This window comes from Mirounga angustirostris, unplaced genomic scaffold, assembly GCF_029215605.1.
Source record: "Mirounga angustirostris isolate CCGP_5_RB_7025 unplaced genomic scaffold, mMirAng1.0.hap1 SCAF_4, whole genome shotgun sequence".
Lineage (NCBI taxonomy): Eukaryota > Metazoa > Chordata > Mammalia > Carnivora > Phocidae > Mirounga > Mirounga angustirostris.
In genome coordinates this window covers 10,443,236-10,587,414 of record NW_026991712.1, presented here as the reverse complement: position 1 = coordinate 10,587,414, position 144,179 = coordinate 10,443,236, and positions in this window count along the sequence as shown.

Below are 144,179 nucleotides of genomic sequence, written 5' to 3'. Positions count from 1 at the left end.
CACCGTCCCATTGAACAGAAGGATAATCAAGGTTCAAAGGGAAGCTGAAATGTTCCTGACCCTCACAGTGAGGGACAGAGCCAGGCCATTTGCCTCCTAAAATTGTAACCTACACACTACGCTAATTCAAGGGAAGATTGTAAAGATTAAATAAAAGGGGGAGTGAATTGGAAACTCCAAATTTCAAGCACTCAATCAACATTCGTTCCCTGGCTGAATGAGTGGATTCCTGTCATTGAAGATAGCTGGGAAGAGGTGAAGTCAGGAACAAGAACTGGAATCTTGATTCCCTGGCTCGAAGTCTCTGGAATCACACACTTACAGAATGGAATATTGGCTCAGTCATTTGCTACCTGTGTCACTTGGGCCAGTCAGTTAAATGCACTGAGTCTCAACTGCCTTGTAGGTATATTGGGGGCTGTGACATCTCCCTCACTGGTAGCAGGAAGGTCTAAATCCAACAACAGAGGCAAAGTATCTGATACAGGAGCTTGGTGCGTGGGTTTACTTTTATCTGCACCCTAATGCACCCTGAAAATATTTTAACATGCTCTAAGATTTTATTGCCAAAGAAGTGCTTAGAAATGAATCCAAATTAGAGCAAATAGCCCCATGAGGGACCAGGAAAAGGAGAAGAGAATTGCTTATGACATGTGGCAGAAGTCAAAGGGGACAGATTTTTAGTCTAAGAAGTGAACAGAGAGTATAAAGCTATACTAATAAGAAAATATATCATGCTGGGGTTCCCAGGAAATAAATGTTACATAGTTCTAATTGGCCATTTATTAGTGGTTCTGATTGCTGGACCCTCACTATGGGGCTTGGACTTTTCACCACCAATCCGAGTTATAAAATAACATAATATGGTTAGGAAAAATGAGATGAAGAGTGACTTTTGAGAAGGGGAGTTTTCTAAAGCATATATTTTTCCTCCAATAACGTATGTTTTCTTTTACTCAACTTCACAGCACTTTAATAAGTGCTGCATTAGTTGGGATAAGCTAGGTTATGTTGTGGCTACGAATACACCTTAAAACATCAGTGGCATGAGCAAGCATATGTTTATTTCCTGTATATGTTCATATTCAGTGCAGACTGGTGTGTGGGATTCTGCACCACAGGGCCACTCCAAAGCCCCAGCTGTTGGAGACTCTACCATCTCAACGTTGAACCTGACAACTCCGTATGGCAAAAGAAAAGAAAGACTGGAGAGTTTCTTGGCATTTATACTGGAGAGTTTCTTGGTATTTGCACTAGTTTGACCTGGAAGAATTATGTGTCACTTCTGCTCACATTCCATGGGTAAGAAATAGCCACATGGTCTCTTCCAAGGACAAGGAGCTGGGAAGTCTCGTATTCCATTGGTCAAGGAAGGAGGAATATGAAACAGGATTTGGTGAACACATAGCCTTCTCCCCGTGCCAGTTAACAATTGTGTGCGTGTGTGAATCATTCATACAATGATTACATCTTCTCCTTCATAGGTTCTAAGTTTTGTGTCTCATGAGACCCATGGAATCTTCTTATGGTGTCTGTTGCAGAGATGTCATGGAGATCAGGATAGAGCTGTCGGATTCTAGCACTGAATATATATGTGTGATTCATCAGTTCCATCAACAAACATACACAGACCGGCAACTGTGAGCCTGCCAGCGGAGCTAAGCATGGAGGAAGGAGATGAAAAACAGAAAAAGAGTTTTTGAGGCAGCGAGGTGTACTTCCATGTGCTCAGCCTGATAACTAACAAGTTAAGCTCACTGGAGGTGCCCGAGGGACATTCAGGTAGAGAGTCAGTCCTCGTTTCCGTGCCCTTCCCTGCCTGATGGGGATGGGATTCCACAGTGAGTTCATTGCCACTGGAGGAATTCAAATAGAGGTCGAAGGATCTGTTAGGGATAATGTAAGCTGGGGCAGCACTGGATTGAAATTTGCATTAGATCATCCTCAAGTGCCTTCGGTATTCAGGGCTTTGTGGGACTAAGCCTTGGGGATTCCCACCTTCAGAGGGAGAGCAGAATGGGAAGTGTCTGTGATAAAAAAGACACCTGCCCCAGTGAGGCCTGTCTCTAACCCTGCGGCCACTCTGCCTGCTCCTGGCTGCCCGCGGCACTCGAGCCTGGCAGGAACCTGGAGAAAGTAGCCCAATAGGAGCACAATTGCTGAGCCTCTCCGAGTTGGAGTGCTGTATGTCTACCCACCCTTTAGTTTAAAACTAAAGGGAGGGTTAGTTTTTTTGTTCAATCTGCTCAAGCGGAAATCCCTTTACAGGTGTAATTAAGATCATCTCAAGAGCAAATAAACACTTGTTTATCTCAGTCCTTCCTTGGTAGTTTCCTTAGACGTTTGCCAAGCTGGAGCCCTCCTCCAGACGGAGAAGCTGCACGCAGCAGTCCGCAGATTAGAAGAGAAAGCTCATTGCTCAGGGGGCCATAATGTGTCACCCTGGGCTCAACGCAGCTTGTGAAGTTAGGGTTGGGAGTTTTCATAGAGAGGGACAGGCATGTCTTCTCCGTGTACTATCCCTAATCCACCCATTGTAGTGGTTCTGGGGGTACTCAAACACTGGAGGAATGGTCTTAGACTCTAGCTAGACAACAGACTGTAGCTAAGTCACTTCCCTATCCAGGCCTCAGTTTCCTTGTTTGTCATTCACCAAATAGGTTCTTTTTTTTTTTTTTAAAGATCTTATTTATTTGAGAGAGAGTGAGCGCACAAGCACTGGGGAGGGGCAGAGGGAGAAGCAGAGACCCCCCCACAACTGAGTAGGGAGCCTGATATGGGGTTTGATCTCAGGGCCCTGGGATCATGACCTGAGCTGAAGGCAGACAGTTCACCGGCTGAGCCACCCAGGCACCCCACCAGATAGGTTCTTAAACTGGGTGCTTACTAATCCTTATTGTGTCCTGTTGTCTGGAGGGCTGAGGCAATGCTCCAGGGCTCTGTTTTCTTACCTGTGGGAAAGACAGTAACTAGTGTAGAAGGCAGCATGGTGCAGTGAGTTCAGGACCTGGAAGACAGAGATGGCCTCCAACTCTGTCTCGTCCTAGCTATGTTGCCTTGGACAAGCTCCCTCTGAGAATCTGGACCATTATAGAAAACAGGAATAGTGTCATCTACATCCTTGGGTATGGTGAATAGGAATTGGTAAATACAGCCTCCAGCCCAGCGTTTGACCAGACACAGCACACATGTTAATATGCTCCCTTTCCCTCCTCCTTAAAACACCAGGAAATGTGAGGGCCCTTCAGCATTTCCAGCTGCAGAACTCATCGGTCAAAAACTCACTCTGACAGGGAAGCTGTCCAGGCACCCAGGCTGCTTTGGGTCGTGGGTGAAGGAGAGAAGCAATTTTGAGTGCAGCTCAATGAACATCCTTAAATTTTCCTCCATCCCAAATAACTCTCATCCCCATACTCCTCCTACCAGATCTATGGAAAGACAGCTCTAACAGAAATAAGAAAGAAAAAAAAAAAAAAAAAGCTCTAGTGCTTTTGGTTCCTGGGGAGTTCGGAAAGCCTTCCTCAACGATGTAGATCTGACATGATTTTTAAAGTGTAGGAAAATGAAAATAAATGAACCCAGGGTTTAGAGGGCACAAATCAGCCATGCAGCCCTGTAACAGGTGAGGAATTTCCAAGGAATCACCCAAGCAGGTGAAGAATTTCCCCCATCTTGACCTAGGCAGAGGTTTCTGGGGACCCAGCCAGGAGGCCCATGTCAAAAGTGCAGGAAATATCTCTGCAAAAACCTGAGAAGCTCTGGTCCCAAGCTGGGGGCGCCAGAAGGAAAGGATGACAAATGCATGGTGACCAGGAGGACTGCCTTTGGGAACATGTGGGAGTTACTCCCAGTGGATTTGACATCTGAATTTTTTCATTTAAGATTTACAGAGTGGCTGGGGCACAGCAATCTGGCTGTTGTAGGCTGGAAATTAATTTATCCTTTTGCTGGTATTATCATTATTTTGTTGCAACCTCATTGTACACCTCCCCTCCTCCCTCCCTCCCCAAAGCCCATAGCCACCATAGTCTTGAATACCCAGCGTTTATGATGTGTCAAACATTCTCCCAATACGTCAGTTCTGAGAACTCATTTATCACTGAGGGTTAGAAATAGACATTTGAGCAAAGACTTTATGAAGACACAGGAGATGATGAGCCATGTGAGTATGAAGAGAAGAAAGTACCAGACGGAGGGAGTAGTCAGTGAAAACACTCTGGAGTTGCGTGGACCTAGGAATATTTGAGGAGTCAACAACCTGAGCAACACACAAAATAGAAAGATATGGGGCTGGGCTGTGTTGGGTTTCAAGTAAAAGTAAAAGCCAAGGATAATTTTGTGTTCTATTCCACAAAAATGATTGAATCCTCCGTCAGATAGAATCAGAGTTATTTTTTTTTTCTAGTTATGCCAATACGTCTCCTAGTGAGATCTTTAATTTAATTTAGTCTTCTCTATCACGACCTGACATCTTCAGTATCCAAAGAACAAAGGGATATTTATAAAAGTACAGAGTCAGAAAGTAAGAAATTATAATGTAAACTTTGATCACATCACTGGTGCTGGTTACCATTTCAGTGATTCTCACCATCATTGTTATTATAGTATTAGTAAATGCTCTTTTTTTTAAATTTTATTTTATTATGTTATGTTAGTCACCATACAATATATCATTAGTTTTTGATGTAGTGACCCACGATTCATTGTTTTCATATAACACCCAGTGCTCCATGCAGTACATGCCCTCCTTAATACCCATCACCAGGCTAACCTACCCCCCCACCCCCTCCCCTCTAAAACCCTGTTTGTTTCTCAGAGTCCATAGTCTCTCATGGTTCATCTCTCCCTCCAATTTCCCCCCCTTCATTTTTCCCTTCCTTCTCCTAATGTCCTCCATGCTATTTCTTATGTTCCACAAATAAGTGAAACCATATGATAATTGACTTCTCTGCTTGACTTATTTCACTTAGCATAATCTCCTCCAGTCCCATCCATGTGGATGTAAAAGTTGGGTATTCATCCTTTCTGATGGCTGAGTAATATTCCATTGTATATATGGACCACATCTTCTTTATCCATTCATCTGTTGAAGGGCATCTCTGCTCTTGCCACAGTTTGGCTATTGCGGACATTGCTGCTATGAACATTGGGGTGCATATGGCCCTTCTTTTCACTACATCTGTGTCTTTCAGGTAAATACCCAGGAGTGCAATTGCTGGGTCATAGGGTAGCTCTATTTTAAAATTTTTGAGGCACCTCCACACTGTTTTCCAAAGTGGCTGTACCAACTTGCATTCCCACCAACAGTGGAAGAGGGTTCCCCTTTCTCCACAACTTCTCCAACATTTGTTGTTTCTTTCCCTGTCCATTTTTGCCATCCTAACTGGTATAGGTGGTATCTCAGTGTGGTTTTGATTTGAATTTCCCTGATGGCTAATGATGATGAACATTTTTTCATGTGTCTGTTAGCCATTTGTGTGTCTTCTTCAGAGAAGTGTCTTTTCATGTCTTCTGCCCATCTTTTGACTTGATTATTTGTTTTATGGGTGTTGAGTTTGAGAAGATCTTTATAGATCTTGGATACCAGCCCTTTATCTGTAGTGTCATTTGCAAATATCTTCTCCCATTCTGTGGGTTGCCTCTTTGTTTTGTTGCCTGTGTCCTTTGCTGGGCAGAAGCTTTTTATCTTGATGAAGTCCCAAAAGTTCATCTTTGCTTTTGTTTCACTAGCCTTTGGAGATGTATCTTGAAAGAAGTTGCTGTGGCTGATGTCAAAAGGTTACTGCCCATGTTCTCCTTTAAGATTTTGATGGATTCCTGTCTCACATTGAGGTCTTTCATCTATTTTGAGTTTATCTTTGTGTATGGTGTTAGAGAATGGTCGAATTTCATTCTTCTGCATGTGGCTGTCCAATTTTCCCAGCACCATTTATTGAAGAGACTGCCTTTTTTCCATTGCATATTTTTTCCTGCTTTGTCCAAGATTATTTGACATAGAGTTGAGGGTCCATATCTGGGCTCTCTATTCTGTTCCATTGGTGTATATGTCTGTTTTTGTGCCAGTACCATGCCATCTTGGTGATCACTGCTTTATAATATAGATTGACATTGGGCAACGTGATGCCCCCAGCTTTGTTTTTCTTTTTCAACATTTCCTTGGTGATTTCTAATTCCATACAAATTTTAGGATTGTTTGTTCCAGCACTTTGAAAAACGTCTTTGGAATTTTGATTGGGATGGCATTGAAGATATAGATTGCTCTGGGTAGCATAGACATTTTAACAATGTTTATTCTTGGGCGCCTGGGTGGCTCAGTCATTAAGTGTCTGCCTTTGGCTCAGGTCACGATCCCAGCATCCTGGGACTGAGCCCCCCATTGGGCTCCCCTTTTGGTGGGGAGCCTGCTTCTCCCGCCCCCACTCCCTCTGCTTGTGTTCCCTCTCTCGCTCTCTCTCTCTGTCAAAAAAATAAATAAAATCTTAAACAAAACAAAACAAAACAAAAAAACAATGTTTATTCTTCCGATCCATGAGCATGGAATGTTTTTCCATCTTTTTGTGTCTTCAATTTCTTTCATGAGTGTTCTGTAGTTCCTAGAGCATAGATTCTTTACTTCTTTGGTTAGGTTTATTCTGAGGTATCTTATGGTTTTTGGTGCTATTGTAAATGGAATAATTTCTCTAATTTCTCTTTCTACAGTTGCATTATTAGTGTATAAGAAAGCAACTGATTGCTGTGCATTGATTTTGTATCCTGCCACATTACTGAATTGCTGTATGAGTTCTAGTAATTTGGGTGTGGAGTCTTTTGGGTTTTCCACATAAAGTATCATGTCATCTGCAAAAAGAATTTCACTTCTTCTTTGCCAGTTTGAATACATTTTATTTCCTTTTGTTGTCTGATTGCTGTTGCTAGGACTTCTAGTACTATGTTGAATAATAGTGGCAAGAGTGGGCATCCTTGACATATTCCTGATCTTAAGGGAAAGGCTCTCAGCTTTTCCAGATTGAGGATGATATTCGCTGTGGGTTTTTCATAGATGGATTTTATGAACTTGAGGAATGTTCCCTCTATCCCTATACTCTGAAGAGTTTTAATTAGGAAAGAATGCTGTGTTTTGTCAAATGCTTTTTCTGCATCAATTGAGAAGACCATATGGTTCTTCTATCTCCTCTTATTAATGTGTTCTATCACATTGATTGATTTGCGAATGTTGAACAACCCTTGCATCCTGAGGATAAATCCCACTTTGTCAAGGTGGATGATCCTTTTATTTATTTATTTATTTTTAAAGATTTATTTATTTATTTATTTGACAATGAGAGACACAGTGAGAGAAGGAACACAAGCAGGGGGAGTGGGAGAGGGAGAAGCAGGCTTCCCGTGGAGCAGGGAGCCCGATGTAGGGCTCGATCCCAGGACCCTGGAATCATGACCTGAGCCGAAGGCAGATGCTTAACGACTGAGCCACCCAGGTGCCCCAGTGGATGATCCTTTTAATGTATTGTTGGATCCTATTAGCTAGGATTTTGTTGAGGATTTTGGAATCCATATTCATCAGGGATATTGGTCTGAAATTCTCCTTTTGGATGGGGTCTTTGCCTGGTTTGGGGATTAAGGTAATGCTGTCCTAGTAGAATGAGTCTGGAAGCTTTCCTTCTGTTTCTATTTTTTGAAACAGCTTCAGGATAATAGGTATTATTTCTTCTTTGACTGTTTGGTAGAATTCCCCAGGGAATCCATCAGGCTCTGGACTCTTGTTTTTTGGGAGGTTTTTGATCACTGCTTCAATCTTGTTGCTGGTTATTGGCCTATTCAGGTTGTCAGTTTCTTCCTGTTTCAGTCTTGGGAGTTTATAGGTTTACAGGAAGGCATCCATTTCATCCAGGTTGCTCAGCTTATTGGCATATAGTTGTTGATAATAATTTCTAATATTTGTTTCTATTTTCTTGGTGCTAGTCATGGTCTCTTCCCTTTCATTCATAATTTTATTAATTTGGGTCGTTTCTCTTTTCTTTTGGATAAGTCTGGCCAGTGGTTTATTGATCTTATAATTCTTTCAAAGAACCAGTTTCTAGTTTCGTTGATCTGATCTACTGTGTTTCTGGTTTCTAATTCATTGATCTCTGCTCTGATCTTAATTATTTCTCTTCTAATGTGTGGCTTAAGCATTGTTTGTTGCTTTTTTTCTAGTTCTTTAAGGTGTAGAGTTAGATGGTGAATTCGGGATTTTTCTATTTTTCTGAGTGAGGCTTGGATGGCTATGTATTTCCCTCTTAGGACTGCCTTTGCAGTATCCCATAGGTTTTGGACTGATGTGTTTTCATTCTCATTGGTTCCCATGATTTGTTTAAGTTCTTCTTTGATTTCCTGGTTGACCCAAACATTCTTGAGCAGAGTGGTCTTTAACTTCCAAGTGTTTGAATTTCTTCCAAATTTTTTTCTTGTGATTGAGTTCCAGTTTTAAAGCATTATGGTCTGAGAATACTCAGGGAACAATCTCAATCTTTTGGTATCTGTTGAGACTTGATTTGTGACCCAGTATATGGTCCATTCTGGAGAAAGTTCCATGTGCGCTTGAGAAGAATGAGTGTTCTGTTGTTTTAGGGTGGAATGTTCTGTATATATCTATGAGGTCCATCTGGTCCAGTGTGTCATTCAAAGCTTTTGTTTCTTTGTTGATTTTCTGCTTAGACGATCTGTCTATTGCTGAGAGTGGAGTATTGAGGTCTCCTACAATTAACATATTGTTATCAATATGACTCTTTATTTTGGTTAACAGTTGGCTTATGTAGATGGCTGCTCCCATGTTGGGGGCATAGATATTTAGAATTGTTAGATCTTCTCATTGGATACACCCTTTAAGAATGATATAGTGTCCTTCTGTGTCTCTAACTACAGTCTTTAGTTTAAAATCTAATTTGTCTGATATAAGAATTACTACCCCAGCTTTCTTTTGAGGTCCGTTGGCATGGAAGATGGATCTCCATCCCTTCACTTTCAGTCTGGATGTATCTTTAGGTTCAAAATGAGTCTCTTGTAGAGAGCATATGGACAGGCCCTCTCTTTTTATCCAATCTGCAACCCTGTGCCATTTTATGAGAGCATTTAGGCTGTTCACATTGAGAGTGATTATTGAAAGATATGAATTAATTGTCATCATGTTGCCCGTGAAGACGTTTTTATAGATTGTCCCTGTAAATTTCTTTTCTATATCACTCTTGGGGTCCTTCCCCTTTTATAGAACACCGCTTAATATTTCTTGCAGGGCCGGCTTAGTGATCACATGTTCTCTCAGTTTCTGCTGGTCTTGGAAGCTCTACATCTCTCCATCCATTCTAAATGACAGCCTTGCTGGATAAAGTATTCTTGGCTGCATGTTCTTCTCATTTGGTACTCTGAATATGTCTTGCCAGGCCTTTCTGCCTTGCCAGGTCTCTGTGGATAGGTCTGACGTTATTCTGATGTTCCTCCCTCTGTACGTAAGGAATCTCTTCCCCCAACTGCCCTTAGGATGGTTTCCTTGGTTCTAAGATTTGCGAGTTTTACTATTACATGCCGGGGTGTTGGCCTATTTTCATTGACCTTGGAAGGGGTCCTCTCTGACTCTAGGACACGAATGTTTGTTTCATTCCCCAGATTAGGGAAATTCTCAGCTACTATTTGCTCAAATATATCTTCTAGTCCTTTCTCTCTCCACCCCCTCAGGAATTCTAACAATTTTGACACTGGAATATTTCATGGTGTCACTTATTTCTCTGATTCTATTTTCATGGATTCTGAGTTGTTTTTCCCTGGCCTCCTCTTTTCCTTTTTTCTCGACTATTTGGTCTTCTAGGTCACTAATTTGTTCTTCTGCCTCACTTACCCTAGCTGTTAGATTATCTAGATTAGATTAGATCTCGTTGATATCATTTTTAAGTTCTGCCAATTCAGCTTTCATTTCTGCCCTTAGAGACTCTATGATGCCATCGATCGATTTCTCCATTCTAGCTATTGTCTTCACAATCGCTAGCCTGAATTCCATCTCCAACATCTTGGTTATATCTGTATCAATTTGTAAATCTGTGGCATAAATCATAATCTCTGAGTCTTTCCTATTTGGGGGGTTCTTCCTCCTAGTCAGTCTGTTGAAGGGTGGTTGAGGAAATGTATAGAGTCCAAATTACTGACCACAACTCAAAGAAGATGCACCTGTTTTCTAGGGACCTTAGGGTTGCTGGCCTCTTGTTTTCCCAGCCTGTCTTTTGGGGGGGGGGGCTGCCACACTGTTACTCAGGCAACCTTGTTTGGGCAGAGTTGCCCTGTCCCCTGTGGCAGGGGATGGGTTCAGTGAAAACCAGTTTTTTGGGGCTTTTGTTGTCTGGTGGCTTTCCCTGGCAGCTTTCTGCATCTCTTCCAAGAGTCAGAGCAGAAGAGACCATTTCCAACCCTCTGCCTCAGAGCAGAGAGATTGCAGTCTGTTCTTCAGTGAGCTCTCTAGGCCACACTATCTCTGTTTCTGTCTGTGCTACTACAAACTGCAGCATCCTGGGTTGTGCGCCCCCTCAGCAGCACTCCCAGTCCTTGCCTCCAGGTCAGCGCACGTCTCTGCCCTTTGTGCTTCTAAAACCCCGAGCCACTCCCAGTTTGCATGCATGGTCCCACCACTTCGGGTTTCTGTCCAGAGGGCTGCCCTGGTGATACTGGTCTGCGAGTCTGTGCCCCATCCCCAGCACGGGAGGCTATTTCTCACCGGCAGTGTAGGATCCTGACAGCTCCCTCCCGCTGCCGTTTATCCTCTGATATTTGCCTACGGAATCACGGCTCCCCACTTTGTACCTTGAAAACAAATGCCTGCGATATTCTGTTTGTGGAGATCCAGATCTATCTTCTTACATCTCAGGCATATTTCATGGGTGTTCAGAGTGGTCTGGTAGATATCCAGCCCAGTTCCAGGAACTGGTTGGAATAGGGTCCCCTACTCCTCCGCCATCTTTTCAAGAAGTTGTGTATTAGTAAATTCTCTTAAGATTTACATGACATAAAACCAACTCAGACAGGCATAAGCAAAAGAACAATTTATTATAAATGGTCTTAGGATTGCATGAGATAGGAATGTGCCTACACCTCAGGAGAAATCACAGCCAGACACTTGAAGAGTACTAAGATCTTTGATCAATAATCTTTGTTCATCTTTCTGAATCTGATTTGTCTATTTTTTTTTCTCTCTTTTTAAGCTAGGTGCCCTCCATTCTTATCCCTGCTCCATTCCCAGGTTCAGCACGTGCGATATATGGCAAATGGCAGCTCCCAAACTTTTCATACATTTCCCAAAGTCAGTGTTTTTGGCACAAGTCCCTCCTCTCCAAATCCAAAAATCTCAGGGAAGGGACTCATTGGCCCAACTCCTGGACCAAACATATGTGTCGAGAGACTGAGCTCATTATGGGAGCTGCTCCCATCACAAGCATATGAAGAAAATGGGAGGGGAGGGGATTTCAAAACAACCAGCAGAAGTAGAGATGTCCTCATAAGAAGCTAGATTGCTGGGTATAAAATAATAGTTGCCCACTTTAATCATCATTTGTTTTTATTTATCATCATTATTACATTTCTGACAAAGTTTTTAGTATCTCTAAATTTCTAGGTTCTTAGAAGGTGTAGACTAGAAGGGACATTATCACATCACTCATTCTACACATTCTGACACAGATTGAGTTCTTTCCAAGAGCTTGATGAATGTGCTTCTCCAAACAAGACTTTGTCACCTCCCCAAGGTCTGTGTACCTTCTTTGCAGTGAAGAGAGGAAATTATGCCTTTTATCTGTTTCTGCCACTTAATACAGATTTTTCTGATGGTATTCTTAGAGATGACAAGAAACGGTTGGTCAATCTTCAGCATAATAACATCTGATATGTCTGAAAATTACTATAACTCAATCCCTTTGCCTCTTTTCAGACTAAATGAGCCTAATTGCTTCAGCTTTGCCTCTGAGCACCTTTGGGGCCACTATCTTCCTGGCTGTTCTAGATTGTCCTCTTTAGAATGTAGGGTTTACTCTGGCCACTGGCCACTGGCCTTCCAGTATTTGTCAAGGACAGTTTATCCCTGGGATACTGGAAGGAGGAGAGTCAGTTGCTGCACCAGGAATTGCCTTCTGATGTGAGTGGGCTGTGTGGCCAAGTTCCCATGTGAGCTTCCTGGCTGCTATCAACCCCAGATGGGGTTGGGATGCCAATGTGTACTGCATAGAGTTACACAAACATGGATTCAAATCCTGGCTCTATCACTTATTGATAGAGCAAATGATTCGATTCTCTGCTTCATCTTCTTCATCTGTACTGTGGAAATAAGAAAACTAATATTTAGAGGATTAAATGGATGATTCCTGTAATGTGCTCAACATTAGAGAGGTGGAAATAGCGATGAAGTTGATTGCTGGGATTGTAGACAACTCTTAAAATATAAAATCTTAAGATTACTAGCATTTTAATATAGTTTGACAATTTTAAAAGAGTTAGGAGACATTTGCTACACATATTTACCATAAAAACAATATTGAACCTAATAGAATACTTCTGGTTCACAGAGCAATATTTTCTGCATCTTTAATTGTGTTCCACCAAAGCAATCCTGTGTTTATAAGAGTTCTGGTTGTTTCTTGTCCCCTATGGAGGGGCAGAGCCAGAGAGTGAGTCAGAAGAGAGGGGAAGAAGAGAGGGGAAGGTCAGAAGTCCAAGGTGGTTGTGATCAGTTCTGGAGCAGAGAGGTCAGACTGATCCCCACAGTGACCATCATGAAAGAGGGAAAGTCTGGGACATCTGGGTGGCTCAGCTGGTTAAGTGTCTGCCTTTGGCTCAGGTCATGATCCCACGATCCTGGGATCGAGTCCCATGTCAGGGATCCCTGCTCAGTGAGGAGTCTGCTTCTCTCTCTCCCTCTGCCTGCCACTCTCCCCACTTGTGCTTGCTCACTCTCTGTCTGTCAAATAAATAAGTAAAATCTTTTAAAAAAAGGAATGAAGGAAGGTCTTAGAGCCCAGATCCAGAACCTCTGGCAGGGTCAACATTAAAGAGAGTGCTTAGGGGTTAAAGGAATGAGTTTGGCAGGCAAACACACCTGTCATGGAATCCTGTCTGTGCCACTCCTTGAAAAATGATGTTAATAACACTTACCTAGAAGGGCTGTTGACAGCATTGAGGTAATGTATGCAAAGTATTTAACCCATGGTATGTGCTCAGTCAACTGTGGCTTGTATTATTAACAGAATCTGCAGCAGGAGCTTGGTGAGATTGTACTAACAGAGCCCAGAGATATGCACCCCCTCCTCTTCCACTTGGTGTGTGTTTATTCTTAATACCCAATCTTTCCTTCTGTGGGGGTTCCTGATCTCAATAAGCCAAGAGATCTCTTACATTATTTTGAGTATAGATTAAAAAAAAAAAAACTTTACTACATTTGCCTTTTATAAGGAGTTTTATTAGATAGTTATTTTGTCAACACAGCTGGTTCTTGACTGATATATATGGGTACTCTAAATTAACAATATTATTAAATAAGCTTGCTTTCCTCAAACATATGCGGAGGAGTAGAAGGGGAAGACAGTCTTGAAGTCTGGGGTTAAGATTTTATCACAGACAATCTGTGAAGGAGAAAAAGCACATTAAGATAATTAAGCATTCATGAGATCAGCATATTTAATTACATCAAAATTAAAATCTTCCATAAGTGACCAAAAAAAGCACGAAGCACTTAACTAAAATAATAAGATAAATGACAAGATCAAGGAACTATATTCAGTAAAAAGTTGGGGTTCTTCTGACTGACAATTTAAATAAACAAAACAAAATGCCAAGAGCCTAATAGATACACGAACCCAGAACATAAACAGATGTGTCCCAGCTAGAAAACAAACAAAGAAGATTGTTGCAAAAAATCATGAGATACATGAAATAAAACACCATAATGCTTGATTCACGTATTAATAGCACCTTCCCCTGGATAGTCAGGCTGGGTGGTGAGGACAGGATGGAGAATAAAATAACCTCATGCATTGTGAATGACATTTTAAATCAGTATAGGCATCTGGAAAAGCCTTTTGGCAATTGGCCAACATGGGACACTGAACGAAAAAAAGAGTCCAAAATTAAGGCCTCTGCAGAAAAATATCCATTTCCAATAGCAAAAAGTTAAAGGTAACACAAATGCTCAAAGAATATACAAACTATGGCCGATTTGTTCAGTGGGACATTATGTATCTATTACAAATTCTCTGTATCTGAATCTACAGTAGCTGGGTAAGCTGATGCCATCATAATGTCAAGGGAAAAGACCCACAGTAGTCTCTAAGACTTGGGCATATCTAAAAATGAGAAAAAAGTATACCAAAATCTGATCATCAGTATTGGTGTTGTGGAATCTTCTAGTTAAAAGCATCCCATGGTTGCCTTCCTCGTGGTTCTTCTCAAGGCCTCCATGCTAACTTACTCTTTGGCAATTTCTCTCCTATTAATTGACTTCTCATCAGCCTTTGACAGAGTTGACCATCAACTCCTTTTTGATCTCTCTTCCTTGGGCTCCCCTAATGCCACACTCCCTGGTAGTCCTCCGGTACCCCTGACTACTCTTTCTTAAATTCCTTGCTACCTCTTCCTCTTTCCTTTGGCCTCTAAATATTGCAGTGCTCCAGACATTGTTTCCTCTTTCTGCCATTTCTCCTAAAATTAGTTCATCTAGTATCATAGTTTTAGGGATCACCCATAGGGTGATGATTCCCAAATTTGCCTTTCCAGTCCAGTCCTGACCTTTCCCTGAGCTCTCGGCTCAGGCATCTAACTACTTATTTATCATTTCCACTTGCATAGTTAGCACGCATCTCAAACACAACAGGACCAAACAAAATAGTGATTCTCACTTTCCTCTGCCCCAAGATGTATCAATCGCAATCTTGCCATCACATATGGTGTCCCTGTCAACCTGGTTGCTCAAGTTAAAGACCTAAGAGTATTGTTGCACTCCTCGAGTCTGATCCCCATCAGCATGTCTCATAAGCTTTCCTTTCTGAACCAGTATAATTCTCTTCATGTCCATGTACATTACCTTAACCCCTACTCTTGAAATTTCCCTCCAGAACCAAAGCTGTAGCACCTAAGTGTACTCTGTGCTTCTACTTTTCCCCATACCTCTCACTATTTATTCTTCACAAGTAGCCATCTTGACCTTTTAAGGCATGAAACAGATCATATCACTCCCATTTAAGGTTCTTCAACAACCTTCCATTGGCCTTGGGATAGAATCCAAAGTCCAAGACAAGGATGTCTTTGTCTGTGTCTGAACTCTCTCTCAGCCATTTTCCCCTTGAAATCACATTGCTTCAGACTCCCTAACTTCTTTCAGACTGAGCTCATTCAAACCTTAGAGTCTTTGCATTGCTGTTCTTCTACCCAGGACATTATACTCCTAAATACAGACGACACCAAACTTCCTGTCATCTAGAGTTCAGCTTGAATATAGCTTCTCCGGCATGCTTTTCCTGACTTCCCCTTGTCCATTTTTTTCTTGCACCAGATTAACTTGCTTATTATCAATCCATTTATATCTCATTCTGTCTATGGCCCTACCACCCTGAATGCATCCAATCTTGTCTGATCTCATTCTATGCTGTTATTGGTTGATTTGTTGAGTTGCTTATTGTCTTTCTATTATCACTCAAGAATGGGAGCTGTATGGATCAGAAACCTTATGTTTTGATCATCGCTATATTCTCATCTAGGCCAGGGCCTGACACATAATAGAGTAGGTGCTCAATGAATATATGTTGCATAATTATGGGATTCCCCCCCAAAAAACCCTTTCAATATTTTTTGCCAATTTTTGAGTTAAAAATAAACTTCTGTGTATAATAAGAAAAAACCTGCATAAGATCATGTCAGTATATTTTAAAATTTTAGTAAGGAACACATTGCCATTAGATTATGTAGCTGCTCCCTACTTTTCCTTTTTCTATTTCATTAGCTTTATTTAAAAAAATTTTTTTTGATGTCAGAAAATTTTTTTATTAACATATAATGTATTATTTGTTTCAGGGGTACAAGTCTGTGATTCATCAGTGTTACACAATTCACAGCACTCACCATAGCACATTCCTTCCCCAATGCTCTCTACTTTTCTGTGTCTAAATTATTCAACTCTTGGGAAACTCATTTTACCAGTCTGTAAAATAGGGCTAATAATTAAACTAGGTTTGCCTTCCTTGATGATCTGTTGTTAGGAGTAAAAAGAGACAACGTACAGGAAGGTGCTTATTGTGTTGTTAAATGCTTCAGAAACATCTAGCATTGTTTGCTTTTATTCTTCTGTTTATATTCTTCCAGATGGGGAATAAATTAGAGAAATTCTCAAGGGTCCTCAGACTGAGCTGAGTCAGGTAGGGGAAGGTGGAGAGATTTGTTACAATTACAAAATCAAATGTTATTCAATCTTTAAATGGCTAATCTCCTTTATCTGCGAATATCTTTTCCTTGATTTGAGTGAAAAATCCCATGCATATGAGAAAAAAATCTGATTTGAGCCCCAGATGCATTATCTACATTGCCTTCTATTCTTTCTCTTTTTTCCTGGATTTATTTCACTATATATGTAGTCAAGAAATAGCAACTTCTACCAGCAGTGTTGATAACCACCCAGAGAGATGTATCAATTGGTTCCGCCACTTTGTGCACTGACTCCTTATGCTTTAAAATCCATGGTTTGTATATGCAACTGATAAATTGTTGAACACTACATCTGAGACTAATGATGTACTATGTGTTGGCTAAAGTAATTTAAATAAAAATAAAATAACATAAAATCCATGGTTTGAAAGCTTGTTTTGGACACAGTTGTTTGTGGTTTGAACTTGTTTTGAATAACTTTTGACAAAAGTTGTTTTGAAACTGAATATTAGGTCTTTCTTATCACACTCTTGCACCTGGAGTGGAGAGGACCATCATGTCATTGGCTCCCATTGGAGTAACAGCAGTAGTGTCCGTCCTGTGATGGGCTTTTAAACCTTTAAAACCAAGAGGTTTGACCAGCAACTTGAGGGTGTTTGGTCCAGGCAAGGCTCCCCTCTGTTGACCTAAATCACTCTCCCGAGATCTTGAGACACTTATTCCTGACTTAGTCAGGCCTTTCGCAGTTGGCAGTGGTGTGAAACCATGCAGCGGTCCCAGGAGAAGGGACATTTGTTTCTGCCTTGGCAAGCCTTCTCCTCGTGGGCAGTGGCACAAGCCATGTAACAGTCCCTGGGGCACTAACTTCTGGAGCAGCCCACCTCCCCTGCTAGCTACGTGCCTCGGAAGCAAGAGACATAAGCCAGTACCTGGTACCCAGCTTTTACTTGGAAGGACTGGCTCTACACAAAACCATCTCATGGAAAGGTCCACCTCAACTAAATTTGGATTTTATTTCTTTCATCTCCCCTTTGGCTGGAACAATAGTGTAATTAATCTATTGTTGCTTTATTGTATGTTATTTCTTTATTGGCTTATTAAGAGACATTATCCTGAATGCTATTGGTTTGTGAAATATTATTATATATAATTATATACATATATACATATATATATAATAAATATATAATATATATATAATAAATAATTATATATATTATTATAAATTATAAATAATAAATTATAAATTATAAATTATTATAAATTATAATTCCTGCAGTGACCCTGGGTTGAATAAATTATTGGCAAAGACAATCTCAGTCTCTGTGCATAATTTGCTCCCAGCAAGACACCCTCAGATTAGTTTGACAGTAGGACAATGAATCAAAATGGCAAAAGGACAAATTACCACTGCAGCTTCCCCATGGTTGCTTGGAGGTGGTTCTACACAAGGCTGTAGCCTCCCATGAAAGCCAGAGCTTGGAGTCCTGAGTTTGTGTTTCAGTTTTGTCTCTTACCAGCTGTGGAAAGTTGGGGAATGGCAATACAATCACACAGTGATTATAAGGTGTAATTGGAGCAGTATCTATGAAAATGCCTTCTAAACTCTAGTATGCTAGGTAAATATAAGATATGATCAGAAACAATCTCTCTATTGTTTGATGTCCACTGAACTGGCATGCTGGCAGCTGAAGGAAATACACTCAGAGTAGCCGTATAAATCCTCCTCTACAGTCACCGACTGAACTTGCAAGTTTGGGAAAATCACATCTGTCTGAACCAAACTCAGTAACTTCATCTGTAAAATAGGAAGAATGGGACTCATTCATCCTTAAGTTTCCCTCCAATTGTTATCTTTTTCTAAAGCTACAGTGGTAGAAAAGCCCGTTCGCTGCTTCTTTTTCCAGTAGGTGGGGCTATTGAGCACCAAATTTTCTCAGAAATGACATTTCGTAATTCTTTTTTAATGAGAAGAGGTTTGTCAGTGTTGATTTTTATTAACTATGAAGCATTTTCCAGACTAGGTCCACTAGATCCACTAGATCCAGTTTCAAAGTTTGAAACTTTCAGAAATATTGAAACTCATAAAAACGCTTTTCATTATAAATCACGAAAAGATTACAACTTCGTTAATCAGATTTTCTTAGTTTTAGAAAGCCTTGTAAATTTGTGTGGGCCCAAGGACATATACTGAAACTCGATTATAATCTCTGCTAGAGAAGGAAGAGGGGAGTTCTTTTTTCCTCTATTGGGGAACTTTTACGTTTATTTAAAAAATGGGCATGATTCATAGACTCCACTAGGATTTTCCCAAGGGTCTCATGCAAGTGGATGAAATGGGTTGATAATTAGGGGAAAAGGGATATTGCAAATTTAAAAAACCCCTACTATGTGTTATTGTGTGTATTTTGTCTACAGCTTCTATAACACTTATCTATTAACAATTATTCTCACTTATATTTTATTAGATTAATAAATGAAGCTCACAGAGGTTAAGAGGGTTGCCACTAAGAAAAAGTATGTGAAAGCTTGAATTTAAATACACTCTGGCTAGCATTGTGGTCAGAGCATTTGGAGACTCGAGAGCTGTCTCCCTGAAGCACATGTGGGGTGATACAGATTTGGGACACAGGAGTATTCTCAAGCCCTTCTCAAAGGTACATACTGAAGTTTCTCTGTTTCCCCTAAGATGAATCTGGAGAGGGCATAGGTTAAACTAAATCAAGGTTCGCTATCCACTCTTACTAGGAAATTCACCAGAAGAAAGCCAGTCACAGGTAAAATCTACCTTCTTTGATATTGCATGTTACCTGTATCATCCCAACCCCAGGAAAAACAGGGAGAGTCCATGTGCTCAGGGTTGGGAGAAAGTGAAAACCCCAAGGGAAACGAAGCCACTATCCCAGATATGCACATTAAGGCAAATAGTAGGGGGTCAGTTGACCATTACGAGTGGGCACACAGGTATGAAGGCTTACTCCAGGAATGATGGATTCCAGATTTATGAAAGAAAGTCTCTTTCTCAAGTGTGATTTTCAAGTGGTTATGTGCATGGGATCTAGTACGACAGTCCTGATTTCGAATTCTGTCTCACGGTGCTTAAATGTACCGATTCAGGGCAAGATGCTACAAACATGCTGAATTTCAAGGGCATCATCTGCAAAATGGGAATAATTACAGAATTCAACTCAAAGGGCTGTTAAAATTTGAGGAAGTAATATGCACAACCTTGTATATTATATTAAAGCCAACACTAAATATTATTATTTTGCCTGTCACCTTTTCCCTTGCTGTACTTTTTTTTTTTAAAAAGATTTTATTTATTTATTTGAGAGAGAGAGAATGAGAGACAGCACATGAGAGGGGGGAGGGTCAGAAGGAGAAGCAGACTCCCTGCCGAGCAGGGAGCCCGATGCGGGACTCGATCCAGGGACTCCAGGATCATGACCTGGGCCAAAGGCAGTCGCTTAACCAACTGAGCCCCCCAGGCGCCCATCCCTTGCTGTACTTTTTGCGTTCACTCTGTTCATCAGAACTCATCCATAGCCTGCCCAGATGTTGAGGAGTTTATATAGAGTCTTTTTTCTACAGAATATGTAGGGGAAGAAAAACAATATTCCCTCTAACCTTCTAGGTTCTTGGCTGAGACCTGCTAGCAATAACAGATTAATAAATGAAAAACTAACAGAAGCTTAGTAACTTGTATACTTCCTGCGTACGAGAGACATACCCAGGAAAACTGAGTGCTTTCTTGAAATAGTCTGTGCCAACCTTGACTCACTTCATAGCATCTTGCCTCAAGCATGAACTCTGTGCCTTCCGCTTGTTAAAGAATAATTCAACTGAGTAAATTTGAAGATCCTGTTGGCTTTATTAAGCGATTCATGAACCCAACAGCATCCCACCCAGCAAGTAGGGGGAGGTCAAAGGAGTTCTACAAAATGGAAGCCTTTTATAGGAAGGAGGGTGGGGCAAGGAAGTTATTAGCAAAAGTAAAGAAAGGATTGTTCCATGTAAGGTCTTATTAGATAGGGTCTTATTAGATGGATTACCATATCTTCCTTCGGGGGACAGAGAGGGACCCGTATGACACATTATCTCATCAGTACTGATCAGAAAATTCCTGACTGACCAGTTAAGACTACATTTCTGGGGGAGGTTGGAACTGCAATTAAGTTATTGATTAAGGCCTGCTTTTGTGACTTGGTCTAAGTGACACCAGTTTGGGCTGGTGATTTTCTAACGTACTTTTAATCCAGGGCTTTACAGACACTGCATGGTATGGAACACCAGTGGGAGTCTTATTAGAGGCAGCTTGTGTAGGTCTGAAGAATGGGAGACCGGACACCCCCTTGTGGAAAACTCAACAACTGGGGATGAGACTCCTGGGAAGAAATGGTTCTCCTCGTTGCTCAGGGAGAAAATTTTGAGAAGCATTTTATAAATACTCAGAATAACATTTAGGGAGAGACCGTGAGCTGCCTTTGGCAGTGACCCATTCCATAAAACATCTTTTTATTTACCATTCCTCCTTCTTTATCTCATTCTCCTCAATCCTCCTATTTGCTCCCCATGACCACCTCTCAAATAAAGTACCTGCACACAAGTCCTTGTTTCAGACCCTGTTTTGGGGAGAACCTAGCTCAAGACAAATGCAATGCAGAGAACACTGGCTATGGCATAAAAGACATCGTTCAGGTTCCTCGGCTACAAAAGGGGAATAGCAGAAGCTCATACAATTACTGTAAGGATTAAAGGAATAATGAATGTGCAGATAGCTGGGGCAAACCGGGGACCAATAGTTATTAATTCCCTCTCTGCTCACTCACTTTGTATTTTCCTACTCTAATGTGAAGAAGTGGCTGATGAGAGAATTTTAGCTTGGACCATGAGGAGAACATTTTGGTTAAGGAGCCTTTCAACAACCCATGTGGGATGGGCCACTACTTGAGCCCTTCCAGGCTCTCTGAGCAGTAGCTATCCTACTGTGAGCTCCAAAGGGATTGCTGAGGATTAGGAGGGTAATCTATACTTTCCACTTGAAGTGGGGCAAAACTTGACACCCTAAAATATATCTCTTTGGCATATGGATTATCTCCAGCTGATTATTTTTAAGAAATGGCAGACACAGAAAAAGCTCTGAAAAAAGATTAGAAGTAAACTTTTTGTAAGAGACATTTACATTTAAAAGGGAAATCTTTATTTGTAAGGGTGTCTCTCTCTCTGTACCAAGAAGAGGGGGATGACTCTAAATCCCTAGAAACTCTTATTAGTGCAGGAGGCAAATGACTTAAATCTTACCTTTGTTTGGTGTGCTTTTCCTGGTAACTTCCCATAACTGTCCCCAACCCACCCAATATCTTTCTTTTGTCTTTAGCCAAAGATAGTATTTAAGGTGAAGGTCTGGGCTATTTCAAGAAGGTATTCAATTTTCCTGGGTACGTCTCATGTATGCAGGAGGTATTCATGTTATTAAACTCCTTTTTGCTTATCTCCTCTTAATCTGTTATTACAGGGGGTCTCAGCCAAGAATCTAAAAGTGAATGTTCTAAGCTTTACTATTGACATTTATGATTGCCAATAGCAATACTGTTAAGGGGTGCCAGTGACCCACAGCCAGACTGTAGCTACTTTTGCCTAGGATGGAACTGTAGGCAGCCATAGCACAGGGACCTTATGGTCCTGGTTGGGGGTGGGAGAGCAGGGAGTGGGTGAATGAAGAGTGAAGATGCAGACAAAGATGGACAAAACCATCCTCTGGGTTCCATTTTCTTTCTGGTCAACTTGCAACCCAGTGGTCCTTTCTTCCCAGGTCAGCAAAGACCCAGTAGATGCTGCTCTCTGCTGCCAACTGTTGGAGCCGTGACATAAGTGGGGGCTCCTCCACTCTGCCCAGATTATTCACCCCTGATTTAGGCAAGATAGTTAGGAAACTTCAGAGGAAGCACTGTCTCTATTTCCATTGTATTTTTAGCCATGCATTGTGATGTCAATGCAAGTACTTGCAAACTATAAATTAGCAGCAAGTCAATGTAGGGCCAAGAAAATCTATTGCATTTAAGCCATTATTATTATTGTTGTTGTAGTTGTTGTTGTTGCAAAATGGTAGTTTATTAAAGCACGGGGTCATTATTATTTTTGAACATTTTGCTTTTGAAACATAGAACTGACTCACTCTACATTTTTAACACTAGGACACTCTTTTGTCTAGCTAGACTCCTTTTGGGGGGTATCAAGTTCCCAGAAAATTAGCCAGGCTCTGTCTCCTCAGTTTATCAAAAAAAAAAAAAAAAAAAGAAAAGAAAAGAAATGCCATCTGGTATCTTCTTGTTGGACACTGGGGCCAGCATGGTGAGCTATCCTAGGAGAGGGGATTCAACAGGTTCTATGGTGGCAAAGACAGAGGATGGAGGTGGACATAAATAGAATTTGGCCCTTTGGGATCGAGAAATAACACATCAGGTTTAAGACTGAATTATACAAGAACATCTAGTCTTCTGTAAATCCGCTGTGTTGGGCAAATGACTGTCACCTTTACTTTAGGATAATTACCTCTGAAGGCCTTAACAGGTGTCCCCATTACTGTCATGGCTGAAGTATTGTTGCTGACTTAAATGGGAGTGCAGTGCATGAAGAAGTTGCAAGTAGCCAAGAGCTCCTTTTATTCTTTGATAATGCAAAGAATGTGGCAAGGAGAGAAGCAAAAAGAAACCATTTCAATACCTGCTTATATTTGGGCAGTTAAATAGCTCTACTTTACAGCAGAGAAGATGACCTGTTAGCTTATGAAATTATTCTTTGCCCTGTATTAGTAGAATGGGCTAATGTAGGAGAAGGAAGCCCCAAATTTCAGAGGCTGCTGTGGACTGAATGTTTGTGTCCCCGGCTCCCCCAAATACATGCATTGAAACCTGATTCCCAGCGTGAAGGTATTTGGACATGGGGCCTTTACGAGGAGAATAGGTCATGAGTGGGAAGCCCTTATGAATGGATTAGTGCACTTGTAAAAGAGACCCCAGAGGGATCCCTTTCTCCTTCTGCCATGTGAGGAGACAGCAAGAGGACAGCTATCTATGAACCAGGAAGAGGCTTTCCCCAGACACCAAATCTGCCAGCACCTTGATTTGGACTTTCTAGCCTCCAGAACTGTGACAAATAAATGTTTGTTGTTTATAAGCCACTCAATCTATATAGTATTCTGTTTTAGGAGCATAAAGGGGCATAAAAGGATAAGTTTTTTTTTTTTTCCTCATTTGCATGAAGTCTAGTGTGAACTAGGTGACCCTCTGATATCTTTTATCTCTACCGTAGATTACACTGGGCCTCAAGGGCAACATGGCATCCGATGGGGGATAAGAAGGAACATGACTCTTCTCTTTCTTGGACAAAAAGGGACAGTTGCAATCCATTGGGCAGAACTAGTCACATGGCTCCAACTTTAGTGCAGGTGTCTGGGAATTGGAGGGGACTACATCAACTATTGGTGATTATTGCTTCTGTTACACCATCTCATCCCTTCTTTATGTGCATGCATGTCCCCAAGGGGATATGTTCTGCCATCGTGGCAAATGATTAAGATTCAGCACCAAATTACAAAGTGTGAGTTTTTCTTTTCTCTGTTCATTTGCAAACTGGCTTCTGTACATGGAGGGTAAGGAGAAACTGAAGAAAGAGGAGCGCCACTCCACATCGGTTGGCAGCAGGTTTAATAAGCAAGGGAACTTACATATGAAGGTTGCAAGACATGAGGCAGCCAGAAGACAAGTAGATCTCCACATCTCCTTGCCAAAATTGTGAGTTTATATAGAGGCCTTAATGGGGTTCAATCAGTATACCATCCAGATGGTCTCAGCAACACATTGATCTCTCATGGCTGTGTCCTTGAAAATGGCTCCCATTGTTGAAATGGTGGGCAGGGCATACATTCCAAGCACAGGGGAAGGGGTAAGGAGCCTCTAATTACCTGGGCCTAGCCCTTGGATCACCTGGAGGTCACATCCTCTCAATGGCATCTTCCAACATTCCCCCACACCAACAAAACACTTCTCAGACACCAGCTGGGTATTCAATAATTTAACTCAATCCTGACACTATCTACCCTGAGATAGTGTCAGATGCCTCAGGTTAAAGGTTTTGTCCTACAACTTTAGATGCCAGTCACGAGTCCACCTTGTCACTTGTGCTTCTGACCAACAGGCTAAAGATCAGAGGTTCCAGTGACCCCCTCTTTGGGTTGGATTAATTTGCTAGAGTGGCTCACAGAACTCAGAGAAACATTTTACTTACTGGATTGCCAACTTATTATAAAAGGATAAGTTTCAGGAACAGCCAGTTAGAAGGCATAAGTCAAGGTCTGCAGGAAGGTTATAGAGATTTCATGCCCTCTCTGAGTGCATGACTCTCCCAGCATCTCCATGTGTTCACCAACCTGGAAGCTCTCTAAACCTGCCTTTTTGAGTTTTTATAGATGCTTCAGTACATAGGCATAATTGATTACATCTTCGGCCATTGGTGATTGAACTCAATCCCTAGTCCCCCTCCCCTTTACCAGGAGTCAGGAGGGTAGAAAAGAAAGTTCCAATCACAAGGTTGGCTCCACTGGCAACCAGCCCCCATTCTCAGGTGCTTTTCAAAATTAATTTCATTAACATGATGAAAGACCCCTTCCTCTTATCACAAGAAATTCCAAGGGTTTTAGGAATTCTTTGCCAGAAATGGAGCAAAGATCAAATATATATTTCTTATTATAAATCATCAAATCACAATGATGTTTCTCGGTTCCATCATCAACACTACCCTCATCAACCTCAGTTCCTTCGTTTCTGAGAAATGAGGACAATAGTGTCAACCTCACAAGGATTGGATGAGGTTACATTTGAAAAGCACTTAACATAGAGTCTGGCGCTAGGTAGATATTCAGTATGTATAACTCCCAGTGCTAAACCTTTGATAGGGAAGTCAGTTGAGACATTTCTATTGCACATGATTAAATATACTGTATAGAATTGAACAGAATCTGAAATACAGTCATTAATTTTGTGTTTGAGTCATATATTTCAGACTAGACTTAGTGAGGATTCCAATGTGGCTATTTGCTCTTTGATTCACCCCCTTATTCTTAAAGGACACTGCAGTCTTTGTCCACAATCTGTGGTTCTCAAACTTTGGTTGATCTGAATGGGAAGCTGGGGTTGAGAGTTACAACTCTTTGATTCCTAGCCCTCTCACCCCTGCCCTGTCCCTCGGATTCTGGATATTGTCTGAAAACCACACAAGCACATGTTCATTATGCCCACTTTTATGCTGTCCAGCCCCCATCATCACCTTAAACATCATAGTTTTATGATCACCACCATCATTATCACCATTATCACCACCACCACCACCATCATCATCAATAATAATGTTTCTCACAGAGCACTCTTTCTGAAAATAGCATATCTGTTTTTATTAACACCACTATAATACTAGGTTCCCATTTATAAATTGATTAAGCATTTCTTTTTTTTTAAAGATTTTATTTATTTATTTGAGAGAGAGAGAATGAGAGAGAGCACATGAGAGAGGGGAGGGTCAGAGGGAGAAGCAGACGCCCTGCCAAGCAGGGAGCCCGATGCGGGACTCAATCCAGGGACTCCAGGATCATGACCTGAGCCGAAGGCAGCCGCCTAACCAACTGAGCCACCCAGGCGCCCCATGATTAAGCATTTCTCAAGCAAGAATTTTTATTCCCACATTACAATGAAGAGACCAAGACTCAGAAAGGTTCTATGACTTATTCAGAGTCACATAGCTGGCAAGGGGAAGAGTAGGGACTTGACTTCAGGTTTTCTGACACCAAGCCTTGTGCCCTTTAAGTTATATTGTAAGTTCTCTAAGCTTAGAGATCTTTAGCTTGAAAAAATTAGCAGTGGGTTGTTAAAGTTGATTAGCATCAGAAGAGCAACTAAGGCAAATTGAGGCAATAAGGATTGAATCTGTTTTTCCAATTGCCTTAATAGTGAGCTAACAATTAGATTTTTAAATGGTTGATAGGAGCATTAAATGAAAAAAGTAACTGAGCTGGCCATTTGTATACAAGTTATTTTGTGTGTTATTAAGTTATTAAGTGTGACCTATGTGAAATGAATTTGCTTATCTGCAAATAACTTCATACCCAGCCTCCCCAGATCTAACCAGTCTCTAGAGATGAGCAAAGCAGAATTTCCATAGCTTCATGGATCACATGTGTTTCCCATGGCATCCTGGATACCCAGACAAAAGACCTAAAATAGATATTCAGGTGGATACCAGTCTGATTTGCTTCCTCTCCCAAGAGGGGGTTAGTCTAGCAGAATTCTAAATTGATGAAATTTCTCTAGAGGTCAGCAGAAATTAGAATGCCAGCTTCCAACTTAACTGCTGATAGCCTACTTAACCCTGACTACCTTAAATTGCATGATCCCATAACTTAGATTGGAGAGAATTAAAAATCAAGAGGTAATGTTTTGTTATAGAATCCAAATATAGCAAATCCCATGGCAGATAAAAGTAACAAAAAATTATGTTGACACTCCACCCTAAAAAAAGGGAAGCATAACTCCCCTTTCCTTGAGTGTTGGGTAGTGAATTCCTTCCAAAGAGTACATCATGGAAAGTGAGAGAAAAAAATGACTTGACTGTAGAGAAACACAACAGACACTATTTCAACCAGGTAATCAAGGTGAACATTAGCAGTCATACATCATATTTTTAATATGTGCCTTTGATATTATGTGATGGAAATGGCACCTTACTTCTGTGATCTTCCTTCTCAAACCTATAACCCCTGTCTAATCATAAGAAAAACATCAGGGAAATTCTAATAGAGAGGCCTTCTACAAAATACCTGACCAGAACTCCTTAAAACTGTCAAGGTCATCAAAAACAGGAAAATGTGAGAAAATGTCATAGCCAAGAGGAGCCCTGGGAGACGTGACGACTAACTGTGACATAGAACTTGGATGGAGATTCTAGAGCAGAAAAATGGCATGTAGTAAAAACTAAGGCAATCTGAATAAACTGTTGATGTTATTCTTGATGATGATGATGATGATAATGGCAATGATGGCAGTGTTGTTGGTAGAATTTTGATTAAGGTGGTGATGGGAGGGAGGGTGGACAGCAGAAAAATGGGAGCAATTACCATAGATGTACTTGTGCGGCATTCAGATGATGTTTGGAAGCAGAGCCTGCAGCCCCAGCCTCATCCCTCCCCGAGCCCTTACACATCTGGATTACTGATTATTTGCATTTTAAAAATATAACTAGGAAATTCAGGCTTCTGTGCCTCTTCTCCTGCTCTTTCTTCTGTGGAAAACTGATCCCACCCCTTTCACCATCTGACAACACACTCACTTTCCATAATTCAGCTCAAGGGCTACTTCCTTATAGTACTCTTCCTGACATTTTCCCTCTTGCAGAGAATTGGTTTCTACCCACTATAGACCCCCACCATTGTCTACACAGTACCTAGAACCTTTTACCACACGTATCTGCTTCTTATCTAGTCTGAAATTTTTGCAGGCTAGAGGTGTGTCTTTTTTTACCTGTGCTCCTGTAACAATCATATTGTCTGCCATGTAGCAGGACTACCAGGCATTTGTTACATGAATAAATACGTGAATGATTAAATAATTAGGACTTCATCCATGGTAACCAAGACAGGGTCTGAATAATGTCCTCTGGCCCTTTCATCTGCTCTTGAGTGACTGAAGAAATTCATGACATCTCTCTGAGTTACACAACTTCATTTCTATCCCCTTATCAGAACTTAGGCAGAGTCCATGTATAAGTGATCCTCAAAGTGTGATTCTTAGACCAATAACATCAACATCACCTGGAACTTGACTGAAATGTAACTACTCAGGCCTCAGCTGAACTGACTGAATCAGAAACTGGATGTGAAGGCCAGCAGTCTGTGCTCTGACAAGTCCTCTCGGTGATTTTGCGGTGCTCCAATGTACACTCAAATTTGAGAACTACAATCATACATCATTTGCTGTTGCCTTGTTAGCATTAAGAACCATAAAATAGAAACAATTGTTCATCTTATTGAAGACTGCTATTCCCTATTGTTGGTTCCCATCAGAACTCTTCAGAGACTGCCCTGAACATTGCCATCCTCTTTAAGGACTGAGCTCCTCTCCATACTCCCTCCCTCATACCAGAAGGCCTGATCATTTACCAAACTGAGAAGATAGAGGCTGTCCAAATGAACTCCTTCTGTGTCTTTCCTGTCCATTCCAATAGTTCTCAGTTTCAGAGCATAAACCCCTAGGCACTGCTGACCAGACTTTCCATGACATACTCAAGTGTCTCCATCCTCAGTGCTTACCACTTATCCAATTATACTAATGCCTCAGCCATGCACAAGGACAGGTAGTCTCCTGGTTTAAAGTCAAGAAGTATCATCTCGTGGAAAAACTCTTTACTACCTCAATGTACACACACACACACACACACACACAGAACTTCTTGGCTAATAGTTGAAGCTCAAAATATGTTTGTTGAATCAAGTAATAGGGGTGGTACAAGTTAGAGCCCCTGATTGAAACTAGTTTTACCTAACTTAAGCTAAGAAAGAATTTTTTAGAAAAAAAATCTATTTGATCTCACATACTTGATGAAAAGTTGGATCATCAAGTCTTGGAAGAAACAGCTCTCTAGGCCACTGGGCAGTATCTGAGAGGAAATATTGTTAGCCAACCACCTCCAACCATTCCCCATAATTTTGTCATTGCTCCAGATTTAAGTTTGTGGGAGAGGGTTTAAACTGGAGGAATTTGGTTCACATGCTAACACCCAAACCAAATGAAGTGTATCAGAGTGAATTTCTCCAATAGCAGATCCAGAGTCAAAGAGTTGGGTGCTTGTAGTATATTTAGGAGATGGTGCCAGGAACTAAACATAAGGGAGAGAGTAAGGATAGTGAGACAGGGAAAGGAGAAATACCTCCTGAAGAACCACATAGAACAACTTCTGGATCATCCCTTTGGAGGGTGGGAAGCTGAGAGATTTAGTCCCAGACTCCCAGGTTCCATTGGTTCAGAGTTTCTCAAGTGCATTCATATACCAAACTTTCGGATTGCTCTGGCTTACAAACAAGTGAGGTCCCACGGTAAGGAATCTGCAAGGGCCATGGGGAGGGTAGCATACCTCTTTTTACGAATCCCACTGAGGGGGCGCCTGGGTGGCTCAGTTGGTTAAGCAACTGCCTTCAGCTCAGGTCATAATCCTGGAGTCCTAGGATCAAGTCCCACATCAGGCTCCCTGCTCAGTGGGGAGTCTGCTTCTCCCTCTGACCCCCTCCCCTCTCATGTTCTCTCTCACTCTCTCTCAAATAAATAAATAAAATCTTAAAAAAAAAAAAAAAGAATCCCACTGAGACTGCATAAATCGACCAGGATTAGTTCTCCACAAGAAAATCAAGATGCTATTGCTAGGTGAAGGGGGATGGATTGTGGGCAGACAAGATTATTAGATACGTACCTTAGAGAAGGTAATCAATAAATAAGAGAACTTCAGAAAAAAGGGCCTAGGGAAGCCTGCAGGATGGAAGATTTTATTTATTAAGGGAAAATCATAGAAAAGTTTATGGAAGAAGATCGTTCTTATTCACCAAATGCATTCTCATGACCCAAGAAAACAAAGTCTGTTTTCCTGGTCTCTCCTCTTCAGGAATCCAAATGTATATGGAAGCCATACTAGATTACCATGACCACTGCATAATTCAAAGATAATTTATGTGAACTTAACAAACCATTAGTGCTGTGTGTTTGCTTAGATCTCCTTGATTCCATTGTCAGGTGAATAATTGCTAATTTAATTCTTGCTGGGAAAATAACATTACACTCAAATTCCTGTGTGAGAAAAAAAGGTGCTAATGACTAGACCGACAGGTTTCCATGGCAACATATTGCTCTCAAGGATCAAGCGGAATATTAAAATAGTGTCTCATTAGGTGCACAGGTTTATCTTTAATATATTATATATGTAATATATAACACATCAGTAATGTGGTGCATGAATTAGTGTTTCTAATATATGCTCCAGAGCAGTGAGAGCATCTTTTAAGTCATTTTACTTTGTAAAGAATTGCTCCCAGACCTGTAGCTATATGGTTTTATATCTATTCATATTCCTTTACCTCTGTGTAGCTGAATATATATCAGTTATGGATATCTGCCCTGCACTTTGAAACCCAGAAAAAGCCCCCAAAAAGAGAAATAACTCTCTGTGAGCATATAAATGTCTGCCATTGAAATATTCTCTGGACCTAACATTCAAAAGACTGGGGTCTGGCATCTCACTATCTTATTCCTTACATCCAAATAGAGTTATTCAAATCTCTTTAAAAATGTTCTTTGCTTTGGGGTGCCTGGGTGGAGCAGTCTGTCGGGCTTCTGGTTCTTGGTTTCAGCTAGGGTCATGATCTTGGGGTTATGAGATGGAGCCCTGCGTTGAGTCTCAGGTCGGGCTCTGTGCTCAGTATGGAGTCTACTTGGGCTTCTCTATCCCTTTCCCTCTGTCCCTCCCACTTGTGTTCTTTCTCTCTAAAATAAATAAATAAATGTTTAAAAATGTTCTTTCTTTGGGGTGCCTGGGTGGCTCAGCCAGTTGAGCAGCCAACTCTCATTTCAGCTCAGGTCATGATCTCAGAGTCCTGGGATCAGGCTCCAAGCTCAGTGGGGAGTCTGCTTGAGTATTCTCTCTCTCCTCTCCCTCTGCCCCTCCTCCTGCTCACACTATTTCTATCTCTCAAATAAATAAATCTTAAAAAAAGAATGTTTTTTATTTTTCCTTCTCCAAGCCTTTGATTAAGCTGTACCCTCTTCCTGGAAGATTATTCCATTCCAACTTTGTTTATTGAGTCTACTTGTTTTTCAAAGACCAGTTGAAATGTTCCATTCTTTGTTCTCCCAAGTCTTCTTCAAAGACCTGATGAGAAATCAAAGACTCTCTTGTTACATTATCCAAACCATTTCTACTTCTCTGATGGCCTTATTAGGTTGATCTATTGGTCCCAATGTTAGGCAATGTTAGAGATGCTTCCTGAACATTTGATCTCATAGTTTGAGTCTTTCCTTTCACCCTTAATGAATAGCATTGAAGTCAGACAGACCTGCTGTGAATCCTATTTTCTCCTCTACTCATTACCTATATATCCTGGAGAAATATAACCTTCCTAAGCCTCAATTTTCTCACCTATAAAATGGGGTCAATAATGGTTCTTATTTCAGAGAGTTGTAAAGATAAAATGAAATGCCAATTGATGATGATGATGAAGACCATGGAGAGGATGACATAACTAGACTAGTTGAAGTGTGCTTGACTATCCAAACAAAATTTAGATTATATAAGTGGTAAATATAGTAAAGGTCCACATGGCTTGAAAGAACAGTAAATAGTAAATCAGTGCCCTGACAGAGTGAATGCATCACCTGAAATCCATTGAGCATTTATAAGTCATTTCCATGTGCTAGCCTCTAGGGAAAAAGTAATTACCATGGGTGCTTAAAATCCTGGAAAGATGCCCCAATCTATCAAAATTATTTCTTAGTTTAGGACATAAGCATGACCTGACTCCTGCTAGCATCTCAAGAATTTCCTTTCTATCATTTTTCTTGATTTTGCAGTTCTTTCCCACTTCTATATTTTTCTGCTTACAATTTTCTTTCACTGGATTGCTTTTCTTTGTCTTCTTCACCATTTATCCGCCAATGTTTCCTCAAGATTTAGCTCAGGGATTGTGATTCATCTGCTCTGGCAAAGTTTCTTGCATCTACACTCCTCTGAGACACGGTAAAAAGTCCCCTTTTATTCCTGTGGTTCCCTGTGCATATCTGTCACTACACTTTTTTTCCTTGGATTTTAATTGATATAAGTTACTTAACCTTTCATACAAGCAAATTATAATTATTTCTTTATTTCTGTGGCCTCATCATTTAGCACAGTATCTGGCACTTAATATGAACTCAATAACAAACAAGTACATAAATGAATGTAGTAGTTATTAGTGTTATCTGACGGCTGTGGCATATTAGATTATTGTTCAGGAAATATTCACATCATTCCCTCACCTTCAAGGGAGAAATGTATTTCCTTATCTCAGTTATAGTAGGTTTGGTAATAGAACTTACTTTGGATATCAGTGGGGATGGTATAAGCAAAGATGAGAAAATGCACCCGAGTGATCTGGCTCTTATCTTGCAATCCTGCCTCCTGCTATGAAAAAAACATTGCTCAGGTAATCATTAGTTCCAAGGAGAAAGAGAAACATATGAAGCTGATCTATACCTAATCAGTAATTTAAAGTCAACCCTCATGCTACCCTGCCAGATTGACCAACCTCCACCTGATCTACAGACATGTGAATATGAAATAAATTCTTGTTTTGAATGTCACTGAATTTGGGGGTAGGTTGATCAAGCAACATTATTGTGGGTATTGTGAACTGAGAATAAAATCAGCAACTAAATGTATAGCACTGCCATAACAAAAACCTAAAAATATGAAATTGACTTTGGAACTGAGTAACAGGAAAGGAGGTGGGAAAATGTCAACTTATGTGATGTGGGGAAAACCAAGAGGTAAAACTGTTACTTGTGGTAACAGGAAAACAGGAAAATGTACCTGATTTATATTAGCACTAGGAAAATAAATTTCAGACAAAAATGTTGATTCCATGAACTGACTTGCTAGCTACATTTTATCAGATGTTATCAGAAAGATAATTTCTGGTAGGGGAGGAGCAAGATGACAGAGGAGTAGGAGACCTAAATTTTGTCTGGTCCCAGGAATTCAGCTGGATAGGGATCAAACCATTCTGAACACCTACGAACTCAACAGAGGATTGAAGAAAAGAACAGCAGCAACTCTCTGAACAGAAAAGCAACCACCTTCTGGAGGTAGGAAGTGCAGAAAAGTGAATCCTAGGTGATATTTGGGAAGATAGATGGCAGGGGAGGGGGCCTCCATCAGCTGCTTCTGGCAAGTGATAGAGCCGCAGAGCACAAAATCGGAACTTTTAGAAGTTGGCTCTGCTGAGGGACGTCACTCCAGTGGCTAAGCGGGGGATAGAACATTTGCTGGGACAGTGTGGTCTCAGGACCCTTGGGTCACAGAGAGACCAGGGGGTGCCTGAGTGTGGCAGAGCCCCCAGGTATCAGAGCGGATAAGCTGGCAGCAGAGATGGAGCCAAGAAGTGGGCTTTCAGCTCGGGGTTGCCATAAACCGTGATCTACGGCACAGTTGGGCCACTGCTCCTCCAGCAGGGACCCAACAAGCGGCAGATCCGGGGAGACTCCCCTTCCTCCCCTGGGAGGAGCAGCATGGGAGTGCACCACAGGGATCTGCTGGGTTTGGAGACTCCACACGGGGTCAGGTGCCAGAGACAGAAACGCTTGGTCACAGGCCAGGTGAGCACAGAGTGCTGCCAGAGACAGGGTAGACGGGAGTGACTGACTGCTTTTCTCTGGGGGCACACTGAGGAGTGGGGTCCCGAGTTCTTGGCTCCTCTGGGGCGGAGATTGGGAGGCTGCCATTTCACTCTCATTCTCCAAAGCTGTATGGAAAGCTTGCAGGGAACAAAAGCTCCCAAGAGGGCGCCTGGGTGACTCAGTTGGTTAAGCGTCTGCCTTCAGCTCAGGTCATGATCCCGGGGTCCTGGGATCGAGCCCTGCATCAGGCTCCTTGCTCTGCAGGGAGCCTGCTTCTCCCTCTCCTCCCCACTTGTGCTCTCTCTATCTCTGTCTCTCTCTCTCAAATAAATAAATAAAATCCAAAAAGAAAATTAAAGAAAAAGCTCCCGAGAGCAAACCCGAGCAGATTACTTAGCCTGGCCCCCAGCAAGGGCGGGGCAATTTTGCCTCCAGCAAAGACATTTGAGAACCACTGCAACAGGCTCTTCTCCCAGAAGATCAGCAAGAACAGCCAGCCAAGACCAAATTTACTGATCAATGAGAACGGCAGAACGCCAGCACTAGGAGAATACAGCACATATAATTCATGGCTTCCCCCCCACCCCGATTCTTTAGTCTTTCAAAGTTAATTTTTAAATTTCTTTTCCTTTTTTTGAATGTTTCTTTTTCCCTTTTTCAACCAACATCTTATCAATCCCTTTTTTAAAAATCTTTTTTATTTTTCATTTTTAGAGTCATATTCTATCCCTTCATAGTAGTTAACCTTATTTTTGGTATATATATAAATTGTTCTCTCTTTAAAACTTTGGGATACAGTTTCTTCTAACAGACCAAAATATATCCTAAATCTCTAGTGTATGGCTTCATTCTAGTCTCCTGCCTGATTACATTCTCTCTCCCCCCTTTTTTTAAATCCTCTTCTTTCTTTTTTCAACCAACTTCTTATCAATTCCTTTTATAAAATCTTTTATAATTTTCATCTTTACAGTCATATTCCATCCCTTCATCATATTTACCCTATTTTTGTGTATATATATAAGTTTTTCTTTCTTTAAAAATTTGGGAGGCACTTTCTTCTAACAGACCAAAATACTCCCAAAATCTAGTGTGTGGCACTGATCTATGCACCAGCCTGATCATATTTGATCATATTCTGTTATTTTCGTCTGTTTGCTTGTTTGATTGTTTTATTTACTTTTTATTTTTTATTTATTTTATTTTTTAAATATTTTTATTTTATTGTGTTATGTTAGTCACCTACAATATATCATTAGTTTTTGATGTGGTGATCCACAATCCATTGTTTTCAAATAACACCCGCTGCTCCATGCAGTACATCCCTCCTTAATACTCATCACCAGACTAACCAATCCCATCTCCCCCCTCCCCTTTAAGACCCTGTTTGTTTCTCAGAGTCCATAGTCTCTCATCTCCCCTCCGATTCCCCCCCTTCATTTTTTCCTTCCTTCTCCTAATGTCCTCCATGCTATTCCTTATGTTCCACAAATAAGTGAAACCATATGATAATTGACTTTCTCTGCTTGACTTATTTCACTTAACATAATCTCCTCCAGTCCCATCCATGTGGATGTAAAAGTTGGGTATTCATCCTTTCTGATGGCTGAATAATGTTCCATTGTATATATGGACCACATCTTCTTTGTGCATTCATCTGTTGAAGGGCATCTTGGCTCTTTCCACAGTTTGGCTATTGCAGACATTGCTGCCGTGAACATTGGGGTGCATATGGCCCTTCTTTTCACTACATCTGTGTCTTTGGGGCAAATATCCAGTAGTGCAATTGCTGGGTCATAGGGTAGCTCTATTTTAAATTTTTTGAGGCACTTCCTCACTGTTTTCCAAAGTGCCTGTACCGACTTGCATTCCCACCAACAGTGTAAGAAGGTTCCCCTTTCTCCACAACCTCTCCAACATTTGTTGTTTCTTGCCTTGTCAATTTTTCCATTCTAACTGATGTAAGGTGGTATCTCAATGTGGTTTTGATTTGAATTTCCCTGATGGCTAATGATGATGAACATTTTTTCAGTGTCTGTTAGCCATTTGTATGTCTTTTTCAGAGAAGTGTCTTTTCATGTCTTCTGCCCATTTTTTAATTTGATTATTTATTTTTTGGGTGTTGAGTTTGAGAAGATCTTTATAGATCTTGGATACCAGCCCTTTATCGGTAATGTCATTTGCAAATATCTTCTCCCATTCTGTGGGTTGCCTCTTTGTTTTGTTGACTGTTTCCTTTGCTGTGCAGAAGCTTTTTATCTTGATGAAGTCCCAAAAATTCATTTTTGCTTCTGTTTCACTAGCCTTTGGAGATGTATCTTGAAAGAAGTTGCTGCAGCCATTGTTTGATTGCTTTATCTTTTTCCTTATCTTTTTCTTTCTTTCCCTTTCTTTTCCCCTGGTTTCAGGTCTCTTCTGATTTGTTTAGTATATATTTTTCTGGGGTCATTTTTACCCTGTTAGCATTTTGTTCTCTCATTCATCTATTCTCCTCTGGACAAAATGACAAGACAGAAAAAAATCACCTCAAAAAAAAAAAAAAAAAAAAAAGAACAAGAGGCAGTACCGACTGCCAGGGACCTAATCAATACAGACATTAGTAAGATGTCAGAAATAGAGTTCAGAATGATAATTTTAAAGATACTAGCTGGGCTTGAAAAAAACATGCAAGATATTAGAGAAACCCTTTCTGGAGAAATAAAAGAACTAAAATCGAACCAAGTCAACATAAAAAAGGCTATTACTGAGGTGCAATAAAAAATGGAGGCTCTAATGCTAGGATAAATGAGGAAGAAGAAAGAATTGGTGATATAGAAGACCAAATGATGGAAAATAAAGAAGCTGAGAAAAAGAGAGATAAACAACTACTGGACCATGAGGGCAGAATTCGAGAGATAAGCGATACCATAAGACAAAACAATATTAGAATAATTGGGATCCCAGAAGAAGAAAAAGAGAGAGGGGCAGAAGTTATATTGGAGCAAATTATAGCAGAAAACTTCCCTAATTTGGGGAAGGAAACAGGCATCAAAATCCAGGAGGCACAGAGAACCCCCCTCAAAATCAATAAAAATAGGTCAACACCTCAACATCTAATAGTAAAACTTATGAGTCTCAGAGACAAAGAGAAAATCCTGAAAGCAGCTCAGGACAAGAGATCTGTAACCTACAATGGTAGAGACATTAGATTGGCAACAGATCTATCCACAGAGACCTGGCAGGCCAGAAAGGACTGATATGATATATTCAGAGCACTAAATGAGAAAAATATGCAGCCAAGAACACTATATCCAGCTAAGCTGTCATTGAAAATAGAAGGAGAGATAAAATTCTTCCAGGACAAACAAAAGCCAAAGGAATTTGCAAACACAAAACCAGCCCTACAAGAAATATTGAAAGGGGTCCTCTAAGCAAAGAAAGAGCCTAAAAGTAACATAGACCAGAAAAGAACTAAGACAATATACAGTAAAAGTCACCTTACATGCAATGTGATGGCACTAAATTCGTATCTTTCCATAGTTACCGTGAATGTAAATGGGCCAAATGCCTCAATCAAATGACACAGGCTATCAGATTGGATAAAAAAACAAGACCCATTGATATGCTCTCTGCAAGAAACTCATTATAGACCCAAAGACACCTCCAGATTGAAAGTGAGGGGGTGGAAAACCATTTACCATGCTAATGGACACCAAAAGAAAGCTGGGGTGGCAATCTTTATATCAGACAAGTTAGATTTTAAACCAAAGACTGTAATAAGAGATGAGGAAGGACACTATATCATACTTAAAGGGTCTATCCAACAAGAAGATCTAACAATTGTAAATATTTATGCCCCTAACATGGGAGCAGCCAATTATATAAGGCAATTAATAACAAAAGCATAGGAACACATTGACAACAATACAATAATAGTGGGGGACTTTAACACCCCCCTCACTGAAATGGACAGATCATCTAAGCAAAAGATCAACAAGGAAATAAAGACTTTAAATGACACACTGGACCCAATGGACTTCACAGATATATTCAGAACATTCCATCCCAAAGCAACAGAATACACATTCTTCTCTAGTGCCCATGGAACATTCTCCAGAATAGATCACATCCTAGGTCACAAATCAGGTCTCAACCGGTACCAAAAGACTGAGGTCATTCCCTGCATATTTTCAGACCACAATGCTTTGAAACTAGAACTCAATCACAAGAGGAAAGTTGGAAAGAATTCAAATACATGGAGGCTAAAGAGCATCCTACTACAGAATGAATGGGTCAACCAGGATCATGGAAACCAATGAAAATGAAAACACAACTGTTCTAAATCTTTGGGATGCAGCAAAGGCAGTCATAAGAGGAAAGTATATAGCAATACAAGCCTTTCTCAAGAAACAAGAAAGGTCTCAAGTACACAACCTAACACTACCTCTAAAGGAGCTGGAGAAAGAACAGCAAATAAAGCCTAAACCCAGCGGGAGAAGAGAAATAATAAAGATCAGAGCAGAAATCAATGAAATAGAAACCAAAAGAACAGTAGAACAGATGAACAAAACTAGGAGCTGGTTCTTTGAAAGAATTAATAAGATTGATAAACCCCTGGCCAGACTTATCAAAAAGAAAAGAGAAATGACCCAAATAAATAAAATCATGAATGAAAGAGGAGAGATCACAACCAACACCAAAGAAATACAAACAATTATAAGAACATATTATGAGCAACTCTATGCCAGCAAATTAGATAACCTGGACGAAATGGATACATTCCTAGAGATGTATCAACTACCAAAACTGAACGAGGAAGAAATAGAAAACCTGAACAGACCTATAACCACTAAGGAAATTGAAGCAGTCATCAAAAATCTCCCAACAAACAAAAGCCTAGGGCCAGATGGCTTCCCAGGGGAATTCTACCAAACATTTAAAGAAGAGTTAATACCTATTCTCCTGAAACTGTTCCAAAAAATAGCAATGGAAGGAAAACTTCCAAACTCATTTTATGAGGCCACCATTATCTTGATCCCCAAACCAGACAAAGACCCCATCAAAAAGGAGAATTACAGACCAATATCCTTGATGAACATGGACGCAAAAATTCTCACCAAAATACTAGCCAATAGGATCCAACAGTACATTAAAAGGATTATTCACCACGACCAAGTGGGATTTATCCCTGGGCTGCAAGGTTGGTTCGACATCCGCTAATCAATCAATGTGATACAATACACTAATAAAAGAAAGAACAAGAACCATAGGATCCTCTCAATAGATGCAGAAAAAAGGATTTGAAAAAGTACAGCATCCTTTCTTGATCAAAATTCTTCAGAGTATAAGGATAGAGGGTACATACCTCAATATCATAAAAGCCATCTATGAAAAACCCATAGCAAATATCATTCTCAATGGGGAAAAACTGAGAGCTTTCCCTGTAAGGCCAGGAAAATGACAGGGATATCCACTATCACCACTGCTATTCAACATAATATTAGAAGTCCTAGCCACAGCAATCAGACAACAAAAAGAAATAAAAGGCATCTGAATCAGCAAAGAAGAAGTCAAACTCTCACTCTTTGCAGATGATATGATACTTTGTGTGGAAAACCCAAAAGACTCCACCCGAAAACTGAAATAAAATAAATAAAATAAAATCATGAATGAAAGAGGAGAGATCACAACCATTGCTAGAAGTCATACAGGAATTCAGTAAAGTGGCAGGATATAGAATCAATGCACAGAAATCAGTGGCATTCCTATACACCAACAACAAGACAGAAGGAAGAGAAATTAAGGAGTCGATCCCATTTCCAATTGCACCCAAAACCTAAGATACCCAGGAATAAATCTAACCAAAGAGGCAAAGGATCTGTACTCAGAAAACTATAAAATACTCATGAAAGAAATTGAGGAAGACACAAAGAAATGGAAAAACATTCCATGCTCATGGGTTGGAAGAACAAATATTGTGAAGATGTCAAGCTACCCAGAGCGATCTACACATTTAATGCAATCCTTATCAAAATACCATCCATTTTTTTCAAAGAAATGGAACAAATAATCCTAAAATTTGTATGGAACCAGAAAGACCCCAAATAACCAGAGGAATGTTCAAAAAGAAAAGCAAGGCCAGTGGCATCACAATTCCGGACTTCCAGCTCTACTACAAAGCTGTGATCATCAAGATAGTATGGTACTGGCACAAAACGGACAGAACGATCAATGGAACAGAATAAAGAGCCCAGAAATGGACCCTCAACTCTATGGTCAACTAATCTTCGACAAAGCAGGAAAGAATGTCTACTGGAAAAAAGACAGGCTCTTCCACAAATGGTGTTGGGAAAATTGGACAGCCACATGCAAAGAATGAAATTGGACCATTTCCTTACACCACACACAAAAATAGACTCAAAATGGTTGAAAGACCTAAATGTGAGGCAGGAGTCCATCAAAATCCTATAGGAGAACACAGGCAGCAACCTCTTCGACCTCAGCCACAGCAACTTCTTCCTAGAAACATCACCAAAGGCAAGGGAAGCAAGGGCAAAAATGAACTATTGGGACTTCAACAAGATAAAAAGCTTTTGCACAGCGAAATAAACAGTAAAAAAAAAACAAGAGACAACTGACAGAATGTAAGAAGATATTTGCAAATGACATATCAGATAAAGGGCTAGTATCCAAAATCTATAAAGAACTTATCAAACTCAACACCCAAAGAACAAATGATCCAGTCAAGAAATGGGCAGAAGACATGAACAGACTTTTCTGCAAAGAAGACATCCAAATGGCCAACAGACACATGAAAAAGTGCTCAACATTGCTTGGCATCACGGAAATCCAAATCAAAACCTCAATGAGATACCACCTCACACCAGTCAGAATGGCTAAAATTAACAAGTCAGGAAACGACAGATGTTAGCAGGGATGTGGAGAAAGGGGAACCCTCCTACACTGTTGGTGGGAATGCAAGCTGGTGCAGTCACTCTGGAAAACAGTATGGAGGTTCCTCAAAAAGTTGAAAATAGAGCTACCATATGACCCAGCAATTGCACTACTGGGTATTTACCCCAAAGATACAAATGTAGGGATCTGAAGGGGTATTTGCACCATGATGTTTATAGCAGCAATGTCCACAGTAGCCAAACTATGGAAGGAGCCAAGATGTCCATCGACAGTTGAATGGATACAGAAGATGTGGCATATATATATACAATGGAATATTATGTAGCCATCAAATGAATGAAATCTTGCCATTTGCAATGATGTGGATGGAACTGGAGGGTATTATGCTGAGTGAAATAAGTCAATCAGAGAAAGCCATGTATCATTGATCTCACTGATATGAGGAATTCTTAATCTCAGGAAACAAATGGAGGGTTGCTGGAGTGGTGGGGGGTGGGAGGGATGGGGTGGCTGGGTGAAAGACATTGGGGTGTGTATGTGCTATGGTGAGTCCTGTGAATTGTGTAAGACTATTGAATCATAGACCTGTACCTCTGAAATAAATAATACATTATATGTTTTTTAAAAAAAGGAAGAAGATAGCAGGAAGGGAAAAATGAAGGGGGGAGACTATGGACTGAGAAATAAACTGAGGGTTCTAGAGGGGAGGGGGTCCGGGGATGGGTTAGCCAGGTGATGGGTATTAAAGAGGGCATGTACTGAATGGCACACTGGGTGTTATACGCAAACAATGAATCATGGCACACTACATCAAAAACTAATGATGTCATGTATGGTGATTAACATAATGTAATAAAAAAAGAAAGATAATTTCTGCAAAGTATAAGCTAGATTGCTAACATAATTTAAAGGGAAAATAGTGGGAGTTGTATGGTTACAAATTAAAATTTTTTTTTGCCGAATACAGCCTTAGAACAAAGGATCCTGTGTCATAGTGTGCAAATATCAAATCAAGGTGTGGATGCATGTTTTTTGTTAAGTCCTCTCAAGGAATTAATGTGGTTGTCTGTAGATCTTTTTAGCTGGAGAGAGAGAGAGAGAGAGAGAGAGAGGAGAGGGAGAGAAAGGCGGAGAAGGAGTATGAGGAGAAAATAAAGGTTAGAGTTTTGGGAGAGTTGTGGAAGAAGGTTTTAGCACATGGAATTCCCTGGAATGGAACATATAGAAAATCCAGGGTGGTTTTGAGAAAGTTATATTGAAAACACACACACAGAGGCACACGTGCATGCACACGCATACACACTGGACTAAAAAAGACAGAGACTCTTAAAGATATAAAAATACCTCTTCTCCTCCAGTTTCCAGAGGGAGGAACAGGCTGAGAAATCTGCTCAGAAACCAAAGGGTATATCCTTCAATAGCTTCTTCAGAAGTGGCCAAGGAGGAAAATTTCCCACAAAGTGAACCATGAGCAGTGTAGAACCATGTGCTGTGGAGCCACTCTGAGAAAGCAGAATGAGGACCTAATCGAAGAATAGTTTTGACAAGCTAATATTTTCCCAATGAGATGTCAGGATTGCTAAAAGCCATATACTACCACATACCTCTTATTTTCCCCCATTCAAAAGTGTTTACTATGATTATCCTGGACATGTTCCAGTGCTGGATGTTGGGTGTGAGCAGGGCAAATAACTTGCCATTTTGGTCATTAGTCACTGTATAAAGAGAAGCTAAAGTTTGACTGAATGTAGATATACAATTCTGGACCTGAATACTGATGTCTTGATTGGATAGACTTTTGAGATATCTTTGGGTTGAGTCAGTGTATTTTGTAGGTAAGAGAGGTGTGAATATTTGTGATTTTAGTAGATGTCATTCTACCCTACCCAGATCTCCTTATGCAGGACCGAAGTACTCATTTCCCCTGCTATTGGGACTGTTGCCTGCTGATAGCTAAAGTTGAAGGAAGCTGCCTCACCAAGTAGACATACACCACCCATTGAGACAGCTCACATTGATTCAGTTGAGGACAGCTCTGAAAGGTGATCCAAGTGAGGTCTCTGTTGAACTCACAATTCGTCCTTCTTCCTTCATTCCCACAGGTGGTGTTCCAGAGAGAACTGTCCTCTAAGGAAATATCTGTCTTATAGAAATACAACCAAGAGAGTTGGAGTCAGGAGGGGTCTAAGAAAGTAGAATCTAAAATGGGAATTGGGATCTAGATCACTCATCAGCTGGCTGACAATGAGGACCCAGTAAGTGGTGATGGATGGAGTGTGGATATTCCCCAGCATGCTGTGGCAGTGGAACTTTTAAAACTTTTACAAATGTTGTTTGGGATAGGATAGCAATGGGAAGGAATACACAATATCTCAGGCATCTGAAAAGTTCAGTGAAAGCAATGCTACTTAAGTAGAAAGAGAAGTAGGCAAAAGTATATTCAAACACACACACACACTCATGAGCAGTAGTGAACTGCTTGGCTGTTCATCAAGTTTCTGGATGCAGAAAGATTGAATGATTAGGGATAAGGAGGCCTGAGGAAGCAACATGTGGATGAACCTATGTGAGTGGGCACAAACTGGCAAAAATCTTCATCTTACCTGTTGATGCATATCAGAGAGTATCCACCATGTGAGAAGTACTAAATAAATAAGTAGCGAGATCACTTGGTTAGTTGACATCAACCAGCACAATGGGCATGATGGCAGGAATGGAGGCCATACCAAGGCCCAACACCAGAGCTGCCTTTTACCATGGCTCATTTAGCTTCTACTGCTGCCCAATGTCCAACCTGCTAGTAAGATACCAATGCTGGGACACCTCACAGCACCATCTCTCAAGGTGACCAGTTGACTACTTGGTAGCAAGTTTGTTATATTGGACCCCTTTTTGCCTGGATCAGGAAGTGAGTAATCTTGACTTTGCCTTACACATATTCTGAGTATCGGTTTTCCTTTTCTCCCTTAAGGGTCTCAGTCAGTAGCATTTTCCAAGGACTTACACAGTATTTGATCCACTGGTGTGGGAGACTGCATAATGTCATGTGGGCCCAAAGAACAAAAGAACCCCCTTTAGGACAAAAAAGATAGAAAGTTGGTACACCCCACCCTGGCCTTCTCACAGACTATGCCCCACCTAAGAGCTGCTGGGCTGTGAGAGTGAGAGTATCACTGACACACCCACTATTCTGGAGATAACACCACCCTGTGAGGAGGGGGGCCATTCTCCAGGAAGCAAACTCTAAATCAATAACCACTACATAGTACTTTGTCCCCCACAGGTATAAATACACATATTCATAAATCAAGGGGTAAAATAAGAGTTGCCCAGTGCTTTGGCCAATGTCAGCACTTTGGGAATTCGCGTTTGGAATCCCAGCAACTCTAGACTGCGTAAGAACAGGGACCTCATTCCTCTTGCATGAATACATCCACCAGGGGCACAGTAAGAGTCCCATCAGATGTTTAGCAGCAGCTGCTGCTCAGAAACTATAAGCAACTTTGCCAAGAGACCATTGAGTAAAGAGTCACCATCCTGGCTGAAGTAACTGGTGCTGAACACCAGGATAGGGCCCTGGTATTGCTAGACAAGGGGGTGGGGAGAAATACATTTGTCACCAAACTGATTCCTAGGCCTATCCCCTGCCCAGCTTTGACTATAAATGAGGAAATGCAGAAGCCATGGCTTGAGAAGGATAGCATGACCTATAAGGATGAGGCTCTGGGTCACTACAGCAGGTAAGCTACTTAGACCAGCAGCAATACCAGCTGAGCTACTAGCAGGTACTCGTACAGAACCCAGAATGGGTAGTGGAGGAAACAAACACAAAATGGCCGTTGCTCCTCCTAGACCTGCTGTGGCAGTGGGAGCTATGGTTCATCCTATTAAGTTTCTTCTCTAAGTTTCCCCAGGAAGACAGATAAGCCAAAATTTTCAAAGACCTCTTCCCAGATGAGTGAACTTATTAGAAGCAAACGGATGTGAGTGGTGTAAGGAGTGGGGAGTTGGTGCTGTTTTGCGCTGCCCAGAGTTCCCAATCAGGACTGAGACATGAATTCCTGCAAGTTCTTGCAATTTTCTCTGCTTATAACTCACATCTGTGTCCCTCCCTGGGAATTTCCCTCAGCATAAGGAAACTGCCTCACCCAGGTGTACATCACCTGGCCTGGGATGACTCTAATCCAAATGGTTGGTCGACTCAGTGGGTCAAAAGCCGAGCCTCCATGTTTCAACTGGGGGAATCCCAGCCTTAGAGCTCCTCATCTATGTACTGAGGACATTCTGGAACTTCATCGCATCTTTCTGTCCAATCCTGCATCCCACCTCTGTCATAAGAACTGAGAATACTCCAAACACACCCACAACACTAAGAGCACTCCCAACAAACTATTTATGTGCAAATCTATGTATAAGACATTTTTCCCATAGAAACAAGAGGGCAACAGTTGTAGATTATATATTTTTCAGCAAATAATCACACCTTCCCCATTACTTGGGAGGAGTAGACATCTTCACTCTATTGGACTTGGCCAAGTGTCCTGCTTTGGCCAATAGGATATTAGTGAGCGTGATAAAAGCAAAGTATTAAAATGTATTTGGGCTTTGCCTCTTTTCTATAGTTTGCAAATCCAAGGAGCATTAGAGTCACATGGAATAGGTGGAGACCCAACCTGGAACTTGAAACAATACCTAGGTAAGCCTAGCTTAGATCAGCCAAACCCCAGGTGATTTATAGGTACAAAAGCAAGAAATAATCAGAGCAAGAGAATAATTATTGTATTCTGAGTGCTGTGATGATTTGCTAAACAACATTATCTCGTATAGAGCTGACTAATACCCTCAATATTTCCAATTTCCTTCCATACTGGGCACACATCAAGATACTTCTTGGTGCCATCAGATTGAGTGGAACAATGAGAAGATTTAGGCCATTTTACAGTGGTTCATGTAATGGAAGCTCTTCTTCATTTTTTTTTTTTTTTAGAGAGACTACTATAAATATTTCAATTGCTTTCCAAGCAATTGGATGCCAAACTTGTGCTTCTTCTTAGCAGAACATTATTTAGAAATGCAAGGACCACAGAGCACCTCTGTTTTATTGGGGTTATATTTGAATTGGATCTGATTCAGATCAAGAAACACCATGAAGTTGCTTTTATGAACAAGTCAGGGTGCTGGAGGCTGGGTATATAAAGAAAATCTGAATCTTGTCCGTTAGTCCACTAAGTGGGGGTTGTCCTTTGAGGAAAACCAACAATAAGCAGACAATTGTAGCAAATACGTATAATGATGCTGGGAAGCACAGGGGACTGTGGGAGCAGAGAGGATGGATGTACAATGGAGACCCATGTGGGTGGGGTTAGTGTGGGTGTTGCTAGAGACATACCTATGATGGGGCATATTCAAACCCTTGAACAATCTAAATGTTACTTAGGATCTGGAAAGGGAGACATCATTTCAATGGCTCATCTGGGCAGGTGAGAGGGAGGTTATGAAGTTAACTTGCTCTGAGAGAAACCTTTAACAAAAAGGAAGGTGATATCGTTATCTGCTTGTTCCAGTGGAGGAAATTAGGGTGCTTCTCTCACCCAAAGGGATTCTGCAATCCAGCCACAGAGAGAAGCCAGCTGGGCAGGTACATGAGATTATACAGCCCAGGGCATATGAATAAGCCTGATTCTGGAAAACATCCTATAGAAGTGTGCTTTCCCACTATGGCCTAAGGGGCAGTCTGTGCGCTGTGGCTATGTATGTGTGTGAATGGATTTGCTCTCTGGGATACTTTCTGGGGTAACTCTTTAATATAACTCTACTATACTTTTAAACTCTGTGTCATGGGAAACCAGACTCTTACTTACCATTTGGGGCTTATGTTGCTGTTGCTGATTGTGTGCTGTTTGAAAAACAGCATCTTGAGCTGCCAGGATCTCATGTGAACACTGCACATAGGGGAGGGAGTGGAGACAACATGCTGACCTGTGAAGTGGATATTTTCTTCACCACTCTCCCCATTAGATAACAGATGAAAAAAGACCCAGAGAGGTCAGGCCCCTCTTCTACAGGGTAAGTATGTTGGTATTTGGGTCCAAATCTTGGGGTCCCACATTTTAAAGCCCATGTATTTTCCATGATGTCACTTTATCTCAATAAGCTTCTTGAATTTAAGCCTAATAAATCATGTCTTTTAATATCTTCTTTTTTGATCAATGGACCTGTTAGTCCATTTCTTAGCTATCTGGTACCAAAAATAACTTACATCATCAATGATGATGTGGACTCCATAATTATGTCATGAAATAACTCCATTACATATTAAGTTTAAAAAATTATAGACACATACGCAGGTATGTTAAGCATGGTTGCATTTTGGTAAAATTTGGTGCATGCCTGTGTGCACATATGTGTGTCTGTTTGCCTGAATTCCCAAAGGTATATACATACATGTTAATAATGTTAGCTTTGCATGGCAGAATCACAGGTAATCTTTACCTTTCTTTTTATTTTTCTGTTCTGAATTATCTATTTTTTTTAAATAACTCCTATGTTTCATTTTTACAAACAGATAAAACAATATAGTTATTTCCATTTTGGAAAGAAAAATTTCTTGTACATATTTGGTCCTTTGTGAGTCAAGATTTCAGTATTATAGGAAAAGCCTGGGATTAGGTAAAACTAGCAAAGCTGCTTGAAATGAAACAAGTGCTGGGTGAGGTTCCCACAAACCCCAGCTCTAATGCATCCATCATGTCCACCTGTGGCCAGGTGTGATTTCTGATTGACCCTGGTCTCTGCTACCACAGTCCACTGCACGTGGATATAGCCTCTTAGAGCTGACAAGGTCCTTCTCTCTGATCTTTTCTTTCAACCCAAACACCGTCTGTATCAAGAAGAAATCCCGGAGTTGTTTTTTCCATATTTAGGTCAAGAAAATGAGATTCTGAGACATTGAGCGACTTGCCAAGTTGTCTGTTGGGTTGAGCGATGGCATGGCAGGAGTGTTGAGAGAGGGTAACTAAAGGTTATGTATCTTCATAACTACTGTCTTTGCAATTTTTCTTTTCTCTAGTTCCCTCAGGAGAATTAGATACTCCCACCTCTAAGAAATATTACACGTATCTCTCACCCTAATAAAGCATTTTTTTATTCTTATGTTAATCCCCATACATTACATCATTAGTTTTAGATGTAGTGTTCCATGATTCATTGTTTGTGCATAACACCCAGTGCTCCATGCAGAACGTGCCCTCCTCAATACCCATCACCAGGCTAACCCATCCTCCCACCCCCCTCCCCTCTAGAACCCTCAGTTTGTTTTTCAGAGTCCATCGTCTCTCATGGTTCGTCTACCCCTTAAAGCATTTGTTTACATGTGTCTTCTTGAGGGAAGCTGGCATTTCAGTTCCATAGTACCTATCTCGAGCCCTGACATGCAGCAAGTGCTCAACAAATGCTTATTGAGTGAATATGTGTCTTTTATCTTGGAGGCCCAAAGTCCAAAAGCAGTTTCAAAAGAGAACTAAAGATAGGATAGGACCTTTTCATTAAGACTGTGGAGCCTGGGAGGTGGAGCATGAAGGTTGGGCTCTGACCCTTGCATAATTTCTAAATACAGCCATCCCTGTCTCTCTCCTGATGTGCTGGAACTGGCTCATACCAGCTCTTGAGAACTGATTGCTAGAATTATGAAGAAGATCGTGAACCAATTAAGCTCATGTTAGCAACTTGCAATTGGCTATGGTGGAAGTATTTACACCATGGAAATTGGCAAAAGATACCAATCAGGATTTTTAAAAATTCCTGGCCGGAAGGCTTCAGTATTCTGCTTGTCTGCTGCTGCTATAAACCTGGTGCCCACACTCCCTTCTCCCCCTGCTCAACCCGTAGCTGTAGAGACCCAGTTCATCATGCACGTCTCTACGCAGGATAGGAAGCACACACCAGGGGTATTAGGGGAGGCTCGGGGGTAAGTGACTTGTTCTGCTTTTACTCAGTGACTTAAGGCAGGGAGAGGATTTGAACCCTGTTTTCAACGGTGCCAATGCTTTTTCTTCAATATAGCCATATCAGGAGGCCTTAGATATTCCTCAGGTAAAGGTCAACTCTTTCACCTGCCTGAGTGGGTGTCACCATCTGGAGAGCAGTCTTAGCAGAGAGGCACGTTTCTCCAATGACCTCTGCCAGGTTGCTGAGCAGCCATGAGAGAGCTGATCGCTCTAAGGAATATGAAGATGATAGTTTTGTTGCTGATGGAAGTGCTTTTTTCTTTTTTAAAGATTTTATTTATTTATTTGAGACAGAGAGAATGAGAGACAGAGAGCACGAGAGGGAGGAGGGTCAGAGGGAGAAGCAGACTCCCTGCCGAGCAGAGAGACGGATGCGGGACTTGATCCCGGGACTCCAGGATCATGACCTGAGCCGAAGGCAGTCGCTCAACCACCTGAGCCACCCAGGCACCCTGGAAGTGCTTATAATGTACCCAGCTGTGTGCTAAGCATGCTAAGCATGTTCGTATACAGTGTCACTTAATCTTTGTGGCAACTCTGCAGTGACAGTAATAGGTGGCCTCTGTTGAGCAAGAACTTTGTGTGCTTTACCTTATGCTAGTCTCTAAGCATATTGGGGGTGGGATAAACAGTCCCTGCCCTGGAGGAGCCCACAATCTGGGATTGGAGATGACTCATAAGCAGATAATGGCAGCACATTATAGTCCACACAACCTGTACCTCAGCAACAACAGTGAGAAAGATAATAATAAGTGGTTGCTGATCGCTTACTAGGTGTCAGTCACCATTCGAAGCATCTGACATGTATTATCTCATTTAATCCTTCCCTACAGGTGAGCTACCATTATTATCCCCATTTTAGAAACAAGGAAACTAAGGTATGGAAAGAGAAAGACTGCAGAAAGAAAGGCTAAGACTGCATCTTCCACAGCCATACCACGCTATCGATAAAATAGAAATTTCTGTTTGACAAATAAAGAGTTGAGATAGAAATAGATAAAGCAAGTGCTTGAACTTACAGAGCTGTAAGTGAGAGAGATGGGGTTTAATCCAGGACTGTCTGGTTTCAGAGGAGGGATTCTCTTCATCATATTGATCATGGAGCTGGTGACGGTGGTAATGGGGAAAATCATGTCACCGCTCTGGTAATAAGGCTCCTCAGGCAGACACGTTCTCCGAGAAAATGAACTGGAGATCATTAATTTCCTTCCATGGACAAAAGTCAGGTTATACATTTAAAAGCCGCAGAACCAGCTGACTCAGAGGCCACAGTAGAACAGGGGTCTCCCCACACATCCTGGGACTCTCTTCCACTGCTTTGCATAGGCTGTCCTCTCAGGAGATACCGAGCATAGGCACTTGGACGGCTGGTCTGCTTAGCATCATTTCTAGGACATAAACTGGGGAAGTCTTAGGAGTCCTGAATTAAGGCTACGATTTCTAAGCATTCACTGTTTGATCTTAAGCCTGCCTCCTCCCTCCCTTCCTCAAGGTAAAATGGTGTGCAATGGGGAATAGATTGAATGATCCCTCAGTGCCTTTCAGAGCTAATATTATATTCTAAGTTTAGCTGGGTAGACAGAGTTTGCTGAGAAAAAGTCACACTCTATAGCTTTGGATGAGAAAGAGCTTTATGACAGGAGATTTGGGGGAATTAAGAAATCAACTGAGCATCACCTAGCAGGCCGTGAATGGAAGAATACTGGCAGATCCTCAGGGACACAGTAATTAAAGCAGAAGATTTAGAAATTAAAGATTTCTAAGAGGGATGTCAGCAAAAATCAGTGGATGTGCCTACAGCATCTAAGTGATCTGCTGAAAGGTTTATAGGTAAGGGAAACAAGGCCAGAGCCTATGTGATAGAAAACGGTTATAGAGAAATTCGTGTGAAAGAAAAATAGTGAATCAGAGCCAGACCAATACATGAAGCAATGCTGGAGAACACTAAAATCAGGTGAAGAACTTCCACTAGGAATTATTGAATATAAGGAACAAATGAAACTGGGAGAAACCCTCATGGTCTTTGCTGAATCTCCAGCCCCGTGATGATAATAGAACTTCAGGGTTTGGAGGTGTTGTATTTTTCAGTTTATAATAGACTGGAACTACCATTTTATACTTTGCCATCACTTGTTGGAGGGGGGGTGGTCATACCTAAAAATGAATACAATGCAGAGGAAAGTTATGACTGAGAAGTCAAGTAAGACTTAAGGCATCATCTGAGGTCCTAGATGTAGCCACTCCTGAAGCCATACTTTTTCTTACAAGGGCTCTTCAATACCCCTAACTTCTTTTCTGCCTTAAATCTTATGGGTTAGTTGTGTTTCATTTGCAATGAGAAGAGTCCTGGTGCCTAATATAAACTCATGATGTTTGTGTAAGTATGGATCCATACATGTATACACTGTAAATGCCTAGGAAAAAGGCGCCCCATAGTATTGAACGTTGCATGGCCTAGATCTCAATTTCTATTTTTATTTTTTTATTATGTTATGTTAGTCACCAACAGTACATCATTCGTTTTTGATGTAGTGTTCCATGATTCATTGTTGCATGTACTGTTATCCAATAACAAGCCAGCAGTTCTTGGAGAAATGGTTGATTCCTGATTCCAGGAAAAGTACAAGGTAAGCCGTGTTTTGCTGTTGTGCCCGAAAGCAAGAAAGAACTTAACAACCAGTGAACCATGTCCAAAGAACAGAGGAGCAGAGGGAAGAGGCTCCCACTGGCCAGTTTTTGGAAGTTTAAACACCAAAAAGAATGATGCCAGGTGTGCCTGGCTAGCTCAGTTAGAAGAGCATGTGACTCTTGATCTCGGAATCATGAGATCGAGATCCACATTAAGTATAGAGACTACTTAAGTAAATAAAAAACTTAAAAAAAGGAATAATGACAGTAACTGTAGTCATTATATTTTTAAAAAATCCATAAGTCTATAATGATGAGAAAGAAAGAGAGGAAAACAAAAGGGAAGAAAAACCCCTCTTCTATACAGAAGAATAATATCAGCTTGAATATGTGGAAAGAATTGCAGAATTAGGGAAAAAAACAGACATTTATTTTGGCACTGATCATCAATAGAAGAAAAAGCCATTAAATAAAAAGTTTGGGAGAAACCAGATATTCCATGATGCCAAAAGACTCCTGCCTCCAGCAACCCCACAGATTACTTCTTAGCAGCAAAGGAAACATACCATCTTAAATGTTGGCCACCATCTTAACCAAATGATCAAACTTTGCCTCGTTACACTAACAGCAGGAAAACCCAATATTGTTTTTCTCCTTTTGTGCTATAATGTGGCCTTGCCAAAAATGTTCAACTTGAACCTAAGCAAGACTTTTAGAGCCAATGCTTAATTTATAGAAAGTGTAGGAGCCAGGGGGGAAATCCCAAAATGTTTAATGACACCAGGAGGAAACAGTTAGATAGATAAAGATGTGGAATACTCTATAAGACCACTGGCCTGTGCCTGCTCAGCAGGGAGTCTGCTTCTCCCTCTGACCCTCCTCCCTCTCATGCTCTCTGTCTCTCATTCTCTTTCTCGCAAATAAATAAAATCTTAAAAAAAAAAAAAGACCACTGGCCTGGGCTCCCCCAGAGGTCAATATTAGTTAGGGGAAAAAAAAGAAAAAAATTTAAGGTTGGTAGGTTTGCTTTAGATAAAAGAGATTGAAGAAATATAATAACCAAAGACAAGGTGTAAAACTTTGATAGGATATTGATTTTTTGAAAGATTTTATTTGTTTATTTTATTGAAAGAGAGGCAGACTCCAAGCTGAGCATGAAGCCCGATGTGGGGTTCAATCTCATGACCCTGAGGTCATGACCTGAGCCGAAACTAAGAGTCAGATGCTTAACTGACTGAGCCACCCACCTGCCCCATTAGGATATTGATTAAAATAAAAAAATCTCTAGGAAGATTCTGAGGCCAATTGAGGAATTGTGAATATGGGTTGTTAGATTAAGTTATGAAAAAATAGTGTATTTGTGTTGTATAGGCGTTGTGGCTATTTATACAAGAATGTCTTTTATTCTTAGCAGAGGCATGCTGAAGTGTTTCACGAGGAAAGGTCATGATTTCTGCATCTTACTTCCATGTGGATCAGGAAAAAAATACATATGTATTTGTGTACATGGGTATATATAGAGAGAGCAACCATGTTGAAATCTTGGCAATTGTTAGAAGGTATACAAGTGTTTATTGTACTAGCCCAGGGGTCAGCAATTTTTTTCTATAAAAAGTAACAGCTACCTTTCCAGGTAGTGCCATTTCTATAAAAGAGTGACTGTAGTAAATAATAGATGCTTTCTGCTTTGTGGGCCATTAGGTCTCTGCCCCAACCCCTCAGCACTGCCTTTCTAGTGCCACAGATGACACATCCAGGGATAAGCGTGGCTTGGGTGCAGTTGGCCAATCCCTGTGCTACTCTTCTAACTTTTATGTGGTTGTAGATTCTCATCATATCAAGTTAGGAGAAAAAAAAAGGTGTCCTGATGTACATTGTCATAATGCTCATCAAAGTTGAGTTACGGAATATCCACAATGAAACAGCGATGGACAAAGGTTGGAGGGAGGTCCTTGTGGTCCCTGATAAGGGCCTTGGCTTTTGTGAGTGGGTTATGGAGAGCCAATGAGAACATGGTTTACTCGCCTTTCAACTATTTGTTCGCAGAGCTTGAGCTCCGAATCACAATGCATTTTCACATTTGATCCTTTCTGATTTTCCTCAGCTTCCATGTAGGTTATTATTGTATCCTGTTTACCTCCAAAGGTTTCTTATATATATTTAATAAGATTCAAAAATATCTAGACTTACTCAAGTCTGCATCTATTGATTTCCCCAGTTAGCAGCTCTGTAAAAGGAAGGGAAGGTTTTGAGTATTCATGAACCAGTTGCAGGAGATTATTTCATTCCTAAAGACCTTACCTCTCCTTTAGCAAGATTTATCTACTTTGACAGCTGGGGACTCTGGGACTTCCTCCTCCTTCCTGAAAAGAACCACAAATAGGCATGGAGCTAGTAAGGGAGTTTATTGGTTTGGAAAAGAGAGTACCCGGCGGTTTTAGGTAAATGGACAGGAAATGCTATAACACCATCCCTTCAGGATCAATCAGCTCTTAAGCTTGCATTTTATCTAAATCAGCACTAGAGCTAAAGCTTGAGGTTTTCTGTTTGGTAAAGCTGATGTTTTCCAAGATCTCCATGCACCCTGCTTGCATGATGCCTCCAATCTGTGCTCTTTCTCAAGCGGGGATGGTCTTACCAGACAAATGGCTATTGGAAAGAGTCTGTTGGCCTCATCTGGCAATTAGGCTGAAGATAAGCTATTCATCTCTTTTGCATTTGCAGAGAAAGTCATGCTTCTCTTTCAAGGGGTTCACTCTGGGGATAGATGGCATTTCTGACCACACAGTTTTGATTGATATTGGCACTGGACTGGGAATTGAAGAGACCAGAGTTCCACTCATGTCCAAGCCTCTTACTGTTCATTGACCTTAATAAATCATTCCCCTTCCCGAGCTGAGATTATTTTAGTAAGATCAGGTGAGAAGACCTAAGGAATTTCAGTTCATGCCTTCCTCTGTAATACAAGTCTATTGACATTTCTATTTTGGGGGTTGATTTTGTTTCCTAGTCATGAAGCTAATTTATATATCTCAAATAAGAATTCCAGAGGAAGAATCTGTTAATTTAACTGTGGAGTTTAACAGATGAGGAAAATAGTGACTAAAGTACACACACACACACACACCCTTGAAGTTTTTAGTGATGATGCCTTCTGAGAACAAATATGTCAGAACTCAAGGAAAAATTATTTAAATTGCTATGCTATTGCCATTCTCAACAGAATAAAAAGAAGGAAAACTAACACGATTTCTTTCTTTCTTTTTTTTTTTTTTACTAACATGATTTCTTTTTTAATCTGTGGCACATGTATCTTATCCTAATGTATAATGTGTGCATTTTATTGATGACCTCTGGGTGCTGTTTTTGCTGCCTTTTGTTGGTAGCTGCTGAACTTTGAGCTGAACAAAGGTAGAGAATCTCTCAAACCCCGTTCCATCTCCAGGCCCTGTCACTTTGCAGTGCTCAAAAAATATCTGTTTAATCGAATGATATTGAATTAAATCAACTTCTTTAATGATTGTTGGAGTTTGCCATTTGCACATAAAGAGAGAATCAATGGAATCAGTCTCTTACCTAGAGTAGAAAAAGATGCAGTCAGGATTTGAAGCTAAATGTGTCTGCTTCCCAGTCTACTTTCATTCCACTAAACCATTCTCTATGTAAGGTTATTATTTAGCACTGCAGAGTTAGTGAACCCAATGGGCTTTAGGCTACACACAGAAAACCCCTCATTTACCCTCACCATCCCCACTGGGAAGCCCTTTTCAAATATTAGCCGATACCAACAATTCTACTGCAGTGTAATAATTTCATCTTGTAAGTTTAAGGCTTTGATTGCTTTAATGCTAATAACCTTGGGGGATCTCACAAGCAAATTATCAGACACTTATTCTTTTATTTAAATGAAACATCTTATTTCACCAGCACATGTTTCTTTTCTTTTAAGAGTTTAAATACCAATCACTGTGGAGAAACAGATGGGGGAATTAAAATCAGGAATAAGGGGAAATTAAGAAATGTCAAACAATCTGACAGAGTAGTCACAGTGATAGCACTTCCATTTTTCCCTCCATACCCTCTTCTGGTGTCACTGGTGTCTAAGTCATTAGGTGGTAAAACTTAGTACCTCGTGACGTGTGTGCATTATTTCACTCTTCGAGACAGAGAAGTTGTTAAGATCAAAAGAAAATAAACCTCTGATGGGAAAGGAGGATGGCTATTTTGGGATTTGGGGTTCTGCCCATTAACCCCCAAGTCACCTTTGTTCTTTGGCCATGGATATGAAATCATTGGAGGTACCTATACAAATGCTTATGTGAAATTAAATTATTGAGAGCAAAGGAAATGTGTTTTTCAGAGGTAAACATTTATGTGGAGATATGCATCTCATCAGGCTCATTTGATTCTTTAAAATTGTTGCTTTTAAGCGAAGGGGAATGAAAAATCCTCTATTATTCTGTAACCATAAAATTCTATGACTCAATGATTCAGTTTTATACAGAATATATTGGTAGTCAACTGTGGAAAAAAAATTTTTTTTGGAAGAGCTGTTCCCAAATGAAATGGATTCACCATGTAGAGTAGGGAGTTTAGCATCCCTAGAGGTGTTCAATCATAAACTTGATCATTATTTGGCAAATATATTATAGAAATCAGTCCTATAAAACATTCAGTCTATGGTTCATATACTTGAGAATCACCTGGGGTATTGGTTAAAAAATAATCTTTAAAATCTCTGGTGATACAGTTCAGGAATGTACATTTCAAATAATTTAGCAGGAAATTCTGATAAAGCCTAAAATCTGAGAACTCTTAGAGAAGAGGTTTGGATATGATGATAATTAAGTCCCACTTTAGGCTATATTTTCTTTCTTCCTTTACATTTTTCTTTAAAGAATTCTGTTTCTTTGAAAGAAGTAAGAGTAGGGCATTATATCAACTAGGGTTCCTGAATTATGAGCAACAGAAACAAATTCTGTTAAAAAATTGCCACAGAACTAAAGAGAAAACAGTGCAAATCTTTGGAAGCAGGTGACCTGCAGTCAGCCTTCTGCACCTGAGGGACAGGCGTTATCTCTTGAAAGCCTTGTTTCTAGGATAACTAAGTTCCAGGCAATTTCAGATTCCCAAATTAAGATTCAAAACTTAGAAAAGTCTCCTTATTTGGAAAAGAAGAGGTAAAAATATCTGTTACCAGCTGATATGATCTTATGTATAGAAAATCCCCCCAAATCCATAAGAAAGTTACTAGAACTAATAAATAAATTTGGCAAAGTTGAAGGGTACAAGTTCAATACACAAAACTCAGCTGTGTTTCTACACACCACTAATGAACAACCCAAAAAGGGACTTCAGAAGGCAATTTCATTTATAATAGCATCTAAAAGAATCAAATATTAGGAATAAGTCTGACCAAAGATGTGAAGGTCTTATACATGGAAAACTACAAGGTGTTGCTGAAAGAAATTAGGGAGGACCTAAATAAAGAGAAAGACACCCTATGTTCATGGACAAGAAGACTTAATATTGTTAAGATGTCAATGCTATCCAAAGCAACCTACAGATTCAACACAATTCCTACCAAAATTGCAGCAGCTTTTTTTTTTCCAGATATGGAAAAGCCAATTCTCAAATTCACATGGAATTGCAAGAGGCTCTGAATATCCAAAACAGTCTTGAAGAAGAATGAAGTTGGAGGACTCACATTTCTCAATTTTGAAACTTACTATAAACTATAGGAATGACAACAGTATGGTACTGGCTTAAGGACAGACATGCAGACCGATGGAATTGAAAAGAGAGCCCAGAAATAAACTCTTTCACATCTATGGTCAATTGTTTTCAAAAAGGGTGCCAAGACCACAATGTTGCTTGAAAAACTGGATATTCACATGCAAAAGAATGAAGTTGGACCCTTACCTAACACCAAACTCTTAAGACTTAAACTTAAGAGTTAAAACTGTCAAACTCTTAGAAGAAAACATTGGAGAAAATTTTCATGACATTGGATTTGGCAATGATTTCACAGATATTACATCAAAAACACAGACAACAGGGGTCCCTGGGTGGCTCAGATGGTTAAGCACCTGCCTTAGGCTCAGGTCATGATGCCAGGGTCCTGGAATCCAGCCCTATGTCAGGTTCTCTACTTGGTGGGGAGCCTACTTCTCCTTCTCCCTCTGCCCCTCCCCCTGCTCATGCTCTCTATCCCACTCTCTCTCTCTCTTTCTCTCTCAAATGAATAAATAAAATCTTAAAAAAGAGCACAGACAACAAAAGAAAAAACAGATAAATCGGAATTCACAAAATTAAGAACCTGTATGCATCAAAGTACACTATCATGACAGTGAAAAGACAATCTACAGAATGGGAGAAAATATTTGTAAATTATATATCTGATCAGAGATTAATATCTGCAATATATGAAGAACCTCTACAACTCAACAACCACAACCCCCCCAATTCAATTCAATTAAAAAATGCACAAACAACTTGAATAGACATTTCTCCAGAGAAGATAAACAAATGGCCAGTATGAACTCAAAAAGATGCTTACTATCATTAGTCATTAGGGAGATGAAAATCAAAACACCACTTTATGCCCACTTGGATGGCTAATATGAAAAACAAAAACAAAACAAAACAAACCCAGAAAGTAAATGTTGGCCAGGATCTGAGAAATTGAAATCCTTCTGTGTTGCTGGCAGGAATGTAAATAGAAAAAAAAAAAAAAAGGAATGTAAATAGAAACAGTCCCTGTGGAAAATGATTTAGTTCCTTAAACCAAAAAACAAGGAACTACCAACCCCCCCCAATAAAAACCTCCAAAACAACAAAACACAAAACAAAGAAATATCATAGGACCCAGCAGTAAAAGAATTGAGATATATATTTCAAAAAATAAATATAACATATATAATATATATTAAATATACATAAATTATATATACTATGTATAAATTATATATAATATATATAAAAGATGTATATATCTTATGGTTAAATATAAGAGACTCAAGCAGATATCTGCACACCAATGTTCATAGCACAATTATTCACAGAAGCCAAAGGTGAAAAACCCAAATGACCATCAACAAAGGAAGAGAGAAGTGGATTGTGGCTTATACCTACCATGGAATATTATTCACCCATAAAAAGGAATGAAATTTTGATATAGGCTCTATGATGGATGAACTTTGAAAACACTATGCTAAGTAGAATAAACCAGACATAAAAGGCCAAATAGTATGATTGCACTTACATGGGGTCCCTAAAATAGGTCAATTCATACAGACAGAAAGTAGAATAGAGGTTAGTAGGGTCTGGGAGGGAAGAGGAATGTGGGAGTTACTATTCAATGGGTGCAGAGTTTCAGTTTGGGATGATGAAAGGTTTTGGCTATAGGAGGTGATGGTCACACAACATTGTGAATGTACTTAACACCATTAAAATGTATGCTTACAAATGGTTACAATAATAAATATTATGCTTTATATATTTTATCACAATTTAAAAAAAGGGGGGAAAGTCACCTCCAGAGAAAGAATGCCATTATTAGCCCAGTCTTGGGTCCTATACCTTCTCCCTAGCTGGAAGCAGGGGTTGCAAGGTGGGGGTTAAGGTTTGGGAAGCAAAGTGAAAGTTGATAGTTGACCCCAGCCGGACTGCTACAAGGGGGAAGGACTGTTTCCCCAAACGAGAATCAGGAGGGAACCGAGAAAGCTGAAGCAAATGATATTCATTGCAGAGGTATCAGAAGGGAAACTAATTCTCTGTATCCACAAACTATTAATCTGTCAATTCTCATCTGCATGACTAAAGGATGATTCAGCCGGTTCTGGGGAATGTAATTTGCATCTGCTGCTCTAAAGATTCCGTTAATTCTGGGCTACTTAATGCATACCTCAATTAAGTAACTTAGAATCAAAACTTCTTTTTTTTTTTAAAGATTTTATTTATTTATTTGACAGAGAGAGACAGTGAGAGACGGAAGCAGGGGGAGTGGGAGAAGGAGAAGCAGGCTTCCCACTGAGCAGGGAGCCCGAGAAGTGGGGCTCAATTCCAGGATCCTGGGATCATGACCTGAGCTGAAGGCAGACGCCCAATGACTGAGCCACCCAGGCGCCCCTAGAATCAAAACTTCTTATAGAAGGGATCAAAAACTGCTGTCTCCCCGAAGAGTGATTTATGAATAATTATACTTGAATAGATTTATTTGAAATGGATAATATCCGGTATACTTCAGGCCCCACAACACCTCTATTATCTTAAACATAGCCAACTCACTCATTTGTGTGACCACCTGGTCCTTGGAGCTATTTAAATGGAAACTGGGGCTTCTAATGAGTTGTCAAGCATGTGTGAGACAGAGAGGTTGGATTAATCAATTTTGATCCCAAGAAAAGAGTACTATGACCACTCTAGTTCCAGATACCTGATGGGGTTGGCAATTCCTGGAGGAAAATCTGTGCCTTCAAAGCACTGACGGAGGGAGGGAGGCAGGCAGGCAGAAGTCCATCCCAGAATTGTGTCAGATTCTGTCTCTTTCTGTGACACTTCCAGATCTTCTCTTAGCTCTTTCCCTCACTCGTTTTTCTTCGTAGCTCTTATTACTGCCTGATGCATTATGTATTTATTGGTTTACTGTCTGTTCCTCACTTTGAATGTGTCTAGAATGAGGGAAGGAGCTTTGTTTTGTTCACTGCTCTACTCAGAGCACCTAATCCAGTGTGGGCACATTTTCACTAGCACAAAGTAGGCGGACTATAAATATTTGGTGGAAGAATAAAAGCACAATTCTAATTCTTCAAGGTCAACTTTTAAAAACTTCCTCCAGCATCTTCCTCTCCCACAAAGTCGAAATTATGTCTGAGTCAGAGGGCTGCATCTAGCACCATCTACTGCCTTCTATCACAGCAAATAATCAGATACCACAACAAAAATACAATTGTTCATTTGTTAATCTCCCCACTGGATTCTCACTCTTCAAATATAGGGATGGTGTAGACCACTCGGTGAACCTTTATGAAATGAATGAAGTAAAGCATGATTTGGGATGTGAACTTTAACCAAGAGCAAGACCTAACAAATGAGCTTTGTAAAGTAGAATGTAATCTTTTCCTTCTCTTACTATCAGTCAAATTCAAGAAACTGTGTTGGTTCTGATTTGTTGTCCCAGTTATTTAAGCTTCTTGCTTCTAGCAGAGAATATCTAGATTAAAAGATAAAGGGTGAGATAAAGATGGATTGTAGAGTGCTAAAAATATCTGTGATTGTCTTTTGAACAGTGCCAGTATAGTAGGATCTAAATTAATCCTGTATTACTAATATTTTATGATCAATCATATGAGAGATCAATCATATGAGAGAGAAAGGCCATATTACAATTTTTGATCTTTATAAATTAGCTCCCGATTCAAGTAAGTTCAAGAATATATGAACAAAAAAAATACAAGCACATTTAAAAATTATAATTTGAGAAAGTTATTTTTTCTGATTATTATAGAAATATGTGAATTTAGAATTTAAAATATAGGGATAATAACTATATGCATTCATCTATATGTCCATATCACCACTTATGTGTGTATATATATTGATATTTTATTTATTATATAATTTTACATATGGTATTTTCTCCCAGTTTATTAAATATTCTTTAAAATTGCAATAGTTTTTTATTATTTCAATATTTGGATCATTCATTTATTCAATCCCTTATTGTGGGGCATTTATAGACTGATAGATTGAAAAAATTATCACAAATGTCCACCCTTCTCTATATTCCTATAATGCAACTTTGAAACTTCTGCTATAAAAAGGTGAAGTCTGTTTCCACACCTGTGTCTATGACTTGCTTTGACCAATGGAATATGGTGGAAGTGACTGTCTAGGCTCTATGCCTACAGACTTAGAGGCCTTGCCAACTTCTGCTCCCTTCCTTGGAAACCTGACAAGTCTGAGCTAAGCTTCTGGTGGTGGTTACATGGGAGTACATGAGAAACAAGGGCCCAGTTCCCTGACTGCCCAGCTGACAGCCAACCAATATCCAGCAGCAGAGCTGTCCAGCTAATGCCAGATGACCACAGATGAATGAGCAAGCCCAGCCAACCAGAGAAGAAATAAGCCCCTCAACCATGAACGATGTTCGGTGATCATCATTTACCTAAATGACTTGCATTTTGTTTCATTCTGTTTTGTCTTCTATTGGAAGTGGGGCTATTTTTTCTTATTGTGGTAAATAGACACAGTGTAAAATTTTACCATTTTTAAACTGTAAAAATCAGTGGCATGAAGTATATTCACTATATTTTGCAACATTCACAATTATTTCCAGATTTTTCATCATTCCCAAAGAGGAACTATATACCCATTAAACCATAACTCCTGATTCTCTCCTACCCTTAGCCTTGGCAATCTCTTTTCTACTTTCTGTTTCTATGAGTTTTCTTTATTTTTAAAATTTTATTATGTTATGTTAGTCACCATAAAATACATCATTAGTTTTTGATGTGGTGATCCACGATCCATTGTTTTCATATGACACCCAGTACTCCATGCCCTCCTTAATACCCATCACGGGCTAACCAGTCCCCCCACCCCACTCCCCTCTAAGACCCTGTTTGTTTCTCAGAGTCCATAGTCTCTCATGGTTCATCTCTCCCTCCGATTTACCCCCCTTCATTTTTCCCTTCCTTCTCCTAATGTCCTCCATGCCATTCCTTATGATCCACGAGTAAGTGAAACCGTATGATAACTGACTTTCTCTGCTTGACTTATTTCACTTAGCATAATCTCCTCCAGTCCCATCCATGTGGATGTAAAAGTTGGGTATTCATCCTTTCTGATGGCTGAGTAATATTCCATTGTATATATGGACCACATCTTCTTTATCCATTCATCTGTTGAAGGGCATCTCGGCTCTTTCCACAGTTTGGCTATTGCAGACATTGCTGCTATGAACATTGGGGTGCATATGGCCCTTCTTTTCACTACATCTGTGTCTTTGGGGTAAATACCCAGGAGTGCAATGGCTGGGTCATAGGATAGCTCTATATTTAATTTTTTGAGACACCGTCACACTGTTTTCCAAAGTGGCTGTACCAACTTGCATTCCCACCAACAGTGGAAGAGGGTTCCCCTTTCTCCACAACCTCTCCAACATTTGTTGTTTCTTTCCCTATCCATTTTTGCCATCCTAACTGATGTAAGGTGGTATCTCAATGTGGTTTTGATTTGAATTTCCCTGATGGCTAATGATGATGAACATTTTTTCATGTGTCTGTTAGCCATTTGTATGTCTTCTTCAGAGAAGTGTCTGTTCATGTCTTCTGCCCATTTTTTTTACTTGATTACTTGTTTTGTGAGTTTGAGAAGTTCTTTATAGGTCTTGGGTATCAGCCCTTTATCTGTAGTGTCATTTGCAAATATCTTCTCCCATTCTGTGGGTTGCCTCTTTGTTTTGTTGACTGTTTCCTTTGCTGTGCAGAAGCTTTTTACCTTGATGAAGTCCCATAAGTTCATTTTTGCTTTTGTCTCACTAGCCTTTGGAGATGTATCTTGAAAGAAGTTGCTGTGGGTGATGCCAAAGAGGTTACTGCCTATGTTCTACTCTAGGATTTTGATGGCTTCCTGTCTCACATTGAGGTCTTTCATCCGTTTGGAGTTTATCTTTGTGTATGGTGTTAGAGAATGGTTGAATTTCATTCTTCTGCATGTGGCTGTCCAATTTTCCCAGCACCATTTATTGAAGAGACTGTCTTTTTTCCATTGCATGTTTTTTCCTGCTTTGTCAAAGATTATTTGACCATAGAGTTGAGGGTCCATATCTGGGTTCTCTATTCTGTTCCATTGGTCTGTATGTCTGTTTTTGTGCCAGTACCATGCTGTCTTGGTGATCACAGCTTTGTAATATAGCTTGAAATCGGGCAACGTGATGCCCCCAGCTTTGTTTTTCTTTTTCAACATTTCCTTGGTGATTTGGGGTCTTTTCTGATTCCATACTAATTTTAGGATTGTTTGTTCCAGCGCTTTGAAAAATGTCATTGGAATTTTGATCGGGGTGGCATTGAAGGTGTAGATTGCTCTGGGTAGCATAGATATTTTAACAATGTTGATTCTTCTGATCCATGAGCATGGAATATTTTTCCATCTTTTTGTGTCTTCTTCAATTTCTTTCATGAGTGTTCTGTAGTTCCTAGAGTATAGATCCTTTACCTCTTTGGTTAGGTTTATTCTGAGGTATCTTATGATTTTTGGTGCTATTGTAAATGGAATCGTTTCTCTAATTTCTCTTTCTACAGTTGCGTTGTTAGTGTATGAGAAAACAATGGATTTCTTTTTATTATTATTTTTTTAAATTTATTTTTTATTATGTTAATCACCATACATTACATCGTTAGTTTTTGATGTAGTGTTCCATGATTCATTTTTTGCATATAACACCCAGTGCTCCATGCAGAACATGCCCTCTTTAATACCCATCACCAGGCTAACCCATCCCCCCACCCCCCTGCCCTCTAGAACCTTCAGTTTGTTTCTCAGAGTCCATAGTCTCTCATGGTTCGTGTCCGCCTCCGATTTCCTCCTCTTCATTCTTCTCCTGCTATCTTCTTCTTCTTCTTTTTTTTTTTTTTTTAACATATAATGTATTATTTGTTTCAGAGGTACAGGTCTATGATTCAACAGTCTTACACAATTCACAGCACTCACCATAGCACATACCCGCCCCAATGTCTATCACCCAGCCACCCCATCCCTCCCACCCCCCACCACTCCAGCAACCCTCCGTTTGTTTCCTGAGATTAAGAATTCCTCATATCAGTGAGGTCATTTGATACAGGTCTTTCTCTGATTGACTTATTTCACTCAGCATAATACCCTTCAGTTCTATCCATGTCATTGCAAATGGCAAGATTTCACTCCTTTTGATGGCTGCATAATATTCCATTGTATATATATACCACATCTTCTGTATCCGTTTATCTGTTGATGGACATCTTGGCTCTTTCCACAGTTTGGCTATTGTGGACATAAGCAACTGATTTCTGTGCATTGATTTTGTATCCTGCTACATTACTGAATTGCTGTATGAGTTCTAGTAATTTGGGGGTGGAGTCTTTTGAGTTTTCCACATAAGGTATCATGTCATCTGCAAAAAGAGAGAGTTTGACTTCTTCCTTGCCAGTTTGAATACCTTTTATTTCTTTTTGTTGTCTGATTGCTGTTGCTAGGATTTCTAGTACTATATTGAACAATAGTGGCGAGAGTTGGCATCCTTGATGTGTTCTTGATCTTAAGGGAAAGGCTCTCAGCTTTTCCCCATTGAGGATGATATTTGCTGTGGGTTTTTCATAGATGGATTTTATGAACTTGAGGAATGTTCCCTCTATCCCTATACTCTGAAGAGTTTTAATCTTGTTCTAGATACCTCGTGGAAGTATAATCACACAATATTTAGCTTTTTGTGTCTGGCTTATTCCACTTGGTATGTTTTCAAGGTTCATCAATGTTGTAGCATGGGTCAGTACTTTATTCCTTTTTTTGGCTGAATAATATTGGATGGCACATATATACCACATTAGGTTTACCTATTCATTTGTTGATGGACACTTGGGTTGTTTCCAGCTCTTGGATGTTGTGAATAATGCTGCTGGGAACACTGGTGCACAAGTATCTGGAGGAGTGCCTGTGTTCAGTTCCTTTGGGTAGCTACCTAAAAGTGGAATTGCTGAGTCAAATGGTAATTCTATGTTTAACATTTTGAGGAGCTACCAAAATGTTGTCCATAGGAGCTACATCATTTGACATTCTTACCAGCAATTCACAAAGGTTCTAATTTCTCTATGTCATTGCCAATGTTTTTTATTTCCAGGTTGTTTTTTTTTTTTAAATAGTAGCTACTCCTGAAATCAGTATTGCACTATATGTTAACTAGAATTTAAATAAAAATTTTTTAAAAATAAAAAATTTAAAAATAAATAAATAAAAATAATAGCCATCCTGTGAGTATGAAGTGGTCTCATTGCAGTTTGATTTGCATTTTCTTAATGACCAATAATGTTCAGCATCTTTTTATGGACTTACCGGACATTTGTATATTTTCTTTGGAGAAATGCCTATTCAGTCCTTTGCCCACTTTTTAATTTGGTTGTGCATCTTTCTGTTATTCAGTTGTAGGTGTTCTTTATATGTAAACCTCTCCCACCACACGGTGAACCCAGAGAGTGCCAATCATTTACCACCAGTACTGATGTAGAATTTTGCACAAAGCAGGCTCTCAATGTATATTAGTTAAATTAAATTTATTATAAAATCATAATCACTGCACCTGAATACCAGATAGGTTGACATTTCCTTTTTTTAAAATTAAATTAAACTTATTTATTTAGAGAGAGCAAGCAGGGGGAGGGGCAGAGGGAGAGAGAGAATCTTAAGCAGACTCTGCACTCAGTGTGGACCCCAATGGGAGACTTGATCTTACCACCCTGAAATCACAACATGAGCTGAAATCGGGAGTCAGATGCTCAGCCAACTGAGCCACCCAGGCGCCCTGACGTTTCCTTTTAAACTGTAGGGCATTCATCTCCCTGATGGAGGCTATGTGCTTCTAACCTTTCTAAGCATGGTGCATAGCATTGAGCAATGCAGTAAACAATTATTAATCCATTTGGGTGGGGATTAGAATACCTCATAATTTACATTAGTATTCTGATTAAAAGAAAAAAGAAAAAGAAAAAACTGAAAAAATGAAGAAAAGGAAAAAAGAAGGAAGAAATTATTTAAAAACGAAGACTTTCACTCCATCTAGCAAGGAAATATCTGGCATTTGAAGTTTTTTTTTTTTTCAGCAAAGAAATAGAATGCTTCAATGTAGTCTGTTTTGAGAAAAGGCTAACAGCAACAACAACAACAAAAACTTTGATATGCTGGGATTGCGCAGGAACAGAACAGTGATGGAGAGAAGCCATTGAAATAACCCACTGGTCCTCTTGTCCTGCTCCTTATCTGATTAGCTGAAGTCAAGGGAGCCAAAGATAACAAAGGAAATTAGGTCTTCCCTAGTTCTCATTAAATGCTCCTGGAGTCTGACTGCTGCTGAGCTGAGCACTTCAAGGGCTTGGGAAAAGGGAAATGTGGCTCCTTACTTCAGCACCTTCATTGTGCTGGAGGAAAGAAGAAATAGCTCTGAGACTAATAATAGTAGAAATGGCATCTGAGGCAGAAGACCCCAGTGGCACTTCCTAAAGGTAGTATAAATAATTAAGCATCTCTACAGGGAAGCCAGTAGGAATCAAGGGAGGAGACCTGCAAGTTTCGATACCATTTCAATTCCACTCGGCCCATATTCCTTAAGAGGAAAGGGAGCTGGAGGCCAATGATAAAATCTTGGAGTTGGAAAGAGCACTTGTTTGTACACTGATTTATTCATTTATTCAGTCGTTATTGAGCATTGACCATCAGAGACCAGTCATGATGCTACCGGCTAAGAAGTTCAATGTTACCTGCTCCTACCTCTTGTGGGAATGCAAGGGGAATGCTGTGCGCAAAATGACACCTGGTTTGTCCAAACCTCGAACTGCAACCTAGTTTCCTGACTTACCCATGAGTATGTTTTCAATTATACTCCACTTTAACTTTTAAAAATGTGGTTTTTCAGGGCACCTGGGTGGCTCCGTTGGTTAAGCGTCTGCCTTTGGCTCAGGTCATGATCTCAGGATCCTGGGATCAAGCCCTGCATCGGGCTCTCTGCTCAGTGGGGAGCCCGCTTCTCCCTCTCGCTCTGCTCTTCCCCCGGCTTGTGCTCTCTTTTTCTGTCAAATAGATAAATAAAATCTTTTTCAAAAATTAAAAAAAAAATTAAAATGTGGTTTTTCAATGACTTGATGAGTGATTTTTATTTTCTTGACCATATTAAGCACTCAAAAAATAATAAAAAAAGAAAGAAACACGTTTTAATACTTCTCTGACTTCTCCTTCTGAGAATGCCTCCATGGCCCCAGCATCTATTTGAAACATTTACTTTCTTTGGCCTCTAGGGTCCACTGTCTTTGGATTCACCTCTTAGCTGATGACTGTTTCTTTTCTGTTATCTTTGCCTCATCTTCTTCACCTTGCTGGAGACCTTTGGGTGCTGCGGGACTCAGCCCTCTGACCTCTGCCATCTCTACACACACCCTAAATTAACCCATCCAATGCTGCGGCTTTGAATAACATCAATATTCTGATGATTCCCATGTTTATTTACTGTATTAGTTAGGGTCCTGTAGAGATAGATGATCGGAGATGATAGATAGATAGATGATAAAGAGGTTTATTATAAGGAATTGGCTCACACAATTATAGGGACTGGGAAGTTGCATGATCTGCTGTCTGCAAGCTGGAGAGCCAGGAGAGCCAGGAGAGCCAGTGGCAAAGGTGTAAATCCTATTCTGGGGACAAGAGAAAACCAAGACTGATGTCCCTGCTCAGGTCATCAGGCACAGAGAGAATTCTCCCTTCTCCACCTTTTTGTGCGGTTCAGGCTCTAATGTATTGGATGATGAGGAAGGCGATGTTCTTCACTCAGACTACTGATTCGAATGTTAATCTCATCAGACACACCCAAGAATAACATTGAGTTAAATATCTGGACACCCCATAAGCCAGTCTAGTTGACACATAAAGTTAACAGCCACAAATACTTTGCTCTGCCCTCTTCCTTTCAATTCCACACAAGCATCATAACCTTATCATGGTTAAGGTAAATTCTTGCCCACCCCCAGTGTTCCTCTTATGACTCCCCATCTCAGGAAAAACAAACCCTCTTCTTCCACTCTGAGTGATGAATTCCTCTCATCTCAACATTCTTCCCATGTAATCCGTCAGCGAATTTTCTTGGCTCTAACTTCAAAATACGTACAGAATTCAACCATTTCTCTCCACCTCTACTACAGTCACTCTGACCCAAGGCACCTTGTGTTTTGCCTGGATTCTTTCAACAGTCGCCCTGGGCTGGGCTTCCTGCATCTTCAGTCTAACATGGCAGCTGAAATCACTCTGCTCAAAATGCCCCAACAGCTACCCACCCCACTCAGACGAGTACCCAAACCCCTAACTATTTCACCTGGACCCCTGCTATCTTGCCGGTTGAATCCCCAAACCTCTCCTAACTGTTCTTCCTGACACAGCTGTCATGCCCCTTGCCATTCCTCACATGTACTAAGCACACCCCGTCTCCGTGTTATTTGCATGAGCTGCTCCTGCCGTCCGGAATGCTTTTCTGCTAGACACCTACCTGGTTCATCTTTACTTTGTTGGTGTTGCTAACACCAACAACTCATCCCTCTGGTCCCTTCCTCTGCTTTATTTATTATGACACCTGGTTATCACCAACTGATACATGCCTTCTTTTTTGTCTTTTTCAGAAAATAAGCACCATGAAAGCAGGGACTTTGTTTAGTTTATTTCTGTGTCCTTCTACACCACTGTGTTAGATCCAGAGCTCTAGAGTTCTCATTTTCAAGAGGCCAGTTTCTCCCTACACCTTTTATGAAAAGAAATTTGTACTTCAAAACTGTAATACTTCCTGAACGAAGAAAAAAGATAAAAGGTTAGGGGCTAAGATGTTGGAAGAAGGTAAAAAGGAAAGATGATAGATTCACTGGGTGAAAAGGTTAGCCTTGAATGGAGGAAATCTCAATTATAGATTCTAGGGAAAGAGGGGACTATTCCATGTTCAAGTGGATATAATTATTCCCATGAGGCAGCAGATGAAATAAAGAACAGAACGGTTCAGAATGAAAGCAGTCACACTTGCTTGGAGCTGATCTGGGAGTGGAAGCAGAGGTCAGGCAGATGAGGACATCTGCTTTGGAAGGGTAGGGAAAAGAGAGAGTACTGGTACACTGGAGGAAAAACCCGGTTCACACCCTTGGGTCTCCTTGTTCAAGATGTAGTTCGGCTCCAATCAGCCTATTCTAAGGGACATTAAATTAATGCTTCAAATACTGCAGCAGGACAGGATGTTGGGTTATTTGACACAAATAGTTTTGTGTTCCTTACACAAAACATAGATATGATTATCTTCATCGATGTCGAAAAAGTATTTGGGAAAATCCAACAATGACTCTTAGAGAAACAAGTAAGTATATAATTTAGGAGTACAAGAATGTTTTCATAATTTGATGAGATACTCTTATCAAAAATAAGAAAAAAACAAAGATAACTGGATTCCCACTTTTAGTTAATATTTCCCTGGGAGTTTTATGCCACACATGAAGTAAATACAGGGTTATACCTATTTGAAAGCATGGTACAAAGTTATTATGCTTATTTATAGGCAATGAGATGAGAAAACTCAAGAGCTATCTGAAAACTATTAAAAGCAATAAAAATATTCAATGTAGTGGCTTTGTAAAAAAAAAGAAAAGAAAGAAATACCCAGTTGTTTTCCTACAGTACAGCTATAACCAGATAAAAATTTTAATGGCTCACCACATCAAAAACTAATGATGTATTGTATGGTGACTAACATAATAAAATTAAAAAAAATTAATGAGTAAAACCAAATTCTCATAACACAAACATTGATTTAAAGAAGTACATAGAAATATATTTAACAAAAAATGTTTAGAACTTATATGTGGAAATTTTCAAAGAGGAACTATAACTTGAGTAAATGCCATAAAAACTATATTGTTGGGGAAAAAAAGCTGAATGTTCACATAATATCAGATCTTTCTAAGTTAATATACCCATTGATTTTTTTCTATCTTGAGTCTGTAATTTTCCTATAATAAACTTGTATACTTTCATAAGGAAAAAAGCATTTAAATATTATTAAAGGTGCCTGAAATGCTAGTCATCACTAATTGTATAGTCTATGACTTGATAGAGTGGACAGCTTACAGAAGAATAATATAGGAAATAATTGGGGTACAGAAATTATCAGGGATAAATAAGGACTGACTTTTAATAACTGTACTTCACCCAAAAAAGTCTTCCTTAGATAAGCCAGTTAGCTTTGGAAGCAGATAATCTGTGACCATTGATGAATTGAACAGTTTAAATTTCGTATACGTATTAGTCATCTTTGCTAGGGTACTAGGCAGGCCATAATGTCAGTGGTGTATAACAAGGAGCCTGCATTTCTCACTCAGATTATATGTCAGCAGCTGCAGGGGGTGATGTTATTGTTCTTTATTATCTTCTCATTTTGGGGCCCAGGCTGAATGAGCAGTCCCTCTTTGAAGAATACCATTTTCCTGGAGGAGGCAAACAATAAATGTCTAATGGGAAATTACACTCCCTTCAGGTTGGACTCACAAAGGTCCCATCCACTCATATCCATTGTCCAAAGCAAGTTAGAAGGCCAACCCAATGCCAGGGGGTCAGGGGTAAATACTCCCACAGTGAGGGTGGGTACTACAAGTCATATGTCAACATGAGCAGGTGTATAATCCTTCTCCAAGAAAGTGGGGTGAAGTGGGATGATTGGGGATAATAGTGTAACCTCAAGGAAATATTTACCTGTCTGGCTGATAGAATTCCTAAGAGGTCAATTTCTAAGTTGGTAAATAACTAAGCTTCTCTCTTGTACAATCCTCTTCTCCTCAACCCTACCCCTCATCTTTTTGGTCAAAGAATAATTTGCCCTGGAAAGAATTTCTTTACTGAGTTGTTTTTTTGTTTGTTTGTTTTGTTTTGGGTTTGTTTGTTTGTTTGTTACAACCTGAACCCTACAGACATTTATAACTTAAAGATTTATTAAATTCAACAGATACGTGTTGAGGACAAAATATGTGCTGGGCATCATGGTAAATAGCAACTAAAATTTTTTTTATCTTCTCATTTAAAGCCACTCGATAGAATATAAAAGCAGTCACACATACATATATGATTACATAGACAATCATAGTGGGTTCCTTAGGGCCCCAGAGATGCATTTTTCTCCCAAAAGCTAACTAGCTGGAGGGAAAGTAATGTCAGCTGGATTAAAGAGAAGGAAGCAGCAATAGGATATAAGAGGAACTTAGTAAGGTATTTTCCAGGTCAGCAAATCTTATTGACCCTGATTTATTTTGAGCACCTGTAATTAGAGGAAATTGAGATGAATGTTGATAAAACAGTAAGCTATCCATTGAATACTTAAGAAAATGGAATTGGCAAAGATACGCAATATGCCTTTAAAAGGATGAACGTTGGATGACTTCAGGGTTCATGGCTTGGATAACTGCCCATGCAATTCTTTTAGAAACTGGCTATTTGCCCTTAGCTATGTCTCTTTCCTTCTTTGGGTCTCAATTTCCACATTTAGAAGATCAGAAAGTTGAATGATTATTAAGGTTTCTCTCAACTCCTTAATGCTTGATTTCCAAATCTTTTCCTTACATATTTTAAAATTCTCTTTCAGCTCCAGTAGCTTCTGTCATTCCACTTGCTCGTTTCACTGGTGCTGAGTCTGAACACTTGCAGTGCTGTGGTCAATGTGACATTGGTATCAGCTGAGCACTGACCACTTCCAGCTTCATTGGTGGCACTGTGACATATCATTCATCTTTTTTTTTTTTAAGACTTTATTTATTTGACACAGAGAGAAAGAGAGGACAAGCAGGCAGAACGGCAGGCAGAGGGAGAGGGAGAAGCAGGCTCCTCGCTGAGCAGAGAGGCTGACGTGGGGCTTGATCCCAGCACTGTGGGAACATGACCTGAGCCAAAGGCAGTTGTGTAACCCTAGGAACTACCCAGGCACCCCACATATCATTCATCTTGGCCACAAGAAATAATGAGCCAAGAGTGTTTTCATAATCAGACCCATTTGAAAGCAATTAAATCCAGGTTAAGTGATAAGGCTTTGTATTACTTCTGTCAGGGTTGGGGGCTGTGGGTGAACATATGTCCAGTTGCCATAAAGAATGAATAATTGGAAGGGAGATGAGAACTGGTAATATGATATCTAGACTACTGGGGTGGAATAAAAGTGGCAGGGAGTAAACATAATCAAGCTGAAGAGTGCAGTGTCACAGGAATCATGCAGCTCAATCTTTGGGGAAAATCTCAGGCTGGGGACAATGAACGGACAGCATATCTCCTGTCACAAATGGGATCTGGAAATGGGTGAAAGCGCCCATCCAGGTAGCTGCCCAGCTCCCTGCTGTCAGGGACAAGTGGCCGCCTTTGCCTACATTATACACCTCTCAATCCACAAAAAGCAGATTCCAAAGAGTTCCAGGTAGAGTTAAATATTTCTTCAAGGTTATCCCATCCCAGGACCTTTTCTCGAAGTGCATGTAACCCAAGGATACCCAGAATGTGGTGATGAAGGGTGAGAGCTCACAGGTCAGTCTGCCTGGCCTTCTTTACCACCTAAAAGATGTGTGTGATAGGACAGGGGACCTCACCATTCTGTGTCTCCATTTCCTGAATTATAGAACAAGGATAATGATATAGCTCACCTATCCCTTATCTGACCATCTTCAGACCAGAAATGGTACAGATTTCAAAACATTTTTGGATGTTTGGAAGATAATATGATACACATGGAATAGCCTGTTTAACATAATAGGTAGGTTGGCATGCTTGTAAGAAAAAGCACCTATAATCAAAAGCATAAATACTTCCACAGGAAAAGCATATGACTACTCACAGTAGGTGAGATAAAGATAAACGACAAATGGCTTCATGTCACTTCAGGCCCGGTGTTCATGCCAAAACAATGAGAAGCAAGCATATATAAAAATAATTTTCTTTCCAAGATTGTGGAATACTTGAACTGCAGAGAAAGTACTGCAGGTATATAATTCCTACTTCATATGAGATTTCAATGAGACCAGTGTGAAGCTCTTCACACAAAGTCCATCTTATATTAAGTACCTTACTGAAATAGCTCTTAGGACTATTGTTGCTTTATTATTATTGTAGCAATGGGGCTTGGAGAACGTAACCTGTTCCAGGTCCAGAGCTTGCAAATGACCAACTAGAATTCACACGCACCCTCTTGAACTCCAAAGCTCATGCCCTCTCACCATCTCACACTGTTTTCTTTTTTGCTTTTTAATTTAATTTAATTATGTTATGTTAGTCACCATTTAGTACATCATTAATTTTTGATGTAGTGTTCCACACTGTTTTCCCTGCACCGATTGCCTCGCCAGAGAGGGAAGTCCCTGTGGTGAAGATTTAGGTTTTCCTGCTTAGGAGAAGTTAAGAGGTCTGTATCTGTAAAGTGAAAGGATACTTTTAGGCCAGGTAGTTTTATGGATTAATTTAATCAGGAACACTGGATATACACAAAAATCAATCACATTTCTGTGTACTAACAAATGAACATGTAGAAACTGAAATTACGAACACAGTATCATTACATGTGCTCCAAAGAAAATCAAACACTCAGTGTAAACTTAACTAAATGTGTACAGGGTCTCCATGCTGGAAATTACAAAATGCTGCTGGAAATATCAAGGAAGACTTACATAAGGAGACATATTGTGTTCGTGAATTGGGAAACTATACATAGTAAAGCCATCAATTCTGTAGGTTGAATGTAATTATGGACAAAGAGGTACTTATTCTAAAAATCATGTGAAAAGACTCAGGCCTCAGAAGAGCTTTAAACAATTTTGTCAAGGAATTAAGTGGGAAGAACCACTCTACTCACTACCAAGGCTAACTATATCACTACAGTAATCAAGACAGTGTGATTTTGGCTGAGGAGTAGACACATAGATCCACAGAAGAGAATAGAGTACCTAGAAATAAACTATTTTTTGTTTTTTTTCAAGATTTTATTTATTTATCTATTTACTTATTTAGAGTAAGCATGAGAGTAGGGAATGAGGAACAGGCAGAGAGAGAGAATCTCAAACGGACTCCATGCTGAGCATGGAGTCTGACCCGGGGCTTGATGTGGAGCTCATGCCAGGACCCTGAGATCATGACCTGAGCCAAATTCAAGAGTTGGACGCTTAACTGACTGAGCCACCCAGGTGCCCGAACAACAATTTTTTGACAACGATACAAAAGTAATTCAATGAAGGAAACACAACCATTTTGAGAAAGGGTGCTGGGGCAATTGTGAGTCCAAGGATACAACAAGAAAAAAATTAGCGTAGACCTGCATCTCCCACATTACAGGAAAATGAACTCAAAACTGCCACAGAATTAAATGTAAAACACAAAATTATAAAACTTTTAGAATAGAAAAACATAGGGGGAAACTTTCATATTTATGACTAAACAAAGAGTTTTCAGACTCAACATCAAAAGCATGACCCACAAAAATAAAGATGGAGAAAATATTCCTCATTAAAATGAAAAAGTCTTGCTCAACAAGAGCCTACATGATGAGAAAGGAAGCACAATCTGGGAGAAAGTACTTGCAAATCACACAACCAACAAAGGACTAAGGGCAAGAATGTATGAGAAATTCTCAAAACTGAGCAATCAAGGAAAGTAAACAGTCCAATTAAAACAAAGGCCTATGATATGAAAATACAATTCATGGAAGAGGGGGGCAAATAAGATGTTCACCATCGTTAGTCATTAGGAAAGTGCAAATTAAAACACAATGAGATATCACTACCTGACTACTAGAATGGACAAAGTCGGATGTAGTGACATGACCAAATAATGTTGAGGATATGGAGAAACTGGATCCCTCACATGTGGCTGGTGAGAATGTCAAATGGCACAACCACTCTAGAAAACATTTTTGCAATTTCTTATAAGACTAAACATGCAACTACCATACAACCCAACAATTAAGCGCATGGGCATTCATCCCAGAGAAATGAAAATTTATGATCATGGAAAAACCCATACATGGATGTTTATAGAAGCTTTATTCTTAAAAGCCAAAAATGGGGAAACAACCCAGATGTCCTTTGGTAGGCATATGGTTCAATCAATGGCAACACCCCATCCCCTGGAATACTGCCCAGCAATAAAAGGAACAGACTCCGGATACAACAATGTGGGTGAATTCTAGGAGCTTGTACTGAGTAAAAGAAAGCCAATCCCAAAAGGTCACAGACTGTATTATTTCTTACACCTGCATGTGAATCTATAATAATCTTAAAATTAAAAGTTTAATTTAAAAATATTGCATAACATATCGTACCTTCTCCCACACACTTGCCTCTAAAATTCTATACTCTTTAATTTTTTTATCAATTTATGTTTTCTTTAATTAGACTTTTCTAATAATAAATGCAAACAGGTAGGGCACCTGGGTGGCTCAGTCATTAAGCGTCTGCCTTCGGCTCAGGTCATGATCCCAGGGTCCTGGAATCGAGTCCCACATCGGGCTCCCTGCTCGGCAAGAAGCCTGCTTCTCCCTCTCCCATTCCCCCTGCTTGTGTTACTGCTCTCGCTATCTCTCTTTCTGTCAAATAAATAAATAAAATCTTAAAAAAAAATAAATGCAAACAGGTAATAAAATAGAGCAGAAGAAAATTGTATAAAACAAAGACTTTAAGTCTCATATTTCAGGAGTTACCCCTTCACTTCCTATGTATATTTTCATAATAACACACATGTACTTACATCATAGAGATACATGGAATTGTGTGCATCTCATGTTTTAATGGCTGCCTAGTATTATATATATATTATATATGAATTATCTGATAATATATATATTCACATATATATATGTATATTTTTCAGTGCTGGGAAACACTGAAATTGGATTGGAACCCTGGGGAGGAATCAAGAGGCCAAGCCTTCAGTCACTCAAGATTTTGCCCCTGCTCTGTCTCTTCCACTAGTGCAGGGTCAGTCATTGTAGCTGCTTCATATATATATATATAAATATATATATATGACTTTGTTAACCATTCTTGTTTTTTTATTTTATTTTAATTCCTGTGTAGTTAACATAGAGTGTTATATTAGTTTCAGGTGTACAATATGTTGATTTGACAATTCTAAACATTACTCAGTGCTCATTAAAATAAATGTACTTTTAGTCCCCTTCACCTATTTCACCCATCCCCCTACCCATCTCCCCTCTGGTAACCACCAGTTTGTTCTCTAAGTTAAGAGTCTGTATCTTGGTTTGTCTCTCTTTTTCCCTTTGTTTGTTTTGTTTCTTAAATTCCACATATGAGTGAAATCATATGGTATTTGCCTTTCTCTGATGGGCTTATTTCACTTAGCATTATACACTCTAGATCCATGCATGTCATTGTAAATGGTAAGATTTCATTGTTTTTCATGGCTGAATAATATTCCATTATATACATTATATATATAATATATATTCCATATATCTATACATATATATAATATATATATAATATAATAATATTCCATATATCTCTACACCACATTTTCTTTATCCATTCATCTGTTGATGGACACTTGGCCTACTTCCCTAATTTCTTCCAGTTCTTCTAGGAATTTGCAGATAAATGCATAAAAGGTGAGGCTACAAGAATGTCAATCAAATTATTTACATTAACCATTCTTGTTTTGATTGACATTCTTTCTTAAAAATTCAGTTTTTTTAAATTATATTTTACTTTTTGGTATGAATATCCTAACTCTGATGGTGGGTACATGAATCTATAGATGCCTCAAAACTTACAGAACCCTATGGAGGTTCCTCAAAAAGTTGAAAATAGAGCTACCATATGATCCAGCAATTGCACTACTGGGTATTTACCCCAAAGATACAAAAGTAGGGATCCGAAGGGGTACGTGCACCCCGATGTTTATAGCAGCAATGTCCACAATAGCCAAACTGTGGAAAGAGCCAAGATGTCCATCGACAGATGAATGGATAAAGAACAGGTGGTATATATATACAATGGAATATTATGCAGCCATCAAAAGGAATGAGATCTTGCCATTTGCAACGACGTGGATGGAACTGGAGGGTATTATGTTGAGTGAAATAAGTCAAAAAGAGAAAGACATGTATCATATGATCTCACTGGTATGAGGAATTCTTAATCGCAGGAAACAGACTGAGTGTTGTTGGAGTGGGGGGGGTGGGAGAGATGGGGGGACTGGGTGGTGGACACTGGGGAGGGTATGTGCTCTGGTAAGCGCTGTGAATTGTGCAAGACTGTTGAATCTCAGATCTGTACCTCTGAAACAAATAATGCAATATATGTTAAGAAAAAAAAAAAAGAAGAAGAAGAAGGTAGCGGGAGGGGAAGAATGAAGCGGGGGAAATCGGAGGGGTAGACGAACCATGAGAGACGATGGACTCTGAAAAACAAACAGGGTTTTAGAGGGGAGGGGGGTGGGAAGATGGGTTAGCCTGGTGGCGGGTATTGAGGAGGGCACATTCTGCATGGAGCACTGGGTGTTGTGCACAAACAATGAATCATGGAACACTTCATCTAAAACTAATGTTGTAATGTATGGGGATTAACATAAGAATAAAAAAAAAACTTACAGAACCCAATAAAAAGCCGATTTTACTGTGTTGATTTAAAAAATAAAATAAAATAATAAGCAATGTGGCATTGAATCGCCTTGTAGCCTCACCTTTTATACACTTGTGAAATGGTTTGTAAATTCCTGGAAGTAGAATTTCTGGGAAAATCGGTTCATACATTTCTAATCTTGATAGACTTTAACGTCTGACCTTCTAAAAAAGGCACACCTGGGGCACCTGGGTGGTGCATTTGGTTAAGTGTCCCACTCTTGGCTTCAACTCAGGTCATGATCTCATAGTTGTGGGATCAAGCCCCACATCGGGCTCTGTGCTCAGCCCAGAGTCTGCTTCAGATTCTCTCTCCCTTTCTCTCCTGCTTACACTCTCTCTCTCAAATAAATAAATAAAATATTTAAATAAAAGATACACCAACTTCCTTTCCCACAAAAACTGGAGAAGAACTAGCATGAGCATTTTCAAAAGCTTGATGCTCCATGAGGTGTGAGGATTTCAGGGAAGAGTTGTATAGTGTGTTCTCTGTGTACCTCTGCTAATGGGTATGATGTAGCTAGACTACAGATTTAGGCCTCACACATTTTCAGTGAGTAATAGAAGGGAAAAAACTGACTGTATCAGCCTATACACACATTGTACATTGGATCATAAAAACACAGAAAATAAAATAATTGTCTTTTCCATTTGTTATGGACTGAATTGTGTCACCCTGCATTTCATCTCTTGAGGCCCTAACTCCCAGTATGACTGTGTTTGGAGATGGGGCCTTTAAGAGATAATTCAGATTCAGTGAGGTCATAAGGGTGGGGTCCTCATAAGAAGAGGAAAGACACCAGAGACGTCACTCTCTCTTCATGAGTGCACAAAGGAAAGACCATGCAGGGGCTCTCACCAGAAGCTGAATTTACTAGCCCCTTGATCCCGGACTTTTACCCTCCAGAACTGTGAGAACATAAATTTCTGCTGTTACAGCCACCCAGCCTGTAATATTTTGTTATGGTAGCCCTGGCAAACTATGATACATTTGAAGAAAGTAACTTAATCTACGAATATTGTCATTTAAGCACAAACTCACAAACTTCAAGTTGGGTTTTTTTTTTTGTTGTTGTTGTTCAAAGTTGAGATCAAACCCAAACTACTTAACTTTTCCCCCAATGACCAATGCTTTATCTCTGATATTAGTTCACACTGACCATGCTTCTGGCCATAGTAAAAATAATATTAATAATTATAGCTAACATTTGAAGTCTTACCATGTGTCAGGCACAATTGTAAGTCTGTTACTTTCATGAATATTTTGACGTAGGTGTTACTATTATCCCATTTTATGACTGGGAAACCTACAGAATAGTGATCAAGTAAGTTGCCCAAAGTCCCAAAACCAGTGAATAAAAAGCTGGGGTTTATGAGAGATGATGGACTCTGAAAAACAAACTGAGGGTTCTAGAGGGGAGGGGGGGTGGGAGGATGGGTTAGCCTGGTGATGGGTATTAAAGAGGGCACATTCTGCATGGAGCACTGGGTGTTATACGCAAACAATGAATCATGGAACACTACATCAAAAACTAATGATGACATGTATGGTGATTAACATAACATAATAATAATAAAAAAAAGCTGGGGTTTGAGCTTTTGCTTTAACTTCCGCTGTTAACAGTGGGGTCCATGGACGAGCCACATCGGCATCACCTGGGAGTTTGTTAGAAACAGACTCTCAAGCCCTGCCCAGACCTACTGAAGAGGAATCAGCATTTTAACAAGATGCACATTACCTTTTAGGGAAGCACGGCTCTAAATTGTGACCCCTGTTGCCTCCTTGTTTCTTCCTACCTAAAGGGAAGGGCAACTGGCTCTCTACAATCATTGCTCACTTCGAAATGCCATGGTTCTATGATGGAGCCCAGCTGCACCCAATGCCCACATCCTCCCTGCATTAGGCTCCTGGACGGACCTTTCCAGTGCTTTTTTTCTTTTAGTTTCTAGGTGAAAATAAAGTATAATGTCTAAGAGGCATCTTCAAGTACATTAGAGTGACAGACATTCTTGATAACATATGCAATCATTCTCCCTCATTTCCAATTAGATGACTTCCTCTGAAGTCACTGATTGATTCTGATTGGAGACATTGATGAGAGAAAACACAAATGTCTAGACTGTCTCCTAGAAGAGGTTAATATATGGGAGATAAAGAAGGATGGTACTAGTTTTAGTTTATACATTTCAGCCCCCATTAACATGAATTGTCCCCCTGAAATTTCAACAGTTGCTGAGGGAGGCATTATTTGAAAGGTTCAGAGATGTCAAGGAAGTTGCTCACAGTCACACAGCTGGGAAGCACTGAAAGTGGATTGGAACCCTGGGGAGGAATCAAGAGGCCAAGTGTTTAATCACTGAGGATTTTACCACTGCTCTGTCTCTTCCACTAGTGCAGGGTCAGTCATCATAGCTGCTTCATTACTCCTGGAATGGAAATAAACATCCCTACTTTTAAGGACTGCTCATATTTTAATACCATTTATAAATGTTCGGAAGTGAGCCTATTTTATCCAGAACCAAATGTGAGAGCAGTATTTAATAAAATCTTCAATAGACTGAAACCAAGCTAACCAGTTTCCTTAATTAGCAGGATAGCGTGTTTCTAATTTGCAGAGAAAAAGGAAAATCAGAAGAAAATGAGTTGACATCTAGCACTTAGTTTTTTTTAAGTCCAAGAAAAATACCCTGGGGCAATATTAATTCAATTGCACCCAAAATATCTTTTTATTTCTCCCTGACCTTGATAATTAGAATTACCATTTACAATCCACAGGGCCAAGATATTTAAAAAAAAAGTGTGTGTGTTGGTGTTTGGGTTTGGGGGGTAGTTGTTGGCATTCAGGCATGCAGCTAAGATCACTGTTAATGGTGCACAGTTTTTTGGGGGGGGGGATAGGGGGTAGTGAGGCATGGTAAAATGAGGAGCAACTAAGGAAGGGCAAAAAGCCTTTCAAGTTGCAGAAATAAACACTGACACCTGCTTACCAGGGGCCTGCACAGCTCTGGGTGTTTCCGTCTATACATGCATTTAATCCCGAAGATAATTCTAGGAGGTACATTCCACCATTATCCCCATTTTACAAATAAGAAAAGAAGGTACAGAAAAATTCGGTAACTTGCCTAAGACTGCATAGCCAGAAATGCTAGAGCCAGGTGTCAGGTTCAGGTCTTTGAGAAGTGTACAGCAAAATGGAATTAGATGTGCGAGGAGTACAGTGAGGGGAATGCCCATGAAAGACAAAAGGGGAAGGGAGGAGGAAGGCAGGGGACCCTTCCAAACATGATGTAGTCATGACACCTGTCAGAGGAGACAAGGAAATAAGGATTACTGGGTAGGAGTGGCCTCAAGCTGCAGGCAGTTCTGCAAGTCTTGGGCCAGCCAATGGCATGTTTTCTGGCAAAGACTGACCATTAGAGGAGTCCTGTGTTGGGCAGAAATGGCCCAACTGTAGTAATCCCATCATGCTGGGTCATTGCCTAAAAACTAGGAGCAACCCAGACATCTCATAGCTTTGGTCGGAAGACCAAACCCATGGTGGTAGATTCAAAGGTGCAACAGCAGACCGCTCTCAACCAATTATATTGTTCATGGCAGGTTCTCTCAAAGGGGGATCTGGGGGGCACCCCCAATGGCCACACGGACTTCTTTTGTACAGGTGCACACGAGAAGATGGTGCATGGTGATGGTTTACTCACTGGAACATTTACCAATGGACCCTCCCAGGATCCTGGATATTGAGGACTAGACTCAACAAGGAGGGTGGGTGAAGGCATGTAACAGAAGCAAAATGGTAAAGAACATTGCACATTCCAGAAAGTGTAACACAGGAGTCAGGGAAGTAACAAATGAGGTTTCAAAGATTGCCAGAATCATGAAAAGGGGCCAGATCACTCATGGCTCAGCTAGCCCAAGAGTGAATGGTCAAATCTGTGTTTTAAAAACATCTCTCCCATGGCAAGGAAAGATTTGTAAGAGGCAAATTGGGAAGTGAGGAAATGAGTGAAGGAGTTATTGCAGATCATGGAGGCCTGAAGTGGGCCATAGGCAATGAGAATGGAAAGTGGGTAGGAAGATAGTCGGGGGGTGGAAATGGAAGTGTTCTTTGTGGGATAAAATGTTAGGAGTTGGGAAAGATGGTTATCTGAGGACAAAGGTCACATCTCTTAAGGTTTCTGGGAAACTTTCTTATACCAAGACAAAATTTAGGCTTATATGTCTTAAAATTCTAAGACAAATTAGAATAACTAACATTTATTTGACACTTGCTGTGGGTCAAACACTGTTCCCACATGAGCTACACGTGCTCATATGTTACAACTGTGATGAACACATAAAAAGAGGCAGAAAGTAGAATAAGCATTTGTAGCCAAGATATGTAATATAATTTCAGGAACCTTCTATATGGAGTTATGACAGTCGTCTGTAGTTTACCACAACTTCCTGGGTTCCCATTACTAGTGGAATCCTCTGGAAACAAGGAAAAGATGGCCAAGAATTAAACAATATGCCCTTCCACTTACCAGCCCCTGTTCTGGGTTTCAGATGTTAAGCCATACCAAGGGGTTTCTTAGGACTTATGTTTGGTGCCAAGGGGCTGATGATATTCCCACGTAGTGAAGATAGCAAAGTGACAGGGTCACAACTGGAATCAGCAGACACTGAGAGGAGCTTGGTGGAAGGTGCTGGGTACAGCGGATTGACTCAAGAGGTCTGGTCTTCAAGCGTTGCTTGAGCATCCCCTATATGCCTGAAACAGCACTGAGAGCTTTGCGTGATCTCACCATAAACCTTCAAGGTGAAGAGTAAATGTTCTGCCTTTACAGGTAGGGAAACTGAGGTTCAGAGATTAAATGACTTTCCTAACGTCACACTGGGAGTCAATGAAGGCTAGAATTCCCCTCTAATCCTGCCTCCAAACTCCATGCCCTCTCCAATATACCATATTGGTTTTATCAATAGTTCAATATGCAATCAATTTAGCAAATATGGATGAAATAGTCTCAGCGTGTCACGCCCTCTGTAAGTTTCTGGGACTCTATAGATAAAGAAAGCACACCCCTGTCCTTGAGCAGCAAGTAAGGTAGAAAGAGCAACAGACATAAGAGGAATTTCAATGCAAAGAAGTAAGTAGAATGCAGGGTGATGAGGAGGGTACTTTGGAAGCATGAACTCAAGCTGGGGTTTGAGAAAGATTTCCTGGAGAATATGATGCTATAGGTGACTTTAGGACATCAGTGGGATTTGGTGAGAAAAGGGAGGTGGGTAAGGCAAGAAGTGGGTGGCAGGAGATGAGATGAAACTTGGAAAAAGTCTAAGGCCAGGTATGTGAGTGTTCAAGGTCATGGTGAGCCTTGGCAATGGGCAGCCCTTGATGGGTTTTGAAGGGGTCCACCATCTGCCACTGTGGCATAGAAATTACTTTAAGCACAAGGCATTTGAGTTCCTGAAATACCTTATCTTCCTAAAAACAAAGCCTCCCAAAAGAACTCAGTTGTCATGAGTCCCCTTCCCAAAGAGCAATCAGGGAAGGTGGACTCTTAGCACCTGAGAAAAGTCTCCACACCACACTTCAACAGACATTGTTACAAAACTATCTCCCATCTGTTCTCCTCAGGGCTCATTTATCTTTCCAAAAAGTCATTTGTTTTCCTGTAAGTGCCCTTCTCCTATCTCCTTTCCCTATTAAGATATTATATAAACCCCAAATCCTAACTGCCACTTTGAGTCCCATTTTTCTGTGAACTCATGCATGTATGAAATGAAATCATTCTCTTGCTACTTGGTCTTCTGTCAGTCTAATTTGCAGGCCCCCAAAAGCTAAACCTAAGAGGACAGATGAAAAGTTTTCCCTCCCTGACAGTTTCAAGTCAGATTTTCATGCCAGAGAGATCATTATGGCTGCATCTGGAGTAATGGCTTTTAGGAATTTCAGGAGTGAGTGGAGTGCAAGTGACAAGAATGGATATGGGAATGCTAGCTGGTGGTGTGACAGACATCAGTTTTCCCTCCTTCATCTACTCCCCTGGAAAAGTGTTCCCCAACTCCATGCTAAAGAGCCACCTCCTCTCCCACACCCAGTCCATGTGCTTGCTTCATTTGGAGTTGACTTCACATCCAGCTTTAGTGGTGGGCATGTGACTCCAGCCAATCTACATTCACAATGGTTACTTCAGGGATGGATACAGGAACCATTTAAAGTCCACCAGATGCAGTGAAACTTCTATCAAGTCTGCTGAGCGAAGTGGGTGCTTTCCCTATTGGGCTTGACTCTAGGAGGATATAGGCCTGGTGTTCCTGGCAGCCTTCTTGTCACCATGGGGAGTCTGAAAACAAGGGTAACACAGAAGAGAACAGGGCCAAGAGGGATAGGTTGCCAAAGTTCTGTGCTTGGATCAAGTCATGCCTGTGAACTCTTCAGAACATTTATTCAGCTATTAACTGTTCACATCTTGCTTAAGCTCAAGTTGAAGTTGGAATTTCTGCCATTTGGAGAAAAATACAAGAAAAATATTCATATGTACAGAAGCCATGTGCAATAGTCTAGGCCTGAATAAATCATGAGATTTTAAATTGGACAGTATCTTGTCCTATCACTTCTCTCTGGTCTCAATTTCCTCATCTGTAAAATGGATTTGGTTCAATAACTTTTAAGGTGCCTCCCTAATGCCCTGGGCAGTGCTGAGTCTCATGTAGATACGTTTGTTACAGTCACATAGTCATGTAGACTGAAAATGTCTCTCGCTGCCCAGCTGCACTTCCCTCCAGTTTTCTTGGTTCGTCCTTGAGCAGAGAACTTAATTTTAGCTGAGATCCAGTACAGCAATTCATAGCTAAAGGGAAACTCTCAAATGGCTTCCCCATTATCCTCTTTTCTGCAGAAGTTCAGAGACCCCTGAGTTGGCTATATGTCCTCTTTCTTTCACAGCAAGGAAGATTGCTCCATGAAAAATTCATTAGTGTTTTGGGTCTTCAGTGCTCGGTGCTCCCACCCCAAAGGGTTCATAACTGCCACTGGAAAGACAGTGAATTTAATCTGCACAGAAGCATACATCTGAATACTCAATCTTGCCAAGACAGGAGGTAAGACATGCATTTTCTTCTTTGTGACAATCTGTATAGCGTTACCTATCTCTTTCCTTTTGTTTGCAGCAATAAGAACATGGAAAGGTTATTAACAGATGGTGCAAAATGTGGAGTCATTTGAATTATACGGCCAACATCCGCAGAGTGGAATTTAAAGTCTTGCACTTAGGTTTTCATGCACAGCAATAATTTGGGCGGTTATAGCCCTAGTGCATTTGGAAGCAAGAAAAAATTCTCTCCTTTATGATACAGGCTTGATGGAAACCGTCCCTAAACCTGCTTAATGAAGTCATGCCTCATACTTTTCAGACAACACATTCCATTTGATTCAATTCCTCAAGCATTATTGAGCTGTGTGTTAGATGCTGGGAATATAAACATAAAAAAGATGTGATTCCTGTCTTTGTGAAGCTCAAGATTTGGTAGTGGGGAGAGGCTACTAGACACAAATTGAGAGTCCTGTGTAGCAAGTGCAATGAAATGGCTCTGGGAACAAGTAGGGTTGCATAGAGGGAAGAATGAGGGATTCAAAACAGGAGGATCAGGAAGAGGCAATATCTGGGGTCGATTTAGAAAAAGGAGGTGGGATAAGCCAATATGGCAAGGCTGTTGTCCAGGGAGCGAGAACAGCATGCACAAAGGTACAAAGGCACCAAGTGGGCTGGCACTTTGCTGTTGAGGATGAGTTCACAATGGTCACCGGGTTCTGGATTGGAGAGGATGCTGGAAGATTCCATGGAGAGGATGCTGGAAGATTCCATGGGAGGGGCCCTTGATGGAATAGTCCAGATAAAGAACAGAACTTAACGGTTGTAGAGGGGGTGGAAACTGGGATTCCTGGAGACATTTTAGGAGGTAGGACAGGAAGGACAGGGAGGCTAATTAGTGGGGGTGGAGGTGATGGAGTGGGTGGGGTCAAGAACGCCTCTGGTCTGTCTTAAGGACACTGTAGGGAGTGTCCCTACACACTCACACAGGCACCTGCTTTTTTTTTTTTTAAAGATTTTATTTATTTATTTGAGAGAGAGAGAATGAGAGAGAGAGAGCACTTGAGAGGGGGGAGGGTCAGAGGGAGAAGCAGACTCCCTGCTAAGCAGGGAGCCCGATGTGGGACTCAATCCAGGGACTCCAGGATCATGACCTGAGCCGAAGGCAGTTGCTTAACCAACTGAGCCACCCAGGTGCCCTGGGCACCTGCTTTTCTTGAGCATGCTTTCATTGGCTTTGGCTCCCCAGCAAATTTAGCATGGAGCTTCTTTCCCTGCAGAACTGGCCCGTGGTTTCAGGAACTAAGTTTAGCTTTTAGGTAAAGCATTCAGAAACCCTTTAACCTCATGCTTAAACCAAGTTTTCTAATCTTATTAAAAATGGGTACAATTTTCATCTCCATCTGCCTGATGCCTGCATCAGGATCTCATTTTATCTGGATCTTGGGTAAGAGAGAGAAAAGTATTATTCATAAGCCCCTTCAAACACCAAAGCTTGAGTTCAATTTTCCCTTTACCTCCACACTTAGCTTTCTCCTCAGTAATTTCTTTGAAGAATGAATCTTTTATTCAGGTAATAGAAGGAGTTCTCCAGCACTGCCATGCCTGCCAATATGCATCAGAGCCTCTTTCTCCCACTTCTGTAGAGGTTCTTTGTCCATGCTCTGACTTGGCAGAGATCATAACTGTGTACAACACCCCGAGTTTGTAGACCATAGCCTGGAATGAGCTGTTTGGCCAAGGTTTTCTATCCCTCAGCCAACCATATCATAAATGTCTATTTGGGGAGGTTCTCATGTGTTTTTTCTCAATTTTACACAATGAATAAGGTTTGGCCACGTAGTGAGCTTCACAGTAAAATATTCCAATTTATTCCATCATTATTTAAAAGGATTAAAATTATTTTCCAACTGGTGAAAATGACTTCTTGGGGTTTTCTAGGAGGATCCAGTTGATTATATCTTAGAACTGATGATAAACCTGCTAAGTTTAATGATCACACAATACTTAGAATGACATTTAAAAAAAATGACTTTCCAATGGTGCCAAATTAATGCAACTATAGACTGTTCTGGCAAATGACCCAGACATCTCTGCCAACAGAATTTTATTGATTTAGACTTCTTTTGCTGTTTCTTACTGTATGTACTTAAACCTGTAAAATTCAGAAATTTTATAATTACAAGTTGATTTTTACTCAGTGCCCCAGAATGAAGGATTAAGTGAATATTATGAAGTTTGTAATATGTACTTTATTCTTAGCTTGAAATGCATTATCTCATTCATCCTTCAAACCTCTTTTTTAAAATTTTATTATGTTATGTTATTCAAACCTCTTTTAAAGTAAAGAAACCAAAGCTCTGAGAGGTTGCGGTGGGGTGGGGGGTGGAGGGGTGGTTACCTGATGGAACATAGCTAAAAAGTCATAAAGTAGCAACCTGAAACCAAAACCTCAAAACCCATGTTTTTTTCGAGTAAGAAAATACCTACACCAATGAAATTTTTTTCTCATTTAAAATCTGAAATGTGCAACACTGCAGTGATGAATTTGAAATCCTATGATGACTCCATTGTCACCTTTGTGCTTTCTGAAATTAGATGTGAACAAACTTATTAATGAACAGCTTTTTTTTATGGAAGAAATCCACATACTGAAGAAATGTAACAAGAGGCAAATCACATTCAGTTATAATTATAAGATAAAAAATATTCATTCCATAGTAAAGAAAATGGCACTCTTATAGACAATTCAGGAAAAATACTTCTTTTGTATCCAAAACCAGGAATAATTCTCTTATTATAATGAATCAATTTATGGAGCTTGAGGTACCCCAGAGAAATATGCATAATATTTTATGTGTGTCTGCTCAGGGAAAGAGAATTTAATCACTGCACTTGGGCTGATAATGATTATGAAACTCTGTAACATTGTTCTATTTCAGTAATAATAATGATTTCCCTGAACATATATGCTGCTCTTCATTTAACAAAATGCTTTCAGTAATGTAGGTCTATTTGATTTATAGAATCCTCAGAACAGTGCCAGCAGGAATTAACATCCTAATTTTAGCAGTAGTGAAATTGAAGGTCCTAGAGGTCAAATGCTGTGGTTGGGCCACACAGCAGGTAAGTAGTGACACCGGGGATGGTGGCAAGGACTTTGACTCCTGGGCTATCCCTACTACAACATACTGCTTCCAGAAAAACAGCTTTCCAACTTGTTGGGTTCTTTAAAGAACAGGGAGTCTGTTAGATTATTTTAGAGTCACAGAATGCTGGGGGGTTTCTGAAACTGCCTGATAAATGGCACCCCTCTTCCCAACCCAGGTTCTAGACAAATGGATAGGGAAAAAAAAAATATCTTGGTGGATAGAGCACCAAACTGTCCCCTTCGTACTGGGAAGACAGAGTTGGACTATAGCTTGGAGTGAGAGCCTATGGAGCCTAGTACTTAAATCTAGAACTGAGCTAATTACCCATGGGTTACAGGTGGCTCTGAATGGGGGCTGGCAGCATTAGGTTAAGGACAGCCTGGTTTTGGAGGAGGAGCAGCAGGACATGGTGTCAGACAGCATACTTGTAAGGAGAGGAAGGGAGCATCTGAGCTGATCATGTAAGTTTATACTTCCCAAATTTCCCAGTTCCTTTGTCTCCTACAGGGAAAATTGAGTAAAAAGATGAAGTGCATTACAATCAGTGACGATTCATGTCTTTCCAAGAAACATCAGGTTTGCAGGGAAAGAAATAAAGCCTGACATGCCTGTATGTCATTCATTCATTCATTCATTCATTCATCTGTCTAGTATTTATCCGGCACTTCCTCAGTGCCAGGTACTAGTGACATATAGGCAAACAATTCTGTGACAGTCCTTAAATTCATGATCATTAATTTCCTGTCCAGATTAGGATGGCTATTATCAAAAGAATGAAAGATAACACAGGCTGGTGAAGATGTGAAAAAACTATAACACTCGTGCACTGTTGATGGGAATGTAAAATGGCGTCACCCTCAAGGAAAACAGTATAAAGTTTCCTCAAAAAATGAAATATAGAACTGCCATAGGATCCAACAATCCCACTGCTCGGTATCTATCCAAAGCAAATGAAATCAGTATCTTGAAGAGATATCTGCACTCCCATGTTCGTGGCAACATTATTCACAATAGCCAAGATATGTAAACAACCTAAATGTCCACTGATGGATGAATGGATAAAGAAAATATTGTACATACAGAGGAGGAGCAAGATGGCAGAGGAGTAGGAGACTTAAATTTAATCTGGTCCCAGGAATTCAGCTAGATAGGGATCAAACAATTCTGAACCCCTACAAACTCAACAGGAGATCGAAGAAAAGAATAGCAACAACTCTCTGAACAGAAAAGCAACCACTTTCTGGAAGGTAGGATGTGCGGAGAAGTGAATCCGTGGTGATATTTGGAAGGATAGATGGCAGGGGAGGGGGCCTCCCTCAGCCGCTTCTGGCAAGTGATAGAGCCGCGGAGCACAAAATCGGAACTTTTATAAGTCGGCTCCGCTGAGGGACATCACTCCGTTGGCTAAGCGGGGGGTGGAACCCTCGCGGGACAGTGTGGTCTCAGGACCCTCGGGGTCACAGAAAGACTGGGGGTGCCTGAGTGCGGCAGAGCTCCCAGGTAATGGAGCAGGGAAGTCAGCTGCAGAGGCGGAGCCCACGTGCGGGCTCTCAGCTTGGGGTTGTCATAAACCATGATCCACGGCACAGTCAGGCCACTGCTCCTCCAGCAGACACCCAACAAGTGGCAGATCCGGGGAGACCCCCGTTGCTCCCCCGGGAGGAGCGGTGTGGGAGCGCACGGCAGGGATCTGCTGGGTTTGGAGAATCCACACTGAGTCAGGTGCCAAGGACAGAAATGCTCGGTCACAGGCCAGGTGAGCACGGAGTGCAGTCGGAGACCGGGGAAATGGGAGCGATTGACTGCTTTTCTCTGGGAGCTCACTGAGGAGCAGGGCCCCGAGTTCTTGGCTCCTCCAGGGCGGAGATTGGGAGGTCTCCATTTCACTCTCGTCCTCCAGAGCTGTAGGGAAAGCTTGCAAACCCAAGCAGATTACTTAGGCTAGACCGGCAAGGGCGGGGCAATTCCACCTCTGGCAAAGACTTTTGGGAACCATGGCAACAGGCCACTCCCCCGGAAGATCAGCAAGAACAGCCAGCCAAGACCAAGTTTGCCAAGCAATGAGAACGGCAGAACTCCAGCGCTAGGGGAATACTGCACATAGAAGTCACAGCTTTTTTTCCCCCTGATTCTTTAGTCTTTCAAAGTTAATTTTTCTAATTTTCTTTTTTTCTTTTCCTTTTTTTTTTGAATATTTCCTTTTCCCTTTTTCAACCAACATCTTATCAATCCCTTTTTAAAAAATCTTTTTTATGTTTCATTTTTAGAGTCATATTCTATCCCTTCATAGTAGTTAACCTTATTTTTGATATATATATAAGTTGTTCTCTCTTTAAAATTTTGGGATACAGTTTCTACTAACAGACCAAAATATACCCTAAATCTCTAGTGTATGGCTTTGTTCTAGTCTCTTGCCTGATCACATTCTCTCCCCCGCCTTTTTTTTTTTAATCCTCTTCTTTCTTTTTTCAACCAACTTCTTATCTTATTAATTCCTTTTATAAAATCTTTTATAATTTTCACCTTTACAGTCATATTCCATCCCTTCATTGTACATATATAAATTTTTCTTTCTTTAAAACTTTGGGAGGCACTTTCTTCTAAAAGACTCAGTACACCCAAAATCTAGTGTGTGGCACTGATCTATGCACCAGCCTGATCATATTTGATCATATTCTTTTTTTAAAATTTTTTTTCTTTTTTCTTTCTTTCCCTTTCTTTTCCCCTGGTTTCAGGTCTCCTTTGATTTGTTTAGTGTATATTTTTCTGGGGTCGTTGTTACCCTGTTAGCATTTTGTTATCTCATTCATCTATTGTCTTCGGGACAAGATGACAAGATGGAAAATATCACCTCAAAAAAAAAAAAAAAAAAGAACCAAGAGGCAGTACTGACTGACAGGGACCTAATCAATACGGACATTAGTAAGATGATGGAACTAGAGTTCAGAATGACGATTTTAAAGATACTAGCTGGGCTTGTAAAAAGCATAGAAGATATTAGAGAAACCCTTTCTGGAGAAATAAAAGAACTAAAATCTAACCAAGCCGAAACCAAAAAGGCTATTAGTGAGATGCAATAAAAAATGGAGGCTCTAATGCTAGGATAAATGAAGCAGAAGGGAGAATTAGTGATGTAGAAGACAAAATGATGGAAAATAAAGAAGCTGAGAAAAAGAGAGATAAACAACTACTGGATCACAAGGGCAGAATTTGAGAGTTAAGTGATACCATAAGACAAAACAATATTAGAATAATTGAGATCCCAGAAGAAGAAGAAAGAGAGAGAGGGGCAGAAGGTATATTGAAGGAAATTATAGCAGAGAACTTCCCTAATTTGGGGAAAGAAACAGGCATCAAAATCCAGGAGGCAAAGAGAACCCCCTCAAAATCAATAAAAATAGGTCAACACCCCGACATCTAATTGTAAAACTTACGAGGCTCAGAGACAAAGAGAAAATCCTGAAAGCAGCTCGGGAGAAGAGATCTGTAACCTACAATGGTAGAAACACTAGATTGGCAACAGACCTATCCACAGAAACCTGGGAGGCCAGATAGAACTGGCATGATATATTCAGAGGACTAAATGAGAAAAATATGCAGCCAAGAATACTATATCCAGCTAGGCTGTCATTGAAAATAGAAGGAGACATAAAAGCTTCCAGGACAAAAAAAAAAAAAAAAAAAGGAATTTGCAAACACAAAACCAGCCCTACAAGAAATATTGAAAGGGGTCCTCTAAGCAAAGAGAGAGCCTAAAAGTAAGATAGACCAGAAAGGAACACAGACAATATACAGTAAAAGTCACCTTACAGGCAATACAATGATACTAAATTCATATCTTTCAATAGTTGCCCTGAATGTAAATGCACTATATGCCCTAATCAAAAGACACAGGGTATCAGACTGGATAAAAAAACAAGACCCATCGATATGCTGTCTGCAAGAGACTCATTTTAGACCCAAAGACACATCCAGATTGAAAGTGAGTGGGTGGAAAACCATTTACCATGATAATAGACACCAAAAGAAAGCTGGGGTGGTAATCCTTGTATCAGACAAATTAGATTTTAAACCAAAGACTATAATAAGAGATGAGGAAGGACACGATATCCTACTTAAAGTGTCTATCCAACAAGAAGATCTAACAATTGTGAATATTTATGCCTTTAACATGGGAGCAGCCAATTATATAAGCCAATTAATAACAAAAGCAAAGAAACACATCAACAACAATACAATAATGGTACGGGACTTCAACACCCCCTCACTGAAATGGACAGATTGTCTAAGCAAAAGATCAACAAGGAAATAAAGACTTTAAATGACACACTGGACCAAATGGACTTCACAGATAGATTCAGAACATTCCATCCCAAAGCAACAGAATACACATTCTTCTCTAGTGTCCATGGAACCTTCTCCATAATAGACCACATCCTAGGTCACAAATCAGGTCTCAACTGGTACCAAAAAATTGGGATCATTCCCTGCATATTTTCAGACCACAATGCTTTGAAACTAGAACTCAATCACAAGAGGAAAGTAGGAAAGAACTCAAATACATGAAAGTTAAAGAGCATCCTACTAAAGAATGAATGGGTCAACCAGGAAATTAAAGAAGAATTAAAAAAATTCATGGAAGCAAATGAAAACACAACTGTTCAAAGTCTTTGGGATGCAGCAAAGGTGGTCCTAAGAAGAAAGTATACAGCAATACAAGCCTTTCTCAAGAAACAAGAAATGTGTCAAATACACAACCTAACCCTATACCTAAAGGAGCTGGAGAAAGGACAGCAAATAAAGCCTAAACCCAGCTGGAGAAGAGAAATAATAAAGATCAGAGCAGAAATCAATGAAATAGAAACCAAAAGAACAGTAGAATAGATTAATGAAACTAGGAGCTAGTTCTTTGAAAGAATTAATAAGATTGATAAACCCTTGGCCAGACTTATCAAAAAGAAAAGAGAAAAGACCCAAATAAATAAAATCATGAATGAAAGAGGAGAGATCAAAACCAACAACAAAGAAATACAAACAATTATAACAACATAATATGAGCAACTCTATGGCAGTAAATTAGATAATCTGGAAGAAATGGATGCTTTCCTAGAGCTGTATCAAGTACCAAAATTGAACCGGGAAGAAAAAGAAAACCTGGACAGACCTATAACCACTAAGGAAATTGAAGCAGTCATCAAAAATCTCCCAACAAACAAAAGCCCAGGGCCAGATGGTTTCCCTGGGGAATTCTACCAAACATTTAAAGAAGAATTAATACCTATTCTTCTGAAACTGTTCCAAAAATAGAAATGGAAGGAAAACTTCCAAACTCATTTTATGAGGCCACCATTACCTTGATCCCCAAACCAGACAAAGACGCCATCAAAAAGGAGAATTACAGACCAATATCCTTGATGAACATGGATGCAAAAATTCTCACCAAAATATTAGCCAATAGGATCCAACAGTACATTAAAAGGATTATTTACCATGACCAAGTGATATTTATCACTGGACTGCAAGGTTGGGTCAACAACCGCAAATCATTCAATGTGATACAATACACTAATAAAAGAAAGAACAAGAACCATATGATCTTCTCAATAGATGCAGAAAAAGCATTTGACAAAGTACAGCATCCTTTCTTGATCAAAACTCTTCAGAGTATAGGGATAGAGGGTACATACCTCAATATCATAAAAGCCATCTATGAAAAACCCATAGCAAATATCATTCTCAATGGGGAAAAACTGAGAGCTTTCCCCCTAAGGTCAGGAATGCAGCAGGGAAGTCCACTATTACCACTGCTATTTAATGTAGTATTAGAAGTCTTAGCCACAGCAATCAGACAACAAAAAGAAATAAAAGGCATCCAAATCAGCAAAGAAGAAGTCAAACTCTCACTCTTTGCAGATATGATACTTTGTGTGGAAAACCCAAAAGACTCTACCCCAAAACTGCTAGAGCTCATACAGGAATTCAGTAAAGTGGCAGGATATAGAATCAAGGCACAGAAATCAGTGGCATTCCTATACACCATCAACAAGACAGAAGAAAGAGAAATTAAGGAGTTGATCCCATTTACAATTGCACCCAAAACCATAAGATACCTAGGAATAAATCTAACCAAAGAGGCAAAGAATCTGCACTCAGAAAACTATAAAACACTCATGAAAGAAATGGAGGAAGACACAAAAAAATGGAAAAATGTTCCATGCTCATGGATTGGAAGAACAAATATTGTGAAGATGTCAATGCTACCTAGAGCAATCTACACTTTCAATGCAATCCCCATCAAAATACCATCCACTTTTTTCAAAGAAATGGAGCAAATAATCCTAAAATATGTATGGAACCAGAAAAGACCCTGAATAGCCAGAGGACTGTTGAAAAAGCAAAGCAAAGCTGATGGCATCACAATTCCGGACTTCAAGCTCTATTACAAAGCTGTCATCATCAAGACAGTATGGTACTGGCACAAAAACGGACAGATGGATCAATGGAACAGAATAAAGAGCCCAGAAATGGACCCTCAACTCTATGGTCAACTTATCTTTGACAAAGCAGCAAAGAATGTCCAGTGGAAAAAGACAGTCTCTTCAACAAATGGTGTTGGGAAAATTGGACAGCCACATGCAGAAGAATGAAACTGGATCATTTCCTTACACCACACACAAAAATAGACTCCAAATTGTTGAAAGACCTAAATGTGAGACAGGAGTCCATCAACATCCTAAAGGAGAACACAGGCAGCAACCTCTTCGACCTCAGCCACAGCAACTTCTTCCTAGAAGCATCACCAAAGGCAAGGGAAGCAAGGGCAAAAAATGAACTATTCGGACTTCATCAAGATAAAAAGCTTTTGCACAGTGAAATAAACAGTCAACAAAACCAAGAGACAACTGACAGAATGGGAGAAGATATTTGCAAATGATATATCAGATAAAGGGCTAGTATCCAAAATCTATAAAGAACTTCTTAAACTCAGCACCCAAAGAACAAATAATCCAATCAAGAAATGGGCAGAAGACATGAACAGACATTTTTCCAAAGAAGACATCCAAATGGCCAACAGACACATGAAAAAGTGTTCAACATCACTTGGCATCAGGGAAATCCAAATCAAAACCTCAATGAGATACCACCTCACACCAGTCAGAATGGCTAAAATTAACAAGTCAGGAAATGACAGATGTTGGCAGGGATGCGGAGAAAGGGGAACCCTCCTACACTGTTGGTTGGAATGCAAGCTGGTGTAGCCACTCTGGAAAACAGTATGGAGGTTCTTCAAAAAGTTGGAAACAGAGCTACCATATGACCCAGCAATTGTGCTACTGGGTATTTACCCCAAAGATACAAATGTAGGGATCCTAAGGGGTATGTGCACCCCAATGTTTATAGCAGCAATGTCCACAATAGCCAAACTGTGAAAGGAGCCAAGATGTCCATCAACAGATGAATGGATAAAGAAGAGGTGGTATATATATACAATGGAATATTATGTAGCCATTAAAAGGAATGAAATCTTGCCATTTGCAACGACGTGGATGGAACTGGAGGTATGCTGAGCGAAATAAGTCAATCTAAGAAAGACATGTATCATATGCTCTCACTGATGTGAGGAATTCTTAATCTCAGGAAACAAACGGAGGGTTGCTGGAGTGGTGGGGGGTGGGAAGGATGGGGTGGCTGGGTGATAGACACTGCGGAGGGTATGTGCTATGGTGAATGCTGTGAACTGTGTAAGACTATTGAATCACAGACCTGTACCTCTGAAACAAATAATACATTAAATGTTTAAAAAAAAAAAAAAAGATAGTAGGAAGGGAAAAATGAAGGGGGGGGGGAACCGGAGGGGGAGACAAACTTTGAGAGACTATGGACTCTGAGAAACAAACTGAGGGTTCTAGAGGGGAGGGGTTAGGGGGATGGGTTAGCCTGGTGATGGATATTAAAGAGGGCATGTACTGAAGGGAGCACTGGGTGTTATACGCAAAGAATGAATTTTGGAACACTCCATCAAAAACTAATGATGTAATGTATGGTGATTAACGTAACATAATAAAATAAAAAAATAAATAGAAAGTAAAGTAAAAAAAAAAGAAAATATTTTACATACATACAATGGGGTACTATTCAGCCTTCAGAAAGAAGAACTATTCTCATGTGAAACATCATGGTTGCACCTTGAAGACATTATGCTAAGTGAAATAAACCAGTCACAGGACAAATATTACATGATCACACTTATATGAGGTAATCTAAAGTAGTCAAAATTATAGAGCAAAGAGTATATTGGTGGTTACCAGGGACTGGGAAGAAGGGAAATGGAGAGCTGTCCCTGGGTGTAAAGTTTTAGTTACGTGAGAAGAATCTTTTGGAGGTGGTAGGTTTGCTTAAGATTTTGTGCGCATATATGTATATGTTCATTCCTGCCAATTTGTGTACGTTAAATTTGTACAGCTTTTTGTATATCAATTATACCTCAATAAACCTGTTCAAAATAATATAAACAAGTAAACAGTCAGCAAATGATGATTTCTCCAAAGAATAAAGGCTACAAAGTAAATGATCCAGAGTACAATGATAGCGAGTGATTGGAGAGGTGTGTGCTTTATCCCCTTTCTCTTGTCCTCAAGGTCAGATGCACAGAGAGAGCAGAACTGGCCCTGCATGGCTGCATGCCCTTGTTTGAATCACTTAGTTTCTCCCAGCCTTGATTTTGCCTGGCTTTAGCTACCTTTCTCCACAACCTTCTATGTTAGGTTCATCTTGGTCCCCAGGAGCCAAGGTTGTTAAACATACAGATCCTCAGCTCCCTTGCCCCTATATCTTCTCCCACAAGAGTGTCTGAGACTATGGCCCCTGGATCTGCATTCTTGACAAGTCCCCAGCTAACACAGGTGATTCTTGGATTATATGTGGTACAAAGTTGCTCCAGAGACATAAGTCGCTCCAGCCCCAACTGGGTGTCAAGCCTCACTCACTAAAAGTCTCACCTTTTCATAGTTTTGGTATTTGTTGAAATCCCAGCTCTGCAGCTGTGTAGCCCTGGGCATGTTGCACAAATTTTCTTTGCCTCTGTCTCCACATCTGCAAGATGAGAAAAAATAGCTCCTGTTTCTCAGGATTGGTTTATCTATTAAAAGAGATGATATCCATGAAAGGATATAACTGAGTGACTGGATTCTAGCAGGTGCTCATAAATCCGTGATGAGTCCAATAAATTAAAATAAATGAATGAATACATCTATGGCACATTTTCAAAACCTAGTTCAACTTCTTCATTCCTTGTTCCTTTTATGAGAGCTTTCTTATATTTTCATGTCTGAGCTGCTCCTTAGTAACATCCTAATACTCCAAAACCTCAAGGACCAAGCCCTCCACCTCTTTGTTTATCCTATTCCACCTCCTGGGCCAGAGTCCTTGTTCTGACCTCATGCTCATATCTGTGTTGTCTGCTAACAGACCCCCTCCCTCCAGCACTATCAAGGAGTCAGTGTACAATCTCCCACTTGCACAGTGTTAGCATTGTTTTTAGGGGAAGAGCATCCTAGGAGAACTTACATCCATATTCACCACTTACATGTTACAATTTGAAAATTCTGTGTTTACCACAGTGCTTTACTTTATACACCATGAGGGTCGATGCTCCATACTCAGCATTGGTTTGGCTCAGAAATATAACAGTGGCACCCATGGCCAGCACCAACTTCCAGGGCATCTGTCTTCACTCTGCATGGCTTGGCTAAAGTGTTTGATCTGGGAAATAATGCAGAGAACAAAGCATTTGCTTAGTCTGCCATGAAAATGGGTTGGGAAGTGAAAACAAGAAAATCTTGGCTCGTGGCACAGAAAATAGAGTAAGAAATGCTCCAGAAGAGCAGAAAAGGGAATGTGAGGAGGAAAGAAGGTGGGAGGAGCTAAGACATATGTGTTTTTAGAGACGAGTTTTTAGAAGGGAGATTTTTAGAAGATACAACACAGTCCCTTTACCAAGAATGTTTCCTCATCTAGATTATGAACTTGTCATGAACTTGTCAATTGTGCCTTTTATGCTTCATCTTTATGATTTATTATTCACCATCAGTGTATTATGGGATGGGGGATTTACAGTGGCTCAGAGAGTAGACTCTGAGGGGAGAATATGGGTCAATTCCATGGTGATCTTGAGCAAGCTACTTCTCCTGTGCCAATTTCAATGCCTCCATTTTTAAAGTGGAAACAATAGTAAATATGACACAGGTTTTTTGATTTTTGAAGGAGGAGATGTACTTAAAACACTTAGCAGAGTGGTTTCTTTGGGGTGTATGCTCAATATGTTTGCTATCATCATAATCGCCTGCTCTTCAGTCCTGTTGGGCTGCACTCTCTGCTGGAGACCTCCTTGAGAGAGTAGGCAGTGACCTATCTCCTGGCCCAAATAATGCACGATTCGACCTTCCATTCTTTAGGTGTCTGATTTCATGTCATGTATCAGAAAACTCTTTCTGGAGTGTCCAATCTAACAGAGCACCTTTTACTTCCCATGGTCACTCCTTGCCCTGTATCTTAGTTTTTCTCTATAATGTCTATCATTGGTGGTCACACTATGTGTTTGTTTTTATCTGTACCTCCTTTTCTCACCCACCCATAAAATTGTAAGTTTCATGAGGTCAGGACTTTGTTCTGTTCACTGCTCTAAGCCCAAAGGCCTGACTCAGAGTGGGCACTCAAAGAATATGTGGTGAATGAGTGAAAGAATAATGTGTACTTCACTGATATGAGGAATTCTTTTTTTTTTTTTTTAAAGATTTTTATTTATTTATTTGACAGAGAGAGACACAGCGAGAGAGGGAACACAAGCAGGGGGAGTGGGAGAGGGAGAAGCAGGCTCCCTGCAGAGCAGGGAGCCCGATGCGGGACTCGATCCCAGGACCCTGGGATCATGACCTGAGCTGAAGGCAGTCGCTTAACCAACTGAGCCACCCAGGCGCCCGATATGAGGAATTCTTAATTGCAGGAAACAAACTGAGGGTTGCTGGAGTGGGGGGTGGGGTGGGAGGGATGGGGTGACTGGGTGATAGACACTGGGGAGGGTATGTGCTCTGGTAAGCGCTGTGAATTGTGCAAGACTGTTGAATCTCAGATCTGTACCTCTGAAACAAATAATGCAATATATGTTAAGAAAAAAAAAAAAGAAGAAGAAGGTAGCAGGAGGGGAAGAATGAAGCGGGGGAAATCGGAGGGGTAGACGAACCATGAGAGACAATGGACTCTGAAAAACAAACTGAGGGTTCTAGGGGGGGGGTGGGAGGATGGGTTAGCCTGGTGGTGGGTATTAAAGAGGGCACGTTCTGCATGGAGCACTGGGTGTTATGCACAAACAATGAATCATGGAACACTTCATCTAAAACTAATGATGTAATGTATGGGGATTAACATAAGAATAAAAAAAAAGAATAATGTGTACTTCATGAACACAGACACAAAATGTTAGGACTATTAGTCAAAGGGATGTTTAATAGTAAAGTAAAATTGTAAGCAACTTGGAGAAGGGGTATCAAGAACTGTTTTTCCTGCCTACATTCAATCTCTGATATTTTGAATCGCTTTGATGGTCATACATTTTGTAGTTCCATCTTATTGTTCAGAAAGCACCTATTACTTCCCATATGTCAGAGGTAAGAACCATCTTCACAGACGGGAAACATTTAAGTTCCTCAGAGGCAAAAGACCTTCTTGAATTAAGTGTTCAGGTGCCAATACTAGATTAGCAGATTTTAAATCTAGTTTGCTTACCAGTTTGGAGACCTCAACTCTGGTGTTTTCATAAAATAATGACAATCAATACTTACTCCATAGGGGTTTTTTTAAAGATAAGGAGATGATGTATGAAAGCATTCAGTACAATGTCTGGCAGATGCTCAGCACTCAGTAAATCTTAGCTGATGTTAATATGATCTCCAAAGCATGAAGTCACACACCCTGGTCATGGTGTGACTATGGAAGGTCACAGATAAGCCAAATCTCCTCATCAAAGGGCCATGTGGACTTCTTCTCCTGCCCATCAACTCTAAGATACACATCTCTTTCAAATTAGAATGGATTTCACATTACTAACAGCTGGGCAACAGTCATGACTTTGATCTTATAGCCTCTGAATGTGCATCAGAACTTGCAGAAGGAGCATAAATAGCTTGGAAGCAAATTCCAGAAGTAACAATGGAGTAGCTTTGGTAACATGTTACAATTCCAACACCATAGTCACAGAGGATGATGTTCTGCCAAAGGGGGGGTGGGGGGAGAAGATTTCAAACTCCAAATGTGGTTTTGAAAAATCAGATAGTGTGGAGAAATTAACCAATGCACTTCACCTTTATCCTTTTTATGTATACACATAGATGATATTGGATAAAAATCTATTCCTTAAAAGTATAAAACAATCTTCCAATAAATATAAAATGAAAACTTCAAGTGATAAGAAAACATTGTAGTATCATTTAATTGGTAGTTTTTCCTTTGTTGGACATTCATAATTAATGTTGCAACTTGCAGTTGATGGTATTTTAGATTCTTTAGACTTCATTGTGTAGACTGTCATAAAAAGCTATTGGGAGTAAATTGCAGAATATATTATAATGTTATACTGAAACTATGTAGAGACAATTTGTCCTTCAGAGAGCCTGATTCCTATGATATGATGGATGTAATGTGATCACTCAGATCTCCAAAGATTATTCCAACATAATTACTGTGTTTTCCAGGATCCTTAGATTCAGAGTTGCAGGAAGGATGGGCTTTGGAACTAATAACAAAATGCATTTTTGAATGAGATACCAAGTTAGGTGGATAAAAGCTCAAGTAGAAATAATGTAAATCATGGTTTGTCTTTAATCTAGACACCTCACTCAAAAGTAGACCATAGCTCCCTATCATCAGCATAGACTGCTTATCTTTTTTTTTTTTAGATTTATTTATTTATTTGGGAGAGAGAGAGAGAGCGGAGGGAGGGGTAGAGGGAGAGGAAGAAAAGCAGACTCCCTGCTGAGCGTGGAGCTTGACGTGGGGCTCCATTTCACAACCCCGAGATCATGACCCCAGTCTAAATCAAGAGTCGGATGCTTAACCTAGTGAGTCACCCAGAGACCCCCTGCCTATCTTTTTTTAAAGGATTCCATGACTGACCTCTCTCAACCTATCCAACTCTATCCCTGAACCTTCTTAATTATATATCTTTTCTAGTATAATTTATCACTCAAACCTGGCATATATTTGAGAATGAAATGGGGAGCCATTAAAACTGGGAGGGGGGCAATTAAAAAGTAAAAAGAAAGAATGGAAGCTTTTAAAGCTATTAAAAATGTTCTTGTTGTTGGGGCAATAAATAAAAATAGGGACTGTCCCAGGAAAACAGGACATATGTTCACTGTATTTATCTGCTCCAACTGGAACAATTTCTTCAGTGAGCTTCACAGACATCATACCCAGTCCCCTTTGGTAACTTTTCTTGGGCCATGCTTCTTCTTTTCCTCACTAGGTATTGATTCCTCACTTCATATTTTTGGATATTCAAATATGACAGTTTAACCCCAAGATAGGAGTTTCCTTGAACAATCTTTCTCAGTGAGAATCTTCCATGAAGCATTATCCAATTCAGGACTGGGGTGAGGATGGGTAGGGGATGAAGAGGAAAGCGACTTTTTTCCCTGGCTTCATTCCAGGGTATTATTTTATCTCATTTAAATCTCACAGAAACTTTGTAAAATAATTTTCTGATTCCCATTTCAGGGATTCAGTCACTAACATTAACACAGCTCATCAGTGGCTGGACTGTGGTTCAAACTATGGAATACCTGACTCCAAAGTAAAATATCTTTCTGGTATTGCCTCTTCTGTAATAATGTGTTTTTATCATTTTATTTTACTCTGTGTTGTCCCCACAACTAGATTATAAACATTTGAAGTACAACTACTTTTTCAAAATTTCCCACAATATTTATCCTAATGGTGAAGACACAGGAGACAGGTATATAATTTACGTCATTGTGAATTTAAATATAAATTAAAGTATGATTACAGTAATTTCCACAGTTCATCTAGATTAGAAGTAGGATTAAAAATAAACAAATTTAGTGATTATTTCCATAATGCCATCCCTTGGGCATAGGATGATTTCTCTGTAAAATGCCTTTATTTTCATTACCCAATTTGATTTTCACAATTAGGAGGGTACTATTATCCTGATTTGACAAATAAAGAAACTGAAGCTCAGAGAGGTTAACTGGTATAATGAGACACTGTGGAATAATGGAAAAGAGATAAATTTTCAAGCAGAAACAGTATTCATTAATATTGCTTTGGACACTGTTATTTTCTAAAGCTCTGAAATGTAGAATCGTGCAAAATGGCATTTTTAAGGGAAAATGTCAACTGCTATAAAAATAAAATTTAAAGTTTAGCTGTGATTTATATATAACCCTAGAGATTTTTATCAAGATTTTCTCTTAAGGAACCCAATTGTGAATTTTTTTTTAAAGATTTTATTTATTTATTTGAGACAGAGAGAATGAAAGAGAGAGAGCACATGAGAGGAGGGAGGGTCAGAGGGAGAAGCAGGCTCCCTGCTGAGCAGGGAGCCCGATGCGGGACTCGATCCAGGAACTCCAGGATCATGACCTGAGCCGAAAGCAGTCGCTTAACCAACTGAGCCACCCAGGCGCCCACCAATTGTGAATTTTAACCAGTCAATTTCTACTATAAAATAAGTACAAGCAGATTTTATCAAGCATTTGCTAATAAATCCACTGATAAGGGTTTGTTGCTTTTAAAACAATATGTTATTAGAAAATAAAAATAACTTTTCACATAGTCCTAATGCTTAGAAATCCCACAGAATGATGTATTTTATCAAAATTTTCATTTGGAATATCAAGGAAATACAGAAATAACATGAAATTATAAGTAATGAACAACATCCTATCACTTATTTTTAAATTTTATTTTATTTTTTATTAACATATGATGTATTATTTGTTTCAGGGGTATAGGTCTGTGATTCATCAGACTTACATAATTCACAGAGCTCACCATTATGAGGCACTTGTGTCTGCACTTTGGGAAAATGGACATAAAGTGTCATTAAAAGAAAAACAGAAAAATATGAACATAAATAGTGTAGAAGGATTTCATTTTTAGTTCTACATGTGAGGAGCTTGAAAGTCACCACTCTGTCCTAACAAGTAAAAAGCTGAACTAACTGAAAAATCAATTACTTTTCTAGGATCTGTAAGAGAAGTGAAGACATGGGGCAAGCCCCACTGCTCCCAAGATTAGAGAGACCACAGGTGAATGGACAGAATAACAGCTTAGCAGAGCACAGACTCACAGGCAGAAACTGTATCCACACAAAACCTAGGGTCGACATCATAATTAATGGTGAAAAATTTGAATCTTTCCCACTAAGATCTGGTACAGGGCAAGGATATCCATTCTAACCATTCCTTTTCAACATCATACTGGAATTCTTTACTAACACAATATGGCAAATGAATAAATAAATAAAAGATATACAGTTTAAAGGAAGACATAGAGCTGTTATTGTTCATAGATGACATGATCATCTCTGTAGAAAACCCAAAAAGTTTGATAAGAAAATCTCTTGGAACTAATAAACAATTATAGCAAGGTAGCAAGATACAAGGTTAATATACAAAAGTCAATTGCTTTCCTGTATGCTAGTGATGAACAAGTAGAATTTGAAATTAAAAACACAATACTATTTACATTAGCACCCTCAAAAATGAAATACTTAGGTGTATATCTGACAAAGTATGTACAATATCTAGAGGAGGAAAACTACAATACTCTGATAAAAAAATTAAAAAAAACTAAACTTATGGAGAGATATACCATCTTTATGGATGGGGAGACTCACTGTTGTCAAGATGTCAGTCCTTCCCAACTTGATCTATGAATTCAGTGCAATCCCAATCAAAGCCCCAGCAAGTTATTTTGCGGACAGAGACAAACTGGTTCTAATGTTTGTATGGAGGGGCAAAGATCTAGAACAGCCAGTGAGACACTGAAGAAGAACAAAGTTGGAAGGCTGATGCTACCTAACTTCAAGAGTTACCATAAGCCTATAGTTATCAAGACAGCATGGTATTGGTGAAAGAATAGACAATAGATCAGAAGCCAGTTTCTTAAAAAACTAAACATACTCTTACCATATCACCCAACAATTTATACTCTTTGGTATTTGCCCAAAGATTTTGAAAAATTATATCCACACAAATACACATACAAGGATATTTGTAGCAGTTTTATTCATAATTGCCAAACTTGGAGTCAACCAAAATGTCTTTCAATAAAAGAATGAATAAGTAAATAATCTTTGATACATCTACACAATGGACTATTATTCAGTGCTAAAAAGAAATAAGCTTTCAAGGGATGAAAACACAAGTAGGAATCTTAAATTCACATTAGTAAGTGAAGAAGCCAATCTGAAAAGTCTACATACTATATGATTCCAACTGTAGGACATTCTGGAAAAGACAAAACTGCACAGACAATAGAAAGATCAGGGTTACCAGGGGTTGGTGGAGGAGGAATGAATAGTCACAATGTAGAGGATTTTCAGGACAGAGAAAATACTCTGTATGATACTACAATGATGGAAACATAATATTATAAATTTGTCCAAACACATATAATGTACAACACCATGGAAGAACCCTAATGTAAGCTATACTTCTGGCTGATTATGATGTGTCAATATAGGTTCATCAATTTTAAAAATATGTACCACTGTGGTGGGGAATGTTGATAATGGGGGAGGCTGTGCATATGTGGGGGCAAGGGGTATAGAGGAAATCTCTGTACTTTTCTCTCAATTTTGCTGTGAACCTAAATTTGCTCTAAAAAAATAATGTCTTTAAAAAGATTTGGAGAAAAGAATTTTGAGAAGAACCAAAGGATGACCCCACAGAGTCCTAAGCAAATGACATGTCAACACCAACCATCTGCAGCGGAGCAGTCTATAAGATAGAGTGCCCTTAAATAAACCATGGGAGCACCTGGTAGCTGAGAGGGGGCACAGAAAGGAGTGACAGAACCACAAGCATGGGAAAGTGACTATAGTATCTGAGGGTCCCAAGTTCTCACAGTCATGGCGCTTGCTCTGTGCAGGTGGCTTCTTCCCCAGCTCTCTTTTGACCTTATCTTAGCAAGGGCCAATATTTTGCTTCCCAGACTGCAGTTGCCATCAGAAATCAGGATGCTGTTATGGCAGAATACCAGGTGCCATCCAGATGGGGGAAATATGATTCCTAGCACCTGCAGTGTACCCCTGACCAAGGAGAAGTTCCCTCTGGCATGTCCTTGATCTTTCCCAGAGCTATTCCTATATGCTATAGTCTCTTGGTTCACAGGATCTGAATGTGAGGACGATTTCTTCTCAATATACCCAAAGGTACTCACCACTGCCACACCAATGTCTGATTTTACCGAGTAATAATCTTGTTCAGTTTCTACTTTGAGGAAAAAGCACTGCCAACTCCATAAATTTGGGAGTTTCCTTGATTTAACTCCTGAGCTGATCTTCGTCTATGTTGTCCTATAACTACCCCGACCTTACCCTCATTCACCCTCTAACGCTGAGCATGTGAATGTTGGGGTTACTCTGATGGACTCTATGAAAGCCCTTTGGGTAAGGGATGAAGTGCACTAAATTTTCACTACTAATCACTTGAAGAAAGTCAGGTTCTTAATAAGTAAAACCAGAACTCAGAAGATAAATCCTAGTGATGTAGGAAATGGGATTACCCTCTTTCTTCTACCCTCTTTCAATCTCTTGTGTCTAGACTCTAAAGAATGGATTCTAGAGGTGTGATCCTGGATAAAGATCCTCAGATGGTGTTCTTCCTCTGGTGGCAGGTTGGGAGCAAAGAAATGATAGTACTCAAGAATATCCAAGACTCAATTTCTCTTGGAAACCTAATGAATTATTTTCACATGGTTTCCTTTTTATTGTCTATTATCTGCTGAAACATGAAGAACATTTTGTGTGCTGGCTAGAATTTTGTCTCAGCTAAGCCTCAAAGTGCAACATTGAAGGATGAAGCCAATAATGAGCATGAAAATGACCCTTTCTCACTCTTCCTACTTTCTTAATTCCAGAGATAAAATAGTCGTGATGGCAGCAGATCTCAGTGAGACATCACCACAGGGGCTACAAAGGTGAATAAGTGTCTTTCCCCATTTAGAGAAATTTCTTTTAGCATGAATCCTGAAAAACCTGGCTTTTCTCTTCCTTGAGAGAGATTCAATTTTCCTTTCACTTGATTAACTCGAACTTAATTAAGTTACTAAATTACAAAATATTTTGTAGGACTAAATCTTATTGGTGGCTGTTTATCATTTTGGTGAAGATCTAAAACACATACCGGTCTTTATGGAATAATGAAGACTGACAAAACGAACAAAAAATTAAAAATCACAAATTTTTATTTAGATCTCAATCATAACATTGCCAATTAAAGGTGTCCAAAGAATGCAAGAATTTGTATTTTCTCATGCTCTTTTTTTGTGTGCTTATATAAGTTTTCTATAATTGGAACTGTTGCACAGATACAATTTTGCATTCTTGCTTTTGACAGAAAATTAAGAATCCCATTTTGGTACATTGTTTCTATACTTACTCTTTTAAAAGTCTGACTCTTAATTCCTCCAATTTACAATAAACAGACACACAGATTAACAATATAAATAGTTTGTCTTCAGCTCATTTGTTTTGTTCTTGTACACATTTTTAAATATCAGGAAATAGGATCCAAACAGCATCTGAAAACCTTTTGTAAGAATGGTTTTTAATTGTTCACAAGGAAAATGATGTTCAAAAAAATGGAATGACAATGGGAGCCACAGAACATACTAGTGCTGAAAAGAGAAGAGAAGCCAAATTGGTCTGGAATCTTCTGGTCTTGGAACCCGAGGCTGGTGAGAGAAAAGATATTAGGAAAAACAACTTTCTCCTCTGTCTTGGGAAACAAAGAAAACATACCTTGCTCTTCAGACTCCCTAGGAAGCAGCAGACTGGTGTTGCCAAGTGTGGCATTTCATACACAGTATAATATACAGGATGATTTCAACAGACTCATTTTATAGTTACACATTTATTTTAAAGGGCATTAGAAAAAAATATTACCAGGGGCGCCTGGGTGGCTCAGTTGGTTAAGTGACTGCCTTTGGCTCAGGTCATGATCCTGGAGTCCCGGGATCGAGTCCCACATCGGGCTCCCTGCTCAGCAGGGAGTCTGCTTCTCCCTCTGACCTTCCTCCCTCTCATGCTCTCTGTCTCTCATTCTCTCTCTCTCAAATAAATAAATAAAAAATCTTAAAAAAAAATATTACCAGTATTTCAAACACATATAATTTTAGGGTTATTTTGCTTAACACAAATATTGAAAAGTGAGTAGATTTAAAATCAACTTAAAGAAAAATATCAACTGTTGCTCTGTTGGTACATTGATGTGGTAAGAAAAAAAATGGTGGCATATGAATGATCTGAGACTGGAAACATTGATAATAAAGGAGTCAGGAAATGATAATTGAGTTTCAGCTCTTTTGCTGATTGGTTGCACTGATTGGCTGTAGATTTTGACATCATTATGACATGAGGATTTTAATTAGGTGATCATTAAACTACCCTGTACCTTTGTGCTTTAGAGGAAACATGAAAATCACTTTGGATAAGAAACATGGAATCTTCTGTTTCTTGAAAAGTGATGATCTGACTGTGGTCTACCTTATCATGCTCTGTTCATCAGAACAGGTGATTAGCTAGATCCCCTCCTTTTCTCTAGGTGAACTGATACACTGGATATGACAGAATCTGGAATTTCACTGTTCTCATTGCCTTGAATGGATAATATTTCCAGGTTTACCGCTCTTCCAAACCATGACACAACATATAATAAAATTGTTGAAAAACAGTCAGAGGAAAAAACCTAAAGCAGCCAGAGATAAAAGATATTACCTAGAGGTGGACAAAATTAAGAAATTCACTGACATCAGAAACAATGCAAGCCAGAAGATGATGGAAATATCTGATATTTTTAAAGTGCTAGAATAAAAATAGAAACAAAATTATCATCCTAGAATTCTATGTCCAGATAAAACATCCTTCAAACCTAAAGGCTAAATAAAAACATTTACAATAAAAGGCTTAAAGATTTTGTGGTGGGGCGCCTGGGTGGCTCAGTGGGTTAAGCCTTCCTTCGACTCTTGATCTCAACTCAAGTCATGATTTCAGGGACATGAGTTCAAGCCCTGCTTTGGGCTCTACACTGCACGTGGAGCCTACTTAAAAAAAAAAAAATGTCACCAGCAGACCTTCACTGCAAGGAATATTGAAGGAAGTCTTCAAGTTGAAGGAAAATGAAATAGGATGAAAAGTCAAACCTACCAAAGGAATTAATAGCACCAGAGGTGGTTAAATATGTGGGTAAATATAAATGGAGAAGGATTGATTGTTACTTATTTAGCAATAATTTTTATATTCTACGTTCATTTTTAATGATGATAACATCAGATTTGGTTATTTTTCAGTGAAGAAGTTGTGTCCAAAGCTCACAACCTAGAGCTTGTCATTTCATTGGGGGTATCACATATTTGCAATATTCTCTGTTAATTCATTTTTAATAGTTAGATCCATTGGAAACATTTTGCTGAGTATGGGGGAGAAGAAGATAGGAAACTTGATAGTATATCCAATTATTGAACTCTTTACTTTGTTCTCATATAATTTTCCCTGGAATTCATAGGTAGGCATCATAAATCCATGATAGAGATAAGAGACTAGACTCTGAGAAGTTAAGCAATGTGGCCAAGGTATAGAGTTATTAATTTGCTTCTCGAGTCCCAGATCCATTTAACTTTAAACACTTTATGGATACACTGTGTTTTATTTTATTTTTATTTATTTATTTTTAAAAGATTTTACTTATTTTGGGGGAGAGGGGCAGAAGGAGAGGGAAAGGGAGAATCTTAAGCATACTCCCCACTGAGTACGGAGCCCAATGTGGGGCTTGATCTCAAGAAATAGCATCTCCTAAGTAAGCAAGTCACTATACACTCCTCTGGTTCTGTTTTTCTGTCTGCAGGGTGGGCAAAAGGGCCTGGGATCAAATGGTACTTTTTTTCCCTCCCATCTCCAAATCTGCCATTCTAAGCCCAAGCACTGTTACTGAAGTGGTAGATTCATTCTGTACTCAACACCACTGGCCAAATGGTCAAATAACAAAATAGTATTTGATGGCAAACAGGTAATTTATTCAATGGCCAGAGAAGGAACGGAGAAGGGAAGCTCATGCTCCAAAGGCATCTTCCCCCTGATTAGGTCTCATGGTCAGGGTTTTATAGGGTTAAGGTAAATAAGGGGCTGGTAAGGAAGCTGACATCAGGTTTTTTTCCGGGAAGGGGGAGCCTTCTCAGGATCAGAATGCTGCCTTTTTTGTCCCTTAAATGGGTGCAGTAAGATCTATCACTGGCACTGGTAGGTATGTGGGGGTTTTTTCTTTATTATGTTATGTTAATCACATTACATCATTAGTTTTTGATGTAGTGTTCCACGATTCATTCTTTGCGTATAACACCCAGTGCTCCATGCAGAACGTGCCCTCCTCAATACCCATCACCAGGCTAACCCATCCTCCCACCCCACTCCCCTCTAGAACCCTCAGTTTGTTTCTCAGCGTCCATCATCTCTCATGGTTCATCTCCCCCTCCGATTCCCCCCCTTCATTTTTCCCTTCCTTCTATCTTTTTCTTTTTTTTTTAAACATATAATGTATTATTTGTTTCAGAGGTATAGATCTGTGATTCAAGTCTTGCACAATTCACAGCACTCACCAAAGCACATACCTTCCCCAATGTCTATCACCCAGCCACCCCATCCTTCCCATCCCCCAACACTCCAGCAACCCTCAGTTTGTTTCCTGAGATTAAGAGTTCCTCATATCAGTGAGATCATATGATACATGTCTTTCTCTGATTGACTTATTTCGCTCAGCATAATACCTCCAGTTCCATCCACGTCATTGCAAATGGCAAGATTTCTTTCCTTTTAATGGCTGCATAATATTCCATTGTATATACGGACCACTTCTTCTTTATCCATTCATCTATCGATGGACATCTTGGCTCCTTCCACAGTTTGGCTATTATGGGCATTGCTGCTATAAACATTGGGGTGCATGTACCCCTTCAGATCCCTACATTTGTATCTTTGGGGTAAATACCGAGTAGCACAATTGCTGGGTCATATGGTAGCTCTATTTTCAACTTTTTGAAGAACCTCTATACTGTTTTCCAGAGTGGCTGCACCAGCTTGCATTCCCACCAACAGTGTAGGAGGGTTTTCCTTTCTCTGCATCTCTGCCAACATCTGTTTTTTCCTGACTTGTTAATTTTAGCCATTCTGACTAGTGTGAGGTGATACCTCACTGAGGTTTTGATTTGGATTTCCCTGGTGCCGAGTGATGTTGAGCACTTTTTCATGTGTCTGTTGGCCATTTGGATGTCTTCTTTGGAAAAATGTCTGTTCATGTCTTCTGCCCATTTCTTGATTGGGTCATTTGTTCTTTGGGTGCTGAGTTTAAGAAGTTCTTTATAGATTTTGGATACTAGCCCTTTATCTGATATGTCATTTGCAAATATCTTCTCCCATTCTGTCAGTTGTCTTTTGGTTTTGTTGACTGTTTATTTCGCTGTGCAAAAGCTTTTTATCTTGATGAAGTCCCAATAGTTCATTTTTGCCCTTGCTTCCCTTGCCTTTGGCAATGTTTGTAGGAAGAAGTTGCTGTGGCTGAGGTCGAAGAGGTTGCTGCCTGTGTTCTCCTTTAGGATGTTGATGGACTCCTGTCTCACATTTAGGTCTTTCATACATTTGGAATCTATTTTTGTGGTGGTGTAAGGAAATGGTCCAGTTTCATTCTTCTGCATGTGGCTGTCCAATTTTCCCAACACCATTTGTTGAAGAGACTGTCTGTTTCCACTGGACATTCTTTCCTGCTTTGTCAAAGATTAGTTGACCATAGAGTTGAGGGTCTATTTCTGGGCTCTCTATTCTGTTCCATTGATCTATGTGTCTGTTTTTGTGCCAGTACCATACTGTCTTGATGATGACAGCATTGTAATAGAGCTGGAAGTCCGGAATTGTGATGCCGCCAGCTTTGCTTTTCTTTTTCAACATTCCTCTGGCTATTCGGGGTCTTTTCTGGTTCCATACAAATTTTAGGATTATTTGTTCCATTTCTTTGAAAAAAGTGGATGGTGGGCGCCTGGGTGGCTCCGTTGGTTAAGCAACTGTCTTCGGCTCAGGTCATGATCCTGGAGTCCCAGGATCGAGTCCCACATCGGGCTCCCTGCTCAGCAGGGAGTCTGCCTCTCTCTCTGACCCTCCCCCCTCTCATGCTCTCTATCTCATTCTCTCTCTCTCAAAAAAATAAATAAAATCTTAAAAAAAAAAGTGGATGGTATTTTGATGGGGATTGCATTGAATGTGTAGATTGCTCTAGGTAGCATTGACATCTTCACAATATTTGTTCTTCCAATCCATGAGCATGGAACGTTTTTCCATTTCTTTGTGTCTTCCTCCATTTCTTTCATGAGTATTTTATAGTCTTCTGAGTACAGATTCTTTGCCTCTTTGGTTAGGTTTATTCCTAGGTATCTTAAGGTTTTGGGTGCAATTGTAAATGGGATCAACTCCTTAATTTCTCTTTCTTCAGTCTTGTTGTTGGTGTATAGGAATGCCACTGATTTCTGTGCCTTGATTTTATCTCCTGCCACTTTCCTGAATTCCTGTATGAGTTCTAGCAGTTTTGGGGTGGAGTCTTTGGGGTTTTCCACATAAAGTATCATATCATCTGCAAAGAGTGAGAGTTTGACTTCTTCTTTGCCAATTTGCATGCCTTTTATTTCTTTTTGTTGTGTGATTGCTGTGCCTAGGACTTCTAATACTTTGTTGAATAGCAGTGGTGATAGTGGACATCCCTGCCGTGTTCCTGACCTTAGGGGGAAAGCTCTCAGTTTTTCCCCATTGAGAATGATATTCGCTGTGGGTTTTTCATAGGTGGCTTTTATGATATTGAGGTATGTACCCTTTATCCCTATACTCTGAAGAGTTTTGATCAAGAAAGGATGCTGTACTTTGTCAAATGCTTTTTCTGCATCTATTGAGAGGATCATATGGTTCTTGTTCTTTCTTTTGTTAATGTATTGTATCACATTGATTGATTTGCGGATGTTGAACCAACCTTGCAGCCCAGGGATAAATCCCACTTGGTTGTGGTGAATAATCCTTTTAATGTACTGTTGGATCCTATTGGTTAGTATTTTGGTGAGAATTTTTGCATCCATGTTCATCAAGGATATTGGTCTGTAATTCTCCTTTTTGATGGGGTCTTTGTCTGGTTTGGGATCAAGGTAATGGTGGCCTCATAAAATGAGTTTGGAAGTTTCCTTCCATTTCTATTTTTGGAACAGTTTCAGGAGAATAGGTATTAATTCTTCTCGAAATGTTTGGTAGAATTCCCCTGGGAAGCCATCTGGCCCTGGGGTTTTGTTTGTTGGGAGATTTTTGATGACTGCTTCAATTTCCTTAGTGGTTATAGGTCTGTTCAGGTTTTCTATTTCTTCCTGGTTCAGTTTTGGTAGTTGATACATCTCCAGGAAAGCATCCATTTCTTCCAGATTATCTAATTTGCTGCCATAGTGTTGCTCATAATGTGTTCTTGTAATTGTTTGTATTTCTTTGGTGTTGGTTGTGATCTCTCCTCTTTCATTCATGATTTTGTTGATTTGGGTCATTTCTCTTTTCTTTTTGATAAGTCTGGCCAGGGGTTTATCAATCTTGTTAATTCTTTCAAAGAACCAGCTCCTAGTTTCGTTGATCTGTTCTACTGTTCTTTGGGTTTCTATTTCATTGATTTCTGCTCTGATCTTTATTATTTCTCTTCTCCAGCTGGGTTTAGGCTTTATTTGCTGTTCTTTCTCCAGCTCCTTTAGGTGTAGGGTTAGGTTGTGTATTTGAGACCTTTCTTGTTTCTTGAGAAAGGCTTGTGTTGCTATATACGTTCCTCTTAGGACCACCTTTACTGCATTCCAAAGATTTTGAACAGCTGTTTTCATTTTCATTTGTTTCCACGAATTTTTTATTTTTTTTTATTTTTTAATTTTAATTTTAATTTTTTTAAAGATTTTATTTATTTGACAGAGAGAGACAACAACGAGAGAGGGAACACACTCAGGGGGAGTAGGAGAGGGAGAAGCAGGCCTCCCGTGGAGCAGGGAGCCCGATGTGGGACTTGATCCCAGGACCCTGGGATCATGACCTGAGCTGAAGGCAGACGCTTAACGACTGAGCCACCCAGGCACCCCTGTTTCCACGAATTTTTTTAATTCTTCTTTAATTTCCTGGTTGACCCATTCATTCTTTAGTAGGATGCTCTTTATCGTCCATGTATTTGAGATCTTTCCAACTTGCCTCTTGTGATTGAGTTCTAGTTTCAAAGCATTGTGGTCTGAAAATATGCAGGGAATGATCCCAATCTTTTGGTACTGGTTGAGACCTGATTTGTGACCTAGGATGTGATCTATTCTGGAGAATATTCCATGGACACTAGAGAAGAATGTGTATTCTGTTGCTTTGGGATGGAATGTTCTGAATCTATCTGTGAAGTCCATTTGGTCCAGTGTGTCATTTAAAGTCTTTATTTCCTTTTGATCTTTTGCTTAGGTGACCTGTCCATTTCAGTGAGGGGGGTGTTAAAGTCCCCCACTATTATTGTATTGTTGTTGATGTGTTTCTTTGCTTTTGTTATTAATTAGCTTATATAATTGGCTGCTCCCATGTTAGGGGCATAGATATTTACAATTGTTAGATCTTCTTGTTGGATAGACCCTTTAGGTAGAATATAGTGTCCTTCCTCATCTCTTATTACAGTCCTTGGTTTAAAATCTAATTTGTCTGATATAAGGATTGCCACCCCAGCTTTCTTTTGGTGCCCATTAGCATGGTAAATCATTTTCCACCCCCTCACATTTAATCTGGATGTGTCTTTGGGTCTAAAATGAGTCTCTTGCAGACAGCATATCGATGGGTCTTATTTTTTTATCCAATCTGATACCCTGTGTCTTTTGATTGGGGCATTTAGCCCATTTATAATCAGGGTAACTATTGAAAGATATGAAGTTAGTGCCATTGTATTGCCTATAAGGTGACTGTTACTGTATATTGTCTGTGTTCCTTTCTGGTCTATGTTGCTTTTAGGCTCTCTCTTTGCTTCGAGGACCCCTTTTGAGATTTCTTGTAGGGCTGGTTTTGTGTTTGCAAATTCCTTTAGTTTTTGTTTGTCCTGGAAGCTTTTTATCTCTCCTTTTATTTTCAGTGACAGCCTAGCTGGATATAGTATTCTTGGCTGCATATTTTTCTCATGTTGTTTCATCTTATGATATCGCTTATCTCTCGAATTCTTCCCTTGTGATCCAGTAGTTGCTTATCTCTCTTTTCTCAGCTTCTTTGTTTTCCATCATTTGGTCTTCTATATCACTAATTCTCTCTTCTGCCTCATTTATCCTAGCAGTAATAACCTCCATTTTTGATTGCACCTATTTAATAGCCTTTTTGATTTCGACTTGGTTAGATTATTTAGTTCTTTTATTTCTCCAGAAAGTGTTTCTCTAATAACCTCCATGTTTTTTTCAAGCCCAGCCAGGATCTTTAAAATCATCATTTTGAACTCTAGTTCCAACATCATACTAATGTCTGTATTGAGTAGGTCCCTGGCAGTCAGTACTGCCTCTTGTTCTTTTTGTTGAGGTGATTTTTTCTGTCTTGTCATTTTGTCCAGAGGAGAATAGATGAATGAGAGAACAAAATGCTAAGAGGGTAACAATGTCCCCAGAAAATATACACTAAACAAATCAGAAAAGACCTGAAACCGGGGGGAAAGAAAGGGAAAGAAAGAAAAAAGAAGAAAAGAAGAAAAAAGAAAAAGAAAAAGATAAAAACAAACAAAAACAAAACAAAACAAAAAAAAACAGAATATAATCAAATATGATCAGGCTGGTGCATAAATCAGTGCCACACTCTAGATTCTGGGTGTATTTTGGTCTGTTAGAAGAAAGTGCCTCCCAAAATTTTAAAGAAAGAAAAACTTATATATGTACAAAAATAAGGGTTAATATGATGAAGGGATGGAATATGACTGTAAAGATGAAAATTATAAAAGATTTTATAAAAGGAATTGATAAGAAGTTGTTTGAAAAAAGAAAGAAGAGGATTTAAAAAAAAAGGGGGGAGAGAATGTGATCAGGCAAGAGACTAGAACAAAGCCATACACTAGAGATTTAGGGTATATTTTGATCTGTTAGAAGAAACTATATCTCAGAATTTTAAAGGGAGAACAACTTATATATATATACCAAAAATAAGGGTAACTACTATGAAGGGATAGAATATGAGTCTAAAAATGAAAAATAAAAAAATATTTTTTAAAAAAGGGATTGATAAGATCTTGTTTAAAAAAGGGAAAAAGAAAAATTCAAAAAAAAAAAAGAAAGAAAAAGAAAGTTAAAAAAATTAACTTTGAAAGACTAAAGAATCATAGTAAAAGAGCTATGGATTCTATGTGCTTATTCTCTAGTGCTGGAGTCTGCCATTCTCATTGATTGGCAAACTTGGTCTTGGTTGGTGGTTCTTGCTGATCTTCTGGGGGAGGGGCCTGTTGCTGTGGTTCCCAAATGTCTTTACCAGAGGTGGAATTGCCCCGCCCTTGCCCGGTCTGGGCTAAGTAATCTGCTCAGGTTTGCTCTCTGGAGCTTTGGTTCCCTGCAAGCTTTCTGTACAGCTTTGGAGGAGGAGAGTGAAAACAGCGCCCTCCCAATCTCAACCCCCAAAGAGCCGAGAACTCGGGCCCTGCTCCTCAGTGTGCCCCCAGAGAAAAGCAGTCAGTCACTCCCGTCTCCCCGGTCTCCAGCCGCACTCCGTGCTCACCTGGCCTGTGACCAAGCATTTCTGTCTCTGGCACCCGACCCCGTGTGGAGTCTCCAAACCCAGCAGATCCCTGTGGTGCACTCCTGCACTGCTCCTTCCAGGGGAGGAACGTGAGTGTCCCCGGATCTGCCACTTGCTGTGTCCCTGCTGGAGGAGCAGTGGCCCTATGGTGCCCCGGATCATGGTTGATGGCAACCCCAAGCTGAGAGCCCTCGCCTCCTCTCTGTCTCTGCAGCCAGCTTCCCCACTCTAATACCTGGGAGCTCTGCCGCACTCAGGCACCCCTTGTCTTTCTGTGACCCTGAGGGTCCTGGGACCACACTGTCCCAGCGAGGGTTCCACCCCCCGGCTTAGCCACTGGAGCGACGTCCCTCAGTGGAGCAGACTTCTAAAAGTTCCCATTTTGTGCTCCGTCGCTCTATCATTTGCCAGAAGCGGCTGACGGAGGCCCCCTCCCCTGCCGTCTATCCTCCCAAATATCGCCTCGGATTCACTTCTCCGCACGTCTTACCTTCCAGAAAGTGGTCACTTTTCTGTTCAGAGAGTTGTTGCTATTCTTTTCTTCGATCTCCTGTTGAATTTGTAGGTGTTCAGAATGGTTTGATCCCTATCCAGCTGAATTCCTGGGACCAGACGAAATCCAGGTCTCCTACACCCCCACCATCTTGCTCCGCCCCCTGGTAGGTATGTTTTTTGTTCATTACAATTGGATGCTGATGATCTTGAGGTCTTCTGGAGGGTTGGCTTCATGTCTGAACTGGATTAAATCTGTTGAAAACTGGGTCCTGGGGGCTTGTTTGGAGGTTGTGGCTTCTGACATCCAGGCTTAGTTTCCAGTGGCAAGGAGCACCTGTAGACAGGACTAGAAAGTGGGTTACTGTGGCTTGTGAGCGAGTCCTTGGTGACAGCATTTGTTCATGGTACCACCATTCACCCAGTTGCTGTCACTGGGATTCTACCCAAGCATCCACCCACAACCAGTCACTAAGCCCCATTGATTCTATTCACTGCCTAGTTCTCAGAGTAATCCCTTGCTTTCTATTGCCATTTCTCCTGTCCTAGCCCAGGACAGGTATGTGTCTTATCTGGACCACTGCAACAGCTTCCTAATTCCCCTGTATCCTCTATATGCAACAAATGGATGTTGACATGTTTTTAGTCCTTTTGAAAAAGGAGAAATATTTCAAACATGTAGAGAAATCAGTAAATCATAGAAAATAGATACAACTACATTCAGACTCAACGTGTGAATTTTGTCATTTGTTTCAGATAGCTTTTTAAAAAAGTAAATGTAATTTTTATTGAAGTTCCAATTTGTATGTCTCACGGTTTTGGTTTCCTTGCTTCCTCTCATAAAGGTATACATTGCCCTAAAGATAGTGGGCAGTCCCCCGAGCTATTTCCAATATAGAAGATCTACGTGTTGTGGGGCCTAAAGGCTATGCAATTTCGGTGGGTAAATATTTTGTCTTAATTTAAAATTATGAATTCAAAACATAAACAAAAAATATTTTTATGTTTTTATTTAAATTCCAGTTAGTTAACATACAGTAGTAATATTAGTTTCAGATGTACAGCATAGTGATTCAACACTTCCATATCACACTAGGTGCTCATTACAACAAATGCCCTCCTTAATCCCTATTCCCCATTTCTCCCATTCCCTCACCCACCTCCCCTCTGGTAACCATTAGTTCTCTAGAGTTGAGAATCTGTTCCTTGGTTTGCCTCTGTCTCTCTTTTTTCCCCTTTTCTCATTTGTTTTGTTTCTTAGATATAAACAAGAGTTTATATTTATTTGGAAAGTAAAACTTATAGCAATTGAAAAAAAAATTAGCTGACAAATGTTACATAAATGACGAAATACAGAAAAATAACATAATATTGTGTTAACTAAAGGCTTGAGTCATCTCTATAACACTTGCTCCCTACAGTTTTGGCTGCATATTCTTTGACTGACACTTCAAATTGGAATGCTTTTGTAATACCATTTTGTATAGAGAGAACAGAAAGATAATCCAATCATTTCTCCAACACAGTTAAAACTTGCTTCTTTATTATTGATAGTTTAGAATAATTTGTTCAAGCTTTACTTCATTTTGGTAGTGCCTTGTAAACTTGGGGGATTTTTGTCCAATTTGGGGACAATTTAATTAAATTTCCTTCATATATGAGCTGTAATATTTCAGAGTAAATTAAATTTTCTTGTGCAGTGACTAATCTTAAACACCTTTTGGGTGGACAACCTTGATTAATCACCTCTCACGTCTTCCAGTGCTAGATACTTTAGGAGACGTTCATATTCACATATGGCCATGCAAGTATATGTCCCAATGTCTGGTGAGTTAGCACACAGGATGATAAGAGTGCTTCTAGAAGCCATTCCTACATGGGGTTATGTATACAGAGAAGTGACTGAGCCACAGAAACATATTTCTCTAAACCCAGACTAAATTATTTCTAATTCAACTTTCCCTTAGGAGATCCTGAAAGTTCTCAAGTCTATTCGAAAGTCACTGGCACCAGAGAGAGTTGAACAAAGGGAAAATGGAGTGGAAAGAGGTACTGGTCTTAACCAATTGGGTTAAAATATCAGATTTTTGCAAAATTTATGAAAGCATATGACAGTGAGAACAGCATGCTAGGCTTCCTCCCAGGACTTTGGAAGGAGCCCATAAGGGAGACGCTTGAAGGTGAAATTTCTATTAACTTCCTAGCAAATCCCCCTCTGATGACTGCATATACAATGCTGTGTCTGCAGACTCTGCTTGTCTAACATGGTACCTTGTGCTAATTGGTTAAAAAAAAGTGCTCCACTAAGTGGACACACCTCCACAAGTGAATGGCTTTATGAGAAACAGCATCTTCATGTAAATACCATGGTGCTGATTTCCTCCCGGCAGATGAAGCTCTGATAAGGTGCAAGGCTTGGCAAGCAGGGTGGGGGCCAGATTTTGTCCCCTGATGGTTGTGTTAGCCTGTTGCCTCATATTGCACCATCCTGGGCTCTGTATGCATGCGCTCATAAGAAGAATGTAGTACACTCTCGTGCGAATTAAATTTGTATTTAAATGGAATCACACAGACATATCCTTCTGCAATTATCTCTCTTATACAATAGGTTTTTAAGAAACACTCATGATAATTTGAATAGATAGATGGATAGATATAATCCAATCATTCTGTCTGCTCTAACTGCATTCCACTGTTTGAAGATTTTGAATTATATTTAATCGATTCCCATACAACTTAACATTAAAACTATGTCCCCCATCCCCTCTCCCCCACCATTTTTGTATTACAAATAAAGTAGCAATAGGCATTTTGGACATGTTTCTTTTTTGTTCATGAGAGTTTCCAACCTATTTAATTGGAAGTGGGATTTCTCGGTGTGTAATTTGGTGCATATTGGCAAATTATTCTCCAACATTTTTTAAACTATATACATCTCTTCCAATAGCATATGACTTCCTAACTCCCTACATTTAAAAAATAATTATTTTTGGTAGATTTAAATTTTTGCCAATTTGAAGAGGAGTGAAACTGTATCTAATTTTATTGTAAACTATGTTTTCTGTGAATACAAGAAAGGTTGAGGAAGTTTTAAAATACCTATCACATTTCTAGCTTCCTCTGTTGTGAACTGAATACTTATATGCTTTTTCCATTTTTCTATATGGTTGTTTTACTTTAACAAAAACTAAATTGGCAGCTTTTTTAACATTTTCTGACCTCTAATATTTTTTGTGTATGTGGGTGACAATTTTTCCACTCTATTGATTATCTTTTGACTTTGTTTATAGTGAATTTTCCACACAGGACATTTTCATTTTAATGTAGTTATGTTTATTAGTCTTTTTACTATGGTTTTCACTTTTAGTATTTTTCTTAAGTATTCATTTCTTATCCCAGATGAGTAAAAGTTATTCTATTTTATCATAGTTATCTGAAATAGATTATTCTATTTTATCTAGATTTTGAAACATTTTAATGGCAACTTTTAATCCATCTAGTATTTTTTTTTTCCTGTGCGGTATAAGATAGGAATCATTTATGTTTGTGCTTACCTAAAAGTAACCAATTTTCTCCCAATGCCATTTATTGAATTGCTCATCTTTTGCCTCTGACCTGCAATGCCAACCCTATCACCTGCCAAGCTTCCTTGTGTGAGCAGGTTGTTTCTGAGTTCTTTATCTGCCTCATTTATCAATTTGCTCAGTCTTATAACATCCTGTAATCTTTTAATTTCAACTTCTTTAAAATGCCTTGACATTTGATTAAATGATCCTCCTTTTCTTTTTATTCCTTTACCTGCAAAATTTCTTGGCTATTCTTGGCTCTGAACTTTTACACATATATTTTAGAACCAGCTATGTAAGTTACACACACACACACACACACACAGCATCCACATACATCAAATATATCGTGATTTTGTTTGAAATTTCATTATGTTTATTGATTACCTTGGGGGGGATGACATCTTTATGTCAGTTTATTCATCCTATCTATAAACTCTACTAATATCTCTATTAATGTAGGTCCTAGGACCAAAGTAGTATCAGAAGCTTTTAGGGACAGATGGATTAAATTAATCTAGGAGCAGAGTCATTAATCTGTAAGTGGAAACATTCTGGAGGAGGATGACAGTTAAGTGATATCTGGGCACTGACTCAGCTTTCTTTGCCTGGGGATTAGAATGTGGCTGGAGAGGGTTTAATGTTTGTAAACATGGAACACAAGTGCAGAGATTGTTGATATAGGCTATAATTCTAACACACACTTATGGTTTAAGGCAAAGAGTGTAAAGAAGCAAAGGGATACCAAGTTTTCCTTCTTTCTCAGTTCCAACCATACTTTCTCCATATGGAGAGATCCACCTGCATTGTGGGTCCTGTAGGTAAGCAAGAGCCAAGGGGAGAGCTGAATTCATCTAATTCTGTGGAGCCAACTCAATTTCACTATGTTCTAAATCCTAGCTAAAAACAACTAGAACTTGTATCAGAAATAACGTCATCCCCTGCTACCGCTGCATTGATGGTCTGCAGTCTCACTGAAAGGAGTCATTTAAAAAAAATATCTTTCTTAGAACTTAGTGAGCTCACTGCCTTTAAGAACTCAGTGTATGGACGTTGTCAAGCATTATTATTTAATACCATCGCTGCCTTGGGTTTTTTTTTTTTTTTTTTTTCATTTTTTTCAGCCTGAAACCCTTTTAGATGCATTTGGATCTCCTCAATATGTACTTTATAATGTCTTTTTATATGTTTTTTTATAGTTTTCCTTTATTTACATGTCTGATCTGTGACGTTCTGCATGATGACTGAGGTTGCTACTTGAGGAACTGTGAAAAGTCTGAGATTTTACACTATTTACAACCAAGTTAGCTTGTCACCATTTTAAATGTACACTAATAGGAAAACAGAAGACCTCTGGGTCAGAGACAAAAACAGCTTATTACTCACAGCAAAGCAATAGCCAAAGTAACATCATAGCTTTGGATTGATAAGCCCAGAACTTCCATAGGGTGACAGAGAGAGAGAAGTAATACCAGGACAGGCAGCAGGAATGTTTTATAGGAGAAAATCCTGAGTTTAGGAAACCCCAATCTTATATAGAAGCTTCTGGTAAACGTGCCTATCCTGTCATCTAGAGAGAGACATGATTTTTCTCACCCTTGCATGAAAACAAATGTTTCTGGGGAGGGAAGAAGATGTCTCTAGCTTTATTACCCTGGAATATCTCCAGGGAGAGACACCTCAGAATCTCTCCAGAAGGAGTTACTGTCTTTATCTTTACTTATCCATAATGTAAATGCATTTCTCCAGGGGAGTTCCTATCTCTATCTTTCCAGAGCTGCCTGCTTGTATAAACATTTCTGAAAAGATAGTCCTGGAACACATGAACTGTTTAATGCCAGGATGTGTGGAAATGTGACAAATTCATGGAGAAATTATTTCCCAACACCACATAAATCCTCTCTTGAGATGTTCTAATCTATTTTTAAACTCACACCCTAAATATTTAATTTGTATAATTTTCATTTCAAAAATTTCATGTTTCTTTTAAAATCTTTTTATATCTTCTATTCTTGAATTAAATTATTTTTTAATTTTCTGTAAATTTTTTTCAAATTATTCTTGCTTTGTTAATTTTTCTGTTGATTGGGTTGGAGCTTTAGTCTTACTCTTAGTGGTTTTATTTCCTCTTGTGTGTGCTGTTTTGGTTTTGTTTGTTTTGATGTGAGCATCATGTGCTTTGACTAATAAAGTTACCTCAATGTGCTCATGTTTGTACCTGACAGATTGCTAGGGTTTCTCCAATTCTAGATCAATTATTCCACTAGATGTTTTGATTCTGGATTTATACACCAAAAGAGTAAACTTGGACCACCGATTTGGACCCACAATTTCAGCTAAAGTTTCTACTTTCTACTGGTTTTTTAGTGCCAAGCATGTAGCAACTAAAATGTATCAAACACTTATTATGTGCCAGGTACTCTGTTAAGTCTTTTACATATATTACCTTACTTTATCCTTGCTATAACCCTGAGCTATATATTATTATTAATCCCATTTTATGGATGGGAGGGTGCGGCTTGCAAAGATCAAATTATTTTCCTATAATCCAAGCTATTAGGTAGCAGAACTAAGATTCAAATCCAAGCAGTGTAGCCTCAGATCACCTACTCCTAATCTCTATATTAACTATCCCTTGAAGAAGACAAAAGAAATATGTGCTAAGTGAATGAATGAATGATCTAGCAATAATTCATAAGTAGATGCTGCCCGTAACCCCTCTCCCCACAACCTCCCAAACCCATCTCCCAAGGTCAGTGTCAGGGTATCCACAACCTCATCAACTCAACTGTAACAACTGTGGTGATCTAAAACCTGAAGAACACTCAGACATACTGCTGTCTTCCCAAAAAAGCCTTAAAGGCATTTCATGGTCTTTCCACTGGAATGGAAAATGCTATTAAAAGATTGTGCTGCAAAGCTCTACAGAGGCCAGTGTGCTCACAATCTTAACAGCTGCCATCCCGTCACCATCTGCAGCCTTTATTTGTCTGGGTGATATATGGCACTTCTGAAGAGATCTGGGCTTTCAGGCAATGACAGGCCATGAGTGAGGGGAAACATGAGATAGACCCTAGTTTGAGAGCCATTATCGAGTGGGTAAGATGTGACAGAGTGACTAGCCATAAAAGGCAGTCAAGTGTCCCAGCTCAGCAAATGCTATGCAGAAGCATCATAGCTGTGAAATTAAATTCAGTCCTTTGTGGATTTATGGTGACCGTCTTCTAAATTTGGAATTAGCCAGGCTGTAGGATTCCAAGTCTCCCATTTACGTGCAGGAGGTGGGGATGGCTGATAGGGGATAGGTTTTTTCCAGAGTCACAGGGGACCAGATAAATGAATGTTCTGGCTGTAGACGTTATCAGGATAAATAAAAGCATCTCTGATAGTCCAACACCTATGAACAAATAAGTCTCTGTAAATACATTTTATTAGATTTTAAAATACTATAAAAGTAATACATGCTTATTGTAACATATCAACCAACTCAGATCTACTTACCGGAGGTGATGATGTTAATTATTTTGATTTGTGTCCTTCCATATTTTTCTTTCTGCTCTTAAAACATTGAACATGGGTTATGGAAAATACCAAGATCCTCAAAGGCAGAAAATTTTGCCTGTTCTGTTCACTGGTGTATCTCTAGTCCCTAGAACAGAGCCTAGTATATATAATAGGTATTCAATAAATAAATATATGCTGAATATGTCATATTTCACTGATTCTTACTTTTAAAGAACATTTGAACAACACTGAAAGTGATACATTGTGGTATCTCACAATTTGAAAAGGTAGCACATTTTGTTTTTTCTTAGTGGTGTAAGTTAATAATGTACCAAGGAATCATGTGTTGGGTTCACTGAAATACTGTCTACACATAGACAGAGTGTTTTATTAATTTTTTTCTCTTTTTAAAATAGAGTCATTCTTTATCTATTACTCTGGGACTTGATTTGTTTAGCTATGTTTATGGACATCCTTCCATATAAAAGTGTCTAGATCTAACTCATTCCTTTTAATGCAGATATACTATTTTATAGGGTAGATATTAGTCAACCCATCCATTCTTCTAATTACTAACATTCACGTTCTTTCTAGTTTGGGTTTTCATTCTGAACAATATTGTAGCAACTATCTGTGTCCTTATATCTCTACAAATTGTCTTTTTTATGTCTACAAGAAAGATTGTCCAATGCTACTGGTGACTTATAGGGGATTATCATTATTACCTTTAAAAGGTACTGCCAGGTTACTTTCCAAGTAGTTTCTGGTAATTCATACTTTCACTAGTAACATGGAGTGTGTTAATAGCCTTACATTTTTACCAGCATTGTCTGTTATTATCTTCTGTTTATTTGTTTAAGGTTTCAATTTTTTAGAGCAGTTTTAGGTTTACAAAAAAATTTTGAAGACGGTAGTAAGATTTCCCATTGGCCATTGTAATAGATATGTGGTTGTATCTTTTTGTTTTAATTTGCATTTTCTTGACGACATGTGATGTGGGGCATCTTTTCACAATCTTACTTGCCATTGGTATATCTTCTCTGCTGAGTTGTTTGTTAAGGTCTTTGGCAAATTTTTAAATCAGGTTGTTTTCTTATTGTTAGGTTGTAAGAGTTCTCCGTATATTTTGGATAGTAGTCCTTTATCAGATATGTCTTTTGCAAACATTTTCTCCTAGTCTGTGGATTATCTTCTAATTCTCTTGATATTGTCATTTGCAGGTCAAAAGTTTTAATTTTAATGAAGTTCAGCTCATGAATTATTTAATTCATGTATCATGCCTCTGGTGGTGTACTTAAAAAGACATCACCATACCGAAGTCATCTAGGTTTTCTCTTATATTCTAGATTTACATTTATATTAAGTCTGTGTTCCTTTTTTTTAAATTTTATTATGTTATGTTAGTCACCATACAATGCATCATTAGTTTTTGATGTAGTGATCCACGATCCATTGTTTTTGTATAATACCCAGTACTCCATGCAGTACCTGCTCTCCTTAATACCCATCACCGGGCTAACCAATCCCCCCTCCCCCCTCCCCTCTAAAACCCTGTTTGTTTCTCAGAGTCCATAGTCTCTCATGGTTCATCTCTCCCTCCAATTCCCCCCCCCTCCATTTTCCCCTTCCTTCTCCATGTCCTCCATGCTATTCCTTATGTTCCACAAATAAGTGAAACCATATAATTGACTTTCTCTGCTTGACTTATTTCACTTAGCATAATCTCCTCCAGTCCCATCCATGTTGATTTAAAAGTTGGGCATTCATCTTTTCTGATGGCTGAGTAATATTCCATTGTATATATGGACCACATCTTCTTTATCCATTCATCTGTTGAAGGGCATCTCGGCTCTTTCCACAGTTTGGCTATTGTGGACATTGCTGCTATGAACATTGGGGTGCATATGGCCCTTCTTTTCACTACATCTGTGTCTTTGGTGGTAAATACCTAGTAGTGCAATTGCTGGGTCACAGGGTAGCTCTATTTTTAAATTTTTGAGAACCTCCACACTGTTTTCCAAAGTGGCTATACCAACTTGCATTCCCACCAACAGTGTAAGAGGGTTCCCCTTTCTCCACAACCTCTCCAACATTTGTTGTTTCTTTCCCTGTCCGTTTTTGCCATTCTAACTGGTGTAAGCTGGTATCTCAGTGTGGTTTTGATTTGGATTTCCCTGATGGCTAATGATGATGAACATTTTTTCATGTGTCTGTTAGCCATTTGTATGTCTTCTTCAGAGAAGTGTCTTTTCATATCTTCTGCCCACTTTTTGACTTGATTATTTGTTTTGTGGGTGTTGAGTTTGAGAAGTTCTTTATAGATCTTGGATACCAGCCCTTTATCTGTAGTGTCATTTGCAAATATCTTCTCCCATTCTGTGGGTTGCCTCTTTGTTTTGTTGACTGTTTCCTTTGCTGTGCAGAAGCTTTTTACCTTGATGAAGTCCCATAAGTTCATTTTTGCTTTTGTCTCACTAGCTTTGGAGATGTATCTTGAAAGAAGTTGCTGTGGGCGATGCCAAAGAGGTTACTGCCTATGTTCTCCTCTAGGATTTTGATGGCTTCTTGTCTCACATTGAGGTCTTTCATCCATTTGGAGTTTATCTTTGTGTATGGTGTTAGAGAATGGTTGAATTTCATTCTTCTGCATGTGGCTGTCCAATTTTCCCAGCACCATTTATTGAAGAGACTGTCTTTTTTCCATTGCATGTTTTTTCCTGCTTTGTCAAAGATTATTTGACCATAGAGTTGAGGGTCCATATCTGGGTTTTCTATTCTGTTCCATTGGTCTATATGTCTGTTTTTGTGCCAGTATCATGCTGTCTTGGTGATCACTGCTTTGTAGTATAGCTTGAAATCGGGCAACGTGATGCCCCCAGCTTTGTTTTTCTTTTTCAACATTTCCTTGGTGATTTGGGGTCTTTTCTGATTCCATACAAATTTTAGGATTGTTTGTTCCAGCGCTTTGAAAAATGTCATTGGAATTTTGATCGGGGTGGCATTGAAGATGTAGATTGCTCTGGGTAGCATAGACATTTTAACAATGTTTATTCTTCTGATCCATGAGCATGGAATATTTTTCCACCTTTTTGTGTCTTCTTCAATTTCTTTCATGAGTGTTCTGTAGTTCCCAGAGTATAGATCCTTTACCTCTTTGGTTAGGTTTATTCCGAGGTATCTTATGGTTTTTGGTGCTATTGTAAATGGAATCGTTTCTCTAATTTCTTTCTATAGTTGCATTGTTAGTGTATAAGAAAGCAACTGATTTCTGTGCATTGATTTTGAATCCTGCCACATTACTGAATTGCTGGATGAGTTCTAATAATTTGGGGGTGGAGTCTTTTGGGTTTTCCACATAAAGTATCATGTCGTCTGTGAAAAGAGAGAGTTTGACTTCTTCTTTGCCAATTTGAATATCTTTTATTTCTTTTTGTTGTCTGATTGCTGTTGCTAGGGCTTCTAGTACTATGTTGAACAACAGTGGTGAGAGTGGGCACCTGACGTGTTCCTGATCTTAAGGGAAAGGCTCTCAGCTTTTCCCCATTGAGGATGATATTTGCTGTGGGGTTTTTAGATGGATTTTATGAACTTGAGGAATGTTCCCTCTATCCCTATACTCTGGAGAGTTTTAATCAGGAAAGGATGTTGTATTTTGTCAAATGCTTTTTCTGCATCAATTGAGAGGACCATATGGTTCTTCTCCCTCCTCTTATTAATGTGTTCTATCACATTGATTGATTTGCGAATGTTGAACCACCCTTGCATCCCGGGGATAAATCCCACTTGGTCGTGGTGGATGATCCTTTTAATGTATTGTTGGATCCTATTAGCTAGGATTTTGTTGAGGATTTTGGAATCCATATTCATCAGGGATATTGGTCTGAAATTCTCCTTTTTGTTGGGGTCTTTGCCTGGTTTGGGGATTAAGGTAATGCTGGCTTCATAGAATGAGTTTGGAAGTTTTCCTTCTGTTTCTATTTTTTGAAACAGCTTCAGTAGAATAGGTATTATTTCTTCTTTGACTGTTTGGTAGAATTCCCCAGGGAATCCATCAGGCCCTGGACTCTTGTTTTTTGGGAGGATTTTGATCACTGCTTCAATCTCGTTACTGGTGATTGGCCTATTCAGGTTGTCAATTTCTTCCTGTTTCAGTCTTGGCAGCTTATAGGTTTCCAGGAAGGCCTCCATTTCATCCAGATTGCTCAGTTTATTGGCATATAGTTGTTGATAATAATTTCTAATAATTGTTTCTATTTCCTTGGTGTTAGTCGTGATCTCTCCCTTTTCATTCATAATTTTATTAATTTGGGTCCTTTCTCTTTTCTTTTGGATAAGTCTGGCCAGTGATTTATCAATCTTATTAATTCTTTCAAAAATCCAACTTCTAGTTTCATTGATCTGATCTACTGTGTTTCTGGTTTCTAATTCATTGATTTCTGCTCTAATTTTAATTATTTCTCTTCTAATGCATGGCTTAGGCATCGTTTGTTGCTTTTTCTCTAGTTCTTTAAGGTGTAGAGTTAGTTGGTGAATTCGGGATTTTTCTATTTTTTTGAGTGAGGCTTGGATGGCTATGTATTTCCCCCTTAGGACCGCCTTTGCAGTATCCCATAGGTTTTGGACGGATGCGTTTTCGTTCTCATTGATTTCCATGAATTGTTTAAGTTCTTTGATTTCTTGGTTGACCCAAACATTCTTGAGCAGAGTGGTCTTTAGCTTCCAAGTGTTTGAATTTCTGCCAAATTTTTTCTTGTGATTGAGTTCCAGTTTTAGAGCATTGTGGTCTGAGAATATGCAGGGAATAATCTCAATCTTTTGGTATCGGTTGAGACCTGATTTGTGACCCAGTATATGGTCTATTCTGGAGAAAGTTCCATGTGCGCTCAAGAAGAATGAGTATTCTGTTGTTTTAGGGTGGAATGTTCTGTAAATATCTATGAGGTCCATCTGGTCCAATGTATCATTCAAAGCTCTTGTTTCCTTGTTGATTTTCTGCTTAGATGATCTGTCCATTGCTGAGAGTGGAGTATTGAGGTCTCCTACAATTAACATATTGTTATCAATATGACTCTTTATTTTGGTTAACAGTTGGCTTATATAGATGGCTGCTCCCATGTTAGGGGCATAGATATTTACAATTGTTAGATCTTCTTGTTGGATAGACCCTTTAAGAATGATATAGTGTCCTTCTGTGTCTCTTATTACAGACTTTAGTTTAAAATCTAATTTGTCTGATATAAGAGTTGTTACCCCAGCTTTCTTTTGAGATCCGCTGGCATGGAAGATGGATTTCCATCCCTTCACTTTCAGTCTGGATGTATCTTTAGGTTCAAAATGAGTCTCATGTAGACAACATATGGATGGGTCCTGTGTTTTTATCCAATCTGCAACCCTGTGCCGTTTTATGGGAGCATTTAGGCCATTCACGTTGAGAGTGATTATTGAAAGATATGAATTAATTGTCATCATGTTGCCTGTGAAGACGTTGTTTTTATAGATTGTCCCTGTACATTTCTGTTGTATATCACTCTTGGGGTCTTTCTCCTTTTATAGAACTCCCCTTAATATTTCTTGCAGGGCCGGCTTAGTGGTCACATATTCTTTCAGCTTCTGCCGGTCGTGGAAGCTCTGTATCTCTCCATCCATTCTAAATGAAAGCCTCGCCGGATAAAGTATTCTTGGATGCATGTTCTTCTCATTTAGTACCCTTAATATATCTTGCCAGGCCTTTCTGGCTTGCCAGGTCTCTGTGGATAGGTCTGACATTATTCTGATGTTCCTCCCTCTGTACGTAAGGAATCACTTCCCCCTAACTGCCCTTAAGATGGTTTCCTTGGTTCTAAGATTTGCAAGTTTTACTCTTACATGCTGGGGTGTTGGCCTATTTTCCTTGATCTTAGGAGGGGTCCTCTCTGCCTCTAGGACTTGAATGTCTGTTTCATTCCCCAGATTAGGGAAGTTCTCAGCTACAATTTGCTCAAATACATCTTCTAGTCCTCTCTCTCTCTCTCCTCCCTCCGGGATTCCAATTATTCTGACATTGGAAACTTTCATGGTGTCATTTATTTCTCTGATTCTATTTTCATGGATTCTGAGTTGTTTTTCCCTGGCCTCCTCTTTTCCCTTTTTATCTATTATATTGTCTTCCAGGTCGCTTATTCTCTCTTCTGTCTCAGTTACCCTAGCTGTTAGATTATCTAGATTAGATTGGATCTCACTGATAGCATTTTTAAGTTCTGCCAATTCACCTTTTATTTCTGCCCTTAGAGACTCTATGTTGCCATTAATTGATTTCTCCATTCTAGCCATTGTCTTCACAATTGCTAGCCTGAATTCCATCTCTGACATCTTGGTTATATCTGCATCCATTTGTAAATCTGCAGCATAAGTCATAATCTCTGAGTCTTTTCTGTTGATGGGTGTTTGAGGGAATGTATAGAGTCCGAATTATTGACCAGAACCCAAGCAAGATGCACCTGTTTTCTTGGGACCTTAGGGTTGCTGGCCTCTTGTTTTCCCAGCCTGTCTTCTGGGGGAGGGGCCTGCCGTGCTGTTATTCAGGCAACCCTGTTTGGGCGGAGTTGCCCTGCACCCCTGTGGTGGGGGATGGGCTCAGTGGGAATCAGTCTTTGGAGCTTTTGTTCTCTGGCACCTTTCCCTGGCGGCTTTCTGCGTCTCTTCTGCGAGTCAGAGCAGAAGAGACTGTTTCCAACCTTCTGCCTCAGAGCAGAGAGATCGCAGTCTGTTCTTCAGTGAGTTCTCCAGGCCACACTGTCTCTGTTTCTGTCTGTGCTGCTATAAACTGCAGCATCCTGGGTTGTGCGCCCCTCCGCAGTGCTCCCGGTCCTGCCTCCAGGTCGGGGCACGTCTCTGCCCTTTGTGCTTCTAAAACTGCCAGCTGCTCCCAGTTCGCATGCGCCCGACTCCGCTGCTTGGGTTTCCGTGCAGGGGGCTGCAGTTCACGTGTGCGCGACTCCATCGCTCCGGGTTTCCACCCCAGGGGCTGTAGTTCACCGGCGGGACCCGGCACTCCGGGTTTCAGTCCTGGGGGCTGCAGTTTGCATGCGCGTGACTCTGCAGCTCTGGGTTTCCCTTCTGGGGACTGCCCTAAAGTCCTTTCCCGATGCTACTGGTCTGCGAGTCTGTGCCCGTTCGCAGTGCATGAGGCTGTCACTCACCGGCGGTGTAGGATCCCCACGTCCAGGCATCCTCCCGCCGTGGTTTATCCTCCGATATCTGCCCGCAGGATCACGGCTCTCTGCTTCGTACCTCAAAACCAACCGCCTGCGATATTCTGTTTGTAGAGATCCAGATCTTCTTACATCTCAGGCTGGTTTTCTGGGTGCTCAGAGTGGTCTGGTAGATATCCAGCTCAATTCCGGGGACCAGGTGAAATGGGGTCCCCTACTCCTCCGCCATCTTTCCCCTCCTCCAAGTCTGTGTTCCTTTTTGAGTTAATTTTTATAGAGTGCAATGTCTGTGTCTAGATTCAGTTTTTCACAAGTGGATGTCTACTTGTTCCACCACCATTTGTCAAAGAGAGTATCTTTGTTCCATTGTGTTGCTTTTGCTCCTTCGTGTGATCACTTGACTATATTTATGGGAGTCTATTTCTAGATTCTCTGTTCTGTTTTATTGATCTACTTGTATTCTGCTACTGTTGGTTGAAGTAATTTGTAGGTGTCTATTATGACCAATTGATGAATGGTGTTGTTGAGTTCAACTTTGTCCTTATTGATTTTCTGCCAGTTGGGACTGTCCATTTCTGATAGAGAGGTGTTGACATCTCCAACTACAAAGTGGATTCCTCTATTTCTTATTATACTGCTATCAATTTTTGCCCCACCTATTTTGACACTCTGTTATTAGGAAAATACACATTAAGAATTGTTATGTCTTCTTGGAGAACTGACCCCTTTATCATAATGTGATGGCCTTTCAATCTCTGATAACTCTTTTTACTTTGAATTCTGGTCTGTCTAGTATTAGTATAGCTATTCCTTCTTTCCTTTTTAGGGTTATCATGGTGTATTTTTCTCCATACATTTACTTTTAATCTCTATGTGCCTTTATATTTAAGATGGGTTTCTTGTAGAAAACATTTAGTTGGGTCATGTTTTTGAATCCCCTCTAGTAATCTCTGTCTTTGAATTGCTGCATTTAGACCATTAATATTTAAAGTGTTTATTGATTTACTTGGATTAATTTATCTACCATATTCATTACTCTTCTCTATTTGTTGCCCTTATTTTTGTTTCTATTTTTATCTTCCACTCTGTTTTTGCCTTTTGTGGTTTTAACTTAACATTTTATATGATTTCATTTTCTCTCCTTTCTTGGTTATCAGTTACACTTCTTTTTTAACTTTTATTCATAGTTGCCCTAGAGTTTGCCATATACACTTACAACTAATCCAGATAGTATCTTATAATAATAAAATAATCCCAATTCCTTCTTCCAGTCCCTTTTATCAATGCTGCCATTCATTTCACTTATACATAAGCATATACAACTATATATAAATATATATGATATATGCATAAGTGTAGAAAATTGAATACATTGTTGCAAATATTATTTTGAACAAAATGTTACCTGTTATATCAATTAAGAATAAGAAAAAACAATTTTTATTTTACTTAAAATTTTTCACTTATTCTTTCTTTGATGCTCTTCCTTTCTTTATGTAGATCTGAGTTCTGACCTATATTATTTTTCTTCTCCATAAAGAACTTTGAATATTTCTTGTAAAGCATATCTATTGGCAAAAAAATTCCTCAATTTCTGTTTATCTGAGAAAGTGTTTATTTCTCCTTTACTTTGGGAGGATAGTTTTGCAGGGCACAGAATTCTAGGTTAGTGGATTTTTTCTCTCAACATGTTAAATATTTCATTCCACTCTCTTCTGTTTGCATGGTTTCTGAAAGAAGCTGAATATAATTCTTATCTTTGCTCCTTTTTTTTTTTTTTTGATCTGGCATCTTTCAGAATTTTTTCTTTATCTTTGATTTCTTGTAATTTGAAAATAATATTTCTAAGTGTAGACTTTTTTTTTTTGACATTTTTTCTGCTTGGTGTTCTCTGAATTTCCTAAATTAGTGGTTTGGTTTCCAGCAATAGCTTACAGAAATTCTCACTCATGATTTTTTCATCTTTTTCTGATCTTCCCATTACATGCATGCTACACTGTTTGTAGTTGTCCCACAGTCCTTGGATATTCCATTCTATTTTTCTCAGACTTTGTTCTCTTTGCTTTTCAGTTTTTAAGTTGGATCTTGATATATCTTCTAGCTCAGAAATTCTTTCTGCAGCTATGTCCAATCTACTAATGAGCCCACCAAAGGCATTCTTAGTTTCTGTTAGTCTTTTTGATCTTTAGCATTTCATTTTTTTCTTTCTCAGGATTTCTATTTCTCTGTTTACATTGCCCATCTGTTCTTGCATGATGTCTACTTTATCCATTAGAGGCCTTAATATATTAATCATCATTGTTTTAAATTCGGGTGTGAGAACTCCAACATTTTTGCCATGTCTGGTACTGATGCTTGTTCTGCTTCAAATTATTATTATTATTATTATTATTATTATTATTGCCTTTTGGTGTGTCTTGTCATTCTTTATTTATTGTTAAGATGGAGTGGCAGCTTCTAAGTTCTGCACATGTGGAACCAGAAAACTTATTATTTAAAAAAAATGGTTTTAAAAGGACAGCTCACATATATCAAAATGACTATAATACTTTGGGGTTTCTTTCTAACTCTAACAAACCTTGCTTTTAATTTTTCAGAAAATAGTTTTGTCTCAACTATTAAATATAATGTCAATAAAAAATAATTCCTCATATTATAGAAATAGAAAACAACTTATCTCTAATTTCTGGATATTGAACATAGGCTAGTGAAAATAATCTTGAAGTCAGTGAGAGGTCTTGCATTAAAATTTGTTTTCCGTTATAAGAAATCATCTGATGCTGGCCAATTTATTTAAATTTTCTGTGTTTTAGTTTCTTAATTTTAAGATTCAATATAGCCATTCATTCAACTTACAGTTGTGAGTTCCTATTACAGCCAGTCCTTGAGATAGATACTGATAATATTAAGACTATTAGAGAGATTCACCTTGTAAATTGAGCTGGATTCATGGAGGTTGTTTTTCAAGATAGAGTGAAGGGTCACACAGTCTGAGGAGATGGTGTCACATGTCATTATAGAAGTGGTTGTCTCTATGATGAAATTTCGTGTCTGGCCCTCCAGTGCTCTTACATTTTGGATTTTTTTCTCTTTCATTTCCATTTATTTTTACACTCTATAAAATATAAGTACTTTGAAGGTAAGCCAATGCCTTATTTATCTTAGTATTCTCTGCATCTGTTATAGGACCTGACTGTAATAGGGACTAATATATATTGGCTGAATGAGTGAATTCAGAGTCTGAATACAAGCTAATTCTAGACTATGTAAAATATATTCCTCCTTTTGGAAGGAGTAAATGATATATAAATTCTGTAAAATAATTCTGTAATACATTATTTACTAAGACATGATTATTTTGCCCTCCATCTGTCCCTTCTTCCTCTTTTATTATCTTTCTCTGTACAAATTTAAGTAGAGAGATCTTAGATGAGATAATCATAGATAATGCAAGATACATCTTTTTCAGTAGATAGTGATTGATATGAGTAACTGCATCAGCCTTTTGCCACAGCATCCTTTCTGCCCTTTTGCACTATGATTTCTTGACTTTACACTCTGCATGATCCAAACAGCAGGGCAAGGCAAGTTAGGAGGGACATCCCTCTGAGAAGTGCATTTATCTGAGGGAGAAAGATGATAAAAAAGATGCCCTCTGCACATACATGCTACGCAGCCCTAAGGGGGGTGCTGTTTGTGCAGGTTGGACAGTGGTAGACATGATAACGCTTTTTAATAATGTCTAAAAGCAATGTTCTAAGGAGAGAAATGTCCTTCTGTAGGGCAAGTACACAAAAATTGATTAAATCAAGAGGGAAAATATCATGATAAAGCCTTGGGAAGGGGTGTGAGACAAGAAATTTACAACAACATATGCCTAGTGTTTCATGTTTTTATGTATACCTGGCATTTGTTCAACCCTTTAGAATTGAGAGGACTTTCACACATCATTCATTCATTTATTTATTCACTAAACACATTTTACTGAATAGCATCTGGAATTCAGGAAGAAGAAAGAAGGACTGAATCACAAGGGTCCTGACATTTAAAGAACAGTCACCCACCTTATGAAACATAGCCCAATAAAGTTCTGGCTCTGACTGGTGGTTCTACCTCTTTTGGGAAAGAATCAATAGAGAGAATGAGTGAAGGGACAGAGGCATGGGCAGAAATGTTCCTTTACCAATGAGCTGAGGCAAAGTATGCAATCCTTGCCCTTGCTGCCTTTAAGGAACTGATGGGAAAGCCAGGCAACAAAAGAGAGCATTTCAGAACTCATGATATATACCACCAAACAGAGGCAAAAGGATACTTCAGGAGCCTGAACAGACAAATTTGCCCTGGAGTGGAACCCAGCTTGGCACTGGAATAGACTCCACCCCAGAAGGGAACTCCCCTGAACAGTAACAGAATTCCCTGAGTCCACCCTGGAAGGTGGGAGACTGAGCAGCCAAAGAGACAAGTGCCCTGGTGGAGATCAGGACTCAGACTCACTTCTTTTTGTTTTAAGTCTTAGACTTTTTGTTTTATAATAACCTACAGTGATTGTTTCTCCTTTACTGAATAATCATTTCCCCCCAAATCCTTCAAAATAATATTAAATGTTTGATTTGTACCAGAAACTCTTCTAAGCATTTTACATATGCAACATATTCAATTCTCCCAAGTACTCTATGGGACAGATATTATTAATGTCCTGATTTTACAAATAAGGAAACTGAGGCATGGGGACTTAAGCACAGATTTAGTAACAGCAAAGCTGGGTTTTGAATCCAGTTTCCCTCCAGGATCTGAAATCAGGATGTGGTGCTACTCTAGTTTACCACTAATGGAACCTCATTTATTCTAAAAGATGAATTGCCAGGGACACCTGAGTGGCTCAGTTGGTTAAGCATCTGCTTTTGGTTCAGGTCGTGATCCTAGGGACCTGGGATCGAGCCCAACATCAGGCTCCCTGCTCAACAGGAAGTCTGCTTCTCCTGCTTCTTGCTCTGCCTGTTTGTGGTCCCTCTCTCTCTCTCTCTCTCTCTGTCAGATAAGATCTTTAAAAAAATAAAAATAAAGAAAAGATGAATCACCAATAAAAGCAAACTGAATTCAGAGGGAAGGACTAAGTTTCAACAAGAATGGTAGCTAAGAAAAAATAGGCAGAAGCATCAACCAAAATAAACAACTTCTATAAAAGAGTAAATCAATAATAGCACTATTAATGATTACTTTTGTGACAGAAAGTGAAAAGAAGTGAAAATACAGACAATATAACATGTAGGAGAGGAGAGGAACACTAAGAGGTTAAATGTTTTGAGTTCTTATAATTTTGAAGAGACAGGTAGAAAAATTTATATTAGAATCTCTTTAGTGTGAACTTTAACTTTTTAAACATTACCTAAAAGAAGGCATAGAGTCCATAATCTTGAACAAATGGAAGGATAATAAATGAAAAAAAAAATCTGGTCACTCAAAAGAAGGCAGGAAGATAGAAAAAAGCTTAGAAAAAGCAAGATATATAGAAAACACAAAATAAGATGGTAAAGTAAGTCAAAATAAATCTACAATTACCTATATAGGTTGTAAGAATGAAAAAAGCTTACCAGTAAAGGGAAAGAAGATGAACTACTTGACTACATACTATCTATAAGAATAGTAGGACTGAAAGGCTGAACTTAAAAGGGTAGAGAAATATGTTAGGCAAAGCCTAAGCAATAAAAAAATTGATGCAGCTATATTAAAATCAATCAAATAGATTTTAAGGAAAAACTCATTATTAGACATAAAACCTCACTATATGATGACTATAAGTTACACTTCATATAAAAAGATATAACACTTCCTAAAATTAATAGAATTCAAATTGACAAATCCACCAATACAGTGAGAGTTTGAACACACTTCCCTCAGTAATTGCTAGGGGAACAGACACAACCTTAATAAGCATATAGATAATATGAACAATGCATCAAAAAACTCAATCTAATGGACAAATACAGAACCCTATGCCCATAAACAGAAAATGCACATTCTTCTGAAGCACAAATGAAACCTGCATAAAAATGAACCACATATCAGGCCATAAAACAAATCTGAATAAGTGGCAACAAATTAATATCATTTTTAAAAGAGATCTTCTGATGTATAAGCTATAAGAGGCAGCATTAAGGTGGAGAGTTCTTTGTGCACACTCATTCCCTCTTTCAAAGGGAAACAGCATCAATCCTGGAAAGGAGTTTGAAGTTGTGAGCCCAGGAATGAAGCCAGGTTGAGAACTGAAATAGCTGAATCAAGAATAAAAGATATCATATGTAGAATCCAAAAAGGCTAACTCAGAGAACCAAAGTAGAGTGGTGGTTACCAGGGGCTAGGAGGAGGAGGAAATGAAGAGATATTGGTCAAAGGGCACAAACTTTCAGATTAGTTCCGGAGATCCAATGTACAGCATGGTGATTATAGCTAATAATACAGTATTAGAGGGACACCTAGGTGACTCAGTGAGTTAAGTGTCTGACTCTTGATTTTGGCTCAGGTCATGATCTCAGGGTCGTGAGATGGAACCCTGTGTCTGGCTCTGCACTGAGAGTGGAGCCTGCTTAAGATTCTATCTCTCCCTCTCTCTCTCTGCACCTCCCCCACTTACATGTGTGCATGCACTCTTTCTCAAACAAACAAACAAGCAAACAGTATTATATACTTGAACGTTGCTAAAAGAGTAGATCTTATTTTCACCAAAAAAAAAAAAATTAATTATGTAACAGGACAGAAGTGTTAGCTAAGGCTATGGTGATGATCAGTTTGCAATATATAACACATAGTACACTCTAAGCTTACACAATGTTATACATAAATAGTATTTCAATAATGGTAGGGGAAAAAAAGACAAGAATATGATCCCAGTCTTCTTGCTGCTCAGATATATTTTGCAGAAGGCATACATTGGCTCTCACCCAGAAGGCATCTTAAGCCACCTGTTGGCATGGGGCTGTGCAGACAGATTCACTGAAGTATAACAGGCAGGCAAGAATGGAATTCTGTTCCCACTAACATCTTCCTATAGGACCGGAACCTCCAACTCTTGTATCAAAATGTGAGTCATGCTCACCAATCCAATGAAAATAGGAAAGTTATTGCTTTATTCCCCAGCTCTGCCAAAGGACACACTCCATTTGTGAGAGTATTTGTGGAGAAGTCCTTTCTCAGCCAATTTCAAAACAGGCTAAAATATTTCAATCTCTGTTTGAATTCAGATGGTTATTACCTTCCTTTCTAAGCCACACGTTTTAAAGGAAAATCAGTGCAGATTGTATTTGGGGCTAGTAAGAATCTAGTCCTACAGTAATTTCAAGGACATTACTTTTTATTCATTCAATGTTTTTCCAACCTATGGGGCATTGTTCTATTGTAATCAAATCACCATAAAACATCAGAAGAATTTTTCAGGAGTAAACACAGTAATCTGCAAGATATTCCATTCCAAGAAATTTCCACTATTTGAATCACACCACTCAAAAGACTTTCATGTCTCAGGGGCACCTGGGTGGCTCAGTTGGTTAAGTGGCTGACTCTTGGTTTTGGCTCAGGTCATGATCTCAAGGTCATGGGATCAAGTCTTGCATCAGGCTCTGCGTTCAGTGGAGAGTCTGCTTGTGGATTCTCTCTCTCCCTTTCCCTCTGCCTCTCCCTATGCTCACACAAACTCTCTCTTAAATAAATAAAAATAAATAAATCTTTAAAAAAAAAAAGACTTTCATGTCTCTTACAGTCTAAAAACCATACCAAAATTCCATAATGAAACTTTTAAAATGTAAGGTGAGTGTGTTTTAAGTAAATTGAAGAAAGGTTGGATGAATCACAGCACAAAATGGAAGGGATTAAAGCAAATTAAGAGAAAGCACATTTTAGGGATGACCCAAATTTATGGAAAGATCTGGGTCCTACAAGTTTAGGACCCCTTTAAAATATATTCTGAATTCCAAAGAAATCTAATTCTAGCCCTCAAATATCATGATCAATAGCATATAAATCTTCAAGGGAGACTGACTTATTTCCCCCTTGTAAGAGCTAAGGCAAACACAATTAAATTTTCTTATTATCTCTTTTATCTGGATGTTTATTTTTTGGTCTTTTTTCTCAGGATGCCATATTTCAGCGTTTCTGGTTTTATTTGGAAGAGGCAGGGCACTCAAATCCATGTCTTTTATTGAATTGATTTTATCTCCTGTCCCTGTGTCTTTCTGTAAAGCCACCTCTTTGGGCCATCACAAGTCAGCAGGTGCCTCCTGACCTGCTTGCTCACCTTTTTGAATATGTATTTTCTCCATGGATTGGCCTATGAATACTTTCCTTACTTTTGTCATGTCACATGTCCATCAAAAAGGATTGTGAAATGCATTGTTCTACCTGTTGTCGTAGCTTCAATTCTCATAAAAATGGAACCAGACACAAGGCTTGCATTTAGGCATTGATTTTAGGGAATAAGAGTGCAGAGGCCAGAAAGAGTAAAAGCAAAGGTGGGAAATCCAATGTCACTGTGAGTTATGGAAGCTGGTTAGTGCTCTGGGCATCCTGGGTTCAGTCCCACTGGGGACCTCTGAGAAACCATGTAGAACACACCTCAGATCTGTCCCCCAAGGCACGGGAAAGGGGAATATCTGTTCGGTATTTTCAGCCCCATAACCTCGGGAGGGGTTGTCTCTGTAGAATATTTTAGTGTGGGCATGTGCGGGAATGGCCAAGTAGGCACATGTCAGATGTCCCACCTCGCTGAGAGAGAGGGGATCAGGATACACCTGTGCAGAAGTGGTTGCCATAGAAACAACCAGAGCAAGAAGTTGCGACCAGAAGATATAAGAAGTGTCATGAAAGATGACCACCATGTGTGTTTTGCCAGGAATAACAAATTAGAGACCAAGTAGGTCATATTGCCAGAAACATAACGTAAGGCTGGCTAACCACCTTGGGACTCTGGCAAGCTCAGTCTGTTCCACAGTCTCACAATGCTCCTCATGGCAGTTGACTTACTGTATTTTGGACTGCTTTACCTTGGGCCTTTGCCTTGCCCACCTCAATCTTAACTCAGGAAGAAAAAAGAAATGGACAAACAGGAGAATCTTATAATTTATCTTATTACTGTGGCTAAAACCCCATTAGGGAAAGCTAACACCCAAGGACATCAGGATTCAAACATGAGTAGTTGCTAGAAGTTACAAGAGAAATTAACTAGTATGTGCTATGGTCTGAATATTTGTGTTTCCCCACCCCACCTCACCCCCAAAAATCCAAATGGGATCCTAATGCCCATTGTGATGGTGTTAACAGGTGGGACCTTTGGGAGATGATTAGATGGTGAGGGTGGAACCCCCAGGAATGGGATTAGTACTTTATAAAAGAGCCTCCAGAGAGCTCCATTATCCCTTCTGCTATGTGAGGACATCATGAGGTCTTCAACTTGGAAGAGAGCCCCCACTGGCATCCTGACCTCAGAGTTCCAGTGTCCAGAACTATGAGAAACACATTTCTGTTGTTTATATCAGCCCCAAAGGACTAAGACAATAAAACTGAACAAAATCAAGATGGAGAAATCTGAAGAAATTAGAAGACATAGGATGTCTTTAGGGCAGGTGCAAGTGCAGACTTCTCAAAGGAGCACTACCCACTGAGGCTGTCTCTTTGGAATGCAAGTTCTTAGCAGGTACGAAAGCACTTGAGAAGAGCCATATGTGCTTTCTGCTGCATCTCTAAACATTTAATGCATATAAAACACCTAATAAATATCTAGTAAGTTGAAAGATGACAACCACCTTCATATTAATCAGGCATTGAATATATGAAAAATGTCATGTGTTGACTCTAGCAGTAGAGTGGAATGGGTGCAGAGTAGACACAGTGTGACAGGTCTGATTTTTCATTCACTTTCCCTTCCTTTTATGCTGCATTGTACTGGGCAACTCAATTAAACCTTCCTGAGCTCCTTGTAGATTCTGCATGGGTAAAAAGGTTGCAGTGGGGAACCTTATGTGTACAAGAGAATGCGCATGTCAATTTAGCCTGCCTGTTCCTTGTTCTTTGAACAAATTCCTTGTCCTGTGACCTAGCCAATCATAGCCACAAGCAGGCAGAAGCAGAAGTGTATGTAGATTCTCAGTGCACTTTTGGAATTAGTAAAAGAAAGAATGAATGATTGTTTTCGTTCCTTGAGGGCAGGAATAATCATGTTTATATTCCCAGCCGTTAGATTGGAAACAGAGAGGGCAGGTACCCTGTCTTTCAATCATCTCTCTGTGCCCTGCCCCATGCTTAGTGCCTGTACAAAAGAAGCTCAACAGACATATTTTGAATAAATGTGTTGAATGAATGGAGGTTTGTTGGTTTATTGAATGGGTAATCAAATGATGAATGATTGTGTAAAGTGTACTTCTTTCCCAAGACATGACTCCCTACCCAAATGAAAATGTTCACTAAACCTAATTATTTTTCTTAGTGGAGATTCCATAGCGTGTGTGAACCCCAAATGGTAGTTGAAGTGTGCATCTCATATCCTGTGCTTTATGCCACTAATAATGGCTCACCAATTCAGAAGCACTTGAAAAAGGAAACAATCACCCTTTTGTAATTTAGGTCCCAAATATTAGTTTTGAATGGAAGTGAAACAAGACCCGGAGGACCTGTTCATGTGAGATTGGGTGCCAGCACTTCTAAGCAACTTCTGGTACAGATCCTCCCATTCATTGCACTTGAACAAGGTCAGGAGGCTTTTTTAAAGATGTTATCCACATATTTAACTTCTCTCAAATTCTCTCCTTTGGCTTCTCTAGAATAGCAACTTTCCCGTTCATGATCTGCGGATCAGTATTCTCCAATTCTGTCAGTGTGAATTTTGCAAAGTGTGTGCATGGAAGCCAGATCCATGTGATCTGTCATATGTGAATTTTATGTGAGGAGCACAGGAGAAAAATCAGTGGTTTGTGAGTCATGCAGCCAGTATCTAGGCCCTGGATCTGCTCCTAACTCACTGGACGTTACGGGCCTCTGTTTTCCCATCTGTAAACCACACAGAGGTATTTATCCAGCAATCAGTAAGTTCTAGTCCTTGGGAATCCAGAGATAAGGTGGATGGGATTCACAGCCTCAGAATTCTGCTGAATCAGTGGAGAGACAGAAGTGCACAAACACTTTCTGAAAGATGTTTTAAGTGCTAGAGAGGGAAAGTGAAACATTTAAGGAAAATAATTACATTTTGACAAGAAAACACATAGTATTCAAATTCTAGTGTGATGGTTGTAAACTAGGAGTCGGTGGGGGTAATCTTAAGATGGTCCTGAATGAGAAAATGTTCAGACTTGCATGATTTCATTGGAGCAAACAGAGAAGCATTTCTACCAACCTGAGGATTCCAAAGAGAATTTACTGGAAATCCTACTTGAGCTGAGAGTGAAGACATGAGTAGGATGTTGACAGGTCAGGTGAAGGATAAGGGAGGGGAGGCTGTGTTTATGACTGGAAGGTTCTGTGGAGCAGTGTCATGGCAAATCTTCACCATAGGAATTTGAACTTTATTTGAATGAGGTGGATGTTAGTGGTGTAGACTTTGGATTCAGATTATTCAAATTTAAATCTTGACGTCCCACTTATTAGATGTGCAATTTGGTTAACTGTATATATAACTAACTATAGCAACTGATATAATATCTTTTTCAGTGTCATAAAGAATGAATGAAATCACAGAGCAAAATACCTAAAACACTGCATTGTGCACTGTAAGCACTTAGTGCATGGTTACTGTCCTCATTATAAACTCAGTGGCATCCCTCTTCTTTCAGTTTGAGATCCAGGGAGATTCGGAAATGCAGCTGGGGTGAGCTATAAGGAAGACGTAGATGGATCTAAATACTTTTCTTGCCATTAAAAGATCAGAACATCCCTGGCTAGTTAGGAAATTGTCCACTGCTAATGAGGAGATACAGTTCCCTGAAAAATGATGAGATCAATGCCTGAAAATAATTACTTCTAATTAGAAACAAAGTTTAAGTCACAGATTCGTTCAGGTTACTTGTCCTCATAAGGACCCTGATATTTATCATGTAATGGCAGTTGTTATGGCAATAGGAAGATGGCTAAGCTGGGAAAGCATTGAGAAAGATCTTGCAATGAGGACATAGTTTTAACTTACATCAACCTTCGTCCATCTTTGATTTCTTGATGTGAATTTGAAGCAAAGCTCAGCATATTTCCATGGTGCTGGTGGACATCATTCAGATAATGAAATACCCCATGGGCTTATGTGGGAGATGGTCTCTGTATTCCCTCTGTCCTTGAACCCTGAAGGGCAGTCCATGGGCCATCAGCAGCAGCATCATAGGACAAATTAGAAATACAACCTCAGGAACCACTCCAACTTTCTGAATCAGAACTGGAATTTCTACCGGCTTCTCAGGCATATTCCAGTTTAAGAGGCACTGTTCAATGTCATATTTGGATCCCAGATAAGACCAGCTAATGAAGAAATAACCCACACGTGCTAACCAATTAAGATTTTGAGGAAGCAATTTTAGGTCAAATGTGCAATAGAGGGACTGGAATACTTGTCCTTTGTGTATAAAATGATAAGGCTTAAATGAAACCTAGAAATAACAACCTTCTACTGAGGTCATACTCTTCAGAGTAGCAAAGTCTGGACTCAAATCATTGTCTTTTGAATTTAGGGTGTATTTTTAAAAGATTTTATTTATTTATTTGAGAGGGAGGTGAGGGCACAGAGGGAGAGTGAGAGGGAGAAGCAAACTGCCCGTTGAGCAGGTAGCCTGACATGGAACTCGATTCCAGGACCCTGAGATCATGATCTGAGCCAAAGACGCTCAACTGACCGAGCCACCCAGGTGCCCTGAATTTAGGTTTATTATTCTTTTCGGTGCCACATTCAGGAAACTTGAATTCTAGGTCTGATTTCCCTTCTTACAAGCTGGGTAGCCTAAAATGTGTTGCTTCACCTCTGATCTTCAATTTCCCCACCTGCACAATGATTGCCTGGGTGTTTCTGTTGACCCCCCAACACCTCCCATGTATGAGGAGATTACCATGGTAATACTCACAAATGAAGTCTGCTCTGATACCAGTATCCAAGTCAGTATGACCAACGTATCTGTTTAATTATTTCAGTCATTTTTTTTTTTCTATTCATGGGGGGAAATATCCCTGAGAGAATGATTTCCCATTAATTCATGGCTTGGCTTGGCCGTCAAATTAACTGCAGCTATTTTCATTGCTCATCAGAAGGACACACATGCTTTGGACACAGTCTGATGCTGATAAAAGTTATTATCTGTTTGGAA